General features: G+C 52.8%; 11 protein-coding genes across 12 annotated transcripts; 5 read left to right on the forward strand and 6 right to left on the reverse strand.

The window, feature by feature from the left end:
• Window positions 1-38,674: 38,674 nt before the first annotated feature.
• Window positions 38,675-40,424, forward strand: SPINK2 (serine peptidase inhibitor Kazal type 2). The gene is made up of 4 exons (XM_088531548.1): window positions 38,675-38,748; window positions 38,827-38,864; window positions 39,005-39,114; window positions 40,362-40,424. Exons 1-4 carry the CDS (start codon window positions 38,694-38,696, stop codon window positions 40,405-40,407), a joined length of 249 nt encoding a protein of 82 aa, XP_088387674.1. The 5' UTR covers window positions 38,675-38,693; the 3' UTR covers window positions 40,408-40,424.
• A 7,249-nt stretch (window positions 40,425-47,673) lies between these two features.
• On the forward strand, window positions 47,674-51,873 carry HOPX (HOP homeobox). 2 transcript variants are annotated; one of them, XM_088531549.1, is made up of 3 exons: window positions 47,674-47,914; window positions 50,600-50,774; window positions 51,663-51,873. In XM_088531549.1, exons 2-3 carry the CDS (start codon window positions 50,631-50,633, stop codon window positions 51,738-51,740), a joined length of 222 nt encoding a protein of 73 aa, XP_088387675.1. In that variant the 5' UTR covers window positions 47,674-47,914; window positions 50,600-50,630; the 3' UTR covers window positions 51,741-51,873. The 2 variants fall into 2 exon arrangements, with proteins under 2 accessions (XP_088387675.1, XP_088387677.1); XM_088531551.1 differs by lacking the exon at window positions 47,674-47,914 and adding an exon at window positions 50,347-50,458.
• A 1,333-nt stretch (window positions 51,874-53,206) lies between these two features.
• On the reverse strand, window positions 53,207-55,420 carry SPMAP2L (sperm microtubule associated protein 2 like). Its single transcript, XM_088531516.1, has 8 exons — window positions 55,407-55,420; window positions 55,161-55,220; window positions 54,596-54,721; window positions 54,193-54,330; window positions 53,995-54,115; window positions 53,777-53,908; window positions 53,447-53,622; window positions 53,207-53,368 (listed from the first exon to the last, which is right to left on the reverse strand). Exons 1-8 carry the CDS (start codon window positions 55,418-55,420, stop codon window positions 53,254-53,256), a joined length of 882 nt encoding a protein of 293 aa, XP_088387642.1. The 3' UTR covers window positions 53,207-53,253.
• A 1,018-nt stretch (window positions 55,421-56,438) lies between these two features.
• On the reverse strand, window positions 56,439-58,614 carry ARL9 (ARF like GTPase 9; the record flags this gene model as incomplete). Its single annotated transcript, XM_088531517.1, has 3 exons — window positions 56,439-56,858; window positions 57,549-57,724; window positions 58,440-58,614. Coding segments are annotated over 3 exons (531 nt in total), but the record flags the coding sequence as incomplete, so codon positions are not given.
• Window positions 58,615-60,834: 2,220 nt separating this feature from the next.
• On the reverse strand, window positions 60,835-68,250 carry SRP72 (signal recognition particle 72). Its single transcript, XM_088531640.1, has 19 exons — window positions 68,133-68,250; window positions 67,852-67,972; window positions 66,628-66,751; window positions 66,188-66,331; window positions 65,925-66,036; window positions 65,672-65,703; window positions 65,358-65,482; window positions 65,205-65,262; window positions 64,890-65,021; window positions 64,601-64,729; window positions 64,428-64,500; window positions 64,158-64,222; window positions 63,300-63,395; window positions 62,916-63,019; window positions 62,533-62,610; window positions 61,816-61,953; window positions 61,560-61,597; window positions 61,148-61,304; window positions 60,835-61,039 (listed from the first exon to the last, which is right to left on the reverse strand). The coding sequence occupies exons 1-19, from the start codon at window positions 68,248-68,250 to the stop codon at window positions 60,865-60,867; spliced, it is 2,019 nt and encodes a 672-aa protein (XP_088387766.1). The 3' UTR covers window positions 60,835-60,864.
• Window positions 68,251-70,923: 2,673 nt separating this feature from the next.
• LEPROTL1 (leptin receptor overlapping transcript like 1) lies at window positions 70,924-72,405 on the reverse strand. Its single transcript, XM_088531552.1, has 4 exons — window positions 72,334-72,405; window positions 71,850-71,925; window positions 71,331-71,517; window positions 70,924-71,056 (listed from the first exon to the last, which is right to left on the reverse strand). The coding sequence occupies exons 1-4, from the start codon at window positions 72,347-72,349 to the stop codon at window positions 70,940-70,942; spliced, it is 396 nt and encodes a 131-aa protein (XP_088387678.1). The 5' UTR covers window positions 72,350-72,405; the 3' UTR covers window positions 70,924-70,939.
• Window positions 72,406-72,551: 146 nt separating this feature from the next.
• SARAF (store-operated calcium entry associated regulatory factor) lies at window positions 72,552-75,566 on the forward strand. The gene is made up of 5 exons (XM_088531518.1): window positions 72,552-72,797; window positions 73,020-73,404; window positions 74,536-74,644; window positions 75,225-75,343; window positions 75,492-75,566. The coding sequence occupies exons 1-5, from the start codon at window positions 72,552-72,554 to the stop codon at window positions 75,515-75,517; spliced, it is 885 nt and encodes a 294-aa protein (XP_088387644.1). The 3' UTR covers window positions 75,518-75,566.
• Window positions 75,567-77,931: 2,365 nt separating this feature from the next.
• On the forward strand, window positions 77,932-83,658 carry REST (RE1 silencing transcription factor). Its single transcript, XM_088531519.1, has 4 exons — window positions 77,932-78,739; window positions 80,351-80,434; window positions 81,962-82,862; window positions 82,977-83,658. The coding sequence occupies exons 1-4, from the start codon at window positions 77,932-77,934 to the stop codon at window positions 83,644-83,646; spliced, it is 2,463 nt and encodes an 820-aa protein (XP_088387645.1). The 3' UTR covers window positions 83,647-83,658.
• A 4,519-nt stretch (window positions 83,659-88,177) lies between these two features.
• NOA1 (nitric oxide associated 1) lies at window positions 88,178-93,833 on the reverse strand. Its single transcript, XM_088531553.1, has 7 exons — window positions 92,924-93,833; window positions 92,432-92,596; window positions 91,740-91,936; window positions 90,514-90,645; window positions 89,397-89,513; window positions 88,946-89,063; window positions 88,178-88,625 (listed from the first exon to the last, which is right to left on the reverse strand). The coding sequence occupies exons 1-7, from the start codon at window positions 93,831-93,833 to the stop codon at window positions 88,420-88,422; spliced, it is 1,845 nt and encodes a 614-aa protein (XP_088387679.1). The 3' UTR covers window positions 88,178-88,419.
• Window positions 93,834-93,985: 152 nt separating this feature from the next.
• POLR2B (RNA polymerase II subunit B) lies at window positions 93,986-110,524 on the forward strand. Its single transcript, XM_088531649.1, has 25 exons — window positions 93,986-94,065; window positions 94,212-94,284; window positions 94,758-94,908; window positions 97,682-97,794; window positions 98,056-98,275; window positions 98,608-98,766; window positions 99,195-99,359; window positions 99,944-100,140; window positions 100,848-100,967; window positions 101,415-101,601; window positions 102,277-102,420; window positions 102,696-102,835; window positions 102,938-103,049; window positions 103,303-103,457; window positions 103,925-104,123; window positions 104,491-104,659; window positions 105,183-105,279; window positions 106,345-106,439; window positions 107,242-107,492; window positions 107,581-107,670; window positions 107,995-108,102; window positions 108,524-108,637; window positions 108,741-108,901; window positions 109,274-109,469; window positions 110,267-110,524. The coding sequence occupies exons 1-25, from the start codon at window positions 94,047-94,049 to the stop codon at window positions 110,354-110,356; spliced, it is 3,525 nt and encodes a 1,174-aa protein (XP_088387775.1). The 5' UTR covers window positions 93,986-94,046; the 3' UTR covers window positions 110,357-110,524.
• Window positions 110,505-121,541, reverse strand: IGFBP7 (insulin like growth factor binding protein 7). Its single transcript, XM_010228167.2, has 5 exons — window positions 121,085-121,541; window positions 113,143-113,252; window positions 112,310-112,426; window positions 111,486-111,612; window positions 110,505-110,703 (listed from the first exon to the last, which is right to left on the reverse strand). The coding sequence occupies exons 1-5, from the start codon at window positions 121,539-121,541 to the stop codon at window positions 110,684-110,686; spliced, it is 831 nt and encodes a 276-aa protein (XP_010226469.2). The 3' UTR covers window positions 110,505-110,683.
• Between the last annotated feature and the right edge of the window lie 7,267 nt (window positions 121,542-128,808).

The raw sequence follows: 128,808 nt of genomic DNA on the forward strand, positions 1-128,808 counted from the left end.
CTGTGTGTGCAGAAAAACGCTGCTGCTTAAATTATCCTTCCAGAAAACCCACCTCCAGGCAGTGGAGCACACAAAAGCCAACAGGGAGGAAGTTGGAGGGGACGTGGCCTTAAGGGATGCTGCAGCTCTCTGCTGTGTGTCATGAGTTGATAGAAGCCCAGCACCTGTCCTTGGATGTGACATCTATTGTCCTTTTCAGATGATGATGCTCAAAGATCAGCTAATATTGGAAATAAATAGGCTTTTTTAATTTATTCCTTCCTGGATGCCAGAGTATTTAGCCTATTTTCTCTTGTGCCATGAGTGTGGGCCTCAGCCCAAACTTGAGTCACTCTGAGACCTCTCAGCATAGGTTGCCCAAGGTGCCAGAACTGCTAGCCGCATGTGCCCGTGCAGTTCTCCTGAATATGCCAGCACAATGTTGGTGTGCTCATCTTCTGCTTGCAGAGGATGAAGCTCTGGAGTGCCTGTATGATCAGGCAAGATGTGCACGGATATGTGTACACAGGGTGAAAAACAAGCCCTTTGCTGCCACATCTGTTCCAACCCAAAAGAAAATAATCCAAGGGGAACAATAAGATGTCTTTGGTATGCTAACTGCTGGAATATTACCTCCTGGAGATGACGGGAGAACTCCGATGGATGATGGCAGGAGGACCATTAAAGATCCCTGCAACAAGAAAGTGAGACCACCAGGATTGTGTGTGACAGCTGCCCACGCAACAGGGAGCCCCGCAACAACTCATGGCCCTGCATAAAAGACCTTTGAATCACAGAATGCTTAAGGGACTTGGAAGGGACCTCTAGAGGTCATCTAGTCCAACCCCCTGCACACGCAGGGTCACCTAGAGCACGTGGCACAGGACTGCATCCAAGGGGGTTTGGAAGATCTCCAGAGAAGGCGACTCCACAACCTCTCTGGGAAGCCTGTTCCAGTGCTCTGGCACCCTCACTGTTAAGAAATGTTTCCTTCAGTTCCTGTGAAACTTTTGGTGCTTCAGTTTCTGGCCGTTTCTTCTAGTTCTGTCGGTGGCCACCAGTGAAAAGAGGCCAGCACCATCCTCCTCACTGCCTCCCTTGAGGTACTTCTAGACACTGCTCAGGTCCCCTCTCAGCCTTCTCTTCTCCAGGCTGAACAGGCCCAGCTCCCTCAGCCTCTCCTCATAGGGCAGATGTTCCAGGCCCCTGATCATCCTTGTAGCCCTGCGCTGGACTCGCTCCAGCAGCTCCACATCCCTCTTGTACTGGGGAGCCCAGAACTGGACACAATACTCCAGATGCGGCCTCACTAGGGCTGAGTAGAGGGGCAGGATCACCTCCCTCGACCTGCTGGAGACGCTCTTCTTAATGCACCCCAGGATCTCATTGGCCTTCTGGGCCATGAGGGCACCCTGCTGCCTCATGGTCAACTTGTCATCCACCATGACACCCAGGTCTTTCTCTGCAGAGCTGCTCTCCAGAAGGTCAGTCCCCAGCCTGTCCTGGTGTCTGGGGTTATTCCTCCCCAGGTGCAGGACCTTGCACTTGGCCTTGTTGAATTGCATGAGGTTTTTCACCGCCCAGTTGTCTCTGTGAAGCTGAGAAGAAGAACAGAAGAAGTGGAAAGAAAGCAGAGATGATGAATTAAAGAAAAAAAGGAGCGGCTTCAGGTAAAGCCATACACAGGCAGGGCAAGTCCCTGCCACATCACTGCCTTGATGCTGAGCAAGTCCTGCCGATTCTCCGGCATCCAGCCTCATTCAGCTTGGGTCAGGTTGCACATTCAGGTTGGGCCAGGTGGTGGGGAGGTGGCTGGTCTTTCCCAGAGATGGGGAGGCTCTGGTAAAGGCTCTTTAAGATGGAGAGTCCTCTCCACCTTATAAGCAGTTGGCCCAGGGGTTAATTCCTCTTTGGTCTTATCCTGCCTCTACTTCAGACCCTAGGATCTTCTCTCCTTTTGCCTGGAAAACCCGACATGAGCAGAAACACTCTCAAGGAGGTAACTAGAAATGTCACACCCAGGACCTGCAGGCTGCTGCTGTCTTCCAGTTCAGGCTGTTTCCTCGGGGTCTAGGCAGATTTACCCACAGAAACGGGGGATGTCATGGGCCTCGGCTGCCACAACCACCATGCGTGTCATAGGCAAGGGAGAGACCTAACCGCTGCCAGACAGTGATTCATCGCTCCTCACACAGCCCAGATGAGTCATCACCATCCCATCTGCTGGAGATATCTACCTCTACCTATCAGCTGCAACAGGAGCTCAGCTGTCTTGCTTTGAGACATCGGATGTGAGGTATTACCCTTCTCACCCGAGACCTTAGTGAGATCAGATCTAGATTTACTAAGCATCTGTGGATGTGTTGACCTTTGGCAGATGTCTTTGTGGCAATGTAAAGGAGATGGAGACCTGGAAGGGGACAGTGGTTTGTGATGACAAAGTGTCCTAGCCAAAGGTTGGCCCTCAGCATATCACAGTTGAGCACCACTGTGCTTCAGTCAAAGTATGTGGTCAGGAAGCAGGATGGAAGTGCCAATCAAGTCACCTTGACCTTCCCAAGGAGACAAGCCCAGAGGAGATGGCTAATCTGGCATGATTCAGACCAGCAGCCAGTTCTCCCACTTAACCAACACTTCGCTTTCCATGCAGATCTTCTTTGGTACGTGGCTAAATGTGATTTCTGCAGTCTTCTGGGAGCACCTGTTTCTCCATCAGCCCTGAAAATAGCACCACAGGGCTAAGGAAAACCAGCAATGCTCCTAGGTCTCCTTCTGAGGGACAGCTCAGAGACACAAGCTGTTCCTGACTGGGGAATAATATTTTGCATTAAGTTCTTGCCTCAAGTAAGTGTTCAGAGTTGGTCCAGCCTTTACCTAAGGAGCCCATTTTCAACGTCTTGTTCTTCCACAGACGTTTGCTCCTCCTTGGCCTAGTAAATGAGGCAACCTGGCTATGAATGGCCCTCACCACTCAAGAAACTTACTTTTCAACCCATTATGAGCTGGATGTCACCACCATCCAGAAGATTAGCAAGCTCCCGCCTATGACATTGCTGAGTCAGCACAGCGTCCGCAATGCTAATGGAAAAACAACTGAATCATTACAACCACAACTGAAAAAAAGAAATTAAAAAAAAAAAAGCCTACAGGCCCATGAAACATGGTTTTTCATGCACATCTCTCATTGCCTGTGATAGGGAGCATTGGATGTAACACGAAGTTCAGCTCATGCCTGTGGAGCAAACACAGAGCAGCTGCTGCATGCTTAATGCGGCCGGTTAGAAAAGATCACTGTAGTTTCTTGTCATGGCAAAGCATTAATCTTGAGAGCTCCTGTAGGAGCATTTTGCAGTAAAGACCCCTCCTTTCTTTCAAATCAGAAATAAAAGCATACAAACCTACCCCAGCCTGAGCTGTGGAGGTGCCACTAGAAAGCCCCAAAGGCAACTTTGGTGGATGGATTAGCTTTGAAGACATATTGGACCCTCCTGACATGCTGGACCCTCCTGAAACTTTGAACAAGTTTTCAGTGATGCTGTGCAACTGTTTTCAGGACAAATCAAGCAGAGAGGAAGCTGGGGACATGGTGAACATCAACGAACACCAGTGATTTCAGACCACCTGCCATGAACCTTTTTGGTCCATACTCAGCAAATCATGGACTTGCGAGCTCTGCCCAATGTCACTACTGTGGTTGCAGAGGAGGCAAACACGATGCACTACCCAACCTCTCCTTAGGATCCAGACCCATGGCCCAGAAGCTGAGCCCCCTTTGGAAGAGACTGTCCTGTTAAAACATTTAATTGCTATTTGACTGGGCTCAAACATGGTCTCCTATAGTATCGATAAATGCTACACTATCCTGGACACACTCATCTGCAAGCTCTTTGCTGTTGCAAAAGCCAAGGTGGACCATAGGACCATGAAAGGGAAAATTTCAGACCCAGAGTTGCACACACGTGGCGGAATCAGGTGACAGTCATGTCCAGCTTCTTGCTGGCAAAGCCAGTTGCCTTCAAAATATGTTGGCTTTGCCTGCCATGTGAAATCAAGCTTGGATCCAGTGGGGCCTCTTCTGTGCATCCTCGTGGTTAATTTCTTGAAGGCGCTGTGGGGAGAAGCAACCCCAGACCTGCACTGCTCAGCTCACACGCCGATGAGCCAGGATGCTCCAGGGACTGGGGGCAGAAATCAAAGTAAGATGACAGTTTCCCAAGAGTGGACAATCTTTGCACAGTGGATAGTTAAAGCATGACACACCAAACCACGGGAAGTTGTGCAGGCTAAATGCTCACACCAGTTTTAAAGGGTAATTAGACAAATTCATGGCAGAAAAATCCATTGAGGGCCATTAATTACAAAGATTCCGTCTCTGCTTCAGGAAATCCCTCGGTCCCACATAGCTAGAGGCCAGGACAGTACTCCAGGAGAGCATCACAACAAGCTACCACTGTGCTTTTACTTCTTGCTAGGCATTCATTGCTGACCCTTACCAGAGACAGGATGTCTGGACACTCTTCTTGTTACCTTGGGGACCTATGTGTCCTATATTACCTGGAACATAGTCCTATGGAAAAGTCCCCAGGAGTGAGATACGTTGCTGCAACATGAGCTGGGAGAGAGAAGAGCCTTTTCACCAGAACTGCCTCTCTGTTGGCTTTTTTTCTTCCCCAGAGGCTAAAATGCAGATGAATCATTAGCAATATCCCAAAGCCCCTGCGTGTTATAAGAGGTTGTGTAATTAATCCTCAGCCAATGCAATTCGGGGGAATAATGAAGCTGCTGCTGCTGTGGTGGAAATTCCTGCAACCTACAGCAGGTCCGGATTTCCTGTGCTTCTACATTCACACATTTGCAGATGCTTGTGGTCACAGCAGCAGAAATTACACCGAATAAATATATTAGGCGTAAATATTCTCAAAACAGGAGAAAGTGAAAAGAAGAAGTCATGATCCAAGGATTTTGTTGCTCCCCTCTCCAAAAAGAAGGAAGAAAGCCTCATCATCACTCTTGCATAAGAGATCAGAGCCTGGCACAACCAGTTCAGGTGTCCACACGTTGCTTCTGGTGCCTGTAGGAAGACATCTCTAACAACTTGGTCCTTGCATCTGTTCAAGGGTTCTTCATCTGTTGAAGGCCAATGGGATCCTCGGGTGCATTAAGAGCATCTCCAGCAGGTCGAGGGAGGTGATCCTGCCCCTCTACTCAGCCCTGGTGAGGCCACATCTGGAGTATTGTGTCCAGTTCTGGGCTCCACAGTACGAGAGGGATGTGGAGCTGCTGGAGAGAGTCCAGCACAGGGCCACAAGGATGATCAGAGGCCTGGAACATCTGCCCTATGAGGAGAGGCTGAGGGAGCTGGGCCTGTTCAGCCTGGAGAAGAGAAGGCTGAGAGGGGACCTGAGCAGTGTCTAGAAGTACCTCAAGGGAGGCAGTGAGGAGGATGGTGCTGGTCTCTTTTCACTAGTGGCCACCGACAGAACTAGAGGTAATGGCCACAAACTGAAACACCAAAGGTTCCACAGGAACTGAAGGAAAAATTTCTTAGCAGTGAGGGTGCCAGAGCACTGGAACAGGCTGCCCAGAGAGGTTGTGGAGTCTTCTTCTCTGGAGATCTTCCAAACCCCCTTGGACGCAGTCCTGTGCCACGTGCTCTAGGTGACCCTGCGTGTGCAGGGGGTTGGACTAGATGACCTCTAGAGGTCCGTTCCGACCTTAAGCATTCTGTGATTCTATGATTCTATGATTCAAGTGGCTTCTTCATTTAGTGTTTTCTCTTAATCCCCTTCATATGAAAGGCCCCGTTGATGGCAGGAAAAGCAGAGGGAACTAACTTGATTGATGGCCAGCATCCCTGCAAGTCCCGGTGGGAGAGAATGCCATGCTCCCGCATCCCTGCTGCCTGTACTCTCACACGTGGAGAAACTCGGGTTTTATGTGGACAACAGAGAATGGTCTGGCTTCAGGTGATGCAGCAGCTGGAGCAAATGGTACTAAGCTTTGTGCCAGCTCCTCTTTAACATTTGGCCCACTGGCCCTCCAAAATCATTGCCCATGCAAGCTCTCTGGCTTTGGCCCCATGCACTGAGGTCAAGGCTCTCTTGTTGCTGGATGCACAACCTGTCTACATTTGTTGAAGTTGAGATCCTCTTGACCTTCTCATCCATGGAGGGTGATTTGGGTAACTCTGCTTTGGCAGACACTTGGCAATGAGCATGACCCATAGAGATCCCAGCTAAATGCTGGAGGTTTGGGCTGGAAATGCTCAATTTGACGGGCACCTCAATTTGACTGCTCACCATCTCTCCCTGTTCATCTCACACTCTAGGTTAGAGCTCTGACACTTTTATTGATCTCCTATTTGGCCTTTTTTCTCATCAACAGACACTTGTCCCACCCAGCGCATGAACGTTCCTGACCCGCGCGTGCCCCACTGCATGGGGACACGATGTCCTCAGCAGCGCCTGAGGTGCTTCTGAGCAGGGCAAACCCCTTTCTGGGAAGGGGGCAGCTCTTCTGCACCAAGAGGACAACAAGTTTTCGGACAGCAAGTGAGCAAGCAAGAAGTCATATAAAAATAGTGATAGCGTTTACCCAACTTCCTGTCCCAATGCAGATTTCGCAGAATCCTGGGTCACGGTTTCCTCCGGCAGCGCAACCGGATACGCTTGGTCCACTTGAGCGTCTCGACTTGAGTGTGCAAAACTGTATGTGGTTTGAGCTGTTTTGTTTTCCTGTGTTCTAAAATATCGTTTAACTTCTGTTACAGTCAAGAATGAAACCTGAGGTTAAAGCACTGAAAAAAAAAAAAAAAAAAAAAAAAGTGTGCAGTGCTGGACAGCTTATGCAAAACGTGAGCAATGCATTTTTTTTAGCAACATGCAGTCTGGTAAGTGATGGAAAAATTATCATGTAGTGCCTGCCCTGACCAGCCTTCTGCTCTCCACCAAGGGAGGGAAAGATGCTATTTGTCCTAAACACAGATACAGTAAAAATAGAGATTGCATCCTAAGCCACATTCAGGTATTTCAATTAAGTGACCTAGTTTTTAATGAGCATCCCTCGATGAGTCACATGCTAGACAAATTTGGCTACGTACAGAGCTGCCCAAGTGGGAAAATTTAGCATGTCCAGATATAAACGGAAGACTCTGCATCTCAGGGGATCAGATCTTCATGCTAACAGCTAGATTTCCATGGTGGTGCCTCTGCCACTGCTTGCTTCTCCTTTCCCCAATCAGCATTGACTTCATTGACCTGTACTGGGTTAAACTCATAGCTCTCATCCTCTCAGGCAAGAGAAAGGACTTCTCAGCAGGGGCTAAAACGCAGAGCAGCCAGAGTCATTTCATCTAGAAGAGAAGGCACCCACCCATGCCTAAGAGGTCACCTCGAGCAGTCGAGGCAGAAACACAAGGTGAGGCAAATGCCAAGGAGACAGGAGGATACAGGGGGGCAGGGAGCAGAGAGGTGCTGGATCTCCAACCTCAGAGATCAGAGATAGTTGCCTGGACAAGACTCCAAGCAGCCTGGCCTGGCTGAGAAGGTGGCCTCCTTCGGAGACAAGAGGGGACAGGGACCTACAGAGCTCCATCCCCACCTCAGCGTTTCTGCCGTGTCACAAACCGATGAGCAGTCCACAGGTGCTTCCACTTGAACAGGCCAGAAAATAAAATCTGAGCCACAAACATCTGGCCTTAAAATTATGGAGGAAATGTGCAGTAGGAGCAAATGGGTTGTATGAGCAGGCTGGCTTGAGCACGGGCATAATTCCGCAATTCTGTCAGAAAGGACAAATGTTTCCTGCAGAGCTAATAGGTCTCCACTGAGCTGTTTCTAATAGTTGTTTATTTTATTTTCCACTGCTCCTAATAAACCTTTATGAATCTGAAAATAGCTCCCTCTAATGAATACTATATTTGGTTGCATTATCTATGGCATATGGGTGTTTTAATGTGCGCTGACGCCTCAGGAACAAGTAGATGGCTACATGGTTTCTTTGAAAAAAAAAAGTATGATGTTCACTGATCGGTCTGAAATGTTTAGGGTTCACCAAGGCTTCACTAAATCCAAAGCTGGGCTACCAAGAGTGTGCACTCCTTGAAGCCACTGCCAGATCTCGGCCTTCAGAAGGGACCTGCCCCAGACATCCACTTCTGAGGGTCCCTCACCTCCTTCCCTCATATTTCCTGAGCCAAATTAAACAAAATAATGGGACTGCTGATGCCCTACCCAGACTGCTTTGTACCACGATGCTGAGTTTTTCCTCTAGCTTACTGTTTTCTCCGGAGACCACTCTGAAACCCCACTCCAAACCTCAAAGCTTTTTAGATCATGGGCTGATCTTTAACTGACCCAGAGGCTTAAATTCAAGTGTATTCAAGTGTCAAATTAAGCACATTGCTGGATCTGGATCTAAACCTCTGTGAGGAAGGAGATCTGCTGCTGTGAGAGATCCCACAGCCTCTGCCTTGTTCCTGCTGGCTCTCCTGGCTATCCCCATGCACGAATCCACCCCATGCTGCAGAAATAAGCCCAGTGTGTGAAACCTTCCGGGCAATCGCCGGCTGAACTATAGAAAGCTATGAACCCTGCCTAGTAGAAGAGCTTCAGACTCACAGCCACAGCCAGGGTTGATGTGTGGAGGTCTCCTGCAGGAGGTCCTGCTGGCTGGGGGCTGCTCATAGGGAGGCTGCTTGGTGAGTCATGCTGGGCATGCACGCAAGAGACAGCAGCAAGCAAAGAGCACACGGCGAGTTAAAGTCAAAGGGAGAGGGAAGGAAAAGCCTCACGCTTGGGTAATCCTCTCTGATCCTGACGTGGGGAAAGGAGCAGGGAGCTACAGGCCTCGAGGATGCCAGTACTGTCACTCATCCACCCTCTCCCATCCCTTGCCTATGGACCCCAACATGGGAGTCCTGCAGGTGGGAAGCGGCTGAGTGGAGAGGTCTGCAGGTGAAGGAAGAAGCTCTCTGGGAAACCTAGCAAGGGTTTGTTTTGGGTTGCAGAGCGTGGAAGCTTTGGCACACGGGAGAACACGTGCAGTGTTACGGCACCCTGCCCGGGGCTGGGCAAGGAGGGTGTGTTGCAGAAAGACACGGCCACCGTGACCCGTGTGGGTGGCTCTTGGCTCCCTTCGTGGAAATTCTATCTGCAGTGGCAGGTGTTCCCTCCGAGCACTGTGAGCCAGGCTCCCAGGCCACCTTCACAAGTGGCCCCGTCGCCTTTTGCCAGAGTCTCTCATGGAGGAATTGAATTCGACACGTGCATGTGGAGATGAGGAGTGAAGGTGGCAATACTGTCCTCAAAACGTGTGTTTGCTCTGGTTTATGGGACAACAACCTCCAGAAACCTGGAGAAATGAATGTTCGGACCCAGTCTTTGCTCCATTCCTCACTGATGGAAGATCTTGGAAGATCTTTGTGCCTACATGTACATGGGAAGTACCAAACAACAAGAAAAGTTGCCAGAAAAATACTCCTGTACTCCTAGCTGTGCAAGCAGTCTGAGCCCACAACATTCAGAGCAGCATCTCCTAGAATGAAGAACCCTTAGGTCCCCCTGATTCATGAGCTGATATCTGTCTTCCTCTTGGCAAAATGGCTGCCCAGGCAAGGGCTGAAAAGCCTCCCTAATATCACCCATGGGAGACAGCACTGATCACTGATCTCTGCCTGGGCCAGGTGAACATGTCCCTGTGTATTTGTTTTCTTTCTGAAACCAGTTGTTAGCAAGGGTGTCGCTTGCTTTCAGTTGACAGCGAGCAAGGCGTTGCTGGAGGAGTCTCCTTGGCATGTCAGAACTTTCTCACGGTTGGGAGCGCTCCCGGGCATGGGAAGGATAGAGAAAGGTGGGGTGGTGTCGCCTTCTGAACGCATGTCTCATGCATTGAGGAAACGCTCACCCAAGCCAGGAGGAACAGGAACTGTGCGGGGGCGGCTGCGCCAGGTCCTTCTCCTCAGAATCTCATCACACATTTCAGTGTATCTGGTTCACACTGGCAGCATCTCTTAAGGTGAACAGGGCTTTTCCTGCCAGACCTCACGTACAGCGAGAGCTGGTCTGCCTCCAGTTGCCCCTAACTGCTTCAGGACTATGGTGGCACCTTGCAGCGGGGCTCTAGAGATGACGCCTCTGAGGTGCACACTGCTGCACTGCTTGGCGCCTTCAGAGCACACTCACATCCTACTTTGGGTTGCCTCTGGCCTCACATCCTCCTGCAGCAGCTCCCCTTACTCCTCTCTCTTGATCCCATGAAGTTCTCCCTCCGTGGTAGTACTTTGTCCCTCCAAATCCTGCAGCACTACTCCTAGCCCTCCTCCCAGCTCCCTCCTTTCTGGCCTGCATCCACCCCACACGCCATTAGCAGGTATGTGGGTCCTCAGAACAACGCTGGCACCTTCTTCAGCAGCACCACGTTTCCCTCACTGCCGTTTCGCCCGATGTACGCGTTTATTGAGTCACACGGTACGTGCTGACTCACGGAAAGCATTCAAGTGGAAAGCGTCAAGAAAGGCAGGAAGCAGCCTGAAAAGCCCATGGAAAAGCAGGAAGCACCCTGGAAAGCACCCTCCCCATGCGAGGTAGATGAGGCTCATCCCTTCAGCCTAGAAAGAGACCTTATGCCTCTACATGCATCCATGCGGGAGGAAGATTTCTGGCAGCAGAAATTTCTGCTTTATCAGACAAACACAGTGCTGGATCTAGAGGTTGACCATGAACATCAGACAAATGCCAGCTTAAAGCAAAGCTGAATTTTCTCTAAAGAAGCTGCTGAGGTGTATGGAGGCCCCTCCATCATCTGACATCTCAAGCAAGTACTTGTTGGGGAAGGGAGAATGGTGCCTGCATGAGCCCTTGCAATCCAGTCTCCATCCTTCTTCATGTTGTGGTCATACATTGCTGTGTGATGATGATGGGTCCCAGTGACACAGAATCATTGAATCACAGAATCATTATGGTTAGAAAAGACCTTCGAGATCAAGTCCAAATGTAAGCCCATCACCACCATAACCTGCTAAACCATGTCCCTAAGTGCCCCTAATCTACACATTTCTTTAACACAAACTCCATCACTTCCCTGGGCAGCCTGTTCCGATGCTTGACTACACTTTCCAGGTATAAATTATTCCCAATATCTAACCTGAACTCTCATTCATGGAGTGATTTATTCTGCTGGAATAGCTCCCAGCTCAGCTGTTACACACAGCTTGCAGATGTTCCCCCAGCAAATCGCTGTGGCTGTGCATCAGGAATGCCCCCATGTCTGCAGAATGTCTATGCAGTTTTCAGTGGGCCCTTAATCCAAACATCAGAGGCAAAGCAGATGCAATCGCTGCGGCTAACCATGTTGGACCTCGAGGCTTCTGGAAAGCTGTAGCAAGACCCCCACAGCGTGGGGGATGATGAGAGCCATGTTAGTGGCACCGAAGGGACGACAGCCAGCTGTGAGCTCTGCTGGGCTGCACGTGTGTTTACCTCCTCCATTCACATCTCACATGTTGGGAGCTGTGGATTCAATTAGCAAATGATACCCATTTGCAGCCGATTGCCCAAGACACCAGCTCTAATAGCAGCCAGAGAGAGTTAGATGCCTGAATTGCTTCTGAACGGCTCTTCCTAGTTATTATGTTTCTAATTAAGATGAACCTTCTATTCGTCAACAACGTTTTATCTAAGGTGGGGAGACATGGCATCTTTCGGGAGGTGGCTCAGACTTTCTATTAGGTATTGCACAACACGGAGTCTGCCATATAGCTGCTTGCCTTTCAAAGAAGCATCTCTCAGAGCAGTTCAGCAAGAGTTGGTGAATGGATCTTGGTGTCTTGGGGTCCCTCTAAGACACAGCTTTGCCTGGTGGAGCTCTTCAGGAGAGCAGTGTTCTTCTATCGCACATGCACAAAGCGCTCTGCTTGACTTTATAGAGGACACAAGGCAGGAGGGCATGAGGCTGTCCAGATCAGTCTCCTGCAGAGTCAACCACTGAGTAGCATTCAGTCCTTATAGGAACCCCCTATAAGGGTTACCACCCTCGGTTACTACCAAGTCACTCTAATGCTCCATAGCAAGCTTAAGCTCAGCTCTTCTAACAAAAAAAAACAAACTACAAAAAGCCACAAAAATTCCTGCCCTAGGAAGACAGCAAAAGAGCTCAAGGTCATTGCCAATGTCCTTGGTGCCCGCAAGGAAGGAAACTTCAGTAAGTGAAATTCCCAGATATGCCTAGCAAGTAGAACACATCCCTATTATAGAAGGCAAAACAAGAACTAACCCAGCCCTGCTTTTCCTAGGCGAACTGACTCTGAACATGACGGTTCATTTCACTCTGGGTGAGATGCGTTGGCCAGGCACTCAGAAGGCTTGCTAGTACCCTAGGATGCAGCACCATCCTCCAGGTTTAGCTGTGGGCCGTTTCCAATGTACATGCAAGGTGCAGGTTGCATCTCCCCTCCAACCACCACCTCTGCTTGCCTTTTCCATGTGGCAGTGCTCATCATCGCCTCCTCTTCCGCCACTGACAAAGTCCATCTCAGAACATGCCGAGGCAGTTCCCATAAGAGTGTCCTTGGTAGCAGGGTGCCCTTACTCGCACTAGAATGACCCATTCCCTTCCTTCTGCACAGGGACATGAGCAGGACCAGTGGGGCATTGAAAGAGCATTCGGGACAAAAAGAGTCTCAAGTTCCCAAAGTGCTGGAGCTTCAAACAGCAGCATTGCCTCTTCCGAGAGGAGGCAGCAGAAAAGGAGTAGAGGAGAAAAACAGCTTGTCTTGTGAAAAACACAGAACCAGTTCTGGGCAGGGCAGAGGAGCCGTCAACAAATTTCACCTTGCTGTGACCCTGCTACACATCAGTTTAGCCCATGTGCAGTATATTACTGATACACAGCACAGCCACAAAGAGCAGGTGACGACTAACCCCCAAAGCCACGCAGCTGAACCATAAGCCTATGTGCTAACATGTAATGAGGCTTCATGGCATTTGCCGTGAAATCCTGAGCTCCCAGAATCCTCTGTCCTTGAGGGAATCTCAACATTTCATTTGAGTCCAGGAGTCCTTTGCTCTGCAGAAGCTGAGGGATGTGGCTGGAAAGGACAGACATCCTGCACTGCTTTCCCCCCATGCCCCATCACTGGCAGGTGCCCATACGAGTTGCCACTGAGAAGGGGGTGAGGTTTTTTGCTGTATTTCAGGCACACCATGAGCTATGAGCAACCCTTTGGACAGGATGGTTGTTCTGCAATCCACTGCCTACTCTGGGGGATTAGCCTACCTAATGAGCCTCCTGCCTCTTCTAATTGTAGCATCTCTACAATTACTGAAAAACCTGCTTCAAAATGACCCAGTATTCTCTCCCAGCATTTGCTAATTACCATGGGTCCTCACCTTCATGCACGTGGCCACAGATGCCGGGAAATGTTCTCTGGCTTAGATAAAAGCCATAACACATGGATTTAAACTGGGTGGCTTTGTTTATTCGCTGAGCCGAAAAAATAGCTGTAGGAAGATCCAGCTGAGCTCACAGCATGAGATGAGTAGGTCAGACACTAACACTTGGTTCAGCCCTGTGTCATGCAGGAGGACCCAAAAGTCACATTCCCAGGGAAAGGTTCCAGAAGGAAGCTCTCCCAACCCACCTCTGCTCTGAGAAATAGTCTGTTTTGAGGTAATGAGCATGGCCGGGCTCCAGAGAAAACAAAAGCTGCGGGTGTGCATCTGCTCTGAGCAAGCCAGTAAGACAGCTGAGGGGGCCCATCCGGGGCCCCTGTGTGGCCAAATCTGTGGCCAACAGCACTGATGTGTCTGGAGAAAGCTGAACTAGGTCCTTGAGATATCAGATGGGTCCATAGACTAGGAAGTGCTGGCTATATTTGCATCCTCTTCTGCCTACTGACCCCTTCCTCAAAATACTCATCTCCCATTTCTTCTCATACTACCTAGCATCACCTCCTGTCTCCTTTTCTACTTCATTTCCATTCAAGTTTTCAGAGGAAAAAACAGTGTACTTTGTGGACTCAGGTGCACAGGTACCGGGTGGACTGTAGTGCACCATTTGGGAATATGCCTCAAATTCATCTCAGATTTTTCTCTGGCCCCTGATAATTTGCACACTAATTGGATTTGGTAGCACACACATATGCAGATGCAGATCCTCTTCCCAGAGAAGAAGCTTAACTGAAAAGTTCCTACAAGAGCGATCACCACATCTTCATTGCACAGGTATAACCACAGACCTTAATCTTTTTTCTTTCTTCTTTTCCTAAGGATTGGCCTCTTTTACATGACAGACCGTCTCCTCAGGCCGACAGCTCACCTAGTGCTGCGCCTTGAGAGGGAGGGTGAGAAATATCCATTTACGGGCTGCGTGGACCATACGGAAAACGTAAACACATGCTGGCCACCCATGCAAACACTGTCCAAATTACACCTTGAAGAGAAAGTAGAGCCACAGAGTATGACTCCCACAGCTAACAGGCGTCAGCTAAACATAGCAATTAAAGCGTTGTGCAACCACCGTGCTCCTTAGGAATCTGCAGTAATTATGCCCCAGGAAAGAAAGCCCAACACATGTCCACAGCCTTCCCCGAACGTGGCAGTTGTTTACAGGTTCGAGGACCTATCCCATGCTCCTGGCAGCTCAGAAAAGGCACCTGAAGATTCAAGTCTGTGTTGCTGAAACAGCCCTCTGACAGCGCTGTTCAATCCAAAACGAAGATCACCCTGGGAAGGAAGCTGGTCCAGGTTTCAGAGCTGGATCTGCTCATACGGACATGGGTTTCTCTATAGAAAATTTAAAAGGTGCCTACATTCCCATGCGTACCGGTGCCAGCAGCACTTGTAGATCTAGCCCAAGTCTTGTGCTCGTGTTCCCTTATGGACAGTGTCACTTGCACTCACAGGCTGGCAGTGGCAAGGATCAAGTCTGGAGAAGATGGAGAAGTTCTGATTTTCCATTGGAAAGCTCAGACATGGGGAAAGGGCAACTAAGGGCCTTCAGAGAACTGGTCTTGTGCTCAAGACAACTACTTGGTAGCTGCAGGAGGCAATCGCAGGTTCAAGTAGTAGGGGAGAAAAGGAATGGGACCTAGCAGTGAGATCCAGAGATCAGAGAGGTGTTTGTGCTCAGTTATCCCTTCAGCCTCTTGTTCAATAGGAAGGAAGGAGGATATACGTGTGTGTGTGTGTATATATATATATAGTCAAGTCTGGACTTGCTTCCACCACGAGGGGAATTCCTCCTCTACCTTCCAGCCTACGTCTCGCATGAGTGAGGCCATCCCCTCGTGGGCTCGTGTTCATAACCATCCGTGACATTTAAGAAGATGCCGCGTACATTCATCATCATAACATGGGTTAGAGCAACGCGCTTGCAACTGCCCCGACATTTACTTAAATTACTGTGAATAAGTGAATCAAATTGAGTCACAATGGGGAAAAGAAAGAAAGTGATCTCGCTGCCTCTGATTTCAACGTGCCACCTAAGCGCCAAATTCACCATCTCTTTGCATCCTCTGACGTATTTGAGACATGGGGGAAAAAACAAGGGGCATGGGTGTGTTCTCCACAATTTAAATAAATGGATGGTCTCCACGAGGCTGTCCTAGAATAACACCTAGGTGTTTTACCTAACATCTGTGTGGACACGGCGTCCAGATCCTTGCTATCCACCTTTCTCCTGCCCAAAGTGCTCTCAGCTGCCTCTGTGCAGGATTTATGCAGGTCAGACTGGCTCAGGTGAAAGGCCGGAGCTGGAGGGCGCATCCGCTTTCCGAGGGCTGAACTCCCAGAGCCCTCTTGTGGCAATGAGGGAGCCAGGAGAAGGGCCCCGAAAAGCCAAGCAGAGGAGGATTAATCATCCATGCCACTAAAGGTGCAGGTTGGCAGCTGTTTATATGGGGCAAGTGACTGATTTCATAGGGTTTTGCACGATTTTCTTTTGCAAGACCAGAGAGAGGCAATGACATCCAGAGGCTGCTTAGTCCAACCTCTGCCAACCAAAGAAACGCAGGCACCATCATCCAGTCTTGGGAACAGGGGAAATTTCATACCTGATGAAGGCAAGAGGACCAACTTCCAGGCAGGGTATTCCAATCCTCCTTCCCAGTTGCCCTTTGCAGTCTTCCTGCTGCTCATGCTCGGGTTCCCTCGCCCTTTTGGGAATCCCAGCCAGAATACATGCCACCCTGCTGCAAGTGCATCTCCAAGCCCAGGCTTTTCCAGCTGGCTCAGCTTTAGTCCATGTTCCTTTGTAATGCTCCCCTCAGATGTTTTTCAGTTATTTTCCGTTCATTTAGAAAAAAAGAAAAATTACAGATTGCAAGCCCACCAGGTCTGTAATTCCAGCCATCTAGCTTGGCACTGGGAATTGGGCTTCTCCAGAAGTGCAAAGTGGTACCCTCCTTTTTCATCAGATTTGGCCTGGTTGACCTCCTCCACTTAGACAGGAAGTGATGGATTTTTTAATGCATCCTATCAAAGAGCTCCTGATACAGCCCTGCAAATTAAATGGCATGCTCTAACTCTCCAAATCATCAACAGAAATTTCAAATGACATCTGGACTGGAATGAACCTCTGGGAAGTAGATCTGCAGACACCCTCCAGCTTGACAGCAAACTGCTGGTAACTACTTTATTTATTTATTTATTAAATAAGGGTGCATTTATTTTTAACAAGAGTCTCACCTACATATGGCCCCTGGCTTGCTTCTGAGCCTGTCACTGAGGGCAGCCTTAAAATGTCTCCTGCCAAGACATATCACACCTATGACGGTGCCCTCAACCCCAAGGCTCACTGTCCTGTCAGGAGAGAAAATTAGGATGACTTAATATCATCTGCTCCCAACAGATCAGCAACAGCCACAAGTGGACTGAAAATTTGTTTTAGCACTGAAACGTTTCCACCCAACACTGGTTTCACCTGGTGTTGCCCTTTGGTGGCTGCCTTTCAACAAATGTTTAAGTAGAAACCTGTGGGTTTTGGTTTCAGCCAGGTCTAGCTGATGGGTGCATTAGAAGGTAGGGCACAGCCAGATGAAGCGGAAATAAACATAGGATTTATTGAGCGATACCGTCCCGATAATGCAGAAAAGCACTCCCAGGCAGAGGCATGAATTGCACTGAGAAGCACTTCCAAGAAAATAAAAATGAGTGTTTTCTGTTGTTATGGATATTAAATAAAATGTGGGGGAGGAGGGCTGCTAGCACTCTCATGCAGACTGGTCTTCTCCTTTTTGTGCTGCCTTCAAGGAGCTCAAGGAAGCTTTTGCTGTGCAGATGACTAGAAAGATATTTCAGCTTGATTGAATCCGGCATCCGTATCTCAAAGGAAAGAAAATCTTAATGCACAGGGAGCTACATATGCACTACCCTTGTCTCCTGCCATGTACACATCTCCCAGACGTCGGGCTGTATTTTTTTCCCTGCCAGGTATCTACCTATGAAGAACTTATTGGAAAACTTCAGGAAAACCTGCTTTGAAAATGTCGACCGTCCACAGCACTACAGTTTCTTGGTCTTTCCTGAGTGGGACATTACCTTGTCAGCTCGCCAGTAAGTCAGGACATAAAAGCCCACATACATCCAGAGCAACTTGCAGCATCCAAAAAGAAATAATCATAGGGTTGGGCTGAGAGATGAACACATCCCCCCCGCCTTTTTTCTTTTTTTTCTTTTTGTGCAAACAGCAGGAAAGATCCGTTCTTGGGGTGTTTCTTGGACACAAATGTTTCCCCGCCTCTGCTGGCCGGTGCCGCGCAGCGTCCAAGGGCCCATCTGCTCCCGCGCGGCGCGCAGCCGCTCATTCGCATGCACGGCGCTCCTCATCACCCGCTCTTGCATCGCTGCGATTTCCATGAGCGACCCCCCGCCTGCCCGGGGGAGCTGTGGGGTCTGTTTGCCATCTGCCCTTCTCCTTCCCCTGAGAACGCTTGCACGGCGTTGCATTCACTGATTTGTGTGTGTGTGCGCTTTTTTAATGGGAGCCCAACAGCTTTTGTTCATAATTTGCTCCTCGTGCCCTCAGAGGCGCTTCTGTCTCCTGCTCTTTCTGCTCGTTACTGCAGCTTAGCCTTCACCATAACACAGAACATGGGCTACGGCTTTTGCTGCCCTGTTGGGCATCGAGGGCAAGATGCATCTCCAGCTAGAAGGCAAAATCCAGGCAGGCTTCCTGGGACACAGTCCCTTCCAAGGGATACAGTCCCAGTCCCTTCCAAGGGACACAGGCGGCTCCTGTGTCCCACCACCCAGGCAGAGCTAAAATGTCTCCGCAGCGGCTGCATTGCAGGAGGGGATCATTTTAGAGCACACAGCACATTCAGACGCATCTAGGATTGTATTTGTGTGACTCAACGCTGTTTTCCTGACACTGGAAGCAGCATGTGGCAACTCTCCCCGTTAGGATGCTCTTTTCATCCTCCTCAGATTTCTGACATGTGGATGGGAAGAAGGGAGAAAAGCAAAGGAGAGAGAGAATTTCACTCCTGCTCAGACGAAAACCAACCAACAAACAAATAAAAACACCACTGCTTTGCCCCTCTGCAACAGTTCAAGGTGTCTCTCTCGTGGCTTGGGAGCATAAGAGTGCAGGACATCAGAGACAGCTTGTGTGCACGGGAAGGAAAAGCCACTCGCAGTCAGGACTTGCAATTTTCAACTGAGGTCCAAACCCAACACTGCAAGGCCATTTGGAGATAACCACACACCTTTACCCTCAGGTGCAGTGGCAGATCCATGTAATACTGAAAGCCAGGTAGGAAGGTGGCCGTGCTCTGGACACGTGCAACCTGCTTGTGGCCAAAACATCTGCAGAGAGGTCACCAAACCCCTCCACAAGGCCTCAGCTGGGTCTGGCCCCCTGTATCCTTTGGTTGAGCTGCAGCACACATGGGGGAAGTCACAGAAATACTCTCCCATAGGCAATGAATCCATGGAACAAACAGTGCAGCTCCAAAACATGGCTGCCCCTATGCCTCATCCCCTTGGACAACCTTCCCCACGGACAACACGCCAACAACAGCGCATCTCACCTCGGCAGGAGACAAGCTCCAGCCGGGGCAGCATCCTGGCCAGTTCAAGGTCACTTCCGATCCTCCGGCACCAGTTTATTTTTTCCAGCAAAGCGTTACAAAACCCCGCTAATGGGATCAACCTTTGCCGCCAGGCTGCTAACGACTCCCTGGTGAGCGGCCGGGGGACAGATCCGCCGCGGTCCGCACGCCACCGGCGGGACTTATCCGCTCCAAGGGCATTACTCAGCCGGCTGCTGGCGCTTGCCGGGGAAGAGGAGGCCAAGCGAGGGCTGGGCGGATGGCCGCGGGGGCCGGCCGCTGTCACATGCGGTTACGTCTCTTGGTGCTGCACAGCCCCTGCGTGGCCCTGGCAGACTGGGCGCTTTCCCCCAACAATTATTTGGAAGCAAAGTGCGCCAAGGACCTTGGGCGAGTGTTATTATTATTCATCCCGGCCATTTGCCACCGTTCTTGCTGTCGGGTGGGAGGCACGGTGACGCTCGCCTGCCACCCACAAAGCCAGGGAGAAAACGCACAGGCCGCAGGCAGGAGCTCACGTCCCAACCATTGCAGCGACCCCAAAGACCGCTCTCCACCGTCCATCATTGGCCGCACCACAAATAAGGCCTAGCAATCGAATTGGCTCTTTGGAAAAAATAAATAAAACAGAAACACTTTGAAACCAAGCCTGTTCCTGCTGTCTTTTTGGACCCAACTCTTGTTTGAGCTCCGGTTTGCAAAGCTGTCACCAAACTGCTGACCACTGACAGGTCTTCGGAGGCTAGAATAGATGAGCTTTTTCCTCAGATCACTCTGAACAACTGACATGGGCACAAAGGCAGCAGGGGCTTGAGAGATCTCCCGAGGTGCCACCCCACCTAAAACTCTTTATGGTGCTATGATTCTTTCTGCTGAAAACCATAGGCCGACAAAAACACAGTGCTTATATTTTTTGGTGCTAGCCTCTTGGGAAGCAGATTCTCCTCTCTGAGGAATTGTGGATAGGCAACAACCCTTCCAGCACTGCTCGTTAGCACCTTCCTGGTGGCCTGTTTTTTGCAGCTACCAAACAAGAGAAAATCAATAGCCGTTTCTCTTGTCCTTCCACTGAATTCATGGAAACACCGACTCCAGCAGCTTTGCAACCACCTGGAGCCTGGCTGGGGAGGCCCCGGCCTCTTCTCCCTTGAGGAGCAACCAGCCCTCACAGCTCCTTGACGCTGACTCTGCTACTGAAACCCTCAGTCCTCTTAGGGAAATGGCTCTCACCTCTTCTTGCCTTAGCTCTGGGGCTTCTCCAAGCAGCACTGATCGATGGATGGGGGCTGCAAGCCAAGTGACAACCCTGATAAGCATGAAGGTCCTGGCTGTGAGGTCAAGCCTGAGTCACCAGGGAAATCACTCAGGTCTGTGGCTGTCTTTGCCCACGCGCTGGTCTTTGGTGCTACGCTGCCTTGACTCCTTGTCCAGGCTTTGTCCCTAACTCTGCTGAGTGTTCTGGATGGGCAGATGATTCATTATCTGCAAGTATTTGTCTTTCCAGACCCTGCGAGCACCTATTAGTACCATGGCCTGGTACCTCCCCATAAGCACCTCCGGAAATGGTACTTTGTTATTTATCAGCCCCTATTTAAGGGAAGAAAGCATAAATCCACTAATGCCTTGTTGCAACAAATCTGCTCATCAAATCTGCACATCAGGTAGCAGAGGCACCAGTGTGCAACATCTCCAACAATGACAATTTAAGGCTATTGCAATTGGGTAAATGACAGAAAAGGGTTAATAGATCCAGCAAAGCCACCCAAAAAGGAAGATGGTGGCAACTTTTCAAAGCTCACTTCTTGCACGTTCTCTCCCCAAATCCTTCCCTGAGCAGCAATCCTTTTTCCCTCCTTTCCACAGAGAACGATCTTCTTGCTTGTTTAAGGAAATAAGAGAAACAAAAAGCCAAGAACCACCTTAAATTGCTTTGGGCAGCAGGAGTGTTTGGTTTAACTAATTACCTTAAATTTGCAAAGACATCTGGCATGTTGTTTGTATCCTAGGAGGGGCAGACTTCCATTAGGGACCCAGCGAAGAAGATAGCTGAAAAATCTGCAAAGACTCACCCACAGGCAAGCATGCGCAAGCACGAGTGCTTTAGGCTACTCCTGTTGAAGTCTTCCTGCCAAACACATCTGCTTGCACTGAATTATTCGGTGCAAGAAATTCAGAGCAATGCAGCTTTTGGCTGCCCGCAGGATCTTTGATCCTAAGGGTGGCCACAAATGGAGAGGGTAAGAGTCGTAATTCTTGCAGGTAGACCTAGACTCTCTGACATGGCAAGCATCCCTGGGCTTCAGACATTGGAAAATGATCTTGTAAATAATTAAGAGAACTGAGGAGGGACCAGTTCCTCCTGCCTTTCTCAGCCCACCGGCACAGAGCAGGCAGAGATGTGTAGAGTGGGTAGGCCTGCGGTGTTCAGCTCGGGCATCATGTAGCACTCGCTGCTGGGTCTGCATGGAGCTGCCGGAACATAAATGTTCCTCCTGCTTCCTAAGGGTCAACTCTTCCTCCAGCAAAACCATTTTAAGGCTGGTTCTGCAACACTTCACCTGCCAACCTGCTGCCTTAATGCAGTGGGGAAGCCCCTTTTTGAGACCCTCACACTCTCTTGCTCTGTCCTTTTTGTGGGCAAGGAGAGTGTTTTTCATCCATCTTTGCCTTTGCATGCTTCCTCACCCTTTGCCCATGAGGAAGGTGTTTGGGCTTCAGCATCTTCCACCTCCACCTTCCACCGGCCCTGCTGTTTTCCTTCCCCATCCTCCTTTCAGGCTCTCCAGCCTCCTCCTTTCACTATCGTTAAGGCTTAATTACGCTCCACAGAGACAGAGCTGGCAGCCCCAGTTCAAACACTGCAATGACTGTGACTGCAGCTTCTCCATGCCACGCTTGGGGACACGGTTCTCCTTGGTCCCACCAAGCCTGCTTCTGCCATGCTTCTCACAGCCAGCGGCCATCCTCATCCTCACTCACTGCGGTCCCCCCTTCCTTGTTCGCAGAGAGCAGCTACCTGGAAAGCAGCCGGGAGTAGAGGTATCTGCGTGGTGGAAGACCCGCTCCTTGGCCTCAGTAGCCCCAAGCAATGCTAGATTTTTGCCTCAACTCAGTTCCTCAAAGTGCATACAAAAATGCCACCATATAGAGCCTAACTGGGCTGATCTAGTTGGTGAAACCGAAACCTTCCTGTTGTTTACCCCTTGGTGCCAGCTATGACCTCTTTAACGCATGTTCATAAACCCACTCCCTTCCTAAAGCACAGGCCAAAAATAGCCTCTGTCAGTGACTCAGAAAGGGAGAGGAGAGTCATCCTGACTCAAAAGCTGAGGTGGGTCTCCAGAGGATCTTGGTTGGGACTCTTCTCGCCGGCATTCGCAGCTCCTCATCTCAGCTGCTTCCCGGCGCCGGCGGGCGGTGGGAACGTCACTTCTGCTCCCCAGCAGAGGAGGTGACACTGGGCTGACTCAAAGGCTTTGCATCTCCGACAGCTCTCAGGCACGGGCCCAGGGCTCTACCTGCACTGGTAGATGAGAAGACAAGCAAAGCATCTCCTGGCCCAAGCTATGTCCTGAACCACGTTCAAGTCCCAGGCTGGTGCCACCCTTGCAAGCACCAACTGCCCAACTAACCCCAGTATCTCCTCCAAAGAAGCTGTCGTTCCATTGCTCCACTTGGTGAAGGCACAGCTGAATGGGAAGCCTTCTGGAGCAGCAAGAAGATGAACATAAGAGCTGCCCAGAGGAAGAGAGCAGACTTTCACCACCAGAACCCAAGTGCCAGCGAGCAGGGATTTCCCATTTTTTCCCCTTTGAGCACAATCATTTTCTCTCCCTTCCTGTTTTTTTCTTTTTTTTTTTTTTTTTTTCATGTTCTGAAGCCATCACTTCACTGCTTCAGGAGCCTGGGAAAAGCTGATCCCTTGAACGAGCCTACAGCCCTCCAGCTCCTCCCATTCCTGCCTTCCTCTCCCCAAAACCTTGAAAATCAGGATGCTCTTCCTGCCAAAACACAAGGACATCTGTGACCGGGGTCAAGCAGAGGCACTACCTGCTTTCACACTCTATCCTAGTGCTAAATTTTGAATGGCAGGAATTTTTCACCCCCAAAACTTTGATCACTGTGAACTCCAACTAGGGTTAGGAAAGCCCCATCATTGGCAGGCTGACCAAATGTCACATTCTGCATAAAAACAAGAAGAGTCCTGTGAGGTGCCAGAAATTTTTCCTTTTTTTTTCCTGGGAAAACAGAGTGATCTGTATACACGTACATGCCGCACATCAGTTTCTGACCTTGCTCACAGAAAGCTCATGCAGCAATGGGAGAAGTTGCTCCTGGGAACCATTTCCTCAGGGAAGCAGCAGCACAGAGCAAAACCAACTGATTTTCTGTAATGTGCGTCTGTCCTCCCACATAACAATGCCCCAGTTTCTGACATGAAGTTGCAAGGAAAAATACCAAAACCTGGCAGATCTTTGCCTGATTTCCTCTCCTTGCCATTGCCCTTCTCAGTAAAGCTTGGACAGGAGCACTGATTCATTTTCTTATGCCTTCTATAGCCTTTGATCTGACCTGACCCAGATGAAATCTCACCTCTCCCTTTGCTCTTTCATTTGCAGGTAGTACTTTACACCAAGAGCAGTTGTTAAACACGTTTGCATGGGCTACAGCCTGCAAACAGGTTAGCTGAGGCTCCCCAATCACAACTGCACCAGGAACCAAACATCTTGGAGAGATCACGCCTTCCCACAGCTCGGGCTGGAGAGCAACAGAAAACCATTTTTTATTAGGGACAACAGGAGACTTGTCACATGCGGGGTGGAAAACCAGCAAGCAGCTCCTGATTCATTTCCCCTTGAGCCTTTCAGTGCCTTTCTGAGTCAATCCGGCAACATTTTTGCAGCATAGCTCGTGACTTGCTCCGTTTTGGACTGGACACTCACCTAGGAAGCCATTCCTGGCCCCTTGCCACAGTTTTGCAAGCCACTAGCTCCCACACAGGAAATCACCTCTGCCCTGGACCAGGGTATCTCCTGGTATAAATTCTCTCCAGTTGTATCAATCATTCCTAGGTGGGCCATGCTCAGAGCATCTGCCTCCTCTTCTCTACCTTATCTTCCTCCTGATCAATCAATGGGAATGTTGCGTTGTCTGGGAAATAGCCATGTCCTTAAACGCTGTTGGTCCCAGAGGGAAAACTGATGTTCTCCATGAGACAAAGCAGGTCCCTTTGCAAGGACCCTGGCAGCACAACAAGGCAGATACAAGTCTTTAGTCTCATCTCTCCAGAGCTTTGGGGCAAAAAATGTCATTTGCTTGAGGAGAATGAGCCTTTGGAGTTAGTTGCATCGATGAAAGAGGAAGGAAAGGAAGGATCCAGCCTTCCACTGTCCCCAGGACCACTGATCCCGGGTCACCCACCCAATCCCACTTGCAGCCAGTGCCAGGGTTGTGATTTTCCACCGAGCCTTGCCATAGGAAATGAGAGTTGGCTTGGACGGCAGATGGAGAACCAGTTTCATGAGGACTTCAGGAGTTGCAAATTGTCCCCCAGGCAGTGACTAATGGCAGGTATTAGGGGCCCCAGGAACAACACAGCAGCACCTCTTTATTTTCTGCTCTCTGCGATCACAGTGTCCAGCTGCTGTTTTCATTCACCTAAGTAGGATAATGCACAAACCCATGCACATTTCCACTCTTATATTTTGACAGGTGTTTTTTATATGAGCAAAAAATGCAAGATTTCTCCCCCCTCCCATTGCTTTAGTTCTCGGCTCATGTGAAGTGGCAGAAGCCAGTGAAGAATCTCCTGAGCAGACTGCTCCGTAGGAGCAACCTAGCAGCACTCTGCATAATACAGCCTCACTTCTTTTCTTTTTCTTTAAACAACAACGACAACAACAGCAAAAGATGGAAAAGGGAGCTATTTTAAATTTATGAACCAATGAGACAGTGAGTAATGGTGACTCACTGCTTAATATTTTAGGCAACCGACTGCAAGGTGAGCTGTGCTCCTGCTTCACATTGCCAGAGCCAAGAAGGCCTCTTGCATTTTATGAACGGGATCAGCCTTGCATAAACCCCCAAAAGGCTGGATTCAGCACTGTTATTTCCAAATCTTCCTGCTCTCCAGCCCTCATGGGTCCCCTGTTCTCCACAGGCCTTGTTTTAGTGCCCAGACTGGCTACGTTTCGGCCCACTGTTCCCAGCCACCTCCTCTGCTCTGGTGGCCACATGTCCAGCGAAGAACTGGCCCTGGGCACGGCCTCCTGGCCCTTCTCCGAGGACGTCTTCAAGTGTCCTCCCCTGATTAACGTGTGCTAAGGCTGACTGATTTCACACCTTCCATCTCCGAGGCCGCTCTGCAGCAGGAGGAAAATGCAATTTCCTCTGTGTTGTCAAGCGTCGCAGGAGCTTCGTGAACCACGGCAGTGTAGGCTGCTTACTGCCGAAGCCCCCCGCCAAACCTAACGGATACAAATAGCAGCTCTGCAATAAAGGGCAGTTATTAATTTGCTGTGGAAAGCCAGCACTACAGAGAAGGGAGCTGCAAGCAGCTGTGACTCGGTGAAAACACGGTTGTCGGTGCAGCAGGCAAAGCGCAACCTCTCCGGAGGATTTCCTGGGAGCGGAGACAAGCTGCACGTCTTCTGCACCTTCTGCATCTGGAGCAAGGCCATTCACAACCATCGGCTTTGCGCTGCTGCAAACAGCAGAAAGACTTAACCCCACCACGTCCGATTCCTGCACAGTGCTTCATTTATACATATGAGTAGAGGGCACCTGTCTCATGGTGCAGCAAGCACGGGGGAGAAGCTGGACCAAGGCCCCATCTTTTGCATCCTCTTTTCTCCCTGAATCCCCCATGCTACCTGGATTAAAGGGAAAAAAAAAAAAAAAAAAAAAAAAAGGAGCTGCTATGATAACTCAATGTTCCCATTTTGCCAGGATAGTCCAGAACAGCAGTGGAAAAAGACACCCTCCCACCAGCACGTACAGTCATTTTGCTTTCCCGAAGCTGCCCGAGTGCCTCGTTGTTCCCCTTCCTCTGCTCACTCATCGCGCCACGTTGAGCGGCCCGAAACCTCGTGTGCCTTCGTCAGCGCTCCGGAGCGCATGATTCACCTACATCATGGTGGATGCTGCTGCTGCCTCCAACACGTGGGATGATGCCTTCCCGCAGTTCCTCGCCTAGGAGCTCTCCCAGGGGCCCGGACATTACCCGATGACCCTTTATTTCAATCCAAATCATGCTTTTTCACCTGGTATTGGACTCTGACAACAGGAATGGTGCATTGCATGGGCTTTGGCTTCTCCGCTGGAGAGGAACTGTGGGAGGACATCCAACAAGCAGCGCAGCAGACGGTCAGCCTTGCTCAGCACAGAAATTTGGAAGGCTGGGGCAGGAAGGCGGGCTGGACATCTCGGCCAGATCTAGCTCAGTCCCTCCAAGAAGATGTTAATCCCTGAAGGGCATCAGCTAATCTTGCCCTGAGCCGGGGAGATGAGGCTCCTCCATTCTCAGCTCTCTGGGGAAAACGCTGTGAATGGAGATGACACGAAGGGAGATGTGATCTCCAGAGGTCTTGTGATGATCCTGGGACATGCACATCTCTAGGTATCAATACATGAGGTACAGAGATTAACACATCACTGCTCAGGTCTTCCTACCCAAAGAGAAGCTCTCCTTTGCAGGACACTCCCTGCCACCCCAGGCAACAGACTCTGAAACCCCCTGCTATTCTGAGGGAACCTCTCCCTATTCAGCTTCCCGATGTGAGGGTGGCAGAGCTGGTTGTGCTGCCTGGTAGAAAACAGAGGCTCTTGCAACCTTCTGGGCTGCAGCGTCCAACCTGAGGGCACGTTGAGCCCCCGCCGGCGCGCTGGGATGCCGAAATGCACGTCCGCTTCCCTGCTTGTCGGTGTTGTCACCCTGCGTCCTGCTAATTGAATTGCAGGGATGGCGCCCTGAACCCAGCTGTGACTTCCCTACTCCACAAAATTGAATTATCCCTCATAAAGGACATGCCTCCTGCTTTGAACTTGCCCCTGGATTTTGCCCAGGAGCAGGGGAGCAGGTGAAGCAAACAGCTTCCAGCGGGGCCAGGCTCACAGAGCATGGGGTGGGCGATGCCCCCATCTCCTCTCGTGCATGGCCGGTCAGCAAGTTGGGTGAGGGAAGTGACACTGCTGGAAAATAATCCTGCAGAGAGAAAAAAAAAAAAAAAAAAAAAGAGTATTGTTTAACATGGAGTCAGTTCTCCAAACGACAGATGCAGGGAGCTGGGCAGGAGCAGGAATGTGTGCTAAAGGGGAAAAAAGAAGCACGGCGCTTGCAATGGCCCGACCAACTATTCCCTAAGCCTGAACGTGGTCCCACAGCCTCGTTTGCAGCCAAGGCAGGAGCAGAGGAGGCCCCAGAGCTGCCCTCCCTGCAGGCAGTACCATGAGCACCGCGGAGGTCCGGCGCGGTGCGAACGCCTCCCCCGCCGGCAGCGCATCCCTCACGGCTTCAGGCCGCGGCTCCGCGCCGCTCCCGGCCACGCTGCTGTTAGTCAGTGCCCTCCTGTATTCGCCCTCGGCGATGACAAGCCCTCGGCAGCTCCTCCAGGCACCGCGGGCCCCTCGCCGCTCCGCGGCTGGAAGGAGACGCGGACTGAAAAGCAGTGACTCACGAAGCCACCTGGTGCGCTCGGGGAACAGCGAGCTCTGCCACAGGAGCAAACACCCACAGGGATACCCGAGAACGGGCATGCTCCAACACGGGGGGTCGGTGTAACACACCGTGTGTTACCCCCTGAGCAGCACCCAAACGGCACCCCCGGAGCGACCCAGCAAAGATGGTCCCTGAAAGAAGTACAAACAGCTGCTACAAACACAGCTGCAACACAAGCTCCAGCACAGACCTCTTCTTCTGGCCTCCTGCATCCATCAAAGGCCATGTTTTAACCCAACAGAGCAACGCAGCCAGGTATGTGTCAGGCTAATCCAGCTGAGAGAAAACCAGAAGGACGTATCATAGTGGCACACCTGGGAAATACTCACTGGTTTGGCCCACATGGATGTCACAGGGACGTGGTTGAGAGCTGGGGCAGAGCCCGGGCCCATGCTCTGTGCCAGGCCTTCTGGGGGTGGCAACGTGCCACCAATGAACAAAACACGCCAAGAACCCAAATCTACTGATGTGACCACAACCATCCAGACACGCCAGCCGTGTGCCCTGCAGCTTTCCTATAGCCCGGGAGAAGATCGGGTGGCACAGGAACCCTCCTGCAGGGATTTACTCTGGTTTTGTGGCTGCAGGATATGTTGTTGAGCACACAGCCCCTACGGTTCACTGCAGCAACTGTCCGCGGGGCTGCTATTTTCGGAAGCACTCTCTGCCTGGAAAATGTAATTTTTATTTTTTTTTTTCTCAAAATGAACCCAGCAAAAGCTAGGGACCTGCCAGGTACTTCACTTCGAGGAAGCTCAGAGAAAGCCAAGAGAGCCAGCACATATGGGTGCTGCACGCAGGGTTTGCAAACCCTGCCACACAGCTGAGCAGTGAATGTACAGCTGGTCTGCAAATACAACAGTTCAGCAGTTGCCGGTCAAGGCAGAGCCCATCTGTGCTCCATTTTCTGCAGGGAAACACGCAGATGTCCCCAGAGCTGCTGCTGGGCCTGGAGCACCCGCCGCGCTCGATGCTGCGCTGAGAGGACACGAGTGGTTCCAGGCTATTCACATGCCCAAGGAGCTTGGCTGGGTTTCACGATATCATTTTCTTTTGCTACTACCCAGCTGTGGGAGACCAAAGGGTACAAAAAAACCCACTGCAGCTCTCAAGGAAGGAAATGCAACTGTTGAGAAAACATCCTATTTATGCCATGTTTTACGAGGAGCCCCTCTAAAAGAGTCTTAAAGAGCTGCCACCAGCAACAAATGAGGCTGCTAATTTGGCCTGGCAAGCAGCATTTGCTAAACACCATTTCGGGTTTGAGTTCATCATCAAATGCAGATTTGGAACTGGAAGTCTATGAGCAAAAACCTCATCAATGTGGGGTGTTTTTTTTCCCCTTTTTTTTGCTTCAATCCCAATCCCTTCCCGCTCCATCTTGCACAGCTGTCAGCTGCCACCCGCCGGGAAAGCCCACGAGCTGTGCCCTGCCTTGCCAGGCCTGACCCCATCTCCTCTGAAACACGTGCCCAGAGCCGGCTCCACTGCCCTGGCTCCGTCAAGCAAGAGGCATTTCGGGAAGCAGACGGGGGGTGAAACGCTCCACGCACCCCCCAGCGCTGGGAACGGAGCCCTGAGGGTTGGTGCCGCTCCCGGACGGAGAAAGAGCAGGAGCAGCATCCTCTTTTCTTCCCAAATTGTCACCCAGCAGCGCCCACGGGGACCGTATGTGGCGTTTAAAGCAAGGCAATTTCTGCTGCGTGGTGCTGCAGCCTCCACACGTTGCAAGCCAAATGTTTAAGGAGAGCGCGCGGAGCCAGCAGCCTCCTCCATCCTGCGTTTCTGCTATTTCGGTATCTGTTTATTTACTATTTGACACATGGCGCAGCAGCAGGGCACAGGAGACGAGCACCACCTTGCAGCGGCTGCCAAAAACCAGACCCCGGCACTTCCAGCCATGGCGCTTTTCAGGATACAGCCCGAACGCCAAGGGAGCCAAGCCAGCTGCCAGGGGAAGCAGGGCAGGTTTCCCAGGTGGGCTGAAATTCCTGGGAAAAGGAATCATCTGGAGGCAAGAAGAGGAGCCCTAGTTTGAAAACCGCTTCTGCATGAGTCAGCAGAGCCCTCTCCCCGGGCACCGGAGCCTGCAAGAAGGAAGAGAAGGGAGTTTTGCTGTTTTTTTCCCCCCTTCCACCCGTTGAGGTCGATTATTCACCACCTTGAAGTACGTCACCAGCCTCAGGAAGCCGGGTTTTTTTCACCAGAATGCTTTTTTTTTTCTTTTCTTTATTCTTCTCTATTTCCGAGAACATTTTCCAGGCTGCCCTGTGGCTGCTTTGACAGAGCTGGTCCACGGCAGTGAGGCCGGGAGGAGAAAGCAGGGGAGCACCACAAGCCTAGGGCTGCTTTTCACTTCCAGCAGGGAAAGCTGCAGCCTCCCCAGCGTTCTTCATCGGAGAATGGAGATCCATCCTAATTAAACAGTTGTTCTCAAGCAGTTGTTCTCAACCTGGATCTACCTTTTTTAGGTCTGCAGCTTCTCTTTCAGATCTGAGGAAGGGCCACAGACTTGTCATGGCTTGTCAATGGCTCCAAGAGGGATAGGTCCAAGAGGCTGTGTCCTCTCGTGTCCCAGCATGAGACATGGCCTGGCCGATCGCAGGGAATGGGCTAGACTTGACTCTCTCGGCCAGGGCTCCAGGAGCTCTTGCTCTAGCAACACAAATGCAGAGCAGCAAGGGACTTTGTGCACTCCCAGCCTGGAGCAGGAAGCAGCCTCGGGGCAGCAGCATCGCCGCGGCCTCCTGCCACAGGCCAACTGCAAGTCTTGGTGAGCCCAAAAACTGAAAGCCTTAGATCCCCCGGGCGCCTAAGGCCACAGATTCCAGCACAGATCTCCTTCCCCTGGCATATTGCAGCTTTCCCCACCGCCTCTTCTTCTGGCAGCACAAACTAAACTCTCCGTTTTCCATCCACTCTAACTACCAGCCTCTCCTGTTTCCCAAAAAGGCTTCCTCTTTCTTCATCCTCCCAGGCCAGACACCCCTATCCTCCTAAATGCCTAACCGATCGGCACAACTAAGTTAAACCCGGAGCAACTGCTCCCCGCTTGGAAGCGGCAGCCGCATGTTCCCTTCCTGAGCTGGGGACAGGCTGGTGCCCTGGCAAGCGCGTCTTTGCCCTGCCTCCCTGCACATCCGCCAGCCCCGCAATAGATGCGAGCTCTTCCTCAGGCTGGGCCTTCCTCTTCCTCCAGACCGCGCTCTGCTGGCTCCCCACAGCACGACACGAGGCTGCTTTTTGTAACCCCTTTTTGCGCACATGGGCACACGCTGCTGCGAAACAGCCTGACAGCCAAGCAGCCAGAAAGGCGAGATATGAAACTCAGTGCCTGGCTGCATTTGGGAAGGATTAGCTTCGACAGACGCAGCGCAATTAATGCTAATTTGTCACTGCTGCCGGCAGCTTTCCTGCTCCTGACCTCCTGAGGGAGCAGGGATTAGCGTTGCGCTAGCAGGGGTGTCTGAAAACAGATGCGCTCTGTTTTACACCCAAATCTTTGCGGTCCAAGTGCCTCTCTCCGGGATTCTTTAAAGCCAAGCGGAACCACTGTGATCCCTCATTCTGACATGCTAAGCACGAGGCCAGGTAATTCTGGCCAGCAGCTCTTACCCTGACCCCCTTCACTTGGCATCGCTTTACTGGGAAAGCCATCCCGCTTTCCAAAGCCAGCACCAGCAAGTGCCCGAGGGTTTTTTAAAGTCAATGGATGATGGAGGTTTCCCGTGCTCTCCGCTATCACCTGCAGACTTTAATTCACACCCGGGCCGCCTTGCTCTGGCATGCACACACGGCTGCCCTTGTGCATTGTGCGGAATTCCCGATTCTCCTTGCAGGAACCGTCTGTAGGATGGCAACAGCCGCGTGCCGTTAAAAAGGGAGGTTCTCCACGTGTTACGCGTCAGCGCGCGCACGGTCAGGGTTAGGGAAAAAGAGACAACACCGCTGTAACCTGCGGTTTACGCATCCTGCTGGCCACAGAAGAGGGCTCGGGGTACATCTCTCTCCTTTTTTTTTTTTTTTCCTTTAGTTTCTCCTCCACGGGATAACCTTTCACCCTGGCTTTGTGCTCTTTGTGCGTTTATCCACACGGCGCATCCATATGCCCTTCCAGGGAGGGATGACTCATACCTGACTCACAGTCGCTCAAGCAAAGCTGCAACCCTTCAGTTCATTTCCTGGGAGAAGCATCTGCTAGATTCATCCTGGAAGATGAAGCGCTTCTCGCTGTCATTTTACAGACGAAGGCACTTGTGACAGGCTGAGGAAGGGTCGGCCCACTCTCCCCAATGAGCGGAAAATAAACCTGTCCCTGTGCAGTGGGAGCTGTGAGGTGCCCTCAATGCCCGCCCTGGAGGCACTTTTTCCTTTGCGGCAGGACCTCAGATGTCCCCCCATTTGTTTCAGGAGCAGGAGACCTAGCAAAGGACTGGGCAAGTCTCAGCATCAGAGGGAAGCCACCTGTTGCTCCCCGTGGGACTCAGTCACACGGATGCACACGCGGACATCCCCAACCTCGCCGTGTTGTATCCACTCTGCTTTCCTCTCTGCGCTTCCAAACAGCAACAAAATGCTAGGAGCAGCACCTAGCCCCCGGTGTGCACATTCCTGCTCACCACCAATTCCTTTCCTGGCTGAATAATCACGGATAATTCACTTGTCTGGGTATGACTCACAGCCCCTTTGCTTCACACAAAGCCGTTCCTAATTGCATGTTGTATGTCTGTGTTATGAAACCCAGCACTAACTGTTATTACAAAATTAGTGCAGAAAACTCGAGGAAGAGGAAAACCACAACGAGAGCACAAGTGACAACCTACAAAGGGGCATGCTGAAATCCTGAGGTTTCCCACCTCCAGTACGGGCAGCTTCTCCAGAGCCCGGCACATCTCAGATACCTGTGGAGTTGTTCTGAGGCAGCGACACAACTCAGGGCATTCTGCCTGTTTTTACATTGACAAACTTCGTAGCAGGCAGGAAAGATGCCACTTGGGCTGACTTTCATACCCTTTTCCAGTGTTATGTCTAGAGTGTTAAAACAAACAGAGCCAAGAAGCAAGATGGACCCAGGTGTCCAAGCCCCTTAACCATCCACCCATCGCAGGTGGTTTCGGCCAGCGCCAGAAGCTTTGGGACACGAAGCAGGAGTTGCTGGATGGAAGTCACTGACTTGCATTAAGCAGGTGGCCGATCTGGAAGACTGGTCCTTTCCAAGGCTTCTTTCTGGCCTGAGGGCTGGAGGAAACGCTGTGATTTAATCAAGCAGGAGAAACCCACAAGGCAAAGGCCCATCCTGGCGAACCACCCTGTTTCCGCAGAGGAAACACCCAGCCCTTCACCCATCGCCTGCACCCTATGCATGCGCAGGAGCTGCTCCCAGGGCCCCTGGATAACACAGATGCCGGGGATCCACCCGGATCCGGGGTGGGCACGAGGCGGCCTCGGTGTTTGAGTCGGCGTCGCTCCGGCGCCTCCTCCCGCGCCGCGATCGCTCTGGCGAGCCGGCTCCATTCATGCCCAGCGCTGGAATATGAATGAGAAACCCTGTGAGGAGGAGGAGGAGGAGGAGGAGGAGGAGGAGGAGGAGAGAGGGTTTCCTGCTACCAGGGCAACGTTCACCATGGCAACATCTTAATTAATGAGCTGATGAAGTCGCCAGCGCGGCTCCAGGGGCGCTCGCTCCGTCGCCGGAGCAAATATTTTCACAGCAAGGGAGAAAAAGCACCGGGACCAGCATCCCGCCCGCCCAAACCCTGTCCCACGGGATTCGTTTGCACCCTGGCACAGACACCAAGCGCCCAGCAAGAACGTGCGCCCATTGCGGAGGATCCGCAGCACATCCCATGGAGCACCCTGGAAACCAGGGACCGGGGCTGGAATGGGGGGCCCTCCTTGAAGCTGCATTTTGGGGCCCCAAAGGCAAATTGCTCAGTGACACTGCCCCTAGTCTGGCACCACTGGGTCAGCCTTGCTGGTTACTTCTGTGGCGAAAAATTATATATAATATATGTATATATAAATAAAATTATATATATATATATATATATATAAGGAAAACCCTTTTGCTCCTGCACTTTCCAGCTCCAGGAGCTTACAAGAAGGATGATTTACAGCAGCAAGGGACTGTTGTCCTTCAGCTGGCAGGGAAGGACTCCAGCCTGCAGGTAAAACCTAATTAACTCGAGATCGGCTGGCAGGTCAGTTTGCAGCTGCTTTTGTTCCCTGGAAGCCCGGACACGGGAGCGTGTGTTCTGATGCACTCGCTGCAACTTACCTGTGTCTGATTGCTACACCTGCCTGCAGAGGAAAAAATAAAAAATAAATAAAAGGGAGCAAAAATTATTTCTCCTGGGCAAGGTTATTTCAGAGATCTGCTGTGTAAAGTATGAATAAGATATGTATGTGGCAAATATTACGGCTTCTCCATGTGGGTGTGATCTTATTCCTGATTGGAATACTGTTGAACGACTCTCCCGAAATCAAAAGTTGGGTTTAATTTAAGAGCTGGAACTGAGTTCGGCATTCACTCAATGCAGTTCCATGCCTAGGGAGCACTGTCCCCAACAGTTTTGCCTGCACTTGCAGTTTCACTCCAAAAGCGGCATTTTTCCTAAACAGCAGTTCTTGGAGCCTTAATTTTCTGCTTTTTCTTTTTCTCTGCAGGAGGGGGGATGTTATCCATTTCAATCCTGTGGAGTTAGGGAGATGCCTGAGATGCTCCTATAGCAGGAAGCAACTAAGAGCAAACGCTGGAAGATTTCAGCATTCCTTCCAGGATAATGCTTAGGTGTCCCAGGCTAAAGCACTACGCTCCTAAATGCATAAAAAAAAAAAAGAAAGAAAAAAAGCATTAGAAGATGCCAGCTCATGTCAGTGCTCAATTGTCACTCATTTTGCTAAGAAATCTGCTGCAAGAGCATAATTTCTTGTGTCCCAGAACAGTAATTACAACATTGCAATTCTTGAAGATGTCTGAATGAAGAGAAAACCTTAAAAATCAACACTTTGCTGCTACAAGAATTGGCCATCTCATCAGAGTCTCTGTTCACATATTTTCTGTCCCACGTCAAGTTTAATTAATGCAATGGGCACCGAGAGACGGTGGCAGGAGGCACGTGGCAGGAACGTCTCACCTTGAGAGTTAACGTTGCAAAACAACTAAGTAGAAACCAGGCTTAAGCTCAAGTATTGAGGCACAGGACACAAATTGTGGAAAATCGGGTATTTACAGCGGCTTGATGGTGAATGAAGTGAAACAAATCTGAAAATCTCTGCATTCAGGTTCTGGGATTTCCAGTCTTCTTCTAGAATGTCTTAAACTTTTAGAATTCAGTGTAGATATTCAGCAATCAAAGATTTTTGGCAGCATTTGCTAACTTACAGAGGGATTGTTAGCAGTAGTCAACTTTTGTGTCACTTTGCCAATTTTGGCACATACTCCTGAGCATTATTTAAAGAAACGGTAAATCTATGTGCAAAGATCTGAATACACCTAGACCGTCACAAAAGCTGTGCGTTTCCTTATAACCCTGCTCCTAACTGTGGAGCAAGCAGGTAAAACTGAACTTCTAGGAGATCTCTTAAGAATCTCAGTCTTCCGTTCAGTCTTTTCCCCCCATTCTCCTCCTCCGATCTTTACGGTCTTTTCTCCCTGCTCCATTGTCCATCTTCTTCCCACCTACTTAAAACACAAAAGGAATCTACAATAGAAATTAAGGTGGCTTGTATATTTGGGGAAGGAAAGGCAGGATTCAAACATTGCCATTGTATTAGCAATTCCCTTACAGATAAATGTGGGGTTCTCTGACAATGAAGGTAAAACAAAACCCTCTGTCTCAAAACCAGGCTGCCGAAGGGACACCTGAACACGCGTGCCTCATAGCTCAGTTACTGGCTGCATTAAATTCCTGAATCCAGACATTTATTGATTCAGTTTTAATTGTGGTCTTTTTTTCATCCTTGTCTTGTTTCTCTTTAATTAGGTTTCATGAAACTGCAGTAAATTAGCCTTGTTATGTGCTTGATAAGCATATTTCTTTTGATAAGTTCACCTTTTCTTCTTCTTCTTCCAAAACCCAGAAGAGGTACAGGGGGCTGGTCTGTTCCATGAAGCCAAGCTAAGGCCCAAACTCACCAAGACATTTAGGAGCATAACTCCCATGTCAACAGGACATGTTCTTGCACACACATATATATATATATATATGTGTGTGTGTACAATCTCTTGCTATACCTCCCTTACAAATGACTGTGGCAGTTCTAATTCCTTTGCAAACTGCACTTTTCATCTCCGCCGGATTAAACTGTGACGGGAGAACTCGTGAGGCCCCTGAACATTTGGGAATTTTGCCCTCCGAGCAGAGAAGTCAAGGACAGTTTAGCCCTTTATTACGATAAGCAAATGGCCATCTCTAGGAGGAGGGCGATTCTGCCAAATGCCATCCCAATTTGTGAGCTTTCCCAGCAAACAAATCAATTGCCACTCCGGGCTGTGCTCGTTCCCCAGCCTTGTTCCCTTCTGCGTTATTAGCTCAGTAATATCACTCTGTTTCTTCACTAACTAGCAGCGATTCAGAACGAAACTACCATAACTCATACCCAAAAGCCATCCTCCCATATACCCATTCATTCACTATTCCCGATTAAGTTCATGAAAGATTAATTCCTTGATGATTATGATTTGTAACGTTAATTAATTAGCTTCATTCCCATTAAGCATTCAGAGGTTTGCAGCATTACATAGATCTCTTAATTAGCCCACAGCAAGTGTAAAAAAAAAAAAAATGTGAGAAACCTTCTTTACTCTTCCTGTCCCTTAGGCATATTATCCGCCTGGTCTTCCAGCTCAGCCTCCAGCTCAGCTTTAGCTTTCTAAATAATTTAAACGCATGCTCAAGACTCCAAGAGCAGCTTCCTACCTACTTTTCCCCCACCTCTCTTCTCTGCAGGTTACTAAACTGCCCTCATTACTACGGAGTTGGTGCGTCCAAGCAGCAGGGTCTGCAAGGCAGGGAAGTTGGGATTTTAAGGTTCCTCCGGGAATGGTATCGCAGCCACGTGCACCAGGTCCGCAGCACGGCCCCCAAACCAGGCCGATAACGCGTGGGGGTACAGAGCTCCCTCGTGTATACCTGCCCGGCACATAGTGCAGGATTGACAAAAAAGAGACCCACAAAAAGGCAACCTAAGAAACACTTCCCCAGTAACTACTGTCCCTACACACATTTCTGGTCAGGAAGAAGCAACACTAAAAAAATAGCCTTAAAAATAACAATTAAAAAAAAAAAAAAAAAGTGAATTGCAGAATTCATGCAAGCAGGCAGCAAGGAGCGGGTCCGGGGAGCAACACTACCACCGCATGGACAAGGACAGCTCCGCAGCGTCCCTGGGCCAGGGCAGCGGCACGAAAACACTCGTCCTCCCTTTGTTCGCCTCCTGCCCTTTTCCCAACAAAATCCACCCTCAAATTTGGGCAGAGCTGCGAATCCTGGAGATTCTTCCATTACACGTGACAGCGGCCTTTATTGCTGTGGAAGAAGTGGCAGGCCTAAGGAAATATTTTAACCACTACTTTGAGGAGCCGTCTGCATGGCCAGCTTGGTGATGAACGCCAAGCTGAGAGCTTCAGCTTCACCCTGCGCCCTCGAGGCAGCGTTCGGGGCACTCTGCCTTTTAGAGCCCTTCCCCCTGGCAGAGACACCTAAAAACGGTGCCTCCAGCGAACGCCGGGCCTCCCTCAGGGTCCCAGGGCAGGTTTCCTTAACCCTGTGTCCTTCACCAGCGTCAGCAGTTAGAGGAAACTTCCACAGCCCGGCTTGGAAGTTTCTGCTCTTCAGGATTGCCTCTGTGCTCAGTATGAGGAATGCAACGGGGACCAACCACCTCCCCACCAAGAGCTTGTGCTCCTGGGGCAGATCGCTGAGACAAAAGCCACGGCAACCTCCTGCCCTCCAGTGTAGTCTTATACGGAATTTATGGAAGAAAATGGGCATATTCTAATAGATGGCCCATCTTACCAGAAGCAGAGGGACAAGAGACCCTTCCTTAATTTCCCGATCCCTTCTCTTCTGTAAGAACCCGTAGGTAAAAATTTTATTGTAATAAGGCAAAGCTGAGTGCCCCTGGCAGACAGCAGTTTGAACAAATGGGATGAAACGCTGCAGGACGACGGAGCCCGCGCGGGCACGCAGGTAAAACGGGAGCTTTGCGCTTGGACTCGTCCAAGCTGAGCCGCATCCGCGCGCCTGCAGCGCCCTGGCCAGGCCGGAGGGAAGGCGGCATCTAGGGCAGGAGCGCTGGGCTTTGGAGCTGGAATCCGGAGAGTTGCTGGAGCCTCTGCGGCCTCCCTGGGGCCTCCGGAAGCCCCAGGGAAATAAAAAGTATTAAATCAATCAAAGGTGATTTTCTGTCATGGATCTCTGTGGATTTGCTGTTCCTCCAGCCTTTGTGTGTGCTGGGGGGGTTCACGATGATCAAGCCCGCTTGGTCCCCTGCCGCTATGGGAGCTGAGGGGAGTTTGGGTCCATCCCTGCGTGTCTGTGTGACCCACGGGCAGAGAAATGGGAGCATCGGGAGCATCGGAAACACATTGTCCAGGCACGTGGCAAGGCCCAGGGCGCCTCTGGCATGGCCGGAGACGGGTGGCTGGGCGCAGGCCCCTCTTCGGGAAGCGCTGACTCTTAGGAAACCGCATTAAAAACAAACAAATACATGAAAACAAATAAACGAAAACAAATAAACAGAACGACCGCAATTTCAAAATAAGTAATTTTATTTATATCTCTTTATATTTATTCAAAGCCCGGAGGCCGCCTGCCGGCCCCGCCGGTGTCACCGGCGCCGCCCGCCCCCCCTCGCGGCCGCTCCCCCCCCCCGCCCCGGGGGCCGGTTCGACCGTTCGGACCGTTGCGCGGCCCCGCCCCGCCCCGGCCGCCAGAGCCCAGGGCGATGGCGCTGCCGCTGCCGCTGCCGGTGCTGGTGCTGCTGCCGGCCCTGCTCGCGGGTATGCGGGCACGGGGGGACGGGGCCAGGGGGAAGCGGGGGGGACCCGGGTGCCACTCACGACCCTTGTTCTCCGCAGGGCTCCTCTCGCCGCCCTCCGCGACCGCCAGCACCCCGGTGAGTGCAGGCCGCGAGCGCGGGCACCCCCGACCCGAACCCTCAGTGTCCCCAAACCCACCGGGGCTGCGCTGAGACGCCCCTGCCGCAGCGGGTTCCCCGCCGGCTTGTCGTAACCCATGTGGGTCTGTGTCCCACAGCCCGCGTGCGACAGGTACGGCGTGCCGGGCTGTCCCAGGAACTTCAACCCCGTCTGCGGCACCGATGGCAGGACCTACTCCAACGAGTGCATGCTCTGCCAGTCCAACAGGTAAGGCCCACGCCATCCTGCCACCTGGTCCCCAGCAGGGACGGATCCCTCGCGTCCCTGCGCGCTGAGGCGCTGGCGGATTTGGAGTGAAACGGCACCGCTAACGTTATCTGCCCCGATGCCCGTCCCCTGCAGCAAGTGCTTCCAGGAGCCTGTCAATGGTTCGAGTGGCATTTGAGCAGTAAATGGAACTCCGGGCTTTTCCAGGATTTTTGATTCAGGATCCAGTATTTCCCAACTTTCCCGGGGAGGAGCAAAATGCCAAATGCTAGGGGGAAATGCGCTTTTCCTATTGTTGTTTAAGCATCAAGAGTAACTTTTCCTAATATTTGACAGAAGACATTACATTTTATTGCTTTTTTGAGTGTTTTTAGGGGCAGATTGGGGCTGATGAAACCATATTTGATCCTTTCTCCGAACAGAACGGTAGGCTTTGAGATCCAGCCTTACACTTCTAGGATGTGTTTTTTGGGAGGCTGGATCCCTCGGTTTCAAATGCATGCAGGCACATGGCACAGAGGGATCTGTAGAGGAAGCCCCACTAATTCTTACCATGTTTCCTTAAGTGATCCATGATGTGGTCTATGTCTTACACTAAATGGGCTTTGTTTTGAAGTGTTTGACTTGGCACGGACACAACAAGGATGGAGCGTTTTCCATAGGAAGAATTCCGGTTTTCAGTAGCTCCGCTCGTGCTCGTAAGCAATGGCAGTTCGTCACGCTCCTTGGGAAGGAAGAACAAGGAGATCGTCCTGCCTGACTTCACAAGCCGCACGCTCTGTAATTACCAGCGTATTGAGTGGCACGTGCTGACTTAGGAGCAGATAGGCAGCTATATCCCACAGTGAATTGCTCTGAATTAACGCCAGGAGATGCTGCTGTGGCTGCTCTGTGGCAGTGTGGGGAGTTAGTCCTAGGCATGTGTGCATCCAACAGGATCCTTGACCTTGCCTTTGAACCTCCCTAATCTGCTCCTTGTGGTAAAAAAGGTCTCTGAAACTGCCTTGTGGTAAAAAAGGTCTCTGATACGACGGCTAGGACAGATCCTCCCTGCTTTGGGGTAAGCACAAGCTGCGTGAATTTAATGAGAAGTAAATTTCTTGTGCATGGCCTGATTTAAGAGAACAGAGTTTGTGCTGAAACATCATGGATCTAACACCGAATGCGCAGAGGAAAGGGTCGCCGTGCAAAATGTCTGTTACACTGGAGTGTCCCCCTTCTAAAACACTTTTTGTTCTGTCTTGCAGTGAACATAGAAAGGATGTCCAAATCTTCAAGAGGGGGAGTTGCTGATACAACAGATGGCGGCTTTTGAGAAAATGGGAGGGGAAAACAAGCCGATCCAAAGGGAAAGAATGCCTTAAATATACCTTATTAGTATAGCTTATCTTAATAAATAAGTTTACCTGTTTAAGCTGACATGTGTACCGTTATTGGGTTGAAACCAAGATGCTTACAAACAGTGTATTTATAATCTGAACCCCGTGTGCTCCCTGCAGTAGGAGAGAGCACAGGGGAGGGAAAAAGGGTATCAGAAGGAGAAGGAGAGGCAGCTTCTCCACATGCACCCCCCATAACAGCTGTTCTGGACCATTGGGGGAGCTGGGGGGAAGAGGCGCCCCCCCATAACGGCTGTTCTGGACCGTTGAGGGAGCTGGGGGGAAGCCCCTCCCCGCCCCCCCCCCCCCGCCGTAACGGCTGTTCTGGACCGTTGGGGGAGCTGACGGGAAGAGGCGCCCCCCTGTAACGGCAGTTCTGGACCGTTGAGGGAGCTGGGGGGAAGCCCCCGCCCCCCTCGTAACGGCTGTTCTGGACCGTTGAGGGCCGTGGGGTGTGGCGCACGCGCGCCCCCTTCCGTAACGGCTGTTCCGGACCGTTGAGGGAGAAGGGGCGGGAGGGCGGCGAGTCGCCCCCGTAACGGCCGCTTCGGAGCGTTGGAGCTGTGGGGAAGAGGCGCCCACCCCGTAACGGCTGTTTTGCACTGTGGAGGGAGCAGGGACGGTGCGGGGGACTCTCCCCATAACGGCTGTTTTGAACCGTTGGGAGAGCTGAGGGTTGGGGTCTCCTCCCGTAGCGGCTGTTTTGGACCATTGAGGGAGCTGGTGGCTTCATTCGGGCAGAGCAATAATCCATTTGATTTACACTCCTTTTAAAGACACTTACTCGATGGTGAACCTCCATTGCGGGTTCCCATTCCCCAGTTCCTGTGGCACAAAGGACCATGGCTTGACATGGGGTGGGATGGGAGGACAGGGAATCTGGGACTAAGTGGTCGCGGGGAGATAAGAGCACACGGAGGGCAAAGGGAGATGCCGGTCCCACCTCCCGCCCCCCCCCCAAAAAAAAAGATGGAAAATCAACCAGTGTTAAATCCATTTCTGAGAGTTTCTGTGCAGACGCGGATGATATTTCCACCGCCAGGTTTGGAATTTCTCGCTTCTTCAGTTGTACTGAATGCCAGTGCAGTTATTTGTGTGGCTATGCTATGAATTAAGGAATGAATAGAAAAAGTAAGCTTTTCTATTTTTTTCTTTCTGTTTTTGTTTGCCATTTGTGCTTACAAGGCAGCTTTAACAAGTGCCATCCCATTAGTTACCAAAATTCCCCTTTGTTATTTGGAGAAAGTATACACACACTGCGTTTGCTGCAAAACTTGTAAAAAACAGTGTGTGCGTAGCTTCCCTCAGGAGACTGGATTACTGCACATCATGTGTTCATTAAGCACCACTAAACAAAAGAAATCCAACCAAAAAACGGCACATAGGCTAATGTTTCAAAGAAGGGGAGGAAGGCATCTCATGAAAGTGCATTAAGATTTGTTTTTGCACTTTTCTGTTCTAGGTTTGCTGTTACATTCGCACAGATGTGGAAGGGAATAGGGGAATCTAATGCAGACAAAAGTCTTTTTTTCTTTTGTATACAGGTAAGCTTTTTATATTGCTCTTCCTACCGTAATAATTACAGAGAATTATTGATAGCAGACACTGTGGAGAATCTCCTTATTTTTGAAGAATTGGTTTTAATTGGGCTTCTGGTTTGACGTATCCTACTGTTCGTGCCCCAGGCAACCTGTTGGTGAGAGAAACTCTTCCTGAATAGCAGAAAGGGTGGAACAGCTCTGAAATTGGGCTGCCGAGGCCCAACTTTCCTTTGCTCTTTGATGTTGCACTTTAAATTGTGCTTACATTGCTAGCTATGCTTCCAGTTGCCTAAACATGCATTTCCAGCTGTGGCAAGGAAATATATTTGTCCTTAGCAAATTCCGGTATACCTGTTTTATTTTACATTTCAAGGGATCTGAATTTTTTTTTTTTTTGACATGATGTTCAAGAGCTTTTACAGGGCAGACAGTAGGGCAGGAATGGAGCTGCTAAACGTACCTGCCAATCACTTGGTGTTGTTGCAGGCTCTGTGGGGCATCATGTCCAGCCTCCAGCTGCCACCCTGCAAGGACCTGGGTCTCCTGTAATCGAACTTTGCTCGACTATAATCTTATCAGTTGAAAGGACAGAAAACATTCATGTCAGAGGGAAGTAGAAGGAAGCAAGCAAGCCAGCTGTCCGGGCTGCTGAAGGTAAAGATTTCCTGCCTCTCTTCTGCATTTCTGCTCCTGACACACAAGGCAATTTTGGCTGCTTATGGTGTCTGAGACATTCAATCACAGTGCTATATTATCTGGGAAAAAAAAAAAAAAAAAGCATGGAGGAAATGGGCTTGGCTTGTGTAGGACGATACCTACACATCAACATCGCCCAAAGCAGCCCTGAGCCCCAGGAGTCTCTGGCCACCATGTGTTTGCCTGGACACTGAAACCCTGCCAGGCCCGTTGGTGTTTCTGCCCTCTTGGAGCAGCGTTTTCCGAAGGAGCTGACGCTCTAGGGCGGCTCAGGGAGCTCATGGGCAGCTTGGGGCTGGCGCCCTGCTGAGGAGGCTGCTCTTCTGCAGCGTGCGAGGAACGCTTCATTCCCTCTCCAGGGCAGGGAAATGCTATTCCAAACCACTCGAGGAATACCAGTGAATGTAAGTGCTGAAGAACTGGGAAATGCTGCTCTATAGGGCAGCTAGACATCCCCTGCTTGCAGCTGTGTATGGTCCCCTCCCGCCAGCCGCCTGTTCCTGGTGAGGGCCTGGGTCTCACGTGTGCCGGTGGCAGGGATCTGCTCCACAGGGATCACAGGTGGCTGCAGGGCCTTGCCCATGGAGCAGGCTGTCTCCAGGCTGTCCAAACTCAGTGTTCCCTGCAGCACCTCATGCAGCTGCAGACACCTCAGCAGCCTTGCGCTGGACTTGGCAGCCTCAGTGTCTTTCTCTCCAAAGGGCACCTCTCTGCTGTGCCCAGTGGACAGAAGAAATTCCCTCCGGTACCGCAGCAGCTGCTGACACGTAGGCCAGGCTGATGGGAGATGTTTCCCCCCGCTTGTGAGACATTTGCCCCTAAGTGAAGCCCGTACCTGAGGCCAGCAGAACTGGTCATAGCCCTCTGCTTCTTTCAGGGCCCTTCACTCGTGCATATTCCCAGACCAAGCCTGCAGACTCTGAAGATGGAGGCAGCTGCTGTCAGCACCTTTGCTAAAGTTGTGAGCTCCCTCTTAAACCAGCTGCAGCACGAGGTAAGGCAGGGGCATTCCCATGTATTATGTGTGAGCTCAAATGCTTCCATAAGGACATCTGTTTTTGTGGGTGACTTCGGGCTGTGAGCTCACCTGACATTCCCTCTGCTCTCCCTGCACCTGGACTTCTCACCCGCTGCTCTGCACAGCTGTAGCTTTCTTTGGTGAGGTAAGGCAGACCTTTTACTGTGGTGCTGCTCCCTGGGACACCTCTGGGCAGAACCCAGAAGAAAGCGTCACTGCTGGGACTTGCATGGATCCTGCTGTGTGCGGTGTTCCTGGGACTTGCCTTTCCCCTGTCTCGCTGGTGTCACTTCCCTGTGCCCATGCCAGGGATGTTATTGCGCCTCTGGACTAGTCTGTCTTGCTGCTGGCCACTGGCTCTGGTTAGGAAGAAATACAGACGGGCTTTTTATCAGTGTCCGCTTTCCAAGGTTTCCTGCTGACCCCAGCTGAGTCCAGCTGACCTCAGCAGATCTGCTGGGTTACACCTGGGACCGAATGACATGTATTTTTGGTAGGTCAGACCTTGCATGAGGCCTCCCACAGACACTGAGCACCTTGGCTCTCAGCTGCTCCACTCACTAGCCACTGCATGTGCCTGGGGGCAAAGGAGAGCCCTCTGTTTCAGGAGAGCGACAACAAGCAACAGCAGGGCTTGCACCATCTGTTCCCCATCCTGGGCTTTCCTATCACCATGTACCATTTCTTTGGCCCAGCCCAGACTGGTCACCAACAGCTGCTCTGAGAAAGCAGCTCCTCTGTCAGTTCTCCTGATCAGCTGATCTTAAACATTCACTGCAGCCTCCTGTCCTGTGAACTGCAGGCTACAAACACACTTCGGACCAAAAAGGGGCCAGAAATTCCGTTGTTGTGGGCAAAGCCAGCTTTCAAGTTAATCATGCACCGTCCCCGAATCCTCACACGCCCATCCCTCGCTGACACTGAGCAGCCAACACGCACAGTGTTGGGGTTCAAGGGCCCGGGACAGTTCAGCTTGCTGAAACAGCGTTGCAGAGCGGCGCCGTTCGACACTCTTCCCAGGCTGTAAGGAGATGGTAATATGAAACAGCTGGCCAAAAACATTTATCCATCCATCCATTCATCCATCCGTCCATCCTTTGCACCTTCTTCATTCATGGCTAATGCCCTGCAGCCCCGGTGAGCCCAGCACTCCCCCATGCTCTGATCAGCACTTCACTAGAGCAAGAGGCATCCGCCCTGTGCCCACGGTGTCACAAGTGACAGCATCGTCCCCTACAGGCTCAGCGTGGATCAGCAGCGGGTTCTGCAGAGCGCAGCCCCGGCAAACCCTTTGCCCTGGAGGCGCTCGTGACTTTGGCGCATAAAAGGTGACACCGGTCCCCAAAAAGGCCTTGTCACCCCATGGCACCTGCTGCGTCAGGCACACACCTGGTTTTGGGGCTTGCAGTAATATCTGGGAGCGGGTGGCCCTGTGTAGTGAGAGTCCGCCCAGGGTGGGCACCCGTGGTCACCCTGGGCCTCCTGCCTACCCGAACTAGTGTGACAGGAACCGAGCCTGCAGCAGCTACCGTATATGAAGCATCACAAGGCGGGTGCTGGCAGCCAACAGCCACGGAGAGAGGCACCCTGCAGCCCCGTCACAGAACGCAGCACCCGTGGAGATGGGGGAGAGCCTCGTGGGGCACGGAAGGAGACGAGAGACGGCAGAAAAAGCCTGGTGAGGCTCTATCTCGCCAAACGGGTGCCTTGTGCGTGGCCTAGCCACTGCCTGGTCCTGCGCATGTTCCCCCACACGCGTCGCAGCTCTGCTCGGGTGGCTCTTCAGGACAGTGTGCGGCAGCGCAGCTGAGAGCCAGGGCAGGCCTAGCCCTGCAGCGCAGTGTCGCACATAGGCCTTGCAGCCAGGCTCGTCTCTGAGGAGACGCTGCTGCTCCAGTGCCTTTTGCTCCGGATCCCAGCAGGACAAAGCTCCCCCTTGGCCTGGATACAGCTATTTGGCTCAGGATTTCCAAGACCTGCCTGCTTTAGCCTGGAGGATCTGGCTAGGACTGATTTCAGCAGATATTTTCCAGTCTCCCTGCTCCCTGACTTGCTCTGTAAAAAATGCATGGCTGTCTGAACCTCTGGATTTGGGGATTTTTGGCAGGTGCTTGTTCTTCCTCTCCCATCCGAGGAGCGGAGAGCAGATATGCCCGTCTCCTCTCCCGCTGTCACGCTCTGCGGAGCCGGAGTTTCACTGGGCAGGGCAGGCAGCTCCCGCGCGCACTGGGCGGCTGGCTCGCTGTGCGCGCCGGGGCACGCTCTGCCCGCGCGCACGAGGGCTCTCCTGGCTAGGAGCTCTTCCCTGCTGCTGGAGTCACCTCAAAACAATGTGGCTGCAGGAGGAGGAGGGAGGAGGGCTCTACCCCAGGCAGGGATTGCGAATGGAAATACCAATGAGATGACACCATTGGCGGAGAAGCACTGGCAGAGCAAGAAAACGCTGCGGTTTCCATCCACATGGCTGTGACCCAGGGATGGAGAAAAGGTGGGAACGGCTTTGGAAGTTGCAAGTGATTCGTCTCTCTGTGGCCTTGGCCAGTTCTGCGCTGAGGAAGGGCAGGCTGAGCCCTGCGCACTGAAGCCAGCCAAAACCCCATCAAACTGCGGCGCGGCCGAGTGGCCTCTGTCCATATGCAGCCATTCCCGAGCTCTCTTACCCACTGCGGCTACGTGGCCAGCTTTGTGCTCAAAGATAGTGATTCCTGCGAGTCAAAATCTTGCCTGACTAACTGCAGGAATGATTCTGTTAGCCCTGGCCTGCTAGGAAACTCTTCTGTAACTGAATGGAAGCCAAAAATATCAGCACAGCTGTGTTTTCAGCCACATTTTTCAGGTTAGTAAAAGGAAGGAAAGGGAAAGGGAAAGGGAAAGGGAAAGGAAAGGGAAAGGGAAAGGGAAAGGGAAAGGAAAGGAAAGGAAAGGAAAGGAAAGGAAAGGAAAGGAAAGGAAAGGAAAGGAAAGGAAAGGAAAGGAAAGGAAAGGAAAGGAAAGGAAAGGAAAGGAAAGGAAAGGAAAAGAAAAGGGGGAAAGGAAAAGGGGGAAAGGAAAAGGGGGAAAGGAAAAGGGGGAAAGGAAAAGGGAAAAGGGAGAAAGGGGAAAGGAAAAAGAAGAAAGGAAAAAGGGGAAAGGGGAAAGGAAAAAGGGGAAAGGGGGAAGACCAATGGAAGACAAAGCAGAAGATGGCATTGGTTTGTTCAGAGGATAAGGGTAGGTTTTGCTGTCTTTGGGATTGGTTTTCTTGGGGGGGGGATAATTCCTGAGAAACACTGTATATATATATATATGTATATGTATATAATCGCACTTGATTAGGAAAAGGAGAAAAACTCTGTCAGAGGCTGGATGGAAGATGCTGGAAAGACTCTGGGACAGCCCTGGATGTGCCCTGCGTTTTACTTCTATCTAATGCAGCTCGCTCTCCCGAGGATGCCGCCTGGGGTCAGGACCTTGTCTGCGAGGTGCAGTGAGACCTCCAGCAGCACGGGGATCCTCTCGCAGGAGCAGGGGCGGCACCTGGAGCATTTCAGGATGTGGGAAGCAGTGGATGGAGCATGGGAGGTCTGTGCTGTGCCTGCCGGACTCCCAGCACTGTGGGAGTCACTCCGGTGACATGTCCTGGCCTGAAGTGTGGCACTGCCAGCTCTTCCAGCACGAGGCCGGGCTGGGCTCCGAGGCGAAAGGTCCTGCCCACATGAAAGACTTTCTCTCCACTGCGGGTAACAAACAAGGCAAGGGAGGAAGTGTCCCTCTTCCTGACACCCAGGGTACCTCTGTTTGCAGAGCTTGGTGCACGGAAAATAACACCCACCAGAGCCCCGCAAAACCCCAGCGAATCCCCTGCCCAGCACGAAGGAGATAAGAAACCCGCCCCCGTGCCTGCAGCTTGGCCACCTGGCTCTGCCACCGGGACAGCAGCGACAAGCCCTGACGGCTCCCGGTGCCACCGAGAGCCCGAGCGCGCGTGGAGCTGGGCGCTGAGCCCTGCCAGGAGCGGGGGCCAAACCTGAATTTCCAGCCCGGAGAGCGGCTGGCAGGCCCGGGAGCTGCAGTGATTGGCGGCAGGTTTTTCAGGTCCCTGCCCGCCGCACACACGCGCCCTGCTGGTACTTAAGCTGCTGCCGAGGACCTGTGGGGACTTTGTTTTGCACGCTGCCTGCTCCCAGGTAAGTGCCAGCTCCCAGCTGGCGCTGCAGGGGCGCGCAGGGGAACTGTGGGGCTGGGGCAGCGGTGGGAGAGCCCTGTCCTGGCACAGGAGGGGACAGCAGGGGACCTGGTGGCTTCGGCAGCCACTGCTGCTGCTCTCAGCTGCGATTGCAGCTGCAAGGCTGAGCGCGGTGATTGCAGGACACGTCACAGGTGGCTGTGGCTCCGCTGCGTCAGGGTTCCTGTTTGTTTTCAGAGTCTCCGTCCCACCTTATCCGGTGCAGCAGTCCCCATCAGTGTCATCGGCAGCAGGAAGCCAGCAGAGCTGGGGACAGCAGGTGCAGGGAGGGCAGCAGGGTCCCTTTGCACAGCAGCCCCCGCCCCCGCTTGCTGCTTGCAGCCAGGCGGTGGCAGGAAACAGCTGCAAGCTGAAAGCGGCGGGTGCCCCCCGGCCGCCTCGGGCCTCCCTGGGGAGCAGGGTGCGACGGCAGGAGCAGCGGCAGCCGCAGGAAGTGGCCACTGCTCCACCCCGTCACTGCAGACTCGCCTCGAGCCTTGGTCCCTCTCCGGCATCTCGGGGTGGAGGTGTCCCTACCGCCCCAGCCCCTCTGCCCCGTGGGGTGCCCCTCTCTGCAAGGGCTTTTATTCCCAATGTGCGGTACGGATTGCGCTCGCCACAGCTGGCAGCTTTTGGAGCCTGCCTGTTGGCTGCTCCCCCAAAGGTACCACCGAGGTGCCTTTGAGTAGCTCGTGGCCGTGCGGACAGGGAGCAGCATGGCCAGCAGCTGCGCGTCTCGCGTGCCGAGGCTTTGCTGCCACAGCACCTCCAGTGTTGCCAGCTCCATCGCAGCGAGTCACCTCCAGCCATGGACTGGCACTGCTGAGGGTGGGCACAGCCTGCACGGGTAACGCAACCCTCCAGGCTGATAGTTAGCACCTTTTACACAGGGAAAAAAAAAAAAAAAAAAAAAAAAAAGGTCTTCCAAAGTTTCTCCATGGTTTTGACGGATTAAAAGTAACGTAGGCAAGAAAATCACCCCGCTGGCAGGAGGAAGGGTCCTGTACAGCCCAAGGGCCAGGCCTGGCCTGGAGTTCAATGGAGCTGCCGAGCGGTGAGAAAGAAGGAAGGAGAAAACATCGAGAGTCACGTGCCGGGTCCTGCACACTGCCAGCGGGTGGGAAATTGTGCATCCTGCAGGGAATCACCTCGGGCACCGGAGATTGTCAGGAAGAGCAACGGCCCTGAATACGAAGCTGTAAAGTTGAGTCGCGTGTTTCTTATGCAAAACCATGCAGAGAGTGGTGCAGCAGGAGCTGCGGGGCCGGGAGTGCCCAGCCCGCTGCTACGTCATGCCCCAGTGCTGAGGGAGGCCTCGCTCCAGGGTGGTGGGGTCCATGCGGCCACTGGGAACACTCTGGCCTTATGCAATGGCTCTTACAGGCAGCGTCTCAGTGACTCAAGCAGACAAGGCCATTTCACAACCACCACCAGTCTATTTATAAGCCCCTGCTCAACTGTGAGAGGCTCCGCCGCTTTTTGGGGCAAAGGAGAAGGTGTTGCAGCCTGTTGGGAGGGGGAGAGCTGGCTCCCTGCAGCCTGACGAGCGGTTTGGGAGCTGAGCCCCTTCCCAGGGCTGCTGCCAGAGGCGAGAGACAAGGGTGTGGAGTGAGCGCCAGGTGAGTCAGCCCCGCGCGCAGGAGCACCATCAGGTTGCCAGGATGCCAGGATGGAGGCTGCTCCCCCCGGCACCGACTCATGCTGGCTGGGGAAACATCGAGGTGGTGCCATGTCCAAGCGCAACCAGGGGCTCGTGCGCATTTTCTGAGGGCAACCTTCACCTTTTAGTTGACTGAAGGGGCTGGCGCAAAACTCAGGAGCAGAACTCTGAGCCCTGTGGAAGAAGGGTGAAGGAATCACCCGAGGCGAAACATCCTTGCCGTGTGTTTTGGGGCCCAACCTGCCAGAGCAAGGGGGCCCTGGGGCTCCGCAGGAGGCTGCAGTGCCTGGCGGAGACACCAGGCACTGATGTTAGCGAGGGAGGTGACAACCCCATAGGACACTGCTCTGCAAGGACAGGCGGGGCAGGGACAGTGCCTGTTCCTTGCATGCATGCAGAGACATTGAATGGGAGGGAAAATGAAGTGGTGCAGCCGTTTGGCAGCAGCCTGGGGCGTGTGGGATACAACAGAGGCACTCACCAGGAGGGGCTGAAGCCATCGCCAGCTCCGAGACCTCCTCCCCAGCGGATCCTGCCTCGCGGGGCTGGAAAGGTGCCTAGGGAGATGGGGGAGAAGCAAAAGAAAGAAAAACCCTACGCTGCCTTCACCAGGCTGCCTGCCAGAGCCTGTGCCCTGTCCCAGAGAGTAAGCAACATTTCTAATGAATTAGCCACCCCCCTGGCCCCTGCGTGCCCGTCGCTCTGACATCACCCCCCGCAAGTGCCGCCCAGGTCTAAATAGGGCTGTAAACAGGAATCGTCGCGGCAGGAGTCATGCCGGCTATAAATACTGCGGCAGGGGGTGCCGAGCCAGGACGGGCTGCATTTTCCTGCCGGCTGGGGATGGTGAGACAGGCCGGGCAGGCCACGGCTGTGGGGAAACGGAGACAGGGGCCGAGGTGCCCGTGAGCTGCCCCGGGGATGGGGCTGTGCCCTGCCACGGCAGCGTGAGGGGATGAGCAGCAGCGCTGGCCTCTCTCCCCACAGCGCCCAGTCCCGCAGCCCTGCCCGGGAGGAGATGGCCACAGAGCAGCCCGTGGCGCCCACCGAGGAGCAGCTGGAGATCCTGGAGTACAACTTTTGCAAGGTGGACAAGCACCCCGATGCCACCACGCTGTGCCTCATTGCGGCTGAGACGGGGCTTTCCGAGGAGCAGACCCGGGTGAGTGCGGGTCCCTCAACCCAGCCCCACTGCCCTGCATGCTTCTGGCTTGCACCCCTGCTGTACCCTCTGTCCCCATGTGCTCCCCGAAACCTCCCGCTTGGTCCCAGATGTCCCTGGGCCCTGTGCTCTGGGTGGCTCCACACCTGGGCTTCCAAGCAAAGCAGCTCCATCCCAGCCCTTCAGGTTGCCTGGCTGCGATGCAGGTGGTTTATACAATTTACACACTCCTCAACTCACAGTGGGGTCGGGAGGGGCAAAAGAAAGGAGCTCCAGCCCCCAAGAAAAGCGCTTTGCAAAGAGCTCCCAGTCCAGCTCACCCAGCAGAGCCCAAGGGGTGGGTGCCAAGCAGCAGCACCCTCTCCTGGGGAAGCGCTGGTGTTCACTCCTCCAAAGCAGCACTGGGCCTTTTTTTCTTGAAGTGAGGACTAAGCACAGGCTCTGTGGAGGCCTCTCGAGATACCTGCCCTGAGAGTCCTGTCTCTTCTGGAGCATGAGGTGCCCCTAGATGTCTGGAGATGGAGATCGCGGTGCGGGAGGGATGGAGAGCCGGGTGCTGGACTGCAAGGTGCCTGCACTGCAGGCACTTCTACCCTGCCTTTTAAAGCTGTTTGTCCTTAAATCTCCTGAGATTTAGTCTCCCCGTTTTGCGTCTCATCCTGGACGCTCAGCACTAAAACAGGGCCCTGCCCCACCTTCCAAGGTCCAGACCGAGCACGAGAAGAGGGTTTGGAAGAGGGTTTTGGCTGCCCACATGGGCCAAAAGACTGTCCAGGCCAGAGGTGCTGCCCGCGCTGCCTGCCCAGCAGCACCACAGCAGCTAGGAGATGCGGCAGGTCTGCCTGGCCCCGCGCCCTCAGCGCCTCTTTCTCTTCCTTATTCCTCCAGAAATGGTTCAAGCAGCGTCTGTCGGAGTGGCGGAAGTCTGAAGGGCTGCCCTCGGAGAGCGGCTCTGTCAGGGACTAGGGGGTGCTGCTCCCATCCCTGTGCCCGCGGCCTGCGATGGCAAAGCCCTCGGAAGCCCCACAGAGTGGGTTTCCCCTGGCGCCGTACATTCTGCGATGCAAACCAATACCCTGCTATTTAATATAATCTTTATTTAAAGTGTACATAACCAGGAAAAAGGAGAAAAAAAAGATATTATATACAGATACATACAGCTTTCAATGCTGCATAACCTGCCAAGCAGTTCATATCCTTAACAGGGGCTGCACAGGGCCAGGCAATCTCATGCCTGTGTCCTGGCCTCGCAGAAAAGCTACACTGAAAACTGAAAATATAGTGGAAACAAGAAAATAAAAATATATAAAATAAATAAAATATAAAATAAAATAAAAATGCCTTAACACCCAGAGCAGAGGCTACCTGGAAAAGCTTGAGTGCCGTTAGCGTGATCATGGTTAGCTCCAGATGCAAACGGTAGCTGTAGTATGGGCAGGCCAAGGGCCTGCATCCTGAGCAGACCAAGCCAAATGCTATGACTGCAGCTCTCCCATCTCCATTAACTGTCACCAAAGGGGAAGAACTGGTGGGTTTTTTATTTCTTTTTATGGCACATGAATAAAATGCGGAGCTTTCTGGCTGGGAAGAGCCGTGCCGCGTCCTTGCCTGCGCTCCGTTTCCTTGCAGGGGAAAAGCGCCTCCGGCAGAGCAGCGCTTCGGCAGGCGCCCTTGGCCGATGCCGCGAGGACGTGGGCGGGAGCAGCGGCGGCTCCTTTGCGGCCACGCTGCAGATGTTCCGCGAAGCCGCAGCTCTGCCCTGCTCCCTGCACAGGCGAGAAGGAACCAGCAGCATTGCCGGCGACCTTGCTCCAAACCCCTCTGCTTAGTGGCTTAGCAGAGCAATTAGGGGATCCTCTGATAAATCCTCTGCTGGTTTATGGTCAGCTGGCTCCGTTCCTGGAGCAAAAAGATCGGCTTAGCATGGGGAAGATTAAAATACACGGACAGGCACCAGGACGGCTACGTGCTTGGGAGAGTCCTTGTTTTGGCTTCACCTCCTCCAGTACTGCTCACGTTGATGCCTTTCGCCGTGTTTTGGGGAGCCTCTCTCATGCCTCTGTATCCCCAGCCCAGCCCTGCGAAACCTGTGAAACTCCTTGGAAGCAGAGGAATTATCTCCCCGAGACGCTGGGGAACCTGCTGTTGGCCACTGCCTCACCCTACACGCGAGCGGAGCATGGAGGCTCTGCTGTGGAGCCTGGCACCGCTTCCTCCCCAGCCTTTGCAAGGCACCTGATCCTTCACGCAGAGGAAAACGCTGCCTCCTGGGTTCTGATAAACCTCCAGTGCAAAGCTCTGCTCTCCTGCCTCAGGAGGGAGGCCGCCCACATCAGGCTCTTCTGCTCTTAAGGAAGGACTATTTTATTTAAGCCCCCAGGCGAGCCCAGGGACAGGGCGCTGCTCACAAGAAGGCTGCCATGAGGGAGGTTTTCCAGCTGCAGAGGCTGCGTGAAGAGGGAGAGGTTCCTGCGGGAGCTCAGTGCTTAACGGGGCGCGCAAGGTCTTGGAGGCGAGCGGAGCACACGGCCTTCATCGCGGACTCCTTCACCACAAACGCCTCAGGGTTGAACTGAGTCAAGTCCATGGAGAGCCTGGAGGAGAGAGGACAGAGCGGCTCTGTGAGACGGTGGGGCCGAGCGCCACACACGGCCCTTGGGCCTCCCACCTACCGCTTGCGAGGCTGGGCCAGCTCCACGAGCCGCGGCGAGGGCACCGCGCGCGTCGCTGCCTTGCACACGGGCCACTCGGCATCCCGCAGGGGCATGTAGTCGGGAAGCAGGCTCCTGGCCACGGCCAGCTCCAGGACACGGGGACTCGCCACTGCCTGCTGAGCGGCCTGAGACACCTGTGTGGGAGCAGAGCCGTCGTCGGGAAGCCTGGCCTGGCCGGTCCTGCCACCCACCTTCGGGCTCTGCCTCCCCACGGCCACCTTGTCCAGCAGCCCCTGCATCCCTCTGGACGCTCGTCAGCCACCCGCTGTGTCCCCCGCGCTGTCTTACGGGCCGAATGGCAGCTTCGGGGGCGCCGCGCTCGTAGCAGCACGTCTCCGTCCTGGCACGGGGCTCGGCGAGGCGCTGCAGGCGCAACGACGGGCTGGCCGAGGCTGCGGCGCTCGTCACCCGCGTCTCCACCTGCACAGGCATCGGGCGGCCACAGAGGGACAGGGCGGGCTGCGGGCACCAGCACCCGCCGCACCGCACTGCACCGTGCGCCTCACCTCTCTGGCGGGCAAGAAGGCGGCAGGCAGGTCCTTGGGCCGAGCGAGCCGCAGGATGCGCGGGGAGGCCACGCAGCACAGCGCGCCTGGCGTCACAGGCCACACAGGTGACTGCCGGGGCCTGCGGGAGGCAGGGGGCCGCTGCGGCTGCTCGCTGCCCCAGAGCAGCGCCCGGCCCCGCGTGCCTCCTCCCCTCACCTCTGCCGCACGTGCGCAGCCAGGAGCCGCTTCGGCTCCGACAGGCTCCGCAGCCGCTCGGAGGGCAGGCCCAGGCACAGCAGCGGCGGGCGCTCCCAGATGCCTGATTCCCGACCGCAGCTGTACAGGAAGAGGGGCCTGCGGCGCAGCAGCGCAGCCGAGTCGGCGCGGGCAGGCACTGCTGGCTGGGCAGGGGCTCCTGGGAACACAGGGACACCCAGGGTGGCCCAGCAAAGGCTGTGCCACCCTGGAACAGGGCCCTCCCCAATCCCTCCTCCTTTGGGACCCTCGCTGCACAGCCCAGAGGGTCCCGGCAGGCAGCGCAGGCCTCCACTGGCTTCTCCCCTCCTGCCACATCCCTGCGGAGCCATCTCTTTCCCGACGCCGGTGCCACAGCACTGACCTGCGCTGGGGTCTGCCATCGAAATCCCGCTTGGGCTGGGCCAGGGCCACCGTCCTTGGGGACGGCCGGGCAGCAAGCGCAGCAGGCGAGAGGCTCCAGATGGGCTCCTGGTTTCCCCACCTGAGCCTGGCGAGAGCAGAGGGGGGAACTTGCCTTTTAGAACGCGCACGAACATGAAACACGTTTGCCGGGGCCAGCCGCCTCCTCAGCCCTGGATTTCCTACCGTCGCGTGGACAGTTGCTGCCAGCTTTGAAAGAGGGGGAGCTTCAGAGGATGCCTCTGGTTTTACAGCTCCCAGGGCACGAGCGGACAGGGTCACCTCCTTACACTTCGAGACGCTGGTGGGGATGGTTCCTGACCGCGTCGTATGCACCTCACCAGTACCATCTAACTGCAGCACCACAGGTGTGGCAGCAAATACCACAGCAAGGCTACGGTCAGGGTGTGCCACAGAGAGAGACCCTCATGCCTCGGCTATCTCCGCTTGGGACTCTTGAAGTCACTCCTGCTCCTGAGAGCGGAGCCACAGCAGCACCGCGGCCAGGCTGTCCCCTGCCTCCTCACCCGGGATCATTGGCACAGAAGACTTTCTTGGGTTCTGCGAGTTCTCGGAGCCTCTGGAAACTGCAAAAAAACAAAGGGACAAAGGCGCCCTTAAACCTGCAGTTAAACCAACAAGGTGCAAAGCAACCGGGGCTGCACGCAGAGCCCTCGAAGCCGCTTGGAGCCACCACCTCCATCCTTCACAGCATGTTGCTAAGGGAGCCCTCTCCAAAACTGCCCGTGCACCCAACCTCCCGGTGAACTCACCGTCTCGGCGACATCCGCGTTATCTTCTGGGATGCCGTGACGCGAACCTGTAGGTCTGCCCTGGCCGCAGGGTCCCTTCGGGACATGGCGGGGAGAGGGGGGCAGACGCACGCCGGGTTCTCCCCGTGCCACGCGCAGCCCGCGGCAGGCAGCACCCCAGCGCACACAGCAGCGTGCGGCCACCAGGAACACCCATTGTCAGCGCCCGTGTTTACCGCGAGGCACCGCGGAAACGGCGCTTCCAGTCCGTCACACAGACATGGGCGGCAGGCACCGGCCGGGACGGGCCGAGGGGCCAGGATTCAAAGGCTCCCCTGACCACGCGTGTCGGGGAGCGCTGGAGCTTCGCGGGCTGGAGAAGCTGCTCCGTGCAGCTGCGATGCCCTCTGCCCGAGGGCAGAAACTCCCCTCCTTGCGCAGGCAAACGAAGCTCAGGCCAGTGCTTAGCATAAAGTTTCTGCTTTATTCACCTGTCCCTAAGGACAAAGCTACAAAACCCCCGCGCAACAAGTGCAGCAACAAAACGCCTGTGAGCCCTTTCTGGCCCCGTCTCCATGCAGAGGTGCCTTGTTGGAGCATCGTGTTGAAGCATGGTGGGAAGAGCCCCCCTGCAGCTCTCCATCCTGAAACTACAGGGTTTGTTTTCCCTTGTTTTCCCCTAGGCAAAGAAACACTTAAGATCTCTTTACTTCCATTTCCTTGCTCTCACCCGCTAAAGAGCAGCAAACTTCCCCTCCCTCCAAGGCAGGATCCCCTGCTGCCGCACCCACCATCCACCCTCCATCCCAGGAGTACCAGTCCCAGCACTTTACATTTCTACAGGGTCTCATCTGTAACAGAACAACATTGTTAACAGGGTTCAGCAAAACCTTCTCTAAAATAAAAAGTAAGGATATCTCAGTCTTAGGCTATGACACCGCGCCGAGTTAAACTCCTCAGAGAAAAGTTGGTTTCACTAAAGTCAACCCTCGATTACCACCTGGCAAGAAGCCCTTTAGCCCCTACTTATCTCCTTGATCTCTAAAAGTCTAAGAGTCTCATTTCCCCTCTACAAATATTCTAAAAAAAATACTGTTTTTCAAACGTATTTGAAAACCACTACTTAAAATAGACTTTTAAGTTACACATCATTTTCACAGGAACTCCACAGCTACATAGAAGGAAAAAAAATATATAAATATCTGCACGTTTCAGCTGCCACGTGGCAAACTGACCATGCACCAACTCCGCATGTCCCACAGTTGCGAAGGTTGTGCTATGGGAAAAGAGCTATCACTGCATTTCCAAAACCAGCTGTGTTATCAGCTCCTTCGCGTCCCTCAGGCTGGAGGAAATCTCGGAGCCGTCCTCTGCCACATGGGTACCGATGAGGAACATCTTCCTCTCGTCCCCAATGTCGGACAGCGCCAGAGCGTCGTGGATGTCCGTGATGCTGTATGCGCCTTCGAGGTCCTGAGAGACGAGAACAGAAGAGCCTGTCAGCAGCAAGGAGAGCGGCACCGCTCCTGCTTCCCAGGGCTCGGGGAGCACCAGCTCGTGCCTTTCACGAGATCAGGTTCCCATCCTCTACTCTGATTTCTTCCCAAGAAAATAAGTGCACGGTCATTGCAGTGCTTTCAACAACAGCATAAGACTAATTGTACATCGCAGATAATGGCCTTGCTGGCCCAAGACCCTGCTTCTGACAGCAGAAGCCCAATAAAAAGCCAGAAGAACGGGGCAAATTTAGGAGTTCCTCCCCAGGTATCTTCGCAGCCACCAGCTTTCTGGGTGCCAGGACCCAGCAGAGGAGAAAAGGCCACCTCGCGGTGCAAGGAAATCTGCAGTTTCTCTTCTCTGGTGCCTCAGCCGCAGCTCCAGGACGACAGCGCCCCACCACGAGGCTAAAGCTAAAGCGACACTCGGGCACCGGGGACATAACCCCACCTCCAGGTCTAGCCGTGCTCTCGCTCACAGCTGCCAGACCTCGGCCGCGCCATCTGCAAGCGCAGCACCTGCATGGAAGCGTGGCAAAACTTGGCCCTGGGCAGTTATCTCCTGCGGCCAGCAGGTGCCCTGGGAAGCCCCTCAGCTCCCAGCCTCCCTTGGAAGGCTTCCCTGGTGCTCTCGGAGCCGCTGCCAGCCCCAGCGGGGAGCTTGTACCTGCTTGTTGGCGAGCACCACGACGGGCAGCGAGGAGTCCTCCTGGAGCAGCTGATGAAGCAGCTGCTTTGCCAGCGGCAGCCGGGCGTGATCGGCCGCGTCCACCACGTAGACGAGCAGGGGCACTTTGGGCAGGTAGACGCTCCAGTAGGAACGCAGGGACTCGCCGCCCCCGACTGCAAGAGACAACAGCAGGGTGTCCAGCCACGGCCGCGAGCCCCGTGCTCGGGTTATGCGGTGCGATACTGGAAATCGCTTTATCCTTCCCACACGAGTCCCACACAAATGTGTGCGCTCAGAAACTTTTTTTTTTTCCTTTGTCCCTTAATCTTTGCACTTTTGGCTCTTAATCTGAGAGGTTTCTGGGCTTGGTTTCTTTAATGTTGTTTATTGCCCTAGAGCCAGAAAAGAAGGGAGAGGAGAAAGAAGCAGACAGACAGACAGACTGCAGGAGAAGGTGCTCGCAGCACCTTGCTCCACACAAGCACATCTTGCCACTGCCTCCGAGGGACAGGTTTAGCTCTGGGATGAGGTGGGAAGGGGGCTGTGCTCTGGAGCACCCCAGCCACAACTCGCAGGGCTCTCACGCTCTCCATAACGAAAGGTGCTTCGGAGGAGATAAAAGGCGGGGCCCAGGACGCTTCTGGCCGACCTCTCCTCCGCAGGATGCGAGGGGGAGCTCTGCACCCTCCAGGACAGGGCCCATGGAGATGCCACAAACGGGTCACCCGAGACGGCTGTTCCCGCGTGGGAACACCCCAGAGACACAGGGACAAACCAAGCCCGTGGGAACAGCCGTCACCACCAGCCGGCAGCGGAGAGGGGAGCCCCGCGCGGCAACAGGCGGCGAGGCAGGGCGGGAGGGTCCCCCGCGCCCCCGGCGACACTCACTCTCCAGGAACTCGAGGCGGCCGCGGGCGCTGCCCACGCACACGGCGTGCGAGCCCTCGGTGGCGGCGGCGGCGCCCGCGGCGCGCCCGGCGGCCAGGGCGCGGAGCACGCTCGTCTTCCCGGCGCCGTCCAGGCCCAGCACCAGCACCGGCGCCGCCGGGCCCCGCGAGGCCGCAGCGCGGCGGCGCCCGCCCGGGCCCCCCGCGGGCCGCCCGGCCGAGGCGCCGGCGGAGGCGCCGCGGCCCCGCGCGCGGGCCCAGAGCGCCGCGGCGCCGCCCGCCGCCGCCAGCGCCGCCAGCGCCGCCGCCCACAGCCACGCGGGCCGCGGCCGGGAGCCCATGGCGGGGCCGGCCCCGCTGCCGCCGCCGCAGGGCCCGGGGCTGCCGCCCGCTGCTTCCGCCCCGGCCGCGGCCGCCCCCTCGGCCCCCCCGGCGGGAGGCGGCGCCGAGCCCCGGGCGGGAGGCAGCGCCGGCCCCGCCGCGGGACACGGAGCGCCCGGGGAGCGGCGCGGAGCCGCGCGCGCCCGCCTGGGCCTGGAGCGCCCCGCGCGCGAGGAGACCCCGTGGGGGCCGTGGCGGGAGGACGGGGCCAGGCGCCTTCCCGGGTGCCCGGGGACAGGAGGCCACGGGCAGCTCCGTCCGGACACAGGGAAAAGCTGCCCCAGGGCTGCCTGGGGAGGCCGGTCTCCAGCCTCAGACACGTTCCGAAGCCCGAACACCATGCTGGGGACCCTGCTAGAGCAGTGGGGACTCTCTCTCTCCTGTAGCCAGGAGCCATGGACCAAGAGGAGACACGTCCCCCAGTCCAGCCCTTCAGAGGAATCAACACGTGTACCCCGTGTGGCAAGTTGGCTCCGTGGGGAATCAGTATTTCTGTGTTTGTTTCCAATGTGCAGTGACACAGACCCGGCTTCCAACCCTTCTGGCCCTTGGCTTCAGTATCTTTCAGGCCCCAATTTCAGGCCTTCAATATTTTTCAGACACCGTCCCTCACAACATCTTCCTGGGCAAGCTCCGGCAGTGTGGGATAGATGAGCGCACAGTGAGGTGGATTAGGAACTGGCTGGATGGCAGGGCCCAGAGAGTGGTGATCAGCGGTGCAGAGTCTAGTTGGAGGCCTGTAACTCGCGGTGTCCCCCAGGGGTCAGTCCTTGGTCCAGTCCTGTTCAATTTATTCATCAATGACCTGGACGAAGGCACAGAGTGCTCCCTCAGCAAGTTTGCTGATGCTACCAAACTGGGAGGAGTAGCCGATACCCCAGAGGGCTGCGCTGCCATCCAGAGGGACCTGGACAGACTGGACAACTGGGCGGTGAAAAACCTCATGCAATTCAACAAGGCCAAGTGCAAGGTTCTGCACCTGGGGAGGAATAACCCCAGACACCAGTACAGGCTGGGGACCGACCTTGTGGAGAGCAGCTCTGCAGAGAGAGACCTGGGTGTCATGGTGGATGACAAGTTGACCATGAGGCAGCAGTGTGCCCTTGTGGCCAAGAAGGCCAATGGGATCCTGGGGTGCATTAAGAAGAGCGTCTCCAGCAGGTCGAGGGAGGTGATCCTGCCCCTCTACTCAGCCCTAGTGAGGCCGCATCTGGAGTATTGTGTCCAGTTCTGGGCCCCACAGTACAAGAGGGATGTGGAGCTGCTGGAGAGAGTCCAGCACAGGGCTACAAGGATGATCAGGGGCCTGGAACATCTGCCCTACGAGGAGAGGCTGAGGGAGCTGGGCCTGTTCAGCCTGGAGAAGAGAAGGCCGAGAGGGGACCTGAGCAGTGTATATAAATACCTCAAGGGAGGGAGTGAGGAGGATGGTGGTGGCCTCTTTTCAGAGGAGGCCACCAATAAAACTAGAGGAAATGGCCACAACCTGAAACACCAAAAGTTCCACAGGAACTGAAGGAAAAATTTCTTAACAGTGAGGGTGCCAGAGCACTGGAACAGGCTGCCCAGAGAGGTTGTGGAGTCTCCTTCTCTGGAGATCTTCCAAACCCGCTTGGACGCAGTCCTGTGCCACGTGCTCTAGGTGACCCTGCGTGTGCAGGGGGTTGGACTAGATGATCCCTAGAGGCCCCTTCCAACCTTAAGCATTCTGTGATTCTATGAAACCTTCAGCCCCAAGGCTGACACCCCTCTCTGAAGGGGCCCTTTCTAGCTGGTGAAAGCCTCTGCCCCTCCGTGATGAGCCAAGGTGACAGTTGGATCCTGCTGCCCCTTGGCCACGCGTCCAGGTGTCACGCATACGAGGAGGCCGCACGGCAGAGCCCCGCTGTGGTGCCAGGCAGCAAGACGAGCTGCAGCGAGGCCACAGCCACGCACCGAGCAGACAGGCACGAGGAGTTTGGGACACCAGGACCCTCTGGCCACCACTTTTCATCTTTATTCCACAGCCGGCAGCCTCAGGGGAGGGAGGCTCCGCTCCCCGCTTTCTACCACCCACTCTTCCCCCCTTTCTTCTTCTTCTGCTGCTGTTTCTTCTTGGTGGCCGGGGCCCCTGCTGGCTTCTGGTGCCTGGGGGGGATGACGTTACTGGCGGCGGAGATGGCTGTAGCACTGCCCGGCCGAGGGGACGTCGGGGGGCTGCTGGCGGCCTTGCTGGCATCGCTGCAGGGGACGGGGGAGAGAAGACACCTCGTGAAGACGAGCGCAGGGCGGCAGGACCGAGGGGAGCAGCACGGTCGCCGCTCCTGACTGCCCTCAGCGATTACTCACAGCTCGGAGCCGGCCGTCGTCGAGCCCTGGGTGCCCTTGCCGACCTGGTCCTTCTTCTTGCCCTTCTTCCGCCCGCGGTAGTAGGAGCGCTCCCGCATCGGGAGCCACCGCTCAGGGTCTGGCGTCACCTTGGGGTCGTAGTTTTTGGGCAGCTTTCCTGCAGAACAGGCAGGGCAAGGGAATGGCAGCGGGGTCAACACACTAGCGAGGCGGCAACAAGGACCCCTTCCCTCATCCAGCCCCTGGGCCGGGAGCTACTTCTGCGGGGAAAAGCCCCGTTCAGAAGAAACTCTCGAGTGCAGCTGGTTTCACGGGGCACCGACAAAGAGCTCCAGCCCCCGGGGGAGCTCAGTGCTGTGGGGGGCTCTCTGGAGCAGCGCCTTGCCCACCCCTGGGAAGCACAACAACTCACCCTTCTTCTTCTTCTTTTTCTTCTTCACATCCCCTTGTCTGCAAAGGGAGAAGAGGGGAAGGGGCAGCTGTGTCACAGTGCCAACACTGCGACAAGTCAAGCAGAAGCCACCCCCGAGAGCAGCTGAAGCGCCCCCGTCTCCCCCAGCTCAGGTTTGCTGCTGCTGCTCCAATTCCCGCTGCGCTCCCGTTCCCTCAGTGCGGCCACTCGCGGGCTCCTCTGCCACCCCAGAGGAGGGCAAAAGCGGTGCCTTTACCCTTGCTCCTTCTGCTGGTTGTCTCCAGCGAGCTTCCCCGCTTTCTTCCGAACATAAGTTGCTCCGTGGGAGTTCTCCAGCGCATCCACATCTACTTTCAGGGACAGGGTGTCCGAGGAAGGCAAGTGCTTGCTGAGACTGCCAAGGGAGAGCTCAGGGGTCCACACCAGGGTGGGTAGCGCGGGGCAGGCACGGAAGGGGACGCCCCAGCTGCAGGGCAGCAGGGACTGAGCTCGCAGGCGGCGCAGGACCGGGCAGAGCGGCCCCACCAGCCCCCTGCACGTGCCGGGAGCAGCTGCTCAACATCCCCCTGCCTCATTTACCCTTCCTCTGAGATGGGGATAGAAGCAGCAGCTGCTGAGGGAGGAAAAAGCTGCATTTGGCCAACGAGAGTACTGCCGTGTTTGGTTGGGTACAGCCACTGCGTTACCACCCAGTTTTCAACAGCAAAGCCCTCTGGTTTTGGTTCCTCCTAGCCTTGGGACACTTCTCCTCAAGGAGGAGGTGCCCAGGGACAAAACAGACCTGGGGAGCCATGGGAACACAACCACAGTGAGGACACGAAGGAACTCCAGAGGGCTTGGCCTGGGCATGCAGCTGTTCTTGGCACCTGCCTCGCTTTTCTTCTTCTGAGAGGAGGCCCAAATCAGCCATGTGGCTGAAGCTGAGGCAGCCAAAACCCAAAATGCCTCTTCCTTCCCCCTTCTCAAAGGATACACTTTAGCCTTCTCGGGGTCCACGAGGGAGTAGGCAGAGATGAGCTGCGCCAATGTATGGACGTCTTTTGGGTTTTGCCTTGGGGGTAAGGAAAGGAAGCTCCGGTCAGCAAGGCTCGTCCCTGCTGCTGCCTTGGGGACACACTTGCCAGGCCTGGGCACAGTGCCACACGTCACCAACGTGGGCAAGTGGGGCACGGAGAGGCCTCCGAAGTACCGGGAAGCAGCGATCAGGGAGGAAACCCCACCAGGTCCTGCTAGCAGAAGGTCCCACTTTGCACCAGAGCTGCGGGGCAGATATGACCCTCCAGGAGGGCTGCTGGCCCCAGCCACACGAGGCACCCGCAGGCACCTGCTCGCCCTTTGAGCAGCTCCCCGACTCACTTCCAGAGCTCCTCCAAGTCACTGATGGCCTCCTTCTTCCTGCCGTGCTTCAGCTTGAAGTTGGCAGCTTCCCGTATGAGCGACAGGTGCACGGGAGACTCAGGCTGAAAGACACAGCAGCAGCTGCAGCCGGTGCTCCGCTGCCGCCGGGGACGGAGCCGGGCAGGGAGCACGGCCAGGGGCCGCCTTTCAGCCCCTGCTCGCTAATAAAACAGAATCAAAGCAAACGCAGCCGGGCGCAGCGTGAGAAACAACCCCGGCAGCTCTCGGGTCTCCAAGATCCCGACCAGATGAGCTGCCGCGGCCACGCGGTGGTGGGAAAAGCCCATGTTTGGACAAGCTGGAAAGAAACTAAAGCCCTGCGCTCTGCATGCCCTGACTTGCCTGGTGCTGCTGGTACCACTGGATGGCCTGCGTGAAGACCTCGATTGCACTGTCTATGTCTTCTTCGTGACTGTACATTGTCACCAGCGCGGACACCTGCAAACGTTCAAGAGCAGCTTTTAGCAGATCCTCAGGCAAGTGGTCTGTGGCCAGGAAGTCAGCAGCTGTTGAAGGGATTTCCCCAAAAGGGAGGCAGCATGAGCTCCTCGCTCAGTGCTCTTAAGAACTGCCTGCAGTGACAAGCAGGAGAGCCGGCTTCCTAACCAGATCACTCCCACGAAAAGGTCCCTGCCAATCCTCCTCCTGCAGGGCAGTGTTAGGAGAGCGTTCACACAACACACTTCTCTACAGTCAGGTCTCCTCAAGAGGCAAGCACTTCCTCTCCCATTTCCTTGCCAGGAACTTGCAAGACAAGAAGCCAGTACTGAAGATCACGGCTTACAGTTGCAGTAGGTGACCCTGATTCTACGAGATGCAGACACCACTTGTTTGCTCTATATCCAATCACAGGCAGGGGTCATGCTGAGGGGATGGGGTACGAGGTCTTCTCCCTAATGCCTGGTGTCCTAAAGCAGCTTCTAAAACTTCCCAGCTGCTCGGGCAACGTAAGCAGCTGCTCCAGGGATGTTACAGCAGGAAACGCAGGCAGTCCAAAGAGGGAGAGCAGGTCAAGGGCATCCCTGCTGACAGGCAAAGTACCTTCAGGTACCAGGTCAGGCCACCTGATGCAAACTGTATCCCCAGCTTTGCCCAACACGAGGAAGCTGGGCTCAAATCCCCTTGTGGACAATAACACAACAGGAAAGGAGCGACCAATTCTCCAGGAGACTCAGGGGGCTCCCAGGGAGCTTCGCTTACCATGCCAGGCTTGTGCTGCAGCTCCTCGATGCTCCTCAGGATGATGCAGGCTTTGGTGACGCTGCCTAGGAGAGAGGAAGCGCGTGCTCGGAGGCGACACTTCCCTCCGCTCACGTCACTAGCCTGAATTCCTGCTAGGAAAACAGCAGGGACACAGGATCCCCCTTTCTTTTACACTATGGCCTCATACACAGCGCCCGACTGCAAGTATCTGTGCCCTGCCCGCCGGTCACCGCAGCGACGCGCCGGCATTTCCTCCCCCTTGGGTACCTTGAGCGATTTTCAGCTGGGCCATCGTCAGCTTGATCTCGGCCGCGCTCGCAGGGTGCTGCTCCGCGAAGTCCTGAGAGCCGCAGGGAGCAACAGTTCGACACGCGTGCCCCGGGCTGCCTCCCCCAGGGGAGGCCTCCCGGCACGCGCGGGCTCCGCGGGCCCCCACGTACCTGCAGGAGGCCGACAGCCTTCGCGTGCTGCTTCTCCCGGCACAGCTGGGCGGCCTGGATGAGCACGGGCAGCAGGTGCTCGGGGCTCTGCGCCTGCAGGCCGGCCGCCAGCTTGCGGCACTGCTCCGCCTGCGGCACGGAGAGCGGCCCCGCTCAGCCACCGCCTGCCCAAAGGGGCCCCCGGGCGTCTTGGTGGCACCTGGCAGCCCCGCGCTGCTCTCCTGCCTCGACGCCTTCACGCACAAGGTGCCAAAGTTGCGGCCGGCTGCGGCGGCGCAGCCTCCCCTACCTGGTTCGTGTACATGGCCAGCAAGGCTTTGTTGAACTCGATTGCTTGGAGCTGTTTCTTGGATAGTTTGTGCTCGACCCCTTCGGCGTTGGTCAGCTTCACCTTCTTCTTTGAGTCAAAGACATTTTGGTCCTGTGGAAATTGCCTGTCATCAACCGCTTGGACAAGGAAAGGTCTCTGCACCTGTGACTTAACTTCTGCTGTAGGAAAAAGTTTTTCCCAATTGTCCCCCCTCCACTCACAGAACCACAGAAACAGGCTGAGTAATTCCCAGGAAGATCCACACTGAGAACAGCCAAGTAATTAATTCTATACCTTGTTAATTGTGATGATGTTATTTGCAATGACAGCAAGCAGTCCTACGTCTGTTGGCCTGCAGATTGGAAAGAAAGAAGGTGGCGCATTGCTGTAAAGCAGGGGTCTCTTTACAGCTGGAAGAGCCAGCATCTGTTTTAGAAAAGCCCCTACTTCAACTTGATTATCTGATTGTAGAGCTGCAGAGCATCCTCAGTGCGACCCTGCAGCTGCATGATGTAGGCCATCTGCCCATGGATAATGGCCAGCTCAGCCTCAATGTCTTCCTCGGTCACATCCTGAAGGGAAATTAAGGAAGAAAAACAAAAAGAAAAGCAAATGGGACAAGCAATCTCACATCTTTTTCCCTGGCTTCACCATTTTGCCCCTGAGCTCTCTTGGGTAGCAAGAACCTCCCGCCCAGCGGGTGCATCTGCAGCGTGGGCGGCTCCACAGAGCAAATGCTTTTTGGGACACCAAGGACTTACAGAGTCCTCCGAGAGCGACTGACGGCACAGCCCTAGAAGGGGAAGGAGAAAAAAAGAACCCGATTTAGAAGACTTTAAGGAAAAACAGTCAAGAGGCGCGTGGGAATAGATATGGATCGCATGTATCTATGCAAATGCTGCTTTTGGTCATTTTTAAATTGAGCCAAAGCTTCATTCTTCCTCAAAGCGTGTGCGTAAAGAACAAGATTACTGATAAACGCCCCTAGAACTTCCAGCCTCACCACGCTTTTACCTTCTGCTTTCTGTAGCTTCTTCATTGCTTCGTTCAGCTTTCCCTGTCCGATCAACGCGCACGCACTGTTATAACACAGCTCATAGGTAGCTTCTCGAAGGCCCAGATCTTCCTAGCATGGAAAACAGACGTAGCACAGCATGGACTCCAGATGGTCTTTACAGACTTGACAAGCAACAGATCCAAGGCCTCTGACAGAGGGGGACTCTGAGCATGTTATTCTCCTGGCTCCCGTTCTCACGGGTGTACGAGGACACACTTACAGGCACCACCCTCTCCCACGTGCTCTGCGCTGCCACGACAGCGGAAAGGTTGGTTTTTCTCTCCTCCTCGTACTCATCCTGGGAGTTGCGGATGAGATCCCGGTAGGTGGCTAGACAGTCGTCGTAGCGCTCCAACCTGTACAGCTGCGGAAATCGGGATCAGTCCTTGCAATGACTCCCCTGCGCGTGTCAACAACTACAGCCTCCCTCCTACCCGTGCCCTGGCAGTAACAGGGCATGTGAAACCAGACCAGGCCGGACCTGGAAGCAGAGGAAGCCACGAACATGCTGCTTCGCTTTCGTGGCCACGGGGAACAGCTCCTCGTTTGGCAGCACCTCCAGGACAGGGCGAAATCCTGCCCCGCGGCTGCCCCACGTAAGAGCCCGGAGAGGACAACCAGCCCAGGAGACCGGCGTGAGGAGGAGACCCTTGTACTCACCACCTGTCCGTAAAGTTCCTTCAGCTTGTCCGTCTGCTGGCTGGCGCTCTGGATGGTCCGCAGGGCGTTCTCGATGCGGTTCAGCCGGTACTCGCAGTAGGCCTTCTCGAAGGCAATAACGTCACTGCAGGGACAGCACGGGGCTGGGGACGGGCGCAGGGACAGCACGGGGCTGGGGACGGGCCCGCCGGGTCTCATTCCACAGCGTTAGCCCACTGAACGCACCTGCCCGGGCCGCCCTGAGCAGCTACAGACCCGCCGCGTTCCCCGAATCCAGCGACCGACTCACAAATACCAAATTATTCATCTGCTGAGCACCGAAAACACCCTGCATTTGCTTTGTGCTAACAGAGAAGAAATATTAGAAGTCCAGCTTAAGAGGAGGTTCCTTTTTCTGGTCTCTTTCCAGAAATCCAGCATTTTAAGGCTGCTCTTTACACAGGCAGAAATTTCCCAGACCTCCTACTGATTACGTGAATCCAGGGGGCCTTTTAAAAAGTCGCACATTAGCAAACTTCCTGGCCTGGCTCCTTAAGGAGAAGGCGCATTGCTGCAACAAAAGGTTGTTACCGCAAACTTTCCAACACACGGAATCATATCTCAGAGAGACAGAAGGAAACAGGATAAAATGCAGTCTGACGGGCTGATATTTAGCTAACGACAATATTAACCTATTTTGAAACGTCAGTGTAAGTCTGTGGAACTGAAGCGAAAGGACTTGCTGATATAATCAAGAAATCGGCTTCGAAGCCAAATTCACAGCAGCACAGAACTGCTGTCGAGCGACCGCAGTCCCCCAAGCAACGCTCCAGCTAGCCCCGAGTCACTGCTCGAGCCACGGGAAACGCAGTAAGCAATTCCCTCAAGAGAAATTGCTCTTCCTTCCCAGCACACCTTAAAAAGCCCCTTTCCTGCCAGGAAAGAAGCCTTTGAACATGCTAACGTTTAACCATTTGCAGCCCCAGGTGCGAATACAAGCAAGGAAGCGTTCCAACACTCCAAAACAGCACAAAGCATTTTCTGCGCTTTTGGTTCCTTGACCCGAACGCAAGCCCGGAGCCCCGAAATGCACCAATTTTGCTGCCGCGCTGCTACCAGGCGTTAAATCTTCATCCTCGCCACCACGAGGAGGGGATCGCTAACGGGAGCCGGTCCCAGCGCCGGCTGGGGGTGCCGAAGGCGGCGGTGGCGGGTCCCGGGGCCGCCCGCAGCCTCCCCGCTCACCTGGTGAGCACCTTGGCGTGCGCGTTGATGACGCCCAGGGCCTCCTTGAAGCTGCCGCTCTGGATGAGGCAGACCACCTTGCACTGCAGCGCCGTCGCGTCCTCCCTGCTGGCCTGCAGGACTGGGGGCCGCAGTCACCGCGCTGAGCGCCGCGAGGGCCGCGCGCGTTTCACGGTTTACTCGTTTCCTCGCCCGCTTTGGAGGCGGTTTCTCCCTCGCGACGTTGCTGTCAACGCCACGCTCCCAACCCCACGCGGGGCCGGGCCCCCGCGGACACTCACTCTTGTTGAGGGGCTTGAGCGCGCGCGCGAAGTCGCCGTTCTGGCCGCAGCGGTTCACCTCGCTCCACAGCGCCGCTACCGCCATCGCCCCGCCGCCCGCCGCCGCCGCCGCCGCCATCTTGCGAGGCCGCGAGGCGGGGCCCGGCCCGGAAGGGGACGGGCCGCGGCCGCCGCCACCACCCGTTTTTTTTTTTTTTTTTTTTTTTTCCTGAGGAAAAAGGGGCAAATCCGCCATAAATAAATAAATAAATAAACAAACAATCCCCCAAACCAAAAACCCCTCACCTAAATCCCCGCTTTTACCGTGGAGTTTCGGCTCGCCGCGTCACTGCTCCGCGCTCCCTCCGCCGAGATTCGGCGCCTCTTCCAAACGCGAACGCGTTAATTTCCCCCCCCCCCCGCCCCAGATTAAAGGATTTATCTCCAGTATTACTGCCGAATCTTACGTGGCCCTGGGAAAACGCAGCCTCCCCAGAAACAAAAAGGATTCCTCCCCCTCCCCTTATTTTCTTCTGGAAAATGGCCCATCTCAGCCATCGCTTCTCAGATTTCAGAAGAGCAAGGAGTTGGGTATTGCAAATATTACAGGGTTTTGTCTTAAAAAATATGCCAGCGGGCTGCTGCTTGTAACGTAACTCACCCTGCTGCCAAAGCAGCTCCTCAAAGTGGAAACCGAACGGGACAAATGTTTTAAACACACTTAAGAAGTGCTGAATGCCCCAAGGCGACTTGTTCAACAGCAACCATAACCCCACTAAAGAAAAAAATAAACAGAATACTCTTTTATCAGAGTATTTTTTTTTATTAATATATACAGAACTCGGCTCACTATTTAAATTTTTTTATTGTTCAATTTTTTTTTCCCAACAGGAGGATGGTAATGCTACAGCAGTGCCTATTTAATAAAAGATCATACCCCTCGTGTGTGCAGCTCGGGAACGGGAGCAACGAGAACATAATGCTGTTAACGCAATCAACGCGCAAACAAACAAAAATAAATAAAACGAAATGCACAGCCATCACATGGACAGACCCTGGCATCACATTGCCAAGCGGGTCAGCAGCGTGGGAAGGAGAGAGAACACCCACTTTCTGTGCACAGAGAGTCCGTAACAGATTCAAAAGGGATTTGACCGGTCCCAAGGGCTCCTCCTTTACGGCTGAAACGCTGCCTGCGGGAGATCGGCTTCTGCACGACGCGCCTGACGCTCGTTTGTTCCTTTAGCAGGTCAGACATGAGACAAAAATGGACATTTTATACACAGGACGACATCGGCAGAGTAACACGCACAGGTTACCACAGCCCTCTTTGCTGGTGTAAGTTCCCTGAACGCCTCGGGGAGGTAACTACCTTGATCATCTCCAACTGCAAATATTCAGGCTTCACGATGTTTACAGCTGCACAGAAATATTACCAACAAAACACATCCCAGAGCTGCCCTTCCGTGCCTCTTCATGTGCTGCACTGTTCCGCAGATCTAAGCCGCCTAATCGCACACACAAGAGTTTTTTAATTGAATAAAAAGAGAGTTTAGAAGATTTTTGGTCAGGAGATTTTGGTACTGTATGTGGTACAATGAAACCTGGTTAACTTGTTCATGAGCCATCTCCTTATGGAGTGTCTGGTGGCAGGTTTCTCTAAAATAGAAGATTCAGACAATTGGGAGGAATGCAGACAACATGGCTTAAGTACTGGAAATTGTGTGATCTTACAGAACAAGAGCTACAACTCTAGACATCAAATACCAACAAACAGCGCATGGGAACTTAAAACGCCAGTGAAATCAGTCAGCGCCCTGCAAAAAAGTCATGGACCGACTGCCCTGTGTGGAAGGAAAAAACACATTCATTCTTAGGCAGGTTAAACACATACCAAGTGTTAACATACACGGGAAAAGCAGTTTTACTCCGTGTATGCTACTTATAAAATAAATTAAAAAGTGGAAACAGAGAAGTTTTGTATGTGCTTCAAATTAACACAGAGCAGCAGTTCCATAAATGAACACTTCGCCACCTTTGTGGTGGTACGAGAGCAGCAACACAACATTACAAATAGAAACAGCTCAAAAGAGATTAAAAAAAAAAGGGAATTTAAACATTATTTTTCCCTTGCCCCACAATGCCGTTTAGTTTTGCGTGTCATAGCATCAGGAAATTTACAGAGCGTTTGCATGTCACATTCGCACAAAGGTTGAAAACAAGGCAGGTCAAAGTGGTAACGCCGTGAAAATTTAGGGTTTTCCTCAGGTAACTCTAGCTGCTCCTCGGCCTCCTCTTTAAAATAAACGCCATGACCATTGAGCACACACAGCAAGGGACAAGCAGGAGCAGAGCCAACAGCTGCTTCTTCCCTGCATCGTCTCCACTGAAATACAGGAATAAGCTACGTATCTGCTGCTTGACAGCAGTGCTGCGTGACCTCTTACCTTACCCGCAGCTTTTATGCCTCATAATTTAATCACCATATTCGAAAGGTAAAGTCTTTCAAAGCTTAGTTTTACTGCTCAACTTTAAGACGTTGTTTAATCTTCCCTGCAAGCGTATTTAAACGTTCTCGTTCCAGCTTCAATGTTTTACACGAACACAAAACAGAGCAAGAACGACAACTCGAAACCAAGAGAGCACCTAAAAATATACTGTGGGTAAGAGCGGAACCAACTGTCCCTGCGCTCCGCAAAGCCTAGAAATCCACGGGCAGAACGCTGGGCGGGAGCAGGGAGGGGAGGAGCAGGCCGGCTCCTTCCGAGGGCCGCCGCGCTCCTCCTCGCAGCGCCCGTCCTCCCCTCGCGCCGCCGGCCATCATCCTTTCACCACTGCTGCCAGCTGAAGTCGTCGTTGCTGCCGAAGACCAGGAAAAACCCGAGGATCGTGGCGAAGATGACCGTGTTCCCCGTGAGGACGAGCGCGCACGCGCCCCAGTAAATCTGCAAAAAAGGGAGACCGGGTTACACAGGCGGCGAACTCAGCGCGGGCGAGACGAGAGGCAACCGGCCCACAAGGCAACGTTTCAGCACTTCTTTTTGGCCATGTTTCTGCTGCTGGGCTTAGCTCTCCTCGCTGAAAGATTCCCCTTGGCCGGCTCCCACCGCACGCATCGTTAGTACCAGTCACACGAGTCGGCGCGTCTGAGTGTCACCCTCAGTAAAAGCAGTAAGTTACAGGGCAGAAAGGGACTGCAGGGGCCGCGGTGTTACTAACCAGCTCAGCTCTGGCAAACACTATAGGCAGCCCGAACGCGGAGACAACGATGCCCGTGGTGAGGAATATGGCCAGCTCCTTGCAGGCATTGCTCGCCGCGTCCGTGTCGTCCACTAACCTCCGTGCTATGCAGTACGGGATGGGAGAAAGGATGTAGAAAAACAGGACAAACAGCGGCCAGTACTGGCTGGAAAAGAGAGGGGAGAGTTCGAGTCAGCGCGGGTGGCTTCCTGCCCTCCAACACCAACGCCAGGCGTTTTCCCCACCCGGAACACACATTCGGGAAGCAGCGGGACACAAGCCCAGGCAAATCCTTAGCAAATCCTCAGTTTTCAGGATGACTGTGCAATGCTCCCCCTCCAAGTCATCGCTCAGGTACCCAGGTTTGTGAACCTGACTTTGGCTGCCTTCACGTCCACGGTGAGTTAACTCCCGGGTGACCTTTTGGCCATCCCACCCCCCCAGGAAAGGGGCTGTGAACCCCGGGGGGCGCCGGGGGCCGCGGAGCGCGCGCGTTACTTGTACTGCGGCAGGGCACATCCGAGCATCAGGAACATGAGCCCCACGGCTCCCCCGAAGGACAGGCTGATCAGGGCTGCCGCACAGCAAACGCAGCGCAGGAAAGAGAAAAAAAGGAGAACACAAACAGTTCAGCAACGCGCACAAAACACCGCGGCTTTTGGCCGCCAAACAAATGACAGAGCTTTGCCACGTGCCGAGGACCCAAGGCTCCAAGTAACCCCGGTTTTAGCAGGCAGCGAGGCGGTTAACACCCCGGAAAACTTCACTCCGTCAGGAAAAAAAAAGGGGGAAACGTCCCCAGAAGCGGCGCGGAAGGGGGGGCGCCCACGGAAAATGTCCGCCGGGGCCACAGGACGGGGAGGGAGGGGCACGACCGCGCGCCCCCCCCACCCCGGGTTGCCAAGGCGACCGCCCCGCGCGCCCCCCCCGGGTTGCCAAGGCGACCGCCCCGCGCGCCCCCCCCCCCCCGCGGCGCGCGCACCTTTGATCCCGGCCATGGCGCGTCCCGCGGAGCCGCCGCGCAGCCCGCGCGCCGGGAGGCGGAAGTGCGTGTGCGCGCAGGGAGCCGCTTCCGGGCGGCACCGCCTCGCGCGCGGCTCCTCGGAGCAATACGGCCCGTAACCGCCGCCCCCTCCCGTCGCCGCCTCTCCCCTTCCGGCGGGCAGCGGAAGAGGAGGCGTGTCCCCGCGCGGCGCTGTCATGGCGGCGGCGCGGGGCGGCCTGGCGCTGCTGCTGCTGCTGTCGCTGCTGGCGCCGGGCGCGGGCGCGGGGCGCGTGCTGCTGCGGGACGTGCGCGCGCTGACGCTGCGGCGGGGCCGCCTCACGGCGTCGCGGCGCGCGGCCGCCGTGCCGCAGCTGCAGTGCGCGGGCGGCGCGGCCGGCTGCGCCGCCGCCCCCGCCGTGGCGCAGTGCTACAATCGCGGCACGGACGGGCGCGACGTGCAGGTAGGCGGGAGCGCCAGGACGGGGCAGCCAGCTTCGAGGACAACCTGAAAAAACCGTCCCCGTTCATTTTGAACCTTTCCTGGGGTCCCTTTCCTGGGGCCTTTTGACTGACTCGTTGATAGCTAATGCATCGTTTCGTAGGATATTTGTGGAAGCAAGGGGTTGTTTCCGTCTCCCGAGGAGCAGGTGCTTCTCTGACTGATGTTTCTTTCGCTTTTGCAGTGGGAGTGCAAGGCAGACTTGGAAAGCAGCTACCGCTTTGGAGAGATCGAGGTGAGCTGCGAGGGCTACGACTACCCCGGCGATCCCTACATCCTGGAGGGATCCTGTGGATTGCTCTTCAGCCTGGAGCTGACCGAGGAGGGCGAGAGGAGGGCGAAGGGCTCCGCAGGCTTTGGCTCCGGCTACTACCAGCCCAGGAAGGATTCCCTGGATTCCGTCCCCGGGGTGGTTGTGGTGCTTGTTCTCCTGGCTCTGGCGTATGGAGTTTACAGGCTCTTCCTCAGCAACCAGCAGCCTCCGCAGAGCTTTGGTGACAGCTTCTCCGGGCCTTCCTGGCAGGGCCGGCAGGCGCCCCCTCCTCCTGGCTTTAAAGCCACCTTCACAGGTAGGGCCGCGAGGCCGGCGCGGGGCAAGGACCGGGAGGCTGGGAATAGTTTCTGTGGATTAATAGTGGAAAAATGAGAAGTTTAGCACGCACACCGAGAGCCACACATGGCAGAGTTGACAGCACTTTGAGTGCCTACTGTCAGTTTTTCCTCATGAGATTTTGCTGTGGTGGTGGTACTTCTGAAACAGAAAATGAAGAGGCAAACTAATCTGGGGCCAACTCAAAATTGTTATGATACTTCTGGCATTTAGTATCTTATTTCCAGTTTTACCAGCAGAGCAAAAGTGCTCAGTCAGGACAAGCAATTTAGTCCACCTGCTGCTGTTACCCTTCAGTTGGCTTCCTTTTAAATCTCCTTAGCAAGTGGAATGTGTTCTGTGGAGCTTGTTCAGCCAGCGGAGCCTCGTTGTGCTCCACTTTGTGGTTTAACGTGATCCTCAGTGCTTATTCTGGGCTTTTCCATGAAAGATGACTCTGTTTTCTGTGTCAGTGCTCGGTCACGATGCTCTTGAATAAAAGATTTGGTTCATCTCACTAGCTAACGTAGCTTTTCCAGTAAATTAAGTGCTATATTTTTATTTGCAAAGCAGCATAGCTTTGTGGGTATGTCATCACTGTGATAGCTGCCTTTCTTCCAATGCATTGGAAATGGAATCCATTATCAAATCCAATGTAGGCTTAAAACTTAAATGAGAATTTCTGTAGTCTGTGGCTTCAACCAACGCATACCAGTTTAAAGAAGAGAAATTGGGCCACATACAACTCGATGGCATATGAAATCTCTGGGCTCCTTAATTATTTCAGTCTTTGTCTTTTGTACTTTGTTAGGACTTATGTTAAAGCTTTAGCTTAGTTGTGTTAGGGCTGTTTATGTTTAGCAAACATGAGGGCTGCAAGGTAGTTTTTAACATAGAGCAGCTCTCTTTTGTTGCTAGTGGGATTTTTTGCATATGTGTTTGATGCTTCTTAACATCTTTCCCATTAGGCTTTATCTGTAGCCTACTGAAATTAGCAGGAATTTGGTGCCTGATTTCCCATTAATGAGTCAGAGTGGGTCCTGTTGCAGTAGCTGGTGTGACAGTTAATTGCCATTAACTGACATGTTTCCTCTTTTCCCCTCGACTTAAGAACCTGACAGCTTTGGGACTCCTTTCAATCATGGAACCAGTTCAGGACCGGGATTTTGGACTGGATTAGGAGCAGGAGGCTTGCTGGGCTACTTGGCTGGTAGTCATAGGTAAGATATAAGGTTCCACTCCCGCTTTAAGCTCAAGGTTCTTTGCTGTTTTTTTCTTTTTTTTTCTTTTGACGTGTCATTCAGGCTATAAAATCCTATCACAAGAGCAGTTTTGGACAGCAGTCTGTAGCTCCAGCAGTGAAGCGATTTCTTCTAACTTCTTTCTGGCAGAGGAATTGAGGGCACTAAAGTCCCTCTCTGCTCCAGGGACTCTGTAGAGCCCAAGCAGTTTGTGCTGTTTATCTAATAAATGTCTCTGTCAGTTCTCTTTCTGTAAGCACGTAGTGATATAACTGGTTATATAAAGCCCCGTTTTCTTTACATTGAAGGTGTGGGAGTGGGAGAGACTGCATGGGCAGAGCGTTTTGAAGCATCTGCCTGCTTTGTAAGGCAGTGTGGTCAAGAAGCCTGGGCAGGATTGCCTGTCTTTTAAGGAGAGAACGCTTCGGAGAAGAGAGAATCTCTGAAGAATAAAGAAAAAAAAGTGTCCAGCAGGCAGTTTTTAATGCTGCGTAATGTGAGGTGAGTTAGTGTTGTGGGAGGTCGCTGACGATCCCCTCCTGTGACTCTCTCTCGCCAGAGCGCAGCCGCAGTCGCCGTATTTCGGCACCTGGGCCCACCACGGGGCTGCGCCGCCCGCGTGCGGGCAGCCGAGCGGTTCCACGGGGGCCGGCGGCGCGGGAACGAGAACTGCTTCTGGTAAGGCACGAGGGGCTCGCGGGTACTGCTGCCCTTCGTGTGTGCTTCACTCCATTCTCTTGCCACCTTGAGCTTTTTAAAATATTGTTTTCTTTTTCCCTTTTACAACAAGACTGGTTGAATTGAACTTTTTTTTTCTCCTTTGCAGGCTTTGGTGGCACAAAACGAAGATGAAACCCCTGATGTTGTTGCATCTCAGCAATGAAACGTGACTTCCTTGGTGTGTGCTAGCACCTTTTTATAGCAGCAGGCTCTGGGGGGTGGATATAAGGTGTGAAAGACTGGGCAAATCATTCCTTTTCCCCTGTGGCAATGCAGGCCCTTCAGGGCATTGCAGGTACTGGAACATCCACTATTTCAAGAAAACAACTTCTCATAAGATACAAAATAACCACTTCCAAGTTGGAGGGATGATGCGGTTGCCTGTGTTGACTAACGGTGTCATGGATAACCTCACCCGCTTTTCACAGCAAGTAGCTTAGTCATATACCCTGGGCTAATCATCATTTAATCCAGAGTTCCAGTGTATTTGGGCAGTTTTCTGATTTATTTTCCTTTGTGATCCAGCGCTTGGAAGGCGCTCTTATGTAATCCGCCTGATTCCCAAGGGCCGCCACCTCCTTTGGCTTGTCCTGGTAAAATTAAGCACACGTGCGTGTGTGGCCTAGACCACCTTCTAGAAGGAGAGAGAGGTCTCCTAAGGCAAGGTGATTATAGGCACTTTATCCCCGTGTGAAAACCCGAGGTTTTGGGGTTTTGTTTAACTGTGAATGTTAGCAACGTTGTGAAAGCTTCGGGTATGAACTGGCTTGTCCCTCTTGTATCCTGTTTGTTTTTTCCTGCAAGAGCCACTTACCCAGATCAGGGTAAAAGCAAAGGTGCAAATGGAAAGGGAGAATCCTTCCTCCAAAGCTGGTAGTATCCCTACCATGTAGCAGGCCCTAAGCCTGAGCAAAGGAACCCAGTGTCTAATGAGACACAAACCTCTGAGTTTGCCTTTAATTTTGTTATTTAAGTGTTGTCAAAGAGTGAATGGGAGCCTTTCGGTATGAGAGGGGCTCACCTCGCAGTGGGGGAAGTGAAGAAAGTAAATGGTAATTTACTTGTGTAGCTTCTGTGTGTAAGTGTATTCAGGCCAAAACTAGTTGCAATAACTGAACCAGCTAATTAATTATGAAATTGTTATTTTGTTGTTTTTTTTTTACTGCCTAACTGTTTCAGTAAGTTTAGACCTGGATCTAATATTACGGTGAGGTGTAAAGTGTTGCGGGTAATGTTTTCACCTGTACTTACACCTCCTGCATTGAACCTGTTGTGGTGCCCAAACCTGATGACTCTGTGGCCTCTGGATGCTGCTGATAGGAGCTGATAGACCCCCCCCCCAAAAAAAAGTGTTTTTAACACTACTAGGAAGGGTGTTAGTCACCTTCCTCCGTGCTCGTGGGTGCAAGGTGAATCACCCCCTACTTCTCTGGGACAATCTGTTTGTTTCGCTTAAGTGCAGCTACAGCCAAAACATGTTGTCACGCTTCCTCCCTTGCCTGCTGGAAAGGCAAACAAAAAACAAATTCAGGAAAATGCAGATTCTCCCTTTGTCCTCGAGGGGATGTGGCCGGGAGGAACAAGCATCGGAGAGGAATCACCGAAATCCCAGGCACAGGGCGGCGAGGCGGGATGGCCCGCGCCTCCGGAAGCCAAAACCGCGGTGTTTGCGGCCGGGGGTTGTCCCCTCGATGCCAGCTGCATGTTTTGCATGGCTCCTTAGGGAAGCGGGCTCATGATTTTGCTCGTCGCGTTTCCGCATTATTTGTCAAGCAGTGATTCTAGCAGAGAAATAGCTCCGTTTATTTAAAAAAAAAAAAAAAAAGGGAAAGGAAAAGTCTAATTTTCACCCTTTTCCGAAGGAAAAAAAAAAAAAAGAAAAAGAAAACCCTCCCGCCTCCCCCCTGAGGTGACCCGGCCGCCATCACCCCGGGGCCCGCGCGTCACCTTCCCCCCGCCCCACGTGACAGCCCTGGCGGTGGGCGTGGCCAGCCGGGCGGTGGGCGGGGCGCCGCGGCGGTGGGCGGGGCCGGGGCGGGGCGGCGCCGCCGCTGCGCGCTGTGTGCTGGAATGCGCGGCGCCTCCCGCCGCGCCGCCGCCGCCGCCCGCCCCCCCGCGCGCCGCCCGCCGCCGCCGCCCCGCGCGCGCCGCGGCCCTCCCCCCCCGGCGCCGCAGCCGCCGCCGCGCGCCCGGTGAGTGCGGGGGGGCGGGCGGGGGCGGCGGCGGGAAGCGCGGGGCGCGCGGCGGCGGGGGGGGGGCGGAGGGGGGTGCCGCGGCGGGCCGGGCCGCGCCGCCCGCGCGAGAGGCGCTGTCCAGGGCTGATCTGCGCGCGCGGCGCCGGCCCGGGGGGGATCAGCACCACGGCTAAGGGGTGACCTTGCGGGCGCGCGGGGCCGGCGCTGCCGGGCGCGGAGCGGGGCGGAGGGGAGGGGAGGGCGCCGCTTTGTGTGGGCAGAGGCAGAAAATGGCCGCGTGCCGGCGCGGCGCGGCGGGCAGGGCGGCGGCGGCCCCGCGCTCACGGCCCCGCGCCGCCCCGCAGCGCCGCCATGGCCACGCAGGTGCTGGCGCAGCCCGGCCTCTTCGGCATGGCCCCCGGCGGCGGCGGCGACGTCGCCTACGAGCTGCACGAGCTGTCCAAGGCGGAGCTGGCGGCGCCGCAGCTCGTCCTGCTGGCCAACGTGGCCCTCACCGGCGACGCGGGCGGCGGCCCCGGCGACGAGGCGGCGGGCGAGGAGCGGCAGATGGCCGAGCTCACCACGGTGCGCGACGGCGGCTTCTCCGACAGCGACGGCGACGAGGCGCCCGGCGAGGCCGCGGGGCCCCCCGCGCTGCCGCCCGCCGCGGACGCGGGGCCGCCCGGCGCGGGCCTGGAGGCGCCCGGCACGCCGGAGAGCGCCGAGGAGCGGGGCCGCGGCGGCAAGAGCAAGCCGTTCCGCTGCAAGCCCTGCCAGTACGAGGCCGAGTGCGAGGAGCAGTTCGTGCACCACATCCGCGTGCACAGCGCCAAGAAGTTCTTCGTGGAGGAGAGCGCCGAGAAGCAGGCGCAGGCCAAGGAGGCCGAGGCCGCCGCCGCCGAGGAGGTCGACTTCTCCAAGGGCCCCATCCGCTGCGACCGCTGCGGCTACAACACCAACAGGTACGACCACTACCTGGCCCACCTGAAGCACCACAACAAGGCGGGCGAGAACGAGCGCGTCTACAAGTGCACCATCTGCACCTACACCACCGTCAGCGAGTACCACTGGAAGAAGCACCTGCGGAACCACTTCCCCAGGAAGGTCTACACGTGCTCGCAGTGCTCCTACTTCTCGGACAGGAAGAACAACTACATCCAGCACATCCGCACGCACACGGGTAGGCCCTTCCCCTGCGCGCGCTGCGTGGCGGGAACGCGTCCCTCGCAGCCGTGGCCAACGCGAGCAGGGGGGCCTGGGCCCGGTGTCCCGTCTCCAGCCTAACGCAGGTGCCAGGAAACACCCGGGGTCCCTCTGGATGCCGGTGGAGCTCCATGGGGCTCCCTAGTGGCCAGCGGGACCCCGCTGGGGCTAGGTGAGAGCGGCAGCACCCAGCGGCGCCGGCGCTTCCCCGTGGGAATCCGTAGGTGTTTCCAGCTGGCAGGAGCTGGTCCCGTTTTTGTTTTCCCCCCACGTTTTGTTTTCTACATCAGTGAACCGTGTTAAAAGAACCCAAGCGTTCTAGGCCATGCAGAGCGTGATCCGGTTCCTCTTTTCTCCTTTAAAAACAGTGGAGAAGCGTCAGCTGCTGCTTCTTTGGCTGGCTGTGTCTTGAGTTGCTCTGACCAAAACAAAGTGACCCTTTATGAGATTGCAGCCCTTTTTAGTCCTCCTCGGGTAGCTGCTCCCCTCGATAGCTCTCGATTAGGCAGAAACCCCCTTGCTGATCTAAAGGTTAGTAAAGCAGCAAGGAAAGCTCCTTCCAGCACTTCTTGCTCGATCGAAATCCTTTAAAATCTGTCAATAGCCTCATTTGGGAAGGCGCCTCCTTTCCAGTAACACCGATTTTGTGGGGAAGGGTGTTGGGGCGAAAGGAAGGAGTAGCTGAGGAACAAATGAGCTACTGCTGGGCTGAACAGTCCCTGCTGGGGCTAGTGCAGAGCTGTTTTGCCTTAAAAATATCCCAGCAGGTATTTAGTGGTCAAAAGTTTTTGTAGGCAGTTAACGTAGCAGTAATGGAATTAAAAAGAAAGTGTCCTGTGGAAAGTTTTTATTTTTTTATTTATTTTTTTTTCCTCTTCTGCTGGTGTGTTTGCTTATAATGAGCTTGTAAAATTACAATGAAAATCCTGGGGGGAGCAGCGTTTCATAAAGCCGCCTTCACAGGAGATACTGGGATACCAGGAGGAACCAGGAGATTCCAACCGGAGATACCGGGACCTTTGGCCACATATTTTCGGCTCGTAAAGGCACTTGGAGACAAAAGCCCCCCCTGCGCTCAGTGTGGGGCACCGAGGCCCCTTCCAGCTGCCCAGGGGGCCGCGGCCGAACGTCCCCTGAGCTGCCGTTGTGCTGGAGGGCACTGGGATGGGGTGGGATGGGAGGACGAGGGCAGAATTAGGCGCGTGACGGAGGCCCGGCCACCTTGGGGAGCTCCCTGCTTCGCTCCTGCCCCTCTCCCTTCCCTCTCTCCGTGTAGCCGCAGGAGACTCCGGGGCTGTTTCTGCAGCAACAGCAGCGGCGGAGACGAGGCCGCCCGGAGCTCTCAGCCGTGCCAGCGGTTGGGGTAAACACCCCTGGGACTTATCTGGACCTGCCCAACAGCTGCTAATCCTCCACCCGCTGCCTTTAGCTGGGGCTTGTCTTCACTTGAAGCAGGTTTCCAGCGTCGTCGTCCCGGCGGTTACCAGCTTCCCCCTGGAAAGCCGCGCCGCGACAGGGCGGGCTGGGCGCAGCCCCCGGCCGCGGGGTCGGCGCCGCTCCGCTCACGGCCGTGCTCTGTGTCCCGCAGGAGAGCGGCCCTACCAGTGCGCCGTGTGCCCCTACTCCAGCTCGCAGAAGACCCACCTGACGCGCCACATGCGCACGCACTCAGGTGGGTTCCGCGCGGCACCGGCGCCGCGGGTCTCCCGGCGCGGGCGGCTGCTGCGCCACGCGGTTTGCCTCACTTTTAGCCTCGCTTTTCCCTCGGGGAGGAGAGGCCGAGGGAGCGCTGAGCGCTGCCGGATGCGAGCAGCAGCGGAGGAGCCTCCCGCGCTTTCCCTCGGCTTTCCGAGGTGTTTCCTGAGGTTCGGAGGCGGCCCGGGGCCTCGGCCCGTGCTCCGGTGCAGGTGCAGCGCTGGGCCCTCCTGCCTGCTCTGACCCGCTGCGAGCGGGGGACGCGGGGAGAGCCCTGAGCAGCTGCGAGTCTCCCCCGGCTCCGCTGCAGACCCGGCTCCCCCAGAGCCTCCGAGGAAACCCCGGGAGCTTTTGCTCAGTGTTATTTACTTTGTGTCGTTTTTGCTAGTGTCCAGATTGCCCAAACCTAGGTGAATTCCTGCTGCTAGCAGGCAATGGTGAAAACCTCCCAAATAGCAATTGTTTCCGTTTCAATAGTTGAGGCTTTTAATTGAAATCAGAAGATAGTTTTAATGGTTGTGGAGTGGGGTTTGGACCCATTAAAAACAGCCAGCTCTGAAGTGACTTCCCAGGGTTTGGGTTCAAGAACTTCCCATGGAAACATTCAGCCTCCAGAACTGGGAGCTGCTTTGGGGCTGATGCTGGGCTCACTCCCAGCGACCGGGAGCTCATCCGTGGCGCGCACATTCCCAGGGTGCGGAACCTGCTCTGGTGCAGCCCCCTCGGGGTCAGGCTCGCAGAAGAAGCAGGAAAAAGGAGGGAAGAGAGGGCCGAGATGGCGGGAGCCCGGCGTAAGCCCGCGCCGTTTCGGGAGCAGCGCGATGCCCCGCGAGCGGCCGCGCTCGGCTTGCCCGGAGCCGGCTCCCGCACCTGAAGGGAGCTCGGCGAGCCCGGGTGTCGCAAGGGGAGCTCACCCCAGCGGCCGGGGTTTGCCACGTGCCTTGTGGGTTTTCTCGCTGGCTGATTTTCCCTCGGTTCCTCTCGCTGCAAACGGGAGGTGTGCTAACCCCGGGTAAAGCTGGGCCGTTGTGAAGCACGCGCGCGCGCGTGTGTGTGTGTGTGTGTGTGTGAAACTGCTATTTATCGAATGTTAATTTCCGTTTTTCTACAATGCATTCAATGGACCAGTTGGGTATGGATCCCATTTGCTAATATTACTGTAGCGAGATGCCGGCGGTACGTATGCACAGCCAGACCCCGTGGCGTTGTTCCCGCGTGTCTGGTTGCGGATCCCCTCCCTCCCAGCCCTCGCCCCTTCTCTTTTTTTCTTTCTTTTTTTTTGGCACATTTTCGTTGTGTCTCGTGAACGTGTTTGTGATTTGTGGACTCCTCATTTTGATTCTGTTTAATTTTAAAGGCGCATGGAGAAGTTTCCCCTTCCTCTTCCTTTCCGTGTATTTGCTTCCCCCTCTCTCTGTGTCCATATTCCCGGGAAGCAGTTATTTTTCCCCCGCTCTGTGCTTGGTAATCACCACCTTTCCCCCCTCCCCGGCTCCTTCCCCAGGTGAGAAGCCTTTCAAGTGCGACCAGTGCAGCTACGTGGCCTCCAACCAGCACGAGGTGACTCGTCACGCGCGGCAGGTCCACAACGGGCCCAAGCCGCTCACCTGCCCGCACTGCGACTACAAAACCGCCGACCGCAGCAACTTCAAGAAGCACGTGGAGCTCCACGTCAACCCCCGCCAGTTCCTCTGCCCCGTGTGCGACTACGCCGCCTCCAAGAAGTGCAACCTGCAGTACCACATCAAGTCCAGGCATCCCGACTGCTCGGACATCACCATGGATGTCTCCAAAGTGAAACTACGGACTAAAAAGAGCGAAGCCGACTTCTCCGAGAGCCTCAGTGACAAAGCGGAGAAGGAGCAGGCGAAGGGGGATTCGGCGGCAAAGAAAACTGAGAAAACAGTGAAAGTGGAGAAAAAGGAGAACTTGGCGAAGGAGAAGAAGCCAACGAGCAGTGTTTGTGTAGGCCAGGTGACAACCCGGAGTCGGAAATCGGCTTCGGAGAACAAGGAAGTGGACATTAAAACTGAGAGAAGTACTGAGAAACCGTGTAAAGCAAAGAAGAGCAAAAGAAAGGCAGAGGCTGAAGCAGCTTCCTCAAAGGACGAGCCTGCAAATGACACCCCAGCAGTAATGAAAAAGAAAAAGAAAGTGGAAACTAAGCCCAGAGACTGCCAGGAAGCTCCCAAGAGTGACGTCGTAGCGGAGGAGGAGCCAAGGAAGCAAAACTCATGCCCTAAGAAGAACAGAAAAAAGAAAGCTCTGAAGAGCAAGCACGGCAAGAAAAGCAGCAAACCCGACGCGGAGGCGCTCGAGGAGGAGCAGAGCCGCATGGAGGGTCCCGCTGCCTCCGCGGAGGATGCGCGCGGGGAGCCTGACGGCCCCCAGGGCAGCAGCCGGGAGCAGGAGCTGGAGCTGGAACAAGAGCGGGAGCAGGAGCTGGAACAGAAGCTGGAACAGGAGCTGGAACAGGAGCTGGAACAGGAGCCAGCGGTGGCTGCGCCGGGTGGCACTAGCGGCCCTGCTGCGCTGGTTCAGAGCGGCGACGCTGGCGGCGGCCGCGAGCGGGACCCCGCGCAGCTCCGCCTGGCGCCCTGCGAGCCGGACACGGCGGCCGAGGAGGAGGGAGACCAAGAGGCACCCGCGGCAGCAGGAGAGGGAAAAGACACTGTCGGCGGAGGAGAGGAGGAGAGGGAGGCTGGGGAAGGGCGAGGCACGCACGCCGAGGAAGCCTCCGGCGCGGCGTCCCCTGCGCAGGGCCCGGACTCACCCATGGACGCGGAGGGGACGGAGCGGGAGGCCGCGCGGGCGGCGGGGCCCGTGGGCGACGCGGGCGCCGTGGACGCCATGGCCGCGGCGCAGCCCCCCGCGCCGGGCTTGCCGTGCGCCGGCCGCACGGCCACGAGCGACTCGCAGGAGGTGGACGAGGACGAGGGCATCCACAGCCACGAGGGCAGCGACATCAGCGACAACATCTCGGAGGGCAGCGACGACTCGGGCCTGAACGGCGCCCGCTCCGCGCCCGAGGACGCGGGGGCCAAGGCGGGAGCCGGCGGCGCCGGCGAGAGCTTCGTGTGCATCTTCTGTGACCGCTGCTTCGGGAAGGAGGGCGAGTACAGCAAGCACCTCAACCGGCACCTCGTCAACGTCTACTACCTGGAGAAGGCCACCAAGGGGCAGGAGTAGCGGCGGCCGCGGCCCGGGGCGCATTCATCGCCTTCTGTAAGGTCTTATACATGCAGCTCATGTACGGATACTGTAGATTGTTCTTTTTTTTTTTTTTAAAGCACGATTTGCTTTAATTAGTGTCTGCCTTTTTTTTTTTTTTTTTTTTTTTCCTGAGTTAAAAGTATTTTTTGCCAGCTTTGTGCGTAACGGTGAACTCGGCTGTTGGATCTCTGTGTCAGAGGAGGCAGGTGGGCTGAGCGAGGCTCTGTCCTGGGAGGTCAGGGCAAGCTTCTGGCCCCTTAACTTGCACAGTTATAAATTTTATAGTTTATAAATTGAGCTTTAGGGACCCGGCTGCGGCTACCCGTGCGGTGCCACTGAGGTAGTTGCTTTATGTCCCAGCAGCCAGTTCTTCCTCTTTCTTCCCCTTTTAGTTCTTTTTGTGTCTTCATGTTTGGAGTGTTAAACTCCTCGAAGTTTTTGGTTTTGTTTTCCTACCGGGAAGAGAGTTTCTATTGCATAAAAGAGCACTTTGTGAAACAAATCAAAGTTGGCTAGCAATGAACGTGACTGTTTCAGGTAATTATAATTGTGAACGTACATTTCAGACCCCCTAAGCACGGACGCTGAGCCAAAACCTGGGGGCAGACCTTCCAACTTTTGACTGGAGAACCTCTATCTTGATTCGTATCTTAATAACTATGATGTACAATTGGCTTCGTTGTGGGGGAGCAAGTTTGCTATTTTTTTATTTTCTCTCTTTTTTTTTTTTTGATTGTGCTTTAAGGGCTTAAAATATTGCACATTATGTTTTTGATTTTTACCTATGCAGTTTAATCCTGTAGGACTAGCGCTTGTGCAGTACGTGTACACTTTATATATGCATGTATGTTGGGTTTTGTTTGTGTAAGCTCTGCTTTTATTTGGAGACATTGAGATCTGTTGCTTACCATGGGCCAGTTTTCTGTGATACTCTTTCCTTGTTTTCTTATTTTCTGGGCTATTTTTAGCTGTGCATGAAAGTGCTGAAATTCTGAACTGTTTGGTTGTGTATTTTTGACTAGCTTTAAAATTGTATAGTTCTTGCGTAAAAGTTACCAATGCAAGTTCAAAACACTATTTTGAATTGTAGTCTGACATTTTCCTAGGTTTTCATTCCATGGAAATGTCACTTGTGATCTTTTTTTTTTTTTTAAATATGTATACAGAATATTAATGATAATTTATAATTTGGGGTCATCCAAAAGCAAAACGCTTGCTCTCATGGGAATGGTCTGCAGATTCTGCAAGGCTAGATGATTTCTTTCCCCTTTCCATTTCAGTGGTGGACAGCAGCCACACTTCATGAGCTTAAAAAACAAAACAAAAAGAGTGGTAGCACTGATGTAAGTCAGTCTGGCCCATCGATACCTAACACCTCGCGCACAGAAAAAAACAGAGAAAAAAATAAAGAAAAAGGTAAAGCAACCAGTAAGCAACAAACCTGGCATTGAGAACTGCAGGATTTCCTGCTCCTTTTTCATCCACGTTGCCCGGGATCGTCCCGCTTCCCTGCGGCCGGGTAAGCGGCCGGAGCAGGAGCCGGGCGCTGGATCCGCTCTGCAGGCGCTGGCGCCGCCTCGGCCCCGGTGCCCAGGGAGCAGCAGCCTCTTCTCCTCCTGCCCGCGGGAGCCGCTGCTGATCGGAGGCCAAAGATGCGGGAGGGAGAGGTCCCCCCGCGCGCTTGTGTCGCCTGAGACCTTTCCTTGTGCCCGGATGGAGCGTCCGATCCCTACCGTGGCTGCGACAATCATCGAAGATCGAGTTGCAACTCTATTTATGTTGAACATTAAGAAAACAAATCTAGCTTGAACTGGTTTTCTTTTTTTTTTTTTCTTCCCTAAACAGCCAGTTGTCATGTTCGTAGATGTATTCTTTTTTTTCCTCTTGATCACAGCAGGCTTCCTCTATATGCGGCGCTGTTGATGCCGTGGACGCTGGGAATTCCAGCGCTGTGCAGAGGATTCATAGCTCCTTCCATGTCCTTGCAAAAAGCCTTTTACCATCTTGCGAGAGACTGCAGAGACTTGAGCTGTATTCGCATAAACTTGTGGACCTCCCGGGCTGCTTTGGGTGTGTTTTTCGTTTGTTTTTGATGGAAATACGGTTTTGATTGAGCTCACATCTCCCGCTCCGAGGACGGACACAAATGGCTCTCTGGGCTGCGCTGCTGCACGTCACTTTTCTGGGGAGCAGTCGCAGTGCCGATGCGACCGGAGCTCCGTGACGAGGACGGCGCTTCTTGCCGCGGGATCAGCAGCCCGAAGCTGAACGACAGACTCACTCGAAGGAGCAAAGGTGCCATCCTTGCGACTTGAAGCTCTGCCAGCAGCGTCCTCAGGTACCCAGTGCTGGGACACAGCCGAGTCGAGTTAGCCCTTTCTTTGCTTTCCTCAAAGAGCTCAAGACCAGGACGTGGGAGTGTGTCAAGGTAAGGCAGCAAATACATGTACCAAGTGAGACGTGGCTCATACGGAATATTTGCCGTAGGGTTTACAGCTTAGGTAAGCTGCTGCGTGCGGTGGCCCCTTTACACGGTGATTTCCCTCCCGCCCCAACATTGTTAAATTATTTTGCGTAGGTTTTGCCATTTTCCCCGTTTCTTGACGTTCAGTTTTGGTCACGTCCGGGTTGGTGGGATTTGCACCGCGTTCACCTCCGGATCTAGGCGCTCCAAGTAAGTGACAGACCCCCGGAGCGACCGGGACCGGGGTAGCTAGTGGGTAGAAATTCACCCCATCGCAATTGCTATTACTGGATTTCAAAGAGCCAGACTGAAATTTTTAGGCCTTTAAAGGAAAGGAAAGAACCATATTTAACAATTGACAGGCCAGTTAGGATGTGGTGATGTCACTGATTTCAACAGACTTAATGTAGCTTAAGAGTATTAACCCAGTTTGAGAGTGGTCTTGGACGGTGCTCATGCAGATCCGGGGTTTGTGTCCAATATTGGCGGGATCCAAGGAGCTAACGGAGGTGTTTTCTGTGTGTGTGCGTGTGTGTGTATATATGTCCCTCCCAAACCACACGAGCTCGCAAGCCTCTGCAAGCTGGCACGGAAGCGTGGTTCTGGTGTTTGGTTGCACCATGTTTGATGCTTTTACAGTGCAATACTTGTATTCTCTGAAATAAACCAAAGGTAATTTTTTTTTCATGCTCTCTCTCTCCTGTAGTGCATGACAGCCTTTTCTACATTTGTAATAGATGTAAACCAAGCCAGATCGTACATCCTATTTTTACCTAAAACGTGTATAAGCCTTTTGTCCAAAACGTAGTGTAAAGTTAAACTAAATCGCATTATATTAACCCTTACAAGTGTATTTTCCTAGTTCTGATTAAATAAACTTTATTAAGGAACACATGCCTCCCACCTGATGCTCTCCTCCACTGACAGCAGCAGCAGGAGCTCGGAGGCCACCGAGGCAGCAGATCCCACAGCAGTGGGGCTGGGGGGCGCTGGTACCCGGTACCCAGCTCGCTGCCTGGCCCGTGCCTCTGGAATCGCATCCTGGTGGGAGCCAGGCAGGATGTGCCAGCAGCTCCGCAGAGGAAGGCGGCTGCTGAGGAGGTTGTAGGTCAGCACGGGCTGTCGTCGCAGGGAGAGCGGCAGGAAACAGGCACGTGCTGGCAACTCCCGGCCCACTTGGCTCCCTGCCCCAGCGGGCAAAAAAAAATATCTCCGGACAGAGCGCAGTTTGCCTGGGAGTTTTTCTTTTAACTCTTGGTGGCTCCTGTGGCCCCAGGAGGCCAGGGCCCGGGGGCAGCATTTGCAAAACATGGTATCAGAGGCTGGTCTTTTAGTTACCTTGTGTGTGGGGCTGACCACTCTGGTGCTGCTTTGTTCTTCCCAGCCGCACAGCAGGGGAGGAAGGTTGTGTTTGCCAGGCTGCTTGGATCAGGCCCCAGCCAGACCCTTCTCCCATCTCCCAGTTCAGCTGGGGGAGGGGGACGTCTTTCCATGTCCCTGCTTTGCCCTCATTGAGTCTCTTGCGGCTGCAGCATCTGCCCGGTGGTGCGGGACCGTCGCGCCTGCACACGAGCGCGTTGCCAGCGATTCAGAAAGGAGACTGAGGAGTACCCATCTCCGAGAGTTTTTATTAGACACCCAGGTTCAGAAATCCTCACAGCCGCTACAGCAACCAAACCGAAAGAGAGCAGCGGGAGCTTCCTCCGCCCCCGCGTGAGCAGCCCTGCTTTTTGTTAACTCACCTTTCCCATTCCCAAGGTGCTGGAGGTCTGAGAGGACCTCAGTTCCAGTGAGCATAAGCAGTAGGTAACAGATGTAAACTGTTGGATTCCCAACAACCAGGAGGCTGAGCCCTCCCCACTGCCCCCAAGAGCAGGCTGAGACCGTTTCTAACCGCAGGGAGCAGATTCGCAAGGTCCTGCTCTACAAGTCAGGGCAGGCAACCAAATTTCCATCCTACCCTTTTAGGAGGAGGAGCAGAAGGGGGAAAAGGCAACCCTTTGGCACTGCTGATTCCAGGGAGAAGCTGTATTTCGTCTCCCACAAGGTACCCATCGCTCAGCACATCCGAGATGGCTGCAGTTCAGGGGTTAGAGCTGGCCTTGTGGAGCCTGCAATCGGATGCTTTATTTCCCCCTGCCCCAGGTCCGCTTTCCCCGAGGTGCTTGTGTTTCGGAAGGACTCCGAGCTTTCCTGAACATCCATCAACAACCAGGTTCTCCAGAGGCTCCTTCACTCCCCATCTTCTGCTTCTCTCAGGCAGCGAAGGGCACGGGCTCCCGCTCCTACCTGTCCCTCGTGGTTTTCAGGTTTTCCACCAGGGAAGGTGGCTTTTTGGTCCTGTAGGCAGCAGTGCCTGGGATCCGGGCACCTCTGATGGTGGGGATGTAGGGCAAGAGGGGAGGCTCCCGCAGCACGAGCGCGGCGCCCTGGGGCGCATAGGCTCTCAGCAGCAGCTTCTGCTGCTCGTGGGCCGTCACGGCCACCCAACCTGCACAGCCAAGAAAGGGGGAGCGTCAGCAACGAGGTCCCTCACGCTGAGGGCACCCACACAAACTCCAGTTAAAGCAGCACTCAGAATTCTTCCTGGTGAACTTGGAGAGACCGTGGGAACCACCAGGGACACAAGGAAAGAGCTTACACAAGACCTACAGACCCTCCCCTTCCACTCGTGCAAAAGCCCACAGAGCGTCCCAGCCCCTGCTGATGGGCCACAGCCTCGCTGCATGCAAGAAGCAGAGCTGGAGCTCTCTCCCCACCAGCGTTTCCAGATCCTGCGCAGCAAAGCGCACTGAGAAAACACCGACTTGCCTGCGGAGGAGAACTTGATGTCCGCGACGGCCTCGGTGGCGCCGATCCCTTCCAGCCTGATGTCCTGAGGCACGAGCGGGGGAAACTCCTTCATCCGCTCCTCGCCACCCATGGGCACCTAAGAGCACAACATGGAGAAAGGGTTTGACAGCTGCAAGATGCCTCCTCTCTCCTGACTGACACTGGTGGACACAAGTGGAACAGAAGATATCACACCCCCATTGCTCAATAGAAGCTGTCTTGGATGCCCCTAGGAGACCATCCCAGGCTTTCCAAGAGGAGAACCATGATGGCACTCGGAGCAAGCCCAGCCCGGGGCCTCCCTGGAACATTCCTCCCCGGAGCAGCCGGCAGTCCGCGGCCACCCGGGAAAGCCTCAGGGAGCAGCGCACCGCAAGTCCAGCAGGTCGCTGGGCCGGAGGACCCGCCGGAGCTGCCGCGGCGCTCTCACCTTCATGAACTCCTTGCCCGCGTACTTCTCGTAGACGGCATCCGCCTGGCTCAGCGGGGTCACGTGCACCGGCAGCTGCTTCGAGGCCATCACAGTAAACCAGGCGGATCTCTCTCCCTGACACACATCAAAAGAAGGGGATGTTACTTACGGTGACAGAAAAGCCCCAGAAGCTCCTCTCTCACGCTCCGCTTCTCTCCTACGCCCTGGAAACCTGAGGGGTTTTTTCCCTGCTGGGTTGCTCTCCTTACCAACAGCCCATCTCCCGAGCGTGGCGCCGTGTCTCTGTGCAGCCAAGGCGGCCGTCAGCTGCTGGGGGTCTTCCCCACAGCTACTCACAGCATCCCATCACCCTCACATTCCTGCTTCCCCTCCAGGAGGAAGCTGAGAGCATCCTCGGCCAAGCACTAACCCAGCATTTCCAGTGACCCTGGAAAGCCGGCTGAAATACAGGGCTTGTCCCGTGCCCCCTGCTCCATTCTAGATCCTCCCTCCTAAAACAGGGCAGACCATTGAGAAGGGCATCACCAGGAACACTAGGCAAGGCAGGAACCACTCCTGGAAGTAGTTCATAGGAGACCAGCTCCAAATTGCTCAGCATTTCCAACACACGGAACAACTTAGGGGTAGAAAAAGACCCTTTAAAAAGTACACATGGATTTCCGTGTCTCAAAAGAAAGAACCTCCCTCACTTCTTTGGGTAACTTTCTCAGAGAGCTCCCTGTCAGGACAATGCCCACTCTTGGAAAAGAGCTTTCATGAAACATGGATAACATGGATATTTTTTCAGTTAATTCTGGCACTCCTGTCCCTGCCTTCTTCCTGCCAATTTGTGTGTCGTGGGAAGCCCCCCATGCTCAGAAACACTGGTCAGCTCTTGAAAGCAGTCAGCGCTACACAGTGCAACCATAGCAGGGGAGTAACAAGTATGAGACCTTTCAGCTGCAATTCCCCACCCTTAGACACCTTTACTTTATGGGGCACTTCATCAACAAACTCAGCATCTCCAGAGCAGCAGATAAGGAAGGAGGGGAGAGGGCTGCCCAGACAGCCTTTTATCACCTGGTACTGTAGGGAGAGATGGAGAAATAGCTCACAAAGTCGTTTCTGCCCCTACCTCTAAGTAGTCTATACGCCCCAGGGCTGCTAAAAACAAGACCATTTCTGGCTTGAGGATGAAGGTCCGTGGAACGATGGCCTGTGTTGGCAAAACCAGCTTTATTTCCTTCTCTGTCAGAAGATTTAAAATCTGCAAAAGAAATTGCACCGCCATGAGTCCTTCCAGGTGTTTTAACAGGGACGGTTAATACTTCAGAGAAGAAAATAAGACCAAGGAGAGTGGCGAGGAGAACATCTACCACCAGTTCTGTGGCTCTGGTCCGCACGGGCAGCGATAACCAGGGGACAGGAGCATCTCTGCCCGCTGCAAGGCAACGCGAGTTCCGTGCACGGCCCCGCAGCTGCCTGGAGCCCAGGGACTCAGGTGTCCTGGCGGGGGGAATACAGCGAGTTTTACAGGCTAGTGCTGCAAAGCGCCATCCCACACCGCGAAGCTGCAACGTGACTGCCCTGCTGGAGTGCAGAGCCCTGCCCGGAGCCCTCTGGAATGAGCTGCGACACCCTCCAGACGTTGCCTTTGTAAGAAGGCATGAGGAAGCAGCGAGACGCAAACCCCCAAGGAACACGAACAAATAAGTCAGCAGCTGCCTTCCCTCCCTCTCTTTCCAAAATACAGAAAGCTTCTCCCACCCGTAGCTGGAAATCACCCCTGCCAAAACCCGGCACACAGATCACCACAGCCAGAGTGAAGAAGCAAAACAAAATCAGACCTGGAACCTGGCACATATTCCACCCACTCTCCCCAAAGTCACAGCAAAGAAAATCAGAATCAGAAACAGCGTCACTCACTTCCCGGATGCAGGAAAACCCTCTCCTTTTCCACACTTACTCAAGTTCAGAAGTACACGCCCAACCTCAGGCTTCCAAGAGGGTTCCAAACCCCAGCTCCTTTTACACCACGTGCTCACCAGCCATAGAGAGCCAAAGGCCACAGTGAGGAGGGTTACAATCTAACACCTAGAAAACTGTCAATGGTGTTTGTAAAAGCTGCACCTGCACCACGTTGCCCTGAGTGCATTTATTGCACTTGGGAACTTTCCTGCCTCCTTGTTCTTTACAATCTCCCCAAGAAGGTGACCTGCAGCTCTGCACAGGTACCAAACTACAGACGGACAGACAGAAACTGCTGCTCTCTCAAATGCTCGCGACACATCAACGCTCCCTTCAACGCTCCCTGCTGCTCCAGGGAACATTGCTCCGTGGCCGGTCCCACGCGGAACCTACGCAGTTTTCCCGCGCAATCCCCGGCGTGTCGAAGCACCAGCGGGCGTCCTTCACTTCGTTGTACGGGAATTCCTCCATTTCCTCCTGCTCCCGAGGGGAATGGCCAGGATCTTCATCTACGCTGTACGAGAGCAGGTCAGGATCGAAGTCAATCACAGGCATGGGCTTCGACCGCTGAAACGTTCTTCCAACTCTCCCTGGATAAAAGGGAAAAGTCTCCTGGTAATTAATCTGATTTGTGAACTTCAGTTGGGCGATCCCTTCCCTTCTTTACCTGCCTAAAAAGAGGAGCTTTTTCAGAGGACTGAAAGCAATGTGTGCTGTTACGCAGCATCCTTGCAGTACCCTACGATATCCAAACTGAACTGCTGCACAGAGAAAACTCCGCCGCGCTGCTATGACAGCTGAAAAGCAAGTTCTCAAAGGAAATACTAGTGATGCTACGTTGGGAGAAGCTATATGCTTTTCTGCACACGTTGCTCAGGATACAAATGGGTCAGAATAACGTTAACACCCACGTGGAAGTTTCTTATAGACCCTGCAGCTAGCCTGTTCTTCCTGCAAATAAAGTGAAGCGAGCTGCTTCATCGACAGGCTGGACCTTAGGGTAAATGAAGGAGGCCGCTGCCCTTGTCCGGGGAGGACAGCACTCCAAGGCCGGAGCGCAATTCCTTTCGCCAGACAATACTCACCCACCAGGTAACCCTGCTTTTTGAGGCGGTTGAGGTACTTGAGCTCTTCATCACTCAGCTGGTCTTCTGTTTTTTCTGCCTCTGCCCTCAGACGTTCCCGTCTGCGGAAGATCCTGTCACACGTAGGGTTGATGATGGGAAATTTTAGCAGATCCAGTGTTGTTCCTGGAAAGCAAACAAACAGAAAAAATGACGCGTTTGGGTCCCTCCTACCTGTCCCTCCCAAGCAACAGGAGCAGGAAACTGCTTCTCCAAGCGCGGGTCAACTCCAGCCGTTCCCCAACCCAGAGCCAGAGAGGGGGATTAAGCATCAAGCGGGCAGCCAAACCCCGCTGAGCGGCACCGGATCCCAGGGGTCTCTCGGCAGCGCAGCCGGTAGCACCGGGATGGCTCCAACGGCCCACGCGAGGATGGGGTCCCCCCGCTCTCCCCAGGCGTCCCGGGCCACGGCACGCGGATTAGGGCGCGTATCCCCATGGCGCGGGCGCCCACCTGGCCACGGCGAGACGGTGGCGCAGCGCACGGCGTCGGGCGCGCGCGACTTGCAGTAGTCGGAGCGCAGCAGCGCGTTGAAGAGCGCCGACTTGCCCGCGTTGGCGGCGCCCAGCAGGTAGACGTCGCCGGCGGCGCGCCACGAGCGCTGCAGCGCGCTCACCAGGCCCTCCACGCCGAAGCCCGTCTTGGCGCTCACGAGGCGCACGCCGGCCAGGGGCACCCGCCGCAGCCCGGCCCGCGCGCACGCGGCCTCCACGCGCCGCCGCAGCCGCGCGAGGCGCTCGGGCCCGCCGAGCGGCAGCAGGTCCACCTTGTTGGCCGCCACCATGAGCGCGGCGGCGGGCGCCTCGGCGCTCAGCAGCGCGGGCAGCTGCGGCAGCAGCGGCTCGGGCAGCTCCAGCACGTCGAGCACGCAGAGCAGCAGCGGGCGGCGGCCGTGGCGCGGCGGGCGGCGCAGCGCGGCGCGCACCACGAGCCGGTGCCGCTCGGGCGGCAGCACGAGGCGCGGCGCGGGGCCGCCGCGGCACAGCAGCCAGCAGCGCTGGCACACGGCGCCGCGGAGCCGCTTCTCGGCGGGCACGAAGCCCGGCGCCGCCGCGTCGCCGCTCTGCAGCTCCGCGCCGCAGCCCGGGCAGCTCGCGCCGCTCGGCACCAGAGGCGGCTCGGGCCGCTCCGGCGCCGCCGGCTCCCGTTGCGGCGGCTGCTGCGGCGCCGCCGGCTCCAGCCGCGGCCGCGGCGGCTTCGGCGCCGCTGTCTCGGCGCTCCTGCGCGGCGGCTCCGGCGGCGGCTCGTACTCGGGGAACACGAAGCGCTCCTGCTCCTGCTCGTGGCCGCCGGCCGCGCCGCGCCTCACGCCGGCCCGAACCCGGGCCAGCCCGGCGAGCAGCGCCCGCCCGCGCCGCAACATGGCGCCCGCCCCGTCCCCCGCACGGGGGCGCCGCCGCCCGGCTGCGCATGCGCCCCGCGCCGCGCAGGGCGGCTGCGCATGCGCGCCGCCCCCTCCCGCGGCGCGGCGCCTGCGCAGTGTGCGCGGCGCGGCAGGCCCAGTGCAGTCCCGCGCGCCTCCCGCGCTCCCCGCTCCGGTCCCGGCTGCCGCCCGCGGCCCCCTCCCGCCGCCGCCATGTACGACGCGGACGAAGGTGAGGGCCCGCGGAGCGCTGGGGTTGGCGTGGCGGCTGGGGAGCCGCTGGGGTCGCGCGCGGCGGAGGGACGGGGCCGGGGGTGGGGGGGAAGCCGAGGCGCCGGCCGCGGTGAGTGACCCTGCTGCGATGTCGCTGCTCCCCAGATATGCAGTATGACGAGGACGACGACGAGATCACGCCGGACCTGTGGCAGGAGGCTTGCTGGATCGTTATCAGGCGAGTGCTCCACGTTCACTGCCCTCAGTGCTCCACGGCCTGCTGGAAGAAACCCCTTGGTTCCGCAGTGTGAGGGGAAGCTGCGGGCTCCTGGGGCCTGCAGCTGCGAGCTGCTCGGAGCAAACTGATCTGCCACGTGCACAGCAGAAAAACGTTAGCAGAATCCCGCTTTGCTGGGCTGTAACTCGACTCCAGATGGGCTGCGTGTGCGGTCTGGGCATAGCCGGGTGCTGGCACCGAGTCGGGCACTGCTGCGGCTGTGCCTCAAACACCGAGAAGGGGCTTATTTTGTTAACGTTACTGAGCAGCTGTGCCTCGTGCCTCGGGGAAATGCAGCAGTTGTGTTTTTGCATTGTGTTTAATGACTTCTGAAGGTTTGCTAGTAAGCAGTGATTGAGCTTTTTCCTATAGAGAGTACACAAGTCAAATTAAGAGCTCAGGCTGAGTAACGCTCTCTCTTCTGATTATTACAGCTCCTACTTTGATGAGAAGGGCCTGGTCAGGCAGCAACTGGATTCTTTTGACGAGTTTATTCAGATGTCTGTGCAGAGAATTGTCGAAGACGCTCCACCGATTGACTTGCAAGCTGAAGCCCAGCATGCCACAGGGGAGGTGGAAGAGCCAGTAAGTGCAGCTATTTTGCTTGCAGTGCTGAGTGGTTTTCTGCTGTTTGCGTGGGTTTTATCCGCTCCCCTCTCAAGAGCCAGGAGTCAGTAAGGGGCTGTGGCCCTGCTCCTCGTTCTGTGAGACACCTGCCCCAGTTTTCTAATAGTGAAGCCGAGCGCCAAGAAAACACGTGCAAGAGGATTGTTTTCCGTGAGTCACGCTTTTCTCTTTTGTAGAGTTAGTGATTCCTGACACACAATCAGAGTCACATTTTTCCCTGAATCGAGGAATGGCTGCTTTGCTGCTGGAAATCGACCTCTCAGTTACTGTGCCCTACCACTCAGGACTGAGAATCAGCACCACTGGCAGGGCTATAGCAGAACAAGCCAGCTAGCCAAAAACAAGGCTTATTTTGGTGGATTTCTGCATTTTCAGTAGCCTTTTCCTGGTGGGAAAGGTTTATGGCTGCAGTGTTCCATGCTGGTTTTCTTAACCGAAGTCAGGCCTGGGTCTTCCAAGTTTCATTTCTTGCCATCTCCTGTGGGTACTGTGCACCAAAGGAGAACAAATTCTCCAAGGTCTGTTCTTTGTGGTGATGGCTGTTCACAGACTGCGTGGGCCTTTCAGCTGCTTGTGCCCTGCAGTGTTTTGATCCCCGTTCGCAGGTGCCAAGCGTGGTGATCCAGTTCCCTACCACCAGTCACAACCTTGCTGCTTTCCTGGCAGAGCTTTAAAACACCTCCAACAACACAGGTTGTTTCACCTGGTTGAACATCCCCTTGCATTTTTTTTGTGGACAAACACTTTTATACAGAGAATAGCTACATTTTCGCTCTTTTTTGGCTGCACTCTCAGATTTTTTCTTTTTCTTTGTTTTTCTTCCTCACCATAATTCCCCCGATGTTCCCTGCCTTATTTTCCACATATTGTACCGTGTTCTCAAGGTGTGCAGTTCATAAAAGTTTCTCATGGTTCAGTCACTTGGTGGTGTTTATCTGCGCTCTTCTCTACAAAAATGTGGTGTTGCAATTTCTTGTAGCAGATAGCTTAGGTTTCTTATTTTTACCATCATATTAAAGTTTTGTTTTGCCTTTTTTTTTTCTTGTTAGGGTTATGTCAAGATGTAAGAGAAAAGAAACCTGTGTTTTTTTGTTTGTTTATTTGTTTGTTTTTTCTTTAGGCACTTAGACATAACCTCTTGCCACAAATGAGGATTCTTGACCCTTTTAAGGGGATTTTTTGATTCTTCTTCCCGCTACTTCATACATTTGAATTTTGAAGGCATTTAGAAGGGATTTATAGCGCACAAGAAGGCTAATAACCATGCTAAGCGATAAGAAATGCAGTAAAAATATTTAATTGCTGCCAAGTTAAATTGTGAAACCTGGTGCATCAGGCCAGTGCTGCTGGAAAACTAGGAAAAATGTGCCCTTTGGGTAAGAATTGAGACAATGTTTTGGCCAACAAAGTGTATGTTAATGAGGTGGGTACCAGCTCTGCTGCTTACTGTTGTAGGAAGCTTTTCTTTAAAATTAGGTAGTTTCCAGGTCTTTTCAGATGATTCAAGTTTTATTTTCTTATTGATCCTTTAGGATTATCCTAAGAACTCATTTTACCCAATGTGCTACATTTTCAGGCGTTGAAAATGGTCATCCCTGTCCGGTAAGGATTTTGGTTAGCTGTAAGAAGGAGAGCAGATCAGGAATACAGAAGGCTATTTGTTACTACTTTCTGTGCATAGCAGCAGTGAGATTCCCATTTTGTTTGAAACGTGTGTTGATTTGATACATTAATGCAATAATCTGCTTATTCTGTAGGAAAAAAAAACCCTACCTCAGATTTTTTTTGTTCTGTAGCTCTGTGTAGGACGAAATGGGTGGAATGGGTGATTCCTCTTTTGCCTGTAATAGTTTGGGCCCAGAGTTTGTGTTGACTTTGACTTCAGGAGGTCTGCAGCTGCCTGTGATACTGATTTGCTTGTGTTTGCTGGCTTTTGGTCAGTGAAATGCTCTGGGAAGAGTGTCTCATCTCTGTGTCCTTGGGCACACAAGCAGGCCAAGCTCGTGCTCAGTATCCACCTGCTTGTGCATCAGGACTGATACACCTTGATCGGGATATTGTTTTAAAACTGAAAGACTTCTGTTTTGGAAGCTGGACTTTGGTTTAGATGAGGTAAAAGTGGTAAGTCTTAACACAGTAGGAATCTGGACGGGATGACTTGGAGGCTGGAGCAAAGTGAAGATCCTGAGCATCCTTCTGTTACTGAAGGTGCTGGGACAACCTGAACGGATTTCAGTGGAACTAGAATTAAACTACTAAGTTTGATAAGTTTTCTGCGAGGGAGCAGTGCTTTATGAAAACCAATACCCTATCTAGATGCATAAACTGTCTCATGTATTGAAGAAGTTGCAACTTTTTAGGTAGTAAAACCGCTATCGTTAGCTAAAGCTCCACATTTCTAAAACAGGCATGTTCTACTGGTTAATATGCTCCCTGCCTTGGCAGATATGGGGCTTGTTAGCTGTTTCACAGGAGAAGATCTACTGGGACACTTTTTCTACTTCTGCCCAAGGTTTTGACCTGACAGTTTTCTTTACATGTTTTTATTAATGATCTGATTCGAAATTATTGGAGGTTTTTAAGTGCTCTTTTTTCAATGAAGAGGGATCATTTCCTTCCCCTGAGCGAAGACATGAAGCAGCGCTGGATCTTAAATGGATCTTAAATCTGCTCTTGTACGATCAAAACTGATGTTTCCTATGCTGTAGCTAAATGTCTTCTTGTTTTCCAGCCCCGCTACCTGCTGAAGTTTGAACAAATTTATCTCTCCAAACCGACTCATTGGGAAAGAGATGGAGCACCCTCACCCATGATGCCCAACGAAGCCCGACTGAGAAACCTCACGTAAGAAGGACCTCTGCAGAGGGCAAAAAAAAGAGGGGAACAACTTTATAAACCACTGATCTTTTCCAATTTACTCATACACTGGAGACTTAATGACCACTGCTCTGTTTAAATCTCAGTGTCTAGTTGTTGAATGCAGATGCTAATTTGTAATGGTGCTTAATGTTGAATAGTGAGTGCTGGAATAACTGTTGTTGTCATCTTTCTGTGTTGTCTGGAATAACAACTGAGAGATAATGTAGTGGTATTTTTATTCTACAGGTATTCAGCCCCTCTGTACGTGGATATAACTAAAACAGTTATTAAAGAGGGGGAAGACCAGTTACAGACGCAGCATCAGAAAACGTTTATAGGAAAAATCCCCATCATGTTACGTTCAACGTACTGCCTGCTGAACGGCCTGACCGACCGTGATCTCTGTGAACTCAATGAATGTCCTCTCGACCCCGGCGGCTACTTCATCATCAATGGATCGGAGAAGGTAAGGGGTGATGTCTTGCACAGTCTGTATCACAGAGGCCAAAGATTTAATGTTATTTATTCACAGGTCTTTTGGCAGGAACACAAACGCTTTTATCCCAGTGTGCTATCTCTGCTTCAGGCTCTTAACCTCTTGTAGAAAGATGAGCTTTTGGTCCTTTGTTCAGGCATCTTTTCCCCTCCTCCTGTGGGACACATTTCTCTCTACCATTTTGCAAATTGATGTGTATTGAATGCCAAGGGTTTAGCTCTTCTCGTCTGCTTTCAGACGTCTGCTCTCTCGTCTGCTGCCTTGTTATCAGTTATTTACAAGTGTCCTCATTTCAAACACAGGTTCTGATTGCTCAGGAGAAAATGGCTACGAACACAGTGTACGTGTTTGCCAAGAAAGACTCAAAGTATGCCTACACGGGAGAGTGTAGATCCTGTCTGGAAAATTCCTCTCGACCAACAAGTACCATCTGGGTTAGCATGCTGGCCAGAGGCGGGCAGGTAGGCCAAAGCAGTAAAACACTCTCCCCTGCCCCAGTGAAACAGCTGGCCTTGTGTTAAAGAGTGTTTTTGGAGTTCTGTTACCGTCCTGTTGCTTGGTGTCGTTGCCTTTGGGGATTTTGAGGAGGAGTTTCTTTCAATGTGAAGTTGTGAGGAGGGTAAAATTGTATGAAAATGTCTTTGGTTTATCATATCATATGTGATGCTCATCTTTGGGACGACTAGTTCATTTTGGGGGCTGAAACTGAGACTCTCTTGGCAACAAGCTGGGAGGTGTTGGCTAAAGGATCTGTTGAGAATTACTGTCAATGGGTTTTTAGAAACTTGATTCAGTGCATTTATAACATATCATTTAAGACTAGAAAGAAGATTTTTGTTTAAAGGCAAAAATCTTCTAAGACAAATGTATTTTTCTTCCTGTCTTTTAGGGCGCAAAGAAGAGTGCTATTGGCCAGCGGATTGTAGCAACTCTACCATACATCAAACAAGAAGTGCCCATCATAATTGTCTTCCGTGCACTAGGCTTTGTGTCAGACAGGGACATCTTGGAGCACATCATTTACGATTTTGAGGATCCAGAAATGATGGAAATGGTAATTAATAGAAATAACATATTTCCTAGCTTAACATTAGGTGATGTCTAGCTGATGGTAAAATTTAGAGTATTTAAAGTATTTTGTTCCTTTCCCAATTGTAATTTGTTCTTTTATTATTTTTGTTAGAAATGACAAAAGCCCTGTGCCTAAACCCATGCTGATGGGTGCACTTAAGTGCACAAAATGCCCTGGAAATCTTAAAATATTTGTTGAAATCAATATTGGGAGAGGTAGTCTTGTTCTGCTGACACTTGAGAGTTTTTTTGTTTTTGTTTTTAACTTTTGGGGTGTTTTTTTTTTAACTTTTAAAATCTATTCGATGTAGCAACAGGCCAAAAGGGTACTTGATTCAGAGCCATTTTCTGAAGTCTGAAGTTTTACATGTTTCCTGCTGTGATTCCCGCTGCGCCTGATTCGTGTTTTCTGGTGCTTTTGGAAGAACCACTGTGTTAAAAAGTCTGAAACTTGTTAGAATTGGATCTCTAATTAGCAGTTTCCCAAAAGAATTGTCTTCAAATGGCTCTGTAGTTTTCTTCAACCCCCAAAGATGCTTCAGGGTTTTGCTGTGTTTTGTGCAATAGGTCAAACCCTCTTTGGATGAAGCCTTTGTCATCCAGGAACAAAACGTTGCTCTGAACTTCATTGGATCGAGAGGCGCCAAGCCAGGTGTCACCAAAGAGAAAAGAATCAAGTATGCTAAGGAAGTCTTGCAGAAAGAGATGCTCCCACACGTTGGCGTCAGCGACTTCTGTGAAACCAAAAAGGCCTATTTTTTAGGGTATGTCAGGCTTTCTCTTAGGTGTGCTGTCCCATGTCTGCAAACGGATGCTGCATACAAATCGTTTCATGGTTTAGGTTTTTATGAAGTATATGATGCATAAAAGCAGACGGGGAATAGGAGATTTATTTTAACTACGATCTCTGGATACTCCTAGGACATGTTTTCACAGCTGAGAAAAGATAAGTGGTGATAAAATAGCAAAATAAACTCTACACATACCCTGAATCTTATTTCGGGTGTGACAGTCATGACAAAGTACTTTTCTTGATCCCACATTGCAGGGGAAACATGTTTCTGTAGTGGCTGATAAGTATTGACAGTCTGTAATTACAGGGTAATGTAATCTGCTCTTAAAAACTACTGTTGTGTCCTGGTTGTTACTAATGCCTGATAGGCAGGTAAATTGCAGCATCCAGAGACTTCTCGTTTTATCCATGATTCCATGTTACTTTCCACGTGCATTTATCTGCATTTTCCACCATGCATTATCCATCATTTCCACGTTACTTTCCGCGTGCATTTTCCACCTGTGGTTATCTGAACCTGCATCACTCAGCTCCAACAGCTCGTGTGCTGACGAGCTCTGTGTTAGAGCAGCGGTGATTGGATTTGCTCTAGGCTTGCCAATGTTTGTGACGTACCTCATAAAGTGTGTAATCTCTGTCAGGAATGGATGAAAACGCAAACTTTTCTTGTTTCATCAGGTATATGGTTCACAGATTGTTGCTGGCTGCACTGGGGAGAAGAGAGCTTGATGACAGAGATCATTATGGCAACAAAAGACTGGATCTTGCCGGGCCGCTCCTAGCTTTCCTCTTCAGAGGGTAAATAGAGTAGAGGGATGTTCTTTGGAGGTGCTTGATGGGAGCTGCGTGGCAAATTCTGTGCTTCTGGCTACATCAGACTCTTCTGTCGTGTCTCATAGCTGGCGTGGGGCGACACAGCCTGTGTGTGATGATGGCTTTACAGAGGAGGTTGGGTTTTCTGTAATGGTAGCTGCTTAGTGCCAGCTTACGTTTTGAAGCGTAAGAGGTTGACATCATCCCATATTTTGATCACTTTTAATGTAACTTGGTCCAACCCTTATGCACATTTATCAACGGATAAGTGGGTTTGGGTTTTTATTTACTTGCTTGCTTTTTTCTCTAGTTGTAAATTACGTGCTCCTATTTAGGGGGATAGTGACATTTCTTTTTTTTTCCAAGTAGTGCTAGATAAACTGAGTTGCTGCAATACTGTCTAATCACATCTCTTGGCTTCTTCTTTTACAGAATGTTTAAGAATTTGCTGAAGGAAGTGAGAATTTATGCACAAAAGTTTATTGACAGAGGGAAAGATTTCAACTTGGAACTGGCAATCAAAACAAGAATTATTTCAGATGGTTTGAAGTATTCATTGGCGACTGGAAACTGGGGGGATCAGAAGAAAGCTCATCAGGCCAGAGCAGGAGTATCTCAGGTAAGACAGCTGGAAGAGGCATGAGGGCATTTGTCAAGTTTACCTAAAAATAAAGTTGTCTCATGGAAGAGTTTAATCCTGCAACCAGAGACCACTGTTGTGTCTTAAATAGCACTTTCCTCTGAAGGGAATTTCCATACCTGAAACAGGTGAGGATTCAAGGAGCTGAAATTTTGTGGGTTTCCTTGTTTGGGTTTTATTCGTTGTGTTCTCGCACCATACCACGGTTGGTGGAGTTCTGTAATCGCTTCTGTTTGTGTTAGAGCACCTTCCTGTGTGCTGGAAAGAATCGAGTTCTGGAATGCCGGCCCGTTCTGTTTTCTGGAGCCCTTGTAAGATTGTGAGTCGAGGAAGGCAAAGGAATGAAAGGAGGAGAGAGGTGGTAGCTGCTTCTAGATGCTTTGTTTTCTCTGTGTATGTAAAGGAGTTGTTCAGGCTTTTTTATTATTATTTGTATTTTTTCAGTAAGTTTTCATGATTTATGCTATAAAATTAAATTTGCTTAAATCTTTAAGGAGCTTTGAGCAGGCTCTGAAAAAAATAATACGTATGTAGGTTTGCTCCTAACAACTAAGTCTGCAATTGCTCTACTGGCAAACTGCTGGTGAAAATCTAACTTAGAGAGTGTTTTTGCAAGTATCATTTATTACCTAACCAAGCTCCCTGCCTGTGCAGGTGTTGAACCGGCTGACATTCGCATCCACCCTGTCCCACCTGCGGCGCCTGAATTCTCCCATCGGCAGAGACGGAAAACTGGCGAAGCCCAGGCAGCTGCACAACACGCTCTGGGGGATGGTTTGCCCTGCCGAGACGCCAGAGGTAATGGAAATAATATTGGAATTGGGACCTGTTCATTCCCAACTGCTTTTATCTGCTTGTCGCTTTGCAGCCTTAGTGCTTGCGATTGTTGCTGGCACTTTATTTGAAATACTAACATTAGTGTTTAGTCTTAGAGCTAACTGTAGCTGAATGGCAGAAGTGAGCAAATAGCATGTTTTTTATGCAGTCTCTTGAGGCCTCAAAGTTTTAGTGCTTGCAATATTGAGGGGTCTGTTTCTTTGGAAATACAAAACTACTTTGTGTTTCTGCATTAGGGTCATGCAGTGGGGCTCGTGAAGAACTTAGCCCTGATGGCTTACATTTCTGTGGGCTCTCAGCCATCCCCAATTTTGGAATTCTTGGAAGAGTGGAGTATGGAAAACCTGGAAGAAATATCTCCAGCAGCGATAGCCGAGTATGTACAAATGGAATTGTCTAAACAGACTTGAATGTTTTATTCTGCAGAGTATTTCAAGGTAGTGGTGGTCGTTTTTTTTTTTCTTTTTTATTCTCCTAGTGCTACCAAGATTTTTGTTAATGGCTGCTGGGTAGGAATACACAAAGATCCAGAGCAGCTTATGAACACATTGAGAAAGCTGCGTCGCCAGATGGACATCATTGTGTCAGAGGTATAAATTTAACAGCCAGACTTTAAGTATCTCTTCACATGAGGAAGGATAGCAGACAGAGACTACTTTACAAGCTCTAAATAGAATATCCTAAGTAGGATATTTTTGTTTGTAAGAGTATGATACATTTTCTGTGCTGCCGAGAGGAACTATAAGCCCTTTATTTTAGGAAACTTAGTCACCTTTTGGGGAACTTTATCTCCTTTGTCAGGCTTTGGCTCTACTCACTAGGTCTCACTGCCTCCTCCAACAGGTCTCCATGATTAGGGATATCCGGGAGCGAGAAATCCGCATCTATACAGATGCAGGCAGGATTTGTCGTCCCCTTTTGATTGTGGAAAAGCAGAAGTTGCTGTTGAAGAAAAGGCATATTGACCAGCTGAAGGAGCGAGAGTATAACAACTACAGGTGAGAGGGGTGCCAGAGCCCTGGCACAGGCTGCCCGGAGAGGCTGTGGAGGCTTCTTCTCTGGAGATTTTCAAAGCCCACCTGGATGCCACCGTGTGCTCTGGGTGTCCCTGCTGGAGCAGGGGGTTGAACTGCATGATCCCTAGAGGTCCCTTCCAACCTCAGCCATTCTGTGATTCTGTGTCTAAAATCCAACCTAGTTTTCCATGTGAAGTGGGAAGTGTTTAAAGCTTCATCACAAAACTGCTTTGTCTGGGAATGTAATTTTGTAAATATATATAATATGTGCGTGTATGTGTATATATATATATATACACGTATATATATACACACTGCATATATATATATATACATATATATATAGTATCGGGTGGTGGTGGTAATAATAAGGTGGCAAAGTTCTTTTTCGTGGTCCTGCTAGAGCCCTTTTCTGTGTTAGCTGAGCATTTAACCCCCTGGTTGTTTAGTTGGCAGGACCTCGTGGCCAGTGGGGTAGTGGAGTACATTGATACCCTGGAAGAGGAGACTGTGATGCTGGCCATGACCCCAGACGACCTGCAGGAGAAAGGTGTTGCCTACTGTTCAACATACACCCACTGTGAGATTCACCCCTCTATGATCCTGGGAGTCTGCGCATCTATTATCCCTTTCCCTGATCACAACCAGGTCAGTAGCATCACTTCTGACATTCTTAAGGTTGATAGAGAACCTATAGCTATATGGGTCAAGAGCTTGGTATGTACGTATACTTGTGTGCATATACACACATATATATGCACATACATAGATGCACTAAGACGCCGAAGGGACTGGAGCATCTCTCACATGAAGAAAGGCTGAGTCTGTTCAGCTTGGAGACGAGAAGACTGAGGGGGGGAATCTCATAAATGCGTAGAAATATATGAAGAGAGGCTGTAAAGAAGAGCCCAAGCTAATTGCAGAGCAATTGCCAGCATTAGCGTGAGGGGCAACGGGCACAAACTGAAGCACAGCAAGATCTATCTGAACTGAATCAAAACTTGTTTGTGTCCAGTCTCCTAGGAATACATACCAGTCTGCCATGGGGAAGCAGGCTATGGGAGTTTACATTACGAACTTCCACGTCCGTATGGATACGCTGGCACACGTGCTCTACTACCCCCAGAAGCCCCTTGTGACAACTCGGTCTATGGAGTACTTGCGATTTAGAGAGTTACCAGCAGGTATGTTGCCAATTAATACTTATTAAAAATATTACTCTTCTGTTTGAGCTAAAAAAATCATGAACATGTCTGACCTAAATACTTAGCCAGTATATTTAATTTCTAAATGAATGATAAGTTAGGATGTTAACTTGCACCTTGGCACCTAGACTGCAAAAACACATTATTAGGCTATTAGTGTTGCTACTCAGAGTATTTATCCATATAGTCTGCTATATGTGTGTGTATCTATCTATCTATCTACATATATACATATATATAAGTGCAAAGTGCATTTTTTGCATTGGTATTTGATAGGTTCCCCACAGGGGTCATTCTTCTGATAAAACCTCTAATTTCCTTTCTGCCCACAGTTGCATTTACTGATTAATAAGTGCTTGGTTTTCCCATGCGGTCTAAAGATAAGTTTATCTAAGAAGGCTAGATCAGCTTTAGTGTAGAGAATGCAACTTGTTTTGAGCTGTAAGTAACATCTGTTGAGTATGTTTGCATCTTAGCAAAATATTTGCTCTGCATGCTATAGGTATCAACTCGATTGTAGCCATTGCATCGTACACGGGCTATAACCAGGAAGATTCTGTCATCATGAACCGATCTGCTGTGGACAGAGGCTTTTTCAGGTGTGATATTTTAAAGAGTTTGAAAAATATATATATATATACATATATATATCATCACTTTTCCAGAGGGTTGAGAGAAGCTCATCCTATACCTCAAGACGCTTCTCCAAATTTGTTCAGATTGAGAAGTGTTTAAAAAAAAAAGAAGGGAGAGGAAACAACAGCACAGTGAAAATGGTGTATGTTGTTGTGTTCATTCTGTTAAAGGTTTTTTGTATGCTGATATAATGGAAAAATATTTGCATTCTTTGCTGCCTGAGTTGCTAGTTGTATGATGCCAGTATTGAATCTTTATAATATACTTGTATCTTTAGTAGTTATGACAGCTACCTGTGAGGATTGGAATGTTCCTCTGCTTAATATTGTAGCTCCTCTTGGGACAACTGGCAATTTTAATTTTAAGCCTTCCTCCTTCTGCTGCTGTTTAGATAAGTGAGGTAACCGTATATCTTGGCCAATGAATTTCTGTTTTTTTTTTTGTTTTGCCTGAGTGAACCTAAAAAAGATGGATGTGCTGCCTCCCAGTGTAGAGTAAATATGGGACTGTTGGATTTTACAGCTCACATGACCAACTTTCATAGAACCTCCTATGTCCCCAAGAGCTTTTAAATGTGTTTTCCACTGCCGCTCACTTGTGCTCAGAGTGGATCTTAGGAGTAGCAACAGAAGCCTAAAAAACCTTGTAAAATGTCAGGAAGAAAGAAAAAAAAATCTCAGAATGATGAGGCAAAGATGTGAAAAGTCCCTAGGAATAAGAACTACTGTTGAGAGATCATGCAGGTCTGAAGGTCTCTGCAACTCACTAATTAATAGTACGTTATTTATAGGTGTTTTGGCAGTATCTGAAGAGTGACCATTAAAACACTCCACTGAAACTGTGTTTTTTTCTTGGTGACAGTCAGATTTACAGGACTTCAGAATACAGTTTGTGTGAGGCTATTGGCTTTGCCCTTACTAACAGTAGACGCAGTATGTGGCAGAATGGGGTTATAGCGAAATTTGGATGTGCAGGCTGAGCACGAGGATTTGGGTCGCAGAGCAGACAACTTTATAACTTTGTTTCAGATCTGTGTTCTATCGCTCCTACAAAGAGCAAGAGTCCAAGAAAGGCTATGACCAAGAGGAAGTTTTTGAAAAGCCTACCCGTGAAACGTGTCAAGGTAAGATACAGTAGGATATAAAGACCGAGTTTGTTAATTTAGAATCATAGAATCACAGAATGCTTAAGGCTGGAAGGGATCTCTAGAGGCCATCTAGTCCAACCCCCTGCACACGCAGGGTCACCTAGAGCACGTGGCACAGGGCTGCGTCCAAGCGGGTTTGGAAGATCTCCAGAGAAGGAGACTCCACAACCTCTCTGGGCAGCCTGTTCCAGTGCTCTGTCACCCTCACTGTTAAGAAATTTTTCCTTAAGTTCCTGTGGAACTTTTGGTGTTTTCGGTTTATGGCCATTTCCTCTAGTCCTATCAGTGGCCACCACTGAAAAGAGACCAGCACCATCCTCCTCACTCCCTCCCTTGAGGTACTTATATACACTGATTAGATCCCCTCTCAGCCTTCTCTTCTCCAGGCTGAACAGGCCCAGTTCCCTCAGCCTCTCCTCATAGGGCAGATGTTCCAGGCCCCTGATCATCCTTGTGGCCCTGCACTGGACTCTCTCCAGCAGCTCCACATCCCTCTTGTACTGTGGAGCCCAGAACTGGACACAATACTCCAGATGTGGCCTCACCAGGGCTGAGCAGAGGGACAGGATCACCTCCCTCGACCTGTTGGAGTTTGTTTGTTTGTTTGTTTTGTTTATTCGTGTGTTTTTTAACACACAGATATCTTCAGAAAGATCTTTGGACATTGCAGCACTAGGCTGAGGTTGCAAGCACACCTGCTGAATTTCTACGAAACCTCAGTGTATTGAAAATTTGAGGAATCTAATTTTTTGTTTTTTTTTTTTCTTTCATTCCTCAGGCATGAGACATGCTATCTATGACAAACTTGATGATGACGGTCTGATAGCACCCGGAGTTCGTGTGTCTGGGGACGATGTTATTATTGGTAAAACGGTCACTCTGCCAGAAAATGAGGATGAGCTGGAAAGCACTAACAGACGTTTCACAAAGAGGGACTGTAGCACTTTCCTGCGAACTAGTGAGACGGGTATCGTAGATCAGGTCATGGTGACTCTTAACCAAGAGGGATACAAGTTCTGCAAAATTAGGGTGAGCACTAATATGTCTACATTTTCCACTTAATGCTTTTTTTTTCAGAACTTGAGTTATCCGTTGAATTTTTACCCATGACTTACAGGTACGCTCTGTAAGAATCCCACAAATTGGAGATAAATTTGCCAGCAGACATGGTCAGAAAGGAACCTGTGGAATCCAGTACAGGCAAGAGGTAGTGTATGTGGTGTGGTGTTGTGTGTGTGGTGGTGTTTTGTGGGTTTAATTTTACATTTTTCTACACTCCTTCTTCCAAACATTTTATTTCTCACCTGAAGTGGCTTGTTTGGAAAACTACTGTATCACAATATATATCCTACTGCATCACATTAGCGTGACTTAATGCTTTAAAATCTGCAAGAATGGTCTTAGAAAGGGACACCTCCTTTATACTAATGTGCCCCTGGAATGCCTTAAAATATTTACTGTGAATCCATGAAACTGCTTTTGTTAAAGCTGGTGCTCTGGGAGGTCCTGACTGTCTCTTTTCCTGCTCTAGGATATGCCCTTCACCTGCGAGGGCATCACACCAGACATAATCATCAACCCCCACGCCATTCCTTCCCGCATGACCATCGGTCACTTGATTGAATGTCTCCAGGGCAAGGTAAAGAGAAGGACTTTGGCTGCACGTCTGAGAAATGGCAGCTAAAACGCTTCTTTTAAGATAACCATTCTCTGGTATTTGTTAATCCATTAGAAAGTCACAGTTGTTCTCCATTTACTTGAGAGCAAAAGCAGGTTTCTTGAGGGGGAGCTGCCACCTTGTTAGTTTTGTCCAGCAAGTGAAATTGCAGTTTACTCTGTGGTCGGCTGTTTTAATTTATTCCAAATATTCCCTCTCACTTAAGAAAAGAGCAGGATTGTTGATGATGTGCCTTTTTGAAAATCTCAGCTCTAAAATGTGTAGGAGATAAACAAAGCAAGACAGACCACTCTTGGGTATGAAGTCTTATATTCTGGTATTACAAAATTTCTGATCAGCCTTTCAAAAATCTGACAGGCTTTTGCAAACCTTTTCTCTGTAGGTATCGGCGAACAAGGGGGAAATCGGTGATGCGACGCCCTTTAATGATGCTGTCAACGTGCAGAAGATTTCCAATCTCCTGTCAGATTATGGCTATCATCTGAGAGGAAATGAGGTAGAGCCAAAATGGCAATTCATCTGTAGGTTTTGTTTTGTTTTTAATGCACGTTTTAAGGGCAGGAGGGCTTATAATTCAATGGCTGCATTGACTACTTCAGGTCCTCTACAACGGATTCACTGGCCGAAAAATCACATCGCAGATTTTCATCGGTCCTACGTATTATCAGCGACTGAAGCACATGGTAGATGACAAAATCCATTCTCGTGCAAGAGGGCCAATCCAGATCCTTAACAGACAGCCCATGGAAGGGAGATCTCGGTGAGGATGTTTATTGGTTTCTATGCAGGGTTTTTGTTTTGAGTCTTGGACCTAAACTTCGGTTGCCCCAGCTGTACATCTAGGACTTAATTGGTTAACCCTGATTAGCTACCCGTTTTGGTGTGTTTGCCTTAACATGAGTGCAGCCTGATTTAAGCCCTTCATCGTTTTGCTGTGGGGGTGTGCCGTGGCTGTCCAGCATGTGCCTAGATGGCTCTGGCAGCATTCTCCCCAAGAGTTTTACTCTGAAAGGTTAGAGGAAAAATAATGCTTAGCTTTATTCCTGGTTTGTGACTCTGCCAAATTTCTTGTCGCAGCAGCAAGTGCCGATGTGTTTTGTCAGGGAACTCAAAAGGTCCTTTGGCTCCCCAGGGACGGTGGCCTTCGCTTTGGAGAGATGGAGCGCGACTGCCAGATTGCTCACGGAGCAGCCCAGTTCTTGAGGGAAAGGTTGTTCGAAGCCTCGGATCCTTACCAAGTCCATGTCTGCAACCTCTGTGGGATCATGGCGATTGCAAACACCAGGACTCACACCTACGAATGCCGGGGATGCCGTAATAAAACACAGGTAGGTGCCAGTTCATCAACCCAGGTTCCTCTTGGTGGGTAAGAGGACGTCGTGTGTGTGAACAGAGACATGGGGGAGTGTGTTGGGTTCAAAAGCACAAATGTTTCAGTGTTTATTGTGTCCAAGTTAACTCGGATATTTCCTTCCGAGTTTGCAGTGGCGGCTTTGCACGTGGCAGCGAAGGTCGTTCAGGTATTTTGCAGTGCAGGGTTTTCAGAGGCTTGAAAAGTAAAAGACTCGAGAGCCTCTTTTTAGAATATTCAAAGCGTAAAACTCCACACTGCAAGAATTTGGAGCTGTCACCCTTGTGACTGTTCCCATGAAGCAGTTATGTTCCCAGAGCTCTGCAGTGTGTGCTTGGTTACAGAGCTATGTCAAGGGGCAGCACAGATAGCTATTTTTATCTTGAACAGTCTTATTCCTGTGTTGGGCACTGACTGTAACAGTGGCTTGGGCTAAAGAAGAGATGTGAGACAGAAGTCTTGATAACTGCATTTGGTGCATGCCAAGCAAACTTCCCTGGGCACGTTTTCCCTTGGCTCCTGTTTAAGATCTCATTTCTCAGCTGCAGATTTTAGCACTAAAAATGAATTTTGAAGAGCTTCTGCATAGCCTCTAGAGAGAGTCTTATCCTCCCTCTTCCTTGTTCCTGCCTTGGAGCTTTGCTAGTTAAGTGCTTCCATACATAACTTCACATCTAGCTCTGTCCCCAGAACTTGTCAAGTTATTATGGAGAAGGTGGTGGGAGTTTGTGCTTCAGAAGTGCTAATCACAAGTCTTTTGAACTGTATTTCCAGATCTCTTTGGTTCGAATGCCCTATGCCTGCAAGCTCCTTTTCCAAGAGCTGATGTCCATGAGTATTGCACCTCGGATGATGAGTGTTTAGCCTTTAAAAGGATTTTTTTTAAATGGTGAGACTGAACTGCTCAGGTTTTGTTTCAGTTTGTGTAGGTTGTATTTAGAATACAATTTTACACATCTGCTCTCTACTGCTCAAGGTATTGTATGTTTATTTCATGTAAATAGAATTAAAATTTGTAATCAAACATGTGAATCTGTTTATTGGTATGCGTGCAAAAAAAAAGAGTGCAAGCAAATCAGTACTGAAGGGATAACGAAGGTAAGAGGGAGCTGATCAGTGGGCTAGAAAATGCCAGAGGCTGCAGCTTTCCATAATGCTAACTTAAAACTGGCGTAAGTGGCAGTTGGCCCCTCACAGCTCTGCACCATCATCTGTGGAAAAACAAGAACACGAGGTGGGGTGGGTTGTTGCACAGGGTAATGCAGCAGCTTGAGCAGAGATGTGAGCCCTTGCTCTTGACCTAAAGGGAATCTTGAGGCTATTCAGGGATGGAAGGACCTAGGAACTTGGGACTGCTGCTCTGCTAAAGTTTAGCAAGCAGCAGCAAGCAGTGGGATCCAAAGTGGCATTATATCCTCGAGAGGACTTGGGCCTCCCAGTGCTGTTTAGCCGGATGCTTTGCCCCCAGTGCCTCTGCCTTCCCCACCCTTATATTTATGGTCCCAATCTTCAGGATTCACCGCCCGGCACTCCAGGAAACAGGAGTCAGGTCGCTTTCAGGCTGGGGAAGAACACGGAGGTGCAGGGACCTGGTAGGAATTGAAGTCCCTGAAGTGTCTTGGGGATTGGCATGCCAGGACTGCTCCCTGAAAAGGGGTGATGCATTGTTAAGTGTTCTGAGTATACGGAAATGCAGCCTGAGGACACTAACTTAGGCCTGGAAAACCACTGAAAGCTCTTTTGTTAACAGCCCCACATCCATTTTTAATTTTGTATCTTCGTCTCCAGTGTTTAGCAGCACTTGGGGGCGCAATTTGACAATCCTGGGAATTCTAGCAGCTCAGACTTGCTGGGGATGTTTTGCCAAACAGAGGAAAAGCTGCACGTTAAACTTACTTCCAGTATAAGCTTTCTGCAGAAAGCATTACATAGAGGCAGCCTTCCGTATGAGAGAGCTGAGCAAGCTTTTGGAGGAGAGATCCGCAACGCCTACCTTTGGTCAGGGCTATTTCGTGAAGAGTTTCCACGACGTGGATCTTTGCAGAAGCTGTTGCTTCTCCTTTGGCGTTTGATGCGTGACACTCGTATTCTCCAGCGTCCTCTTTGCTCAGAGGAGATATCTAAGGGAGAAACCCCCCCGCAGTGTGTGTCCTGTAGTGGTAGTGCTTCAGTTTTCAGGCACTTCCTGAATAGCTCAAGGAGGGTCATGCAGAGAAGCGACAAGCAGCTACAGGGGCAGCAGCAGCAGCCGAGCTGGAGGGACCCTGCGGAGCACGGCACCGTTCAGACCTGAATCCTTCTGCCTGCAGCCCCTGCTCTGGTTGAGGTGGCAGAGACTCTCCCTGCGAAAGCAGCCCCAAGGATGAGCACCCACCCCTGCAGCTCGGGCAGGTCTGGTTTTTGTTGCTCTGCTAGGCCAGGTGTAACAAGTCTCTGCTCTTCAGTGTTTGCTTCATTTGGAGATGTTGGAGCCTGGCACGCTTGGCATGGGGAAGGAGAGGCAGGGAGAAAAAAGCTTCCCTGGAATGTGCTGCATGCAGCAGCTGGCAGTGATTGCATGAAGCTGCAGCTGCTCCTCAAGCTTGGGAGGCCTTTTGAGCGTGAGAGCGGACACAGCTCCAGGGTGATGGGCTTAACTAGGGCCACTTAGTGCTGCCAGAGCTGCGAGGGCTCCCCAGCTTGTGTGCCTGTCCTGAGGGTGTCCTGCCTCTGTATGCTGCTTCCTATGCAAGAGATGGTCTGTCCTTCCCGTGAATGGCAGCAGCAGAGAGCCCCGTGCAGGAAGTTCGCAGCTCCGGGCACACACACACCACTTACCAGCACCCATCCCGTCACTTCATGTTTCTCAGGCCCCCCTCGGGTCTGGATGGCCAAGTTCTCCCGGTCCCCAGGCAGAAGCTCCATCCTCTGCACGCCATACTGTCCCTGAATTATCTACAGGGAAGAGCAGAAAGGCTTGAGGGTTTGGTCGTGCTAGAAGGGCTAGGACAGCGCTCCCAAGGGAGCGTGTAGCCCCAGAAACGCTGCCTGGGCTGCGCAGGGAGGGTCTGGCCACCTGCCATGGCTGGCACCCCCATGCCAGCCGAGCTCACCGGGCCAGCAGCCGCACAGCCCTGAGGAAGAGGCACAAGAGCAGGGCCACTTAGTTTTTCTCCGTAACACTCAAGGTAGGATCCTTTCAGCTCCATTAAGACCCCTCTGCAGCACAGGAGCCTGTGGCACCTGGCAGTGGCTCTGAGTGCCAAGACCGAGGCCCCTTGTGCTCCAGTGTGGCCCGTGCTCTAAGCTGGGTGCTACCAGCAGCTGTTGCAAAGCCACCCTGCGCGGTGCCCGTGTCCGTGTCCGCTCGGACACGGCCCGCGGCAGCGTGAGAGCAGCCCGGGGGATCTTCTCCGCGCGCTCCCTATGCCAGGCACTGACGAGGAAAACACAGGCTGAGTTCCACAGCGGGATCAACGAGAGTTTAGCAAAAGAGACAGCTCAGCATTAACCAAAGCCAGATGTCCGGGGGTGGACAGGGTTGCACAGATGGGAGAACTCAGGCGAGACATGTTTCTAAGGAGGGGGGCTGCTGTGGCCTGTGTGTCCTGCTGCCTCCTGTGTAGTTCCATGAGCCTCAGCTTTGCCAGGCCTCCCAGCAGGAGCCTTACCTTGTTCCAGGTGAGCACGGGTGTCGGGATGCCGATGACCTCGCAGCTCAGGTAGATCTGCGCTCCCGTCACGTTCCAGATGTCCTTTGGAGGGGTCACAATGGAAGGACCTGCCAAGAGGGAGAAAAGCTTCTCAGCCCCGCGTGGCTCCAGGGCCGCGTCCTCCTTTAGCGGCCAAAACTCACACGTTGAGCAGTTGGAGAGACGGATCTGGCCGCTCCCGAGACTGATGTTCAAGGTGAGGGAGCATTTTGCTCTGGTGTCTCATGTACCCAGTGAAAGGGACTGGCCCGAGGGCCACGTCGGTCTCTATGCAGGGCAGGAGAGAGGGCCGCAGGCGAGCACTGAGTCTCCCCACAGACCTCTGGTCTCTGCTTGAACAGGGAGTAATTTCCAGGAACAGAGCAGTTTTGCAGATCTAGCTGGGGATGTTTATCCCTCAGGCTAGGAACTGTTGGAGTTGGATCTCCTATCTCAGGAAAGAATGGCCTTTTCTGTTTAACCCTTCCCTAGTGGGGCTGCTTTGCAAATACCAGCTATTTCCCCCACTTGGAAGCACAGCCCTACGGAACGCCTAGTATTTATCTCCACTTGTTGAGGAAAACAGAAGATTTTCCTGATGTTTCCTCCGCCTGCCCGGCAGCTTCTGTCTGTGCTCTGTCCTGGGGCCCTCTATGGGGTCCTGGACCTGCAGCCCCGGCCTCTGCACCTCCGCGCGGCCCTGCAGGCTGCTCAGGAGCGGGGTTCAGGTGCGACGCTGCCACTGGCACCTTCCAACAGCGCCGGGCCTGTTTTCCTCCCTGGGATTTGGGAGCAGATCCATGCTGGTGCCGGCTGCGGGAGGCTTCCCTGTGTGCTGGCCAGGAGAGGGCTGTTCAGAGAGCCACAGCACCCTTTCCACCATGGAAAGGGCTCTTTTGCTGGAGTCACCCTCTCTCAGGGGTGCTGGGGCCTGGCGCAAATAGCACTCTGGGCGGTTCTCTGCCACCAGGATGTCCCCAGGGGCCCACGGGGGCCTCCTGTGGATACGCAGTGTGTGTAGCCATCCCATGTGTGCTGCCTCCTGCTCCAGCTGCTCCCCTGGGTGCCCTTCCGAGGGCAGAGCTCCTGCCTGTGTGAGCTGGGGTCACCTTGGCCCCTGGGTGCCACTTTCCTCATTGTCACCTTTTGCTGGGGTTCTCTGTGATGCTGGAGAAACACAAGTCCCCTGAGAACCCACATCTCCCCCGACAGGGGAAAAAAAAAAAAAAGACACTGATTCTTATGTTCTTATGTTAAAGGCCATGCATATTTAAGGCACCATTATGCTCTTTCCTGATTTGGCTCATTTTTTCCTCAGCTGGGACCTGGCAGCATTGCACGCACAGCCAGAGGGGAGCACTGGTGTCGTGAGAAGAGTCAGTCTCTGCTCTCTTGGGATATCCCACTTGAATAGCCAGAACGCTAGAGTCAGACTCTTCCCTCCACTAAAAATAAACGAGGAAGGCCGGGGAGTCAGAAGATTTAAACGAGGATCACAACATACCCTGCCTGATATTTTTTTCCACTTTCTAGGGAATGCTGCTTGGTTCCTGTTAGGAGAAAGCGATCATCATTCAGCGATGGCTACACCCTGACAGGGAAGGAGATCCTCGTTACCACTCATGTTGATTCAGTGTCACTCGCTGTGTCACAGTCGCTCCCCACACTCTGCAGCAGCAGTTGAGCAGGCGGGTGCCTGAACCTCCTGGAGACGTTGGGGGACACGAACACATTAACCTGTGTGAGTGGTGGAGGAACCAGTCCAGGTCTCTGTTTTCTGCTTCCCCCTCACTGGGGCACCCAAGGACGCTGCAGATGTGCAGGTTATTTAGCACCCCCTCCCTCCCCCTGCTGTTTTGCAGGGAGCTTTTTGGCTGAACAGAAAGTGCAGGCTCCTTGTGAAGAGCGGCTGCTCCGCTGGTGTTCCGAGCGGCTCTGCCCGGTGCTCTCAGACAAATAGCTCTCCAGAGCCAGGGAGAGGGTTCTCTGAGCCAGGGAGCTCGCTGGCGCGGGGCAGTGAGCCTACAAGACCAGCACTTGTTTTTTGCAGCTCATGGGGAGCTGATGGTCTGCGGTTTGTCACAAGCAGCAGCCAGGGAAGATTTCCTGGGGCTGTAACTTAGTTGTTTTGCTGCCAAAGCACTGCACGGCCGTGCCTGTGACTTCCTCGGTGAGGCCATCGTTTGGCTCTTGTTTCCAGCGCTCCTCGGGCACCTTCTCCCTGCTCACTGGTGCCTCGAGATGTCCCATTTCTGCTTCTCGGCACCCAGCCCACCCACTCGCCCCTCGCTCGCAGCACAAGGACGGCCGTTGCCGCTCAGTGTTGGCTCTACCTTGCACGTGATGCCGTGACCTCTGTGCAGAGCCCTGTCCTACACATCCTCCCTTGCTCTGGCTTCCCCCAGGAAACCAAGGACAGCAGCTGTGGGTGAAGGGCCGCTGTGGGGACAAAGCTGCCCTGCTCCCTATCCCAGGGGCTCACTCTGCATGTCAGCCTCTCCAGAGCTCTGCTTGAAACAACAACGAGGAGCACTCTCTTTGGCAAAGCAAAGCCAAGCCAGGCGAGTTTCACTCTCGTGCAAGCCCGAAAATAGACTCACTCCGTCCTCCTAAGCTGCTGGGAAAGTGACTTTATATGGAGAAGAGGAAACCTTCTGTGAACGGCGTTTTCTAATTCTGGCTTGCGTGCTTTCTGCTGCTGCTTCCCAGGACAGTGCTTTGGGAGGAGCAGCAGTGGACGGGAAGTCTAAATATCTTCAAAGCAGTTTTTCTTTCCCTGTTCTTAAAGCTGCCTGCCTTTTTTTTTTTTTTCCTGGCAGGTTTACAAGCGCAGCTCCTTCTTCTGAAGCTATTTTTCTCTCTCCTTGAAGTTGAACTCAGAGAGACCAGGGAGCTTCAGGAAGGTGCTCAGAGCACAATGCGCTGCAGGATGTCTGCACCGAAGGAGATGGGAGATGCTGGACCTCCTCGGCTGCCCTCCCTGCTCTTGCTGTCAGACTTCAGCAATCCAGGGACCCTGGAAAGGTTCATCACGTAAAGAGACCTCGTGTTTGATCTTTCTATAGTCCTTCTTGGGGTAAGAGGGGGGTGAGAGGAGGGGAAGAAAAACCCAACCCACTTTTCCCTTCCCTAACAAGATCCCAATTGACTCCAATGTTGAACACACAGAAGAGGCTGCGATTCTGCATGCCTCGTGCCAAGCACAGTTCTCTGTTGCATTCAGCAACACCTCAAATGCATCAACCTGGATCTCAAAGCTGCAACGACAGGGAAGCCAATACTGCCAAGACCATGAGCAACAGCTGTTCTTGGTGCTTGTAGTGGTGTGTGATGAGGAAAAGCCAAGATCCCTGAGCAAAGATGAAACAGCTCTTGCTAACAGTCTGCAACAAGCCAATGACAGCTACCTTTCCTATTCCCTCTCTCTGCTGCTTTTTACCCACCTCATTTTTCCCTGTGTTAGTCTCTAAGAGCTGCTGTCCCTGTGCGTAACACAGAGCTTTGCAGCTGCCTTCACTGCTTCAGACATGTCTGTTATAACATTTGTGCTTTGTCCCTGACCTCCTCTCTGTACAGAAGCTCTTACCCTCTTGGCCTCCTCTCTCTCTGTAACCTTGGCTCAGTTTTATGGAGAAAACTCGTTATGTCATGAGAAGGATCGGGACTTGAAGAGAGCAAGACAAGAGCCAATCAGAGCTGAGCGGGTGCCTCTTCCAGATGCTGAGTGTGTTAGTTAATGCTCAGTGTAGCCAGTCGTTAGTCCTGGCTTCACCAGCGGGCGCCATCCAGAGCGGCATCTGCCGCTGCACGTGCAGCCGCTGAAGGGCTCGTAGCCAGTCACCGCTCAGTTACCTCAGGCAGCTGCCGTAGGGCACCCTCTGGAGCAGGAGGGACCCTGCTCTGGCGGGATACGGGCTGCTAATCAGCTTGTCTCCTTTCAAGAGCCCTTTTGTCAGGCAGACATAAAGCCTCAGGGAATGTGAAAGGCGGGAGGGCTGGCAGAGGCGGGAACTTGGCCCGGCAGCATTTATTCATGGTGAAGCGAGCAGGGCTTTCAAAAGTCCAACCTGATTAGGCTCGTTATGTAGTAATCTCCAACTTATTATGAACCTCAATCAACCTCTGCCCAACAAAGGATTAGATTTTTAAACCCAGCATGCCTTTCCAGCAGCAGAAATAACAAACACAGGGAGGAATTTGCTGATCTAAAATAATTCCTCCCTAGCAATTTTATTAGGCTACTATTTTTTTTTTGAATGAAGACACAGGTAAAATGCAGAATATTCCTGGCTAGCTGGAGTGTTGAAGAGCACCAGTTAGGCCTGTGCTCTCCTAGAGCTATGCCAGCTAATGAGCTCCAAGCTGCCAAGTTATGTATTAAACAGTTTCCCTAGCAAGACCTCAGCATGGTAACCATAAAAGCTCAAAATTGTTAAGGTTCAGTGAACCACTACCTTTCCAAATAGCTAAACGCCTTCTCAGAAGGAATTAGGGCCTATCCTGTGACAGTGGAAAATCCCCAAATCGTAGGTGAATTTGAGAACCTCAAGCACACAGCTCCGGCTGTACTAACATGGTCTCAAAATCCTCATCCTTGCCCAAGAGCAAGCAGGATGCCGAAGAAGAGCTGCTTCCACGTCCCCTATCCCTGCAGTGCTCCCTGTGGATGGAAGAACCGCATTTCCCAGCACATGTGCGCGTGGCTCCACTGTGCTGCGACCTCCACACTTGCAAGATTCATCCACGAGTGAAAAGCTCTCAGCTATAGGAAGGACAAAGGGGTCCTTGACAGACGAGGCAAGGCCCCCTGGAGACCCCAGGCTGGTAGGAACAAGTGTGAGGGACTGCAAACCCCACTGCCCTGCGAGTCCCTCAAGTCAAGGGCTGTGATGAGGCAAACTGAGTGGTGTGCAAGCACTTGCTCGCTGTCCCTCTAAGCAAACGTTTACCAATAGCTGATGATAACAGCAACTTGAGGTGGGATTGGTGCCCAGTGGGAGCCTGTCTGTCCTCGCACCGGCTGGGCAACAAGTGTGAGCAGTTGCCTGCTCCGAGAGCTCGTCATGCCAGGAGCCCTTCCAGCTTTGCTGGTGGGGACTGGCATTTGGAGGGCTTGTTCTGCACCGCTTGAGCTGAGCCCTGCAGCACTCGTTCCCTCTGCAGCTGTCTGGGAGCGGCACCGGCTGCCGCAGTCCTCATGCCAGAGGTCCTGGCTGCCTGCAAACAGCCTCAGCGCCTGCGCCGCAGGATGCGCTTTGGCCGCAAAAGCAGAAGCTGCGAGGTCCGTACGAGGCATTCGATCACACCTGGGTGACGGCCCCCCTGTCCCGCTCAGAGCAGCCGGGCAGCACAGCCCGCTATGCTCGTCCCTCTGCTTGCCATCCGCGCCCAGGGAGGACTGGCTGCATCGTGGGTTGCTGCTTCCATTCTCTGCAGCCCTGCTTGACTCATTCCCTTCGCTTCCCAGCGGTAAACTCGGCTGCTCGGGAAGTGCCTTTTCCTGCACTACTTCCCTGTGTTCACAAAAAGAGTGCAGGCCTCAGACTAGAGAGGCCTGGAAAACACACAATGCAGAATAAATCACAAGGACAGGGCCAATTACTCAGGCCTAAAGGCTGCCTCCTTCCTCCCCAGTGTCCGGCTCGTTCCCAGCTGGCGGGAGGTACCTCTCGTTCAGCAATAGCTGCGCAGCAAATGCTGTGATGGGCACTGTGAGGAACACGGAAAGCTCAACAGGCCCTCTATTTTGTCAGCTTTTTCAAATAGCATTTTAATGAACCTTTATTCATCTGTGTGAACCAATGAACCATCTATTCATCTATATCGTCATCTATGGTGGAAAAATGTGCGCATCTTCAGTAACAATTTGCATGTGAAACATTATGTAACTCCCTCCATAATGAGTTCTGTGTTTCTGGGCTGCTTTATTAGGTCTGCAGATGCTCTCTTGTGAAATGCAATGCAAGTACTCAAGTGGCGCTGCCTAGGCGGTTCAATCTCTGTGTATTTTGTTGGACCCTTCTGCGCACATTGATCGCTAACACGCACAAAACTGGCTGTGCAATAGAGGTAAAAAGCAGACTCTGTACAACTCCCCATTGGGATGGTTAGAGAGATGCTTAAAGGCTCCCTTAAGTGGGACTCTTTGGGGTGGGACATTTAGGCAAACGCGGGTAGGGATGACAAAAGGAGCACAATGTCAGGAAGAGCAGCCAACATCTGTTGAGCCTCATCCTCTTCCTCGGCCGGGCGCCCCACATCTAGGCACCTCCCTTCCTACTGACGGCAGCGAAGGCCAGCGGCAGCAGCGCTCGGCATTTCCTCCTGCGCAAACAAGCAGTGCTGAATCCAAGCAAGCCTTCTCGGTCTGGCTCCACTCGAGGAGAAAAAACATATACATAGCTACACGACGCAGCTCACATGAAAACATGTTTTCTGGGTCACTTCTCAGACTTCAAAGGCTCCTGCCTGTTGTCCCCAAAGGACGCAGGCCCAACAGTCCCGGGATTTGCACAGAGAAACTTCAGCACCCAGTGAGCATGAAGCCCAAGTCCCTTGTTCTCCAGACACTACTTTCTGAGCAAACGAAGCCACTCAAGGTGACAGTGGGGAAGAGCCAAGTGCTTAGCCCCATTCTTGCCCAGCCTTTCCTGCTTTCCTTAGACAGTGGGTGATCCACAAACACTGTTTTGCAAGACATAGTTGGCCCAAGTTATGGGAAGAAGGAGGAGGAGGAGGTGGAGGTTGTGACCCTACACAGAGTGTGTTTATGAGCACACTCCTCCAGCGGAGCAGCAGTGCTGTCCTTGAGATATGCTGCAAGCAGCGCAGCTGGGTGCTCTGACCCACCCCACTCCCAAAGCTGCTCGGAAGGAAGCCAGCATTTCCAGCAGAGCCCAAGCAGCAGAAACTCCTCCTCCTAGAGTGCTGCCTTCAAGCCAAAGCTCGGGAAGAAGCCTTCCTAACTGTGAATGCTGCGAGCGCAAAGCACTACGTGCCAGGAAGGACGGAGGAAGCTGCTACCTGTCTGCATTTTGAACCAGGGCGAGGCGATGATGATAGCGCTGAAATTTTGAAGCTTTCACACGCACTTACTCGGAGGGTTTTCAAACCTCTCCTCAGGGCTTTAGTCTTCCCTAATTGCATCCTGCTCCCCAGGGCGGCTCAGGCCCCAGGCCCAGGCAGTGGCCTGTTGGAGCGCGACCTCTCCCATGCCAGGAGCCAAGGAGAGGGGCTACATCTGTGTGAGTCACTGCGACACAGTGAAAGCTGCACTCCAAATTTAGGCAGGTTAGTGTGACCTGGGCTCCACTTAAGGCGGTTTTGAAATCATTTCGACTATTTTACAAGCATTCCCATGGGATAAGACGCGACAAGGAGACCTACTTTTTCACTGAGGGAAGACAGACGTGGGTGTCCACTGGCACTCGCTGGGAGGCCCTGGCAGGCAGGCAGGCGTCCCAATTACTCCTGGGCATTTAAAAATCCGCCTTTACAAGGGTTTTAACCCACCTGGCACTGGTCTGCCCGAGGTGCCCAGAGGCAGTTCCCGCACAGCACAGTCCCTTACCCAGCTGTAAGTGCAGGAGCATCCCCTGGGCGATGTCACCGTGACCAGCGCACTCGCCACTCGCCTCTAGTTTCTTTTGCTAAACGCCAACTCATCCCAACAGGGGCAGGGAGGGGGCCAGGCAGTGCCCTTGAGGCTGCTGAATCCTGCCCCAAACCGCGAGGAGGCTCTTTGGCTTCTGATGCTGTGATCCACCTGAAGCTGAGGGAATACAGGGCCCGCAAGGAAGCAGGGAGGGATGGCATGGGATGGGATGTGATGGAGGGAAGGAGGGATGGAGGGAAGGAGGGATGGGATGGAGGGAAGGAGGGATGGGATGGAGGGAAGGAGGGAGGGCAGGCCGCGCCGCACCTTGCTCGCAGGCTCCCTTGCTGCGCTGGCTGATGGCGGGCTCGCCGCGGCTTTGGGCACGCAGGCTGGCGGCGCGCAGCTGGCAGCCGCTGCTGTAGGTGAGCCCGTCGCTGCCGCACACCGGGTAGCGGCTCTTGCACACGCACACGCCGAGCGCGGCGGCGGCGGCGGCGGGGGGCTCCGCGGCGCCCTTGGCCTTGCGGCGCTTGCGGCTCTTGACGCACTCGAGGCCAGCGGCGCAGCGGCCCTCGGCGCCGCACGGCTCCCCCTCGCCGCGCCCGCACTGCCAGCAGCAGCCGCAGCCGTCGCGCACGCGGCCCAGCGGGCAGCCCCGCGCCGGCAGCGCCGGGCACCGCGACGCCTCGCACGGGCCGCAGCCGCCCGGGGGCCCCGCGCCCAGCGCGCCCAGCGCGCCCAGCGCCAGCAGCGGCAGCAGCAGCAGCGCGCACGGCGGCATCGCGGCGCCCGGCCCGGCCCGCGCGGCGACACTTAACGGCGGCGCCCGAGAGCCCTCCCGCCGGCCCGGCCCGGCCCCGGCGCCCGCCCCCCGGCCCGGCCCCGGCTGCCTCCCTCGGCGCCGCCCCGGGAGCTGCCGCCGTCGCTGCCGCTGTCGCCGCACGGGGCCCGTCCTGGCGCCAGTCGCGGTGAATCTCTCGGGCCAGCACCCCCGAGTGATGCTGCTAAACTTGCCAGGCGGACCTGGAGGCGGCACAGAGGGGTCTTTCCTGCCATGCTGTTAATTCCCTACACCCTGGCCTGGTGCCATCCCGGGAGGATTCTGCTCATGCTTACGATGCTACAGGCCGGCCATCACCTCTCTAGCCCTCCAACTGCCAGGGTCCACACGGCCGACTCTGTTGCAACACTTTGCAGTGGAGATGAGCACAAGTCTCAATGTCTCTTCCCTGCAAACCCAGGGCTGCAGTGCTGTGCAGCAGCAATGCTGCATGACCCAGCCCGGTCCCAGTGCTCCTGAGGGGTATATCCCACAGGGAACAGCCCATGCGCTCTGTGCCATGCCCCAGACTCGCGGTCAAGAGGGGCCACAGGGTGCAGAAAGTTTCCCAGACTCAAAACTCTGCTCCAGTGGGACGGCCTCCCTCCTGCCAGCTCGGCTGCCAGCTGAGTGAGAATGGATTCCCACCACTCCTGTCTGTCTGAGGCTCCTTCAGGCCTCTGCCCCGGGCAGTACGGGGAGCAGGGACTATTTCTGAATGGCGTCTTGCAGGGGGAGGCTTTGGAGGTGAACATGAGGCCTCTCCTAGGGCTGGATACCTTCCAAGAGCAGGGGTGTGAAATGAGGTGAAGAGGTGATTTTAGGAAAAGCAGCACAGCGCTATGAGAAGAGACTGTGCAGGAGGGAGGCACTGAGCTGAATTCTCCACGGGGACTGGCCTTGGAGGTGAGAGCAGCTCTGAGGACAAGGAGCAGCTGGGGTTTTTTGGTGGCTTTCGCACACATTGCAGTGAATTTGTCCGGTCCTGCTACCCTTGGAAGTGCTCTGTACTCTTCTCCTGAGAGAAGCGTAGCCTTCGGCAGTCATAGTTAAGCACTAGGCAAATCTCTTAAGCGTCTGAACAGTTGAAGGTTTGGTTTTTTTTTTTTCTTTTTTTTTTTTTTTTTTTTGCATTGGCCCCTGGATTTCCTTGAGGCAGGATATCCCCTGCACTGACACCTCTGGAACACCAAAGCATTTAAGGAAGCTGCCTTGCCTTGTCAAAAACGAACATTTCCAGCAGGAACTCACTGCCTGTAGCCCATTCAGCAGGAGAAACTCCAGCTCAGTAACGGAGGGAGAAGGGCGTAAATCAGTTTCCTCCCCTGGGGCTATTCATTCCTGTGTAAACTAGGAGAGGGCTGTGCTTGCCTCTGCCTGGGCTGCTTTTTCTCTCAGGGAGGATGTGCCAGCTCATACCTTGGGCTAGAAGGACCTCTAGTGTCTTCTTGTCCCATGTTTTGGCCTCCCCGCTGCAGCTTGGGCTTTCTCTGTCGAATATTTCCCATTCCTGGGAGCTCTGTGCTCCTGCTCTAACTTATTCTGCTGGCCTAAATGGAGGAGGTTTGTGCTAAACAGTCTCATACGGGTGCAATTTGTGTTCACTTTTTCAATGTCTGAGTTTTTTGGTGTATAAAGTGAGCACTGGTCAAAAATCTACCACTATCTTATGAAGTCAAGTTCTCAGACGTTAGGAAATGACCCCGATGAAAGGCTGTGGGTCATGTAACACTTCTAATTCACATCCCACCAAGTCCTTGCCACTCTCAGTGACCCGAGGCACGAATTGCTGGTGGCTGGGGGGTGCTTGAGGAATGGAAGGGATTTTGTTCAGAGTAGAAAAGGCCTATAACGCCACTCACCTGCCCCTTGCTTAAATGGCAGATCTTTAATTCCTAGAGGGTTTTTCCTCCAGAGCTGCAGTTGTGTCATCATCTGATTTATCTACGTAGGCAAGTGTTCATTACAACGGCAGCTTGAATCTCCTTCCCGTCCGATCACCACTAGTAACCATGTCCATGGTGTCCAGATGGGTGATCTGAGAATGGCGATTTTGAACATGTCGTTAAGACGCTGCATGATCAGAGAGCTGTTTTTTTCTCTGTTCGGCACTATGGTCCTGAGTGTCCAAGGTTCTGTATTAGTAAAAACAATAGTGCTTGCTAACAGGCAAGGCTGTAGATGAGAGCATGAATTGCTAGTTGTCCAGGGGGGTGATGGCCTTTCCATCCATGGAGACATTCAGAAGTAGCCTGGACAAGGCCCTGTGCAATGTGACTTCAGAAATTCAATGCTTGCAGGATGAATTAGAGAAAGAAAAGAAACATACACCCAATTACTGGAGCAGTGAATCGAAACAGTGCTAATGAAGGAACCCCAACCTCCTAATGTGTGACAAATCAGAGTTAATTATGAACATCGAGCCTGAGGATTGGGATAGGGACATATGGGGAGACTCCAATAAGGAGATAGAAGAATCTTCTGAACCAGTGACTGTTCTGCTCATCGAGACCCAAAAAATCTGAAGGGCCCCAAGGTCGGAATCCCCACACTACAGTTCAGACTGCCCCTTATTCAGGTGTGGAATTAAGAGAACTGCAGACTAGATTTTCAAGAAAACCCATGGGAACGGAAATGGAATATTTGTGGAGTTTCTTTTTCAGGTGGTAAAAGAATGCTGTTAGGGAAGAATCATTAGGTGTCTGGGTACCAAGAATGTTTCTAAACAAGAGGTTCCCAGATGATAATTGTGCAGAAAATCTCGCTGTCAAGAACTGAATGTCCAAAAAGGAGACAGAGGAGTCCTAAAACTTTATTCAAATAAAGGGAGAGTCCACCGGGCATATCCCTGTGGGGTCTCTCCAATTGCTGGGGGACGCAGCCCCCCTTTTATCCTAATTTCCCGACCGAGGGACGCCCTCTCCTTTTCCCCATTGGCCAAAGTACTCAGAAGTTACAGCCTTCCCGGCCGCCTACACTGAACTCCGGCCTCCCGCCATCTGTTCTCACCTGAGCTCACCAACTCCTTTGTCCCCCTTGCTGAAGAATGTGGGGGAATTGCCCTATTTCCCTCCTTTGTAAAGGCCCCATCTCCTTGCAGATGGCTCTTCTTGTCCCACTGGCTCATGGCTCCACTCAGTCTCCCCTCCCTTTGTCCTGCTCTTCAGCCAAACTGTGGAGAAACCCCCTTATTGATGAATACAGAAACTTGAGCATTCCACTCAAGTTGAAGCATAATGTTCATGTTAAAAACTCATGAATATTTGTTGAAAGGCACAAGGAAGGAATTCAAGTGCAACTTTCCCCTAGAAGTGTTTTTTCCCTGTATTATCTTATGGGGTGATGTTGCCTTATAGCAGCAAGGTTGATCTTTCATTCACATATATCTCCCCAACAGGCTTCATTGCAGACCTGTTTGTTGCTCCTATTCCCATAAGTGTAAGGCTTGCACATGGGCCTGCCATAGAAAGGAGGTGATATCCTCCAAAGAGGTGTGCAGCAAAGTTTATCAGTGTTACGGAGAAAGAGGCACCTCTCCACCCTGCAGACATCATCTCTTTGAAGGAGGGACTTCCTGCCCCTGTGTTTGTGGCCCCTACAGGCCACGAACAGAACCTGCACAAATAGCAGTTTGGCATTTTGAGGGTGAAGAGGAATGACAGTGGCATCTTTAGCAAGCAGCCTCCCTAGCATCATGACTGCTACTTCACTAGCTGCAAATATCAGTACAATGTTGATGTATATATGTATACATATTTGTGTACACATCTCCTGGGGAGTCAACATGCAGCAGCACCTCTTAGGAGCCTGGTAGCTTGAGGGGAGAGACATTTATACTTGCCCTACTCACTAATCAGGACCATTGCTCCATCTTCATGGTGCTCATCACTCACTCGCTATAGCCAAAGCCTGGAAAAAGAGACAGCTAATGAGTTCTGCTATGTGGAGAAATAGATCATAGCATTTTGAACCGATGGGAAGGTGCCAGATTGAAATTGGCTGAGAAGATGGAGAACGTTATGATGTTTGTCATCTCTCTTCCCAGTCCAAACATAATATGTTGCATGTCCCATGACAGCTCATAAAGTGCATCGCTTCTACCAAATCGCTAGTTTTTATAGAGACAGTAATGAACATAAGATGCCTTTGTAGGAGTCGTAAACCTGGAGAAAATTTCCAGCACTAAAACACAAGTGGAAATATTTTGTAAACAGAAAATATTCAGGTAACTCGGAGAAATGGGGATGTTTCAACAGAAAGCTGTAAAGAGCAGTTGTTTTATGAAGACAGCATTTCCTGTGAACTTGTAATAAAGTTCACCTTTCCCCATCCCTTTTTCTTTAAAAGTAGTTTTGTAGATACAAATCCCAACTGATTTAAGAGCATCAGCAGCAACATAATAAATCTATCCAAGTAAATACTTAGGAAATAGTTAGAAAGTTCCAGAGGAACTCAAGTGGCTTCATTTTAATTTCATTTCTTCCTTTGTGAGAATGGTCCTCAGTGCGTCCTTAGAGACCATTAGTTTTATGCACATGCTGCAGGCCTAAAAGTCAAAATGCAACATCTTTCTTACTATTCTGTATTTCAGGGATTAAGACATTTCAGATCTCCTCTGCAGTGGTAGGAAGCCCCATGACAGTTCAGGTATCAATATGGATTGCATTGGTGCGACTTTAATAACCTTTTTATCTAATCCGTAATACTATGCTTATTTACTGTTCCTTGACAAGTATAAAAATTGATTGAAAGAGGGCTCCATCAAACATTAAGGATTCTGAGCAAACATGTAAAGATAAGAAGAAGTATTAAAGGATTAAGGACATACACAAAATGAAGACAAGGGCATAAAAAAAAAGAAAATTTGGAGAAAAAAATGAAGTGAGGTTTTTGAAAACCTGGCATTTTGTTAAGGCAGAGCAAGTTAACCAAACTTGATTCTATTCATACCTTTTCTGTGGTATTAAAAACACTAAGTTTTACGCTCTTGCAAGTGATTTTGATGAGAAGATATCCTTCAAAGAAAAGTTTCAGGATGTAATGATCTTCGAAGAGACAGGAGCTATTTTGAAGAGCCATCTTCAGGCACACAAGTAAATTTGCTGCATGGTCATGTCCAATACCTTCAGTAGCAGTTGGCAGCAGCTTTTATTAAGTCCAAATACAACAGTGCACGCAGAGGACTAATTGTCCCTCACACTGGGAAAGACACTGTCTGTTAGACATGTTTCTGGCCCAAAAGGCTCATTTTTAGCATCTGAGGAGATAAAAGAGCATACCGCAGTCTCTTTATGTGATGATGAACTTGGGTGTTTTTCAGAGAGCTTTTAATTGCCTTCAGCATTCTAAGAAAGGGACATGTTGACTCATCTCCAGTGGGTCAGTAGGAAGGGTTCCTTTCTGAGCCCACCAAAGCCAACAGGAATCTGGAAAATGGGTAAAAAAAAAAAAAAAAGTTGTATATTGTAAACTCGCAGAAAAGAACAAGAAGAACAAGTACGATAAAGAGATATACAAATTTCAGCAGATGCTACATAGCTGAAGTGGTCACAGAGGAAAGAAATATATTTTCAGATACCACTACTGAAACCACATCTTTACGCAAGGTAATACAGGAAACATATCAATGCTTGGATTCACTGACCAACGTACTATTCAAAATTGCAAGGAGAGATCTGAAACTCACTGAAAATAAAATTTTCAGAGTGCAGATGAGCCTAACACTGAGATGCTTTCTACATGCTGTCTTCTCAACATCAGTCTCTTTAAAGAGGAGGGAGAGGAAATTTCTAGAGAGGGTCCAGTGTAGAGCAACAAAGATGATTAAGGGACTGGAGCATCTATCTTATGAGGAAAGACTAAGCAAGCTGGGCCTGTTTAGGAGGGCTAACAGAATGACAGATTGATCATTCAGTTCAGGAGCCCAAATCCTGTGTTTTATATAAATCTTAGCAGAAAAACTGTTAAATCTGTTGGAATTTGCCACTTTTAGGAATGCCTAATTTATCTCTCTCCCTGGGTCTGAATTACAGGGCCCTGGGACATTAATGCCATCTTCAGTTCAGGTGCATCTTCAAGCTCTCCATATAACAGCCCAGGTAGGACTATTACTGCACAGTGCTCAAGGTGACAGCTCGCATGGCCTCCTCCCATCTCCTCTGCCCAGGTCCTGCGACATTGCAAAGCGTTGCTGTCCTTAAAACAAGTAATTCAAAAACATGAAAAAATGGCGCCCTGCAGGTAGAAATGGAGGACCCTTACAACACTCTCAGGACTTCAGTTTTGGGGCATAGACAAACTAAGGCATAGGGGAGTATCTTCAGACCTGTAATCAGGTAAACTTTGGTTTGGGATTTTTTGGGAGTAACTGAAATGCTTAACTGTTCATTCATGAACCCAATCTTGCAGGGCTGTTTATATTCTATACTGAGCATGAATGCAGACCGACCATAGGATTTAGCTTCATTTTCCAAGCACCTGATACAGCCCACTGAGCTTATCTTTGAGCACCAGAAGTTCAGCCCCTCACCTCCATTTCTGAGCCCCCAAACACAGTGGCAAGTATGGGGTGAGCAGTCACCTTCAAAACCACCTGAGACCCACAAGAGAACATGGCCTTGTCCTTGCACATCTCCTTGCCTTCTACCTGTGAGGGGCCCCACTCCTCCTTTCTCTCCTCCTCCCTATTTCTGCTTTGAGACATGGAGCTGCTACTTCCTCCTTGTAATTTTGTGGAGTGGTTTCTGTAGAGAAACACTGAGATACTTCAAATAAATGAATACCTGAGGCATTAGCAGCCTCAGATGGGTACTTTGGTATTTTAAATAATTCATAAATTTTCTGCCTTGAACCAGAGAACAGGGGAGATATTGCGGCAGAAGATATTTTTATAGGTTGTTATAAACGATGCAGAACCCTGGCAGAGCACTGAACGGGAGAGGAGGCAGAGAGAGATAAAGGGCAGCAATTCTAAAACTATCACAAAACATTTAAAAAGGAAAAAAAAAAGTTTCTCAGAGTTGCAGCTTTGGAGGTTGTGTGATACTTGCTCCCACTTGACAGAAAGGCAACCCAGACCCAGGGATCTGACTCTACTTTCATACTTTCATGAGATGATGCTAGGCTTGAGCTACTAGTTATTTGCAAGATACCAAGAAACCTGCGGCCTGAGGGTGGTGTTATTAGCAGAGTTTGACATATCTTTCCCAACTCCCTTCCCATAGTGGGC

Source organism: Tinamus guttatus, unplaced genomic scaffold, assembly GCF_059628265.1.
Source record: "Tinamus guttatus ecotype Peru unplaced genomic scaffold, ASM5962826v1 Tinamus_guttatus_pri_ptg000423l, whole genome shotgun sequence".
NCBI lineage: Eukaryota > Metazoa > Chordata > Aves > Tinamiformes > Tinamidae > Tinamus > Tinamus guttatus.

What these genes read in the sequence shown, in the direction of transcription:
- SPMAP2L (XM_088531516.1), bottom strand. An exon ending in TTCTGTGCCAATGATCCCGG is followed by an intron (nt 54,722 to 55,160) that starts GTGAGGAGGCAG and finishes TGCTCTCGCCAG; the next exon opens with GCTCAGGTGGGGAAACCAGG. An exon ending in CTGGCCCAGCCTCGCAAGCG is followed by an intron (nt 53,369 to 53,446) that starts GTAGGTGGGAGG and finishes TCTCTCCTCCAG; the next exon opens with GCTCTCCATGGACTTGACTC.
- SPINK2 (XM_088531548.1), top strand. Translation starts at nt 38,694, where the DNA reads ATGGCGCTGCCGCTGCCGCTGCCGGTGCTGGTGCTGCTGCCGGCCCTG. An exon ending in GCTGCCGGCCCTGCTCGCGG is followed by an intron (nt 38,749 to 38,826) that starts GTATGCGGGCAC and finishes TGTTCTCCGCAG; the next exon opens with GGCTCCTCTCGCCGCCCTCC. An exon ending in ATGCTCTGCCAGTCCAACAG is followed by an intron (nt 39,115 to 40,361) that starts GTAAGGCCCACG and finishes TCTGTCTTGCAG; the next exon opens with TGAACATAGAAAGGATGTCC.
- HOPX (XM_088531549.1), top strand. Translation starts at nt 50,631, where the DNA reads ATGGCCACAGAGCAGCCCGTGGCGCCCACCGAGGAGCAGCTGGAGATC. An exon ending in TTTCCGAGGAGCAGACCCGG is followed by an intron (nt 50,775 to 51,662) that starts GTGAGTGCGGGT and finishes TTATTCCTCCAG; the next exon opens with AAATGGTTCAAGCAGCGTCT.
- LEPROTL1 (XM_088531552.1), bottom strand. An exon ending in TGTGCCCTGCCGCAGTACAA is followed by an intron (nt 71,518 to 71,849) that starts GTAACGCGCGCG and finishes TCTCTTTTCCAG; the next exon opens with CCAGTACTGGCCGCTGTTTG. An exon ending in TGTTTGCCAGAGCTGAGCTG is followed by an intron (nt 71,057 to 71,330) that starts GTTAGTAACACC and finishes CCTTTTTTGCAG; the next exon opens with ATTTACTGGGGCGCGTGCGC.
- NOA1 (XM_088531553.1), bottom strand. Translation starts at nt 93,833, where the DNA reads ATGTTGCGGCGCGGGCGGGCGCTGCTCGCCGGGCTGGCCCGGGTTCGG. An exon ending in GGCGTATAGACTACTTAGAG is followed by an intron (nt 89,514 to 90,513) that starts GTAGGGGCAGAA and finishes GATGTGTGTCAG; the next exon opens with GGAGAGAGATCCGCCTGGTT. An exon ending in CATCAAGTTCTCCTCCGCAG is followed by an intron (nt 88,626 to 88,945) that starts GCAAGTCGGTGT and finishes TTGGCTGTGCAG; the next exon opens with GTTGGGTGGCCGTGACGGCC.
- SARAF (XM_088531518.1), top strand. Translation starts at nt 72,552, where the DNA reads ATGGCGGCGGCGCGGGGCGGCCTGGCGCTGCTGCTGCTGCTGTCGCTG. An exon ending in CGGACGGGCGCGACGTGCAG is followed by an intron (nt 72,798 to 73,019) that starts GTAGGCGGGAGC and finishes TCGCTTTTGCAG; the next exon opens with TGGGAGTGCAAGGCAGACTT. An exon ending in GGGAACGAGAACTGCTTCTG is followed by an intron (nt 75,344 to 75,491) that starts GTAAGGCACGAG and finishes TCTCCTTTGCAG; the next exon opens with GCTTTGGTGGCACAAAACGA.
- REST (XM_088531519.1), top strand. Translation starts at nt 77,932, where the DNA reads ATGGCCACGCAGGTGCTGGCGCAGCCCGGCCTCTTCGGCATGGCCCCC. An exon ending in GCACATCCGCACGCACACGG is followed by an intron (nt 78,740 to 80,350) that starts GTAGGCCCTTCC and finishes TGTGTCCCGCAG; the next exon opens with GAGAGCGGCCCTACCAGTGC. An exon ending in CCCCAGGGCAGCAGCCGGGA is followed by an intron (nt 82,863 to 82,976) that starts GCAGGAGCTGGA and finishes GGGTGGCACTAG; the next exon opens with CGGCCCTGCTGCGCTGGTTC.
- IGFBP7 (XM_010228167.2), bottom strand. Translation starts at nt 121,541, where the DNA reads ATGCCGCCGTGCGCGCTGCTGCTGCTGCCGCTGCTGGCGCTGGGCGCG. An exon ending in CCGTGCTCACCTGGAACAAG is followed by an intron (nt 112,427 to 113,142) that starts GTAAGGCTCCTG and finishes TCTTCCCTGTAG; the next exon opens with ATAATTCAGGGACAGTATGG. An exon ending in CGAAATAGCCCTGACCAAAG is followed by an intron (nt 110,704 to 111,485) that starts GTAGGCGTTGCG and finishes GTTTTTCCACAG; the next exon opens with ATGATGGTGCAGAGCTGTGA.
- POLR2B (XM_088531649.1), top strand. An exon ending in CTAGCTTTCCTCTTCAGAGG is followed by an intron (nt 100,968 to 101,414) that starts GTAAATAGAGTA and finishes CTTCTTTTACAG; the next exon opens with AATGTTTAAGAATTTGCTGA. An exon ending in CGAGAGTATAACAACTACAG is followed by an intron (nt 103,458 to 103,924) that starts GTGAGAGGGGTG and finishes CTGGTTGTTTAG; the next exon opens with TTGGCAGGACCTCGTGGCCA.
- SRP72 (XM_088531640.1), bottom strand. Translation starts at nt 68,250, where the DNA reads ATGGCGGCGGCGGCGGCGGCGGGCGGCGGGGCGATGGCGGTAGCGGCG. An exon ending in GCTCAAGCCCCTCAACAAGA is followed by an intron (nt 67,973 to 68,132) that starts GTGAGTGTCCGC and finishes TGCGGCCCCCAG; the next exon opens with TCCTGCAGGCCAGCAGGGAG. An exon ending in AGTGGTACCAGCAGCACCAG is followed by an intron (nt 63,020 to 63,299) that starts GCAAGTCAGGGC and finishes TGTGTCTTTCAG; the next exon opens with CCTGAGTCTCCCGTGCACCT.